At 36.8% G+C, this 135,033-nt stretch overlaps 8 protein-coding genes and 1 pseudogene across 9 annotated transcripts in view; 3 read left to right on the top strand and 6 right to left on the bottom strand.

Annotated features, from left to right (window-relative positions):
• Positions 1 to 7,495, bottom strand: part of LOC132113925 (glycerophosphocholine cholinephosphodiesterase ENPP6-like) — a 9,680-nt gene extending 2,185 nt beyond the window's left edge. Inside the window, exons 1-4 of the mRNA XM_059521983.1 lie at positions 7,026 to 7,495; positions 2,368 to 2,547; positions 1,260 to 1,371; positions 855 to 996 (exon numbers count right to left, since the gene is read on the bottom strand). Of these exons, the coding sequence (XP_059377966.1) occupies positions 855 to 996; positions 1,260 to 1,371; positions 2,368 to 2,547; positions 7,026 to 7,260 (669 nt within the window). The 5' untranslated portion in view covers positions 7,261 to 7,495. The remainder of the gene's footprint in view (positions 1 to 854; positions 997 to 1,259; positions 1,372 to 2,367; positions 2,548 to 7,025) is intronic.
• A 3,175-nt stretch (positions 7,496 to 10,670) lies between these two features.
• LOC132113929 (interferon regulatory factor 2-like) lies at positions 10,671 to 28,716 on the bottom strand. 2 transcript variants are annotated; one of them, XM_059521987.1, is made up of 9 exons: positions 28,532 to 28,716; positions 26,855 to 26,947; positions 26,569 to 26,668; positions 23,317 to 23,490; positions 22,236 to 22,273; positions 21,993 to 22,098; positions 19,663 to 19,818; positions 15,783 to 15,826; positions 10,671 to 11,749 (listed from the first exon to the last, which is right to left on the bottom strand). In XM_059521987.1, exons 2-9 carry the CDS (start codon positions 26,939 to 26,941, stop codon positions 11,450 to 11,452), a joined length of 1,005 nt encoding a protein of 334 aa, XP_059377970.1. In that variant the 5' UTR covers positions 26,942 to 26,947; positions 28,532 to 28,716; the 3' UTR covers positions 10,671 to 11,449. The 2 variants fall into 2 exon arrangements, with proteins under 2 accessions (XP_059377970.1, XP_059377969.1); XM_059521986.1 differs by lacking the exon at positions 28,532 to 28,716 and adding an exon at positions 28,266 to 28,433.
• A 3,937-nt stretch (positions 28,717 to 32,653) lies between these two features.
• LOC132113930 (caspase-3-like) lies at positions 32,654 to 36,728 on the bottom strand. Its single transcript, XM_059521989.1, has 6 exons — positions 36,612 to 36,728; positions 35,184 to 35,341; positions 34,979 to 35,107; positions 34,453 to 34,628; positions 33,127 to 33,241; positions 32,654 to 33,041 (listed from the first exon to the last, which is right to left on the bottom strand). Exons 1-6 carry the CDS (start codon positions 36,650 to 36,652, stop codon positions 32,812 to 32,814), a joined length of 849 nt encoding a protein of 282 aa, XP_059377972.1. The 5' UTR covers positions 36,653 to 36,728; the 3' UTR covers positions 32,654 to 32,811.
• Positions 36,729 to 54,161: 17,433 nt separating this feature from the next.
• LOC132113924 (dehydrogenase/reductase SDR family member 13-like) lies at positions 54,162 to 56,620 on the top strand. The gene is made up of 5 exons (XM_059521982.1): positions 54,162 to 54,320; positions 54,818 to 54,936; positions 55,091 to 55,214; positions 55,563 to 55,889; positions 56,325 to 56,620. Exons 1-5 carry the CDS (start codon positions 54,197 to 54,199, stop codon positions 56,585 to 56,587), a joined length of 957 nt encoding a protein of 318 aa, XP_059377965.1. The 5' UTR covers positions 54,162 to 54,196; the 3' UTR covers positions 56,588 to 56,620.
• A 1,778-nt stretch (positions 56,621 to 58,398) lies between these two features.
• LOC132114302 (centromere protein U-like) lies at positions 58,399 to 63,758 on the bottom strand. Its single transcript, XM_059522413.1, has 12 exons — positions 63,598 to 63,758; positions 62,255 to 62,351; positions 61,821 to 62,073; positions 61,646 to 61,739; positions 60,317 to 60,433; positions 60,148 to 60,244; positions 59,723 to 59,819; positions 59,561 to 59,639; positions 59,432 to 59,479; positions 59,039 to 59,100; positions 58,730 to 58,886; positions 58,399 to 58,571 (listed from the first exon to the last, which is right to left on the bottom strand). The coding sequence occupies exons 1-12, from the start codon at positions 63,655 to 63,657 to the stop codon at positions 58,449 to 58,451; spliced, it is 1,284 nt and encodes a 427-aa protein (XP_059378396.1). The 5' UTR covers positions 63,658 to 63,758; the 3' UTR covers positions 58,399 to 58,448.
• A 4,862-nt stretch (positions 63,759 to 68,620) lies between these two features.
• On the top strand, positions 68,621 to 70,495 carry LOC132113923 (mitochondrial nicotinamide adenine dinucleotide transporter SLC25A51-like). Its single transcript, XM_059521981.1, has one exon. The coding sequence runs from the start codon at positions 68,723 to 68,725 to the stop codon at positions 69,638 to 69,640; it is 918 nt and encodes a 305-aa protein (XP_059377964.1). The 5' UTR covers positions 68,621 to 68,722; the 3' UTR covers positions 69,641 to 70,495.
• A 3,207-nt stretch (positions 70,496 to 73,702) lies between these two features.
• Positions 73,703 to 119,587, bottom strand: LOC132113922 (FERM and PDZ domain-containing protein 4-like). Its single transcript, XM_059521980.1, has 17 exons — positions 119,351 to 119,587; positions 111,504 to 111,642; positions 101,516 to 101,623; positions 99,738 to 99,898; positions 93,740 to 93,842; positions 93,544 to 93,589; positions 86,482 to 86,586; positions 86,169 to 86,264; positions 85,846 to 85,971; positions 84,769 to 84,888; positions 84,201 to 84,337; positions 83,985 to 84,111; positions 83,326 to 83,418; positions 82,732 to 82,914; positions 82,435 to 82,579; positions 78,254 to 79,255; positions 73,703 to 77,146 (listed from the first exon to the last, which is right to left on the bottom strand). The coding sequence occupies exons 3-17, from the start codon at positions 101,617 to 101,619 to the stop codon at positions 74,685 to 74,687; spliced, it is 5,010 nt and encodes a 1,669-aa protein (XP_059377963.1). The 5' UTR covers positions 101,620 to 101,623; positions 111,504 to 111,642; positions 119,351 to 119,587; the 3' UTR covers positions 73,703 to 74,684.
• A 1,300-nt stretch (positions 119,588 to 120,887) lies between these two features.
• On the top strand, positions 120,888 to 126,080 carry LOC132113921 (glucosamine-6-phosphate isomerase 2-like). Its single transcript, XM_059521979.1, is given in 8 exon segments — positions 120,888 to 121,021; positions 121,319 to 121,482; positions 121,624 to 121,725; positions 122,147 to 122,329; positions 123,157 to 123,168; positions 123,171 to 123,340; positions 124,122 to 124,296; positions 125,435 to 126,080. Coding segments are annotated over 7 exon segments (831 nt in total). The 5' UTR covers positions 120,888 to 121,021; positions 121,319 to 121,358; the 3' UTR covers positions 125,500 to 126,080.
• A 1,114-nt stretch (positions 126,081 to 127,194) lies between these two features.
• LOC132114141 (translation factor GUF1, mitochondrial-like) lies at positions 127,195 to 134,424 on the bottom strand (annotated as a pseudogene).
• Between the last annotated feature and the right edge of the window lie 609 nt (positions 134,425 to 135,033).

Raw genomic sequence — 135,033 nt, 5'->3', positions numbered from 1 at the left:
CAAATCAATAAATCAGTAAATTAGGGTTGTCAAATCGATTAATTGCAATTAATTGCATTCATGAAGCACGATATACTGGTAAAGGTATCATGTGAGATTTCACATAGAGCAGCTGTTACTACATAGAGCCGTTGTTAACTGAGAAGCTGTGCAAATCCACTTCATTTTCAGCGTTTATTTGCGCATCTTCTCAGTTAACAACGGCTCTGTGTAGTAACAGCTGCTCTATGTGAAATCACACACCTGATGGAATTTACCGCTGATTAGATAACCGGCTTTACTGACGAGATGTGCATTATTTATCGGACGATATTTATCACGCACCCCTAGGTATCATGGCACCCTGCTTTTAAAAATGACACGATTCCTCATTTTACTAGTACCAGTACTTTAAGAAAGGCAGCATTTAAATATTGTATTTCCTGAGTTGCGTCGACATAAGACAGATCTTGACTGAATAACTTTAGAAGCTTTAATAAGGATAAACACGTGAATGAATTAATTCATACAGTGAAGACTATGCAGTACTTTTCTTTTAAATTTTGATAATTTTATTCAATTTCTGTATTTTTAACTTGTATGCTACTGTTAAATAGTCCACTGTTTATTTCATTTGTGTCTTTGTTTAATTGCATTTCTCCTTTTGTTTGTTACTTGCATCCATGTTCTTATTATTAACGACAAAAATAAAGTGTGTTTACACGATACAAACACAAACTTTTATTTTGGATGTGATTAATGGTGATTAATCGATTTTACAGTACTACAATAAATACAAAATGTGTCTTAGATAGCAAGGTAGAACAGAGAGTGAGTATTGTTTTTCTCTCTTTCTTTCATCCATGTAAAAATACCTTGATTTTCTGGTTGAGCATCTGGAAAGCCTGATCCAGTGAGCGAATAGCGCTCTGTATTTCTGAAGAGCGCGGCCCAAAGTGATGTCCTTCCACATCAATCTTTTCGTAATAAATACCAGCCATGTCTGCTTTATTGCTCCTGTTTGAAACATATTATTCAAACACAATCATCAAATAATAACAAAGGAACAGTTTACCCAAAAATAAATGTAGATGATGTAGATAAGTTTGTTTCTCATCACAAAAGATTAGGAGAAATTAAGCAGTACATCACTTTGTTGTTGTGTTGTTTTAATCTTTCGTTGTTTCTATCTTTTTGTAAATTAGCACATCTGACTCCATCTAGGCAGAAAAGCTAGAATGATCTGTGTTAATGATTTCTGAGCAGGCTTGAAGTCTTACTTTAACATATTAAGAGCGCTCTCCATGGAGTCGGTCAGGTTCTTCTCTGAAGGACTGCTCACATATTTCTCACAGAATGTAGGTCGGACTCCAAGAATCGTCACTTCACAACCTGAAAGCACAGAAACATGACCTGCATTTAAATGCATTTGTGAGAGAACAAAAAGGCTTTTGAAAGATTGAACACTCCACTTGAAAACCTTGTAAGCTTTTTTTTTAATGTCAAGTAGCAGTAGGAGTCTGGGATGGGAGGAAGCTCTGTGTGACCACCGGGCAAATTTAAATAACCTTTAATTTATACTGTACACTATGGTGTTAGAGACATTTTAAAAGAAATCACAGGAATACATTACATTTCAAAACATTTTCAAATACAAAACAGTTATTTTAAATTGCAATAATAATTCACTGTACTACAGAGTTTACTAAATTTTACCTCTATTAAAATCTTTAGATCCCTTTCTACAACGCTGAAGCAAGTAAATAATCTCCATTTATCTTCCATCATCTCTTATTTTTCAATTTCTACAGGTGAAAATATATCAAATAAATAGAACTTGAAACAGCTCGTGTATTTATTTGAAGATGACAAACAGCATTTTCAAAGTTTAAGCACTTCACACTGTAAGAATTTATAGTCTGCCTCGACCCAGCTGCCACTCCACAATATGTTTGAGCATGCTCCTTTCCCAAAATGGCTTAATTATTATAGAGAAGAAGAAAGTCAACAGTTATGTTGTTTGTAGACCATTTGGGATGATCACATCCTGAGCAAATGGTGACCAATTGTAGAATGGGAATGGTGTGGGACACTGAGAACCACCTCAGACAAAGGAGTGTCAGAACTTAATTAACATAGAGACTACAGCTGTTACAGGGACAACTTCATTTACATGTAATAAACTGAAAATGTATAAAAGGTTTGAACTAAGATTGTTCTGGGTTCATTTTGACTCTGTTGAAGGTACTACATGTACTTTGTCACTGCTATGCTGCAATAAACATCTTCACCGAGATCTTCAGTGTCCTCATTTTTTTTTACAACATTTACTGACCCATTTATCATTTTCCAGTCCTGCATACACCATTTATAACAAACCAAACTAACCTGGCCAGTAGTACATGTAGACTCTCTTTCCTAGTTTCTGCATGGTGACCCACAGCGGCTCTGATCCGTCCCACCACATGGGCAGACGGCTGTCTGAATTAGTCCCAATCAGGAACTCCTTCATGGTGTCTGTATCCCACATGTAATTCCCAGTCATCTGGTGAACCTCACAATAGCGTCCTGAAACATGAGGAGTGCAGAATAAATATTTTCAACAATGGTGGATTTAAATCAGCATGAGGTGCATTTGATTAAAGAGTCTCATTCATTTATTAAATTCTTTTTGCTTTAGCTCAGGAAACTCCACAGAGCTTACAGATGTTTCAGTGTCTTTGAATAGCCTGTAAAAACAATGGATCATTTGTCCACTCATGTACTTCAAGCTCTGTGGAGATGAAGGCACACAATGAAGATTATTAAAATAAAAAAAAATCAGAAAAAATGATTTCTAAGTAAGTTCAATATACAGGTTCATCTCAATAAATTAGAATCTTGTGGAAAAGTTCATTTATTTCAGTAATTTAACTCAAATTGTGAAACTTTTGTATTAAGTAGATTCAGTGCACATAATCTTAACAAATTTGAATATGGTGACATGCCAATCAGCTAATCAACTCCTGCAAAGGTTTTCTGAGCCTTCAAAATGGTCTCTCGGTTTGGTTCACTAGGCTACACAATCATGGGGAAGACTGCTGATCTGACAGTTGTCCAGAAGACAATCATTGACACGCTTCACAAGGAGGGTAAGACACAAACATTCATTGCCAAATAAGCTGGCTGTATACAGAGTGCTGTATCCAAGCATGTTAACAGAAAGGAAAAAAAAGATGCACAACCAACCGAGAGAACGGCAGCCTTATGAGGATTGTCAAGCAACCCCTCTCTCCGTTTCAGTGTAGCATAGGTTACCAGCCACCTGTTTTTCCTAGTTTGGAGTCTGAAGTCGCGGTCCCCTCCGCTCACGCGTTTGTCCAGCGGTGCCACCGCACTTGGACCAGAGCCCGTGAGACTCTGCTCCAGATGAGGGAGCGCACTAAGGCCAAGGCCGATCGCCACCAGTCGAGGCCTCCTGTATACGTCATGGGTCAAAAAGTGTGGCTTTCTACTAACAACATTCCGCTCCGTTTCTAATAGATTAGCTCCCAAATTTATTGGCCCGTTTCCTGTCACCAAGATCATTAGTCCGGTGACAGTTCGCCTCAATTTACCTCCGGTGTACAGGAGGATTCATCCCGCCTTCCATGTGTCCAAAATTAAGCCAGTGTTTTATTCATGCATTAATCCGCCTACCCCGGTTCCCCCACCGCCGCGGCTCGTAGATGGGGAACCGACTTATTCGGTTAATCGGATTCTGGACTCGAGACGGAGGGGACGAGGATTCCAGTACTTGGTGGACTGGGAAGGTTACGGTCCGGAGGAGAGGAGTTGGGTACCTGCTAGGGACATACTGGATCACTCCCTTATTGATGATTACAATCAGCAGATAGGCCCGTCTGAGAACTCCAGGAGGTGTTCCTAGAGGGGAGGGTACTGTCATGGTTGGTAAACCGTGATCTCGGGGTTTTCACTATGTGGGTGAAGTTTGTGTCTTTCGCGTCAGCACAGATTGTTTCATGTGGGCGTCTCCGCTAATTGTCATCAGCTGCAGCTGTCACTCATTACCTCTCCCTATATATTGCCCTGTCTAGCATCTTGTGTTTGTCAGAGCGTTGTTTCAGTTTTCTGTGTCTCATGTTCTGTCCTCCTTGTGCTTGTTTTTCTTCGTTGGATTGTCTTGTCTCCCCGGAACCCCGTCCACTCATCTCATCTCATCTCATCGCTGGATACACCACTTACCTTCACGGCTCGCTTCCCCGCAGTTCCTGTGTCACCCTCTCCTGCTGCCAGCTCACCATCACACTCTGGATCCTCTGAACACCTGCATCTTCCCGGACTGTGTATCTCCCGCCAAGAATCACCTGTTTCCCTGTCTTCATGTGTATTGTCTGTTTACCTCATTAAAAATCACTAACTCGCACTTGCTTCCTGCCAGTACTTTGACCAGTCGTTACAGAACTTCACAAGGAATGGACTGAGGCTGGGGTCAAAACATCGAGAGACACCACACACAGATGTGTCAAGGAATTTGCTGAACCACAGACAACGTCAGAGGCGTCTTACCTGGACTAAGGAGAAGACGAACCAGACTGTTGCCCAGTGGTCCAAAGTCCTCTTTTCAGATGAGAGCAAGTTTTAAGAACTGCATCACTGCAGTGTTAAGTTTCCACAAGTCTTTGATGATTTGGGGTGCAATGTCATCTGCTGGTGTTGGTCCATTGTGTTTTTTGAAAACCAAAGTCACTGCACCCGTTTACCAAAGTTTTTTGGAGCACTTCTGCTGACCAGCTTTTTGATAATGCTGATTTAATTTTCCAGCAGGATTTGGCACCTGCCCACACTGCCAAAAGCACCAAAAGTTGGTTAAATGACCATGGTGTTGGTGTGCTTGACTGGCCAGCAAACTCACCAGACCTGAACCCCAGAGAGAATCTTTGGGATATTGTCAAGAGGAAAATGAGAAACAAGAGACCAAAAGATGTAGATGAGCTGAAGGCAACTGTCAAAGAAACCTGGGCTTCCATACCACCTCAGCAGTGCCACAAACTGATCACCTCCATGCCACGCCGAATTGAGGCAGTAATGCTATAAAACAATTATCATATCAAGAACCTTTGGCCGTTCCTGCAAGTTACAGCCCTAAGAACTACTAATAATACTTTACATAATAACCTTCTTTATCAAATCTCAAATATTATAAGATGCTCAACAGATTCAACAGTTCAAGTAGTTCATGCACACTTGAATATGAATTATGTATTTCAAAATGCTGCATTTATGATGCCTTATATACAGTAATAATATATTGAGATACTATTACAATTCAAAAGAGCTATTTAATATATTTTCAAAATGATGGAAAGCTGAAATTTCAGCGTCATTACTCCAGTCTTCATTGCCACACTATCCTTCAGAAATAATTATTTTAGGATAACTTGCTGCTCAGGCAACATTTCATATTGTTAGACACGTTGAAAATTTTTCTTTTAAATATTTTTGTGGAAACAGAATTCATTTGAAACCTGAGTAACATCATAAATGTTTTTCCTGTCATTTTTGATAAATTTATTGCATCCTTGTTAACTTTTTTTTTTTAAGTAAAGTAAAACTAATTGCATTTAAATAGTGTATAAAGGTAGTTATCTTTGTTTAATGGTATTAATAACAGTTATTCTAAGACAGTTTGCACTATGGCCAGATAAGAGGTCAGGCTGACATCCCAGCTTTGCTCTCATTGTTTGATTTCATTTTTTGTCAAAGCTCGAGACCATTTGTCATGGTAGACTATCTTCTGAATGTGCCCAAACAAAACAACTGCCATCAAAAGAGCAGGAAAGCCTTGGCTGTGAATAAGGCTTTCCTGCTCTTTTGATGGCAGTTGTTTTGTTTGGGCACAATTCCCTTTTCAACAAAGCTTCAGAAGATAGTCTACCATGACAAATGGACTCGAGCTTCGACAAAAAATTAAATCAAACAATGAGAGCAAAGCTGGGATGTCAGCCTGACCTCTTATCTGGCCATAGTGCAAACTGTCTTAGAATAACTGTTATTAATAATATTTATTGCACTCAGACAGGTATGTTTTTTGCAATGGTTTTGAAAATTCTAGTTTCAACATTGTTTGTTCTTCAGACCTTACTCTTTAAAAGAAAAATAAGCATCATATTTATGCAAAGTGGCCCATATTTGGTTTTTGACCACTAAAATGTATTTTGTAAAATTTAACAATTTACTCCTGGAGCCATATTGAAATTTCAGTATGTCTTTAAAATGAAGTTGCCAAAAGGAAAGTTTGTTAAGAACCAAAATCTAAAAGGGTATTAAGATATCTTTAATAATTCTTGAGTTATGCAAACTTGAAAAGTGTTTTTCCCATTTTTTAATGGCCACTGGCATTTAATGCAACAAAGATAGTCAACAGATTGTACTAATAGTCGACCGATCTCTGTGTAAAAATAATATAATGATACCAACATCATAAATTTTTACCCTCCTGTAATTTGACTTTAAATCTCAGGTGAAATTTTTCATTTCGACCCCTCTCTACAAAATAGTGGATTACTCATTAAATACATCTGTGACATTTAATATTTTTGGTTTTCATCACTATACATGTTTACCATTCCTCAGGAAAAAAATAAATACTGAAAAAAAAAAAAAAAAAAAATTGAGCCAGGGATCTCTGATTGGGTTTTTGCTCTACAAGATCACTTTTAATGACCTTTACTCTCTTTTTGAACTGTTTTTGTATATTAGTGTACAACAAAATGGCATTGGTAAAGCACTACAGTAACAAAACAATGATTAAGGCTAAGCTTCACAAACATATGGAACTCATTTGGAGATTCTGGAGATCATAACATCTTACATCCCACTAACGTTAGATTAGCTGCTCATAATAAAGATAATAAAGGTTCAAAAGACCTAAACCAATAACTTATATCTGCAACACAAGAAGTGACACTGTAACATGATGTGTTTTATCAAATGTGTTTATTTTTTAGCAGAAGTAAACTAGCCAAGATTGCATATGAAAAACATGACAAAAAATAAACACTCACCTGTCATTAGAGAGTAATAGTTCGGATAGGACAGACTGGGGAAATCTGGAGTCGTGTAATCCACTTTCACTCCGTTTTCCACGATTTCTCTAAATCCGGCCAGGTTCTGTAAATCGTCCATGTAATCATAACGGAAGCCATCGATCAGAAACACCAGGAGTTTGCGGTTTGCGTCGCAGCATCGGGACAGAAGGAGAATAAAAACGGTGAGGATGTTCAGCGCGGCTCGAGTCATGATGCTCCGGTACTGAGGGATGAACTCAACTGATCTGACTGATGGAGAGATGAACACTAAACGCGCGAATTCATGAAAAACTCTCCGTCTCAATGGGCGTGTGCGGGGAGAGTCCAAGACCAGCTTTTTATTTATTTATTTATTTTTTGTATCTCCACAATCATATCATTTCATGCATTTATGTTCTTGGGAATATTTATAATCCGTCACGTCATTTCCACTATTTAGCAGACCATCATACCAAAAATACTGGCTGTTAGTTTAACTCCTGGACCACTACTGGGACTTGAAAAGTTTTGGCCTGCGGTCTTTTTGTTCTACACATTATGTGATCTGCACTGTCCTCTGGTGTCAGGAAACTGATAAAACAGCCCTCACATAAACAAACAGAAGTGTCTTTCCTCTGCCACTAGTCTGTGCAATAACCTCAACATTATGCCCTCACCTAAACCTCAGACAGAAGCAGTGAATCTGAGAAACCTACCCAAAATATGGTCCAACAAACCTCTTCTGTAGTTCATTCAGATAGGCGAAAAGTAGTCACATTGAACTTTGAGGAGGTGGATTCAGTAGATAATGGTGGAACTCTACCCCAATGCAATAAAATTGTGCAACAATGTTCAGAAATGTGTTTGGTACCACACAGTTGAGTGATCACATATCTCAGTTTTTTTTTTGTTGTCAGTGACCCAGGTGCAATTAAGACCAGCAAATGAAGCCAGAAGACAGACACACACACACACACACACACACACACACACACACACACAGAGAGAGAGAGAGACCAGATCACTTTACACACAACATGAGCTGTGTTAAAACCATACACTGTATAAAGGTTAAAACCTGCTAAATAACATTGCACAACATTCACTTATCAGCTATGTGCTATTCTGGAGGGGACACTTTGTGTTAAAAACAATTATTGATCATGAATGGTTTGGCTTGATTCCTCAAATCATATCTTAATGTATTCCTCTGTGATCAAACTCATGAATTTTGCCTGGTGTAAATCAAATTTAGTTCAACAAGTTTCTGCAAAGTTAAAAACTTGAAAAGTGAAAATTAGTGAGGTGTCTGGGAATCAGTTATGTGAACATGCACCTTTGTAACAAACCCAGTGCTTTACTGTGTTTTGGCAGTTGTTAATGGCAAATTGTGAGTAATTTATGAATTTAAATAAAGTACTAGTGTATCTGGTGCACTCTGAGAGTTCAAGAGCACCAACCCAGGTTCAGTGTAGAAAACTGAGCAAAGAAAAGAGTTGGTGAATTCAATTTGTACCTCAAATGTAAAGGGGACTTTTTTTTAGCGATATAGTGTCTTAAGGCCCGTTCACACCAAGAACAGTAAAACGTGGAATAAAAAGAAAAATGGTTACAAAACTACAAACATGTCAGATATGTGCGATCGCGATTAAGTAGAAATGTTTAGATAAATGGTTTGAATTATTTATAATAAATAATCAACATTTAACCTGGTAAAATATTTAATGTAATTTGTATTTCATCTGCAACAACAATGTGAACTTATCAACGCTATCTCAAGACAATTCGTATGTATTTTACGAGGTGGCTTAACTTTTTTTTGCTTAACTCACGGTTTATTAAAAGAAAGGTAAACATTGCACATTTACAGAATATAATTAGTCATATAATTAGAATATCTTCAAAAAGTTGATTTATTTCACCAATTCCATTCAAAAAGTGAAACTTGTATATTATATTCATTCATTACACACAGACGGATATATTTTCAAACTTTTAATTTTGATGATTATAACAGTATCTCAGAAAATTAGAATATTGTGAAAAGGTTCATTATTGAATACACCTGGTGCCACACTCTAATCATCTAATTAACTCAAAACACCTGCAAAGCCTTTAAATGGTCTCTCAGTCTAGTTCTGTAGGCTACACAATCATGGGGAAGACTGCTGACTTGACAGTTGTCCAAAAGACGACCACTGACACCTTGCACAAGAAGGGTTTTCTGAGTTTTCACTGTTTTTTCAGGTCCAAGGTCAATGCAACCGTATACCAGGAAGTTTTAGAGCACTTCATGCTTCCTGCTGCTGACCAACTTTATGGAAATGCAGATTTCATTTTCCAACAGGACTTGGCACCTGCACACAGTGCCAAAGCTACCAGTACCTGGTTTAAGGACCATGGTATCCCTGTTCTTAATTGGCCAGCAAACTCGCCTGACCTTAACCCCATAGAAAATCTGTGGGGTATTGTGAAAAGGAAGATGCGATATGCCAGACCCAAGAATGCAGGAGCAACCTAGGCTCTCATAACACCTGAACAGTGCCACAGACTGATCGAGTCCATGCCACGCCGCATTGCTGCAGTAATTCAGGCAAAAAGAGCCCCAACTAAGTATTGAGTGCTGTACATGTTCATACGTTTCATGTTCATACTTTTCAGTTGGCCAAGATTTCTAAAAATCCTTTCTTTGTATTGGTCTTAATTAATATTCTAATTTTCTGAGATTCTGAAATTGGGATTTTCCTTAGTTGTCAGTTATAATCATCAAAATTAAAATAAATAAACATTTAAAATGTATATGTCTGTGTAATGAATGAATATAATATACAAGTTTCACTTTTTGAATGGAATTGGTGAAATAAATCAACTTTTTGATGATATTTTAATTATATGACCAGCACCTGTAAATTTTAAGGGGCATTTAATAGCATTATGAACAATATTTATTTTTTCTAACCATACAAATGCATGGCATGACATCCGTTTAGGTCAAATAATTTATAAGATGAATATAATGAAAAATATAGAAGGTCAGACTACACATTAAAAATTAGGGCATTTACTTTAATATCCTTTACAGAGATATCACCAGCGAGCTGCCTGACCTCTCGGTCCTCCAAGTGTCCGAGCTGTATAAGGACTTTGTCAGCACTACATCACCTTTGGTCACCACAATCAGGATGTTCAGTGAGGATCCACGGATGGATTCCGCCTTTGGAAAAGTTTAGGCCTGGGAGTGCTGTCATCATACCACCAGAAACAACCTGCAACATTATTCACTGTCAAGATGCCACATCTGACACTTCTTGGTTACAACCTTGAACTATCTGTCTGCTTGTTTGTCCAAAGCAAACATAGAGTCTTTTGAATATGCACAGGAGTGTTGTACAGGAAATGTTTAAAAGTTTATCAAAGTTACTTGAATACAAATGGCCACGCTTTTATAGGAAGAAAGATGTATCACTAATATATTAAATCACTAGATAGGCATATGAGAGATAGAAATGAAATGAGTGCTAGGTTAAAAAAAGGTTTTCATCATCTAAACAAAAGCAGATTTTGACAACAGCCACTATAAAGTGCTCAAATATAAAAATACAGTGTGTTCAATTTTGACAGTACAGACAACACAACACCAACTCACTTCTGACCCAAACAGTGTCTATCATTTATTCTTATGATCACATGATTTTTATACACCAGAATCTTGTGGAAATCATTAAAGAAGCCCTTATGAGTGTATAAAGATCTGATAGGCACACATTATCTGGGACTTGAATACACAGCTGTAGACACAAGACAAGCAGGACATATACTTTACATCTTTACGTTCACATATACAGTAGAAAGAGACACATTAAAAGGTTAAAAAAAATCATAAAACAAGTGCTTTGTCTTGTCACAAAAACCACAAACTAACACAAATTCACACAGGATGTCTTACATCATAGGGCCCATAATGTAAAATGGCATGTACTATCCATTGCATAAAGATCCCTAAGGTATAAAAATGTATTCGCTCACAACGAAGCTCTTAAGATAAGTTAATATTATGGCATTTATGTGCATGCGTTTTTTTTTTCAGAAACCGGCTCGTAAAACGTCTATCGTTGATTGCGAGCTGCAAAAGTCACTGATTATGGCAGTCAGTGCTCATCCATAAGGTGCTCGGGCGACTAAAGGCAATTAAGAAATGATCCTTATATTTACACATTCATAATAGTTTGCGGATCACTACGGCAGCTTACGGATAAACGTCACTGCGCTCAAAAACTCCCTGAATTTCAGCTCACGTGTCAATTCCTGTCTGGGAGCACTGAATTATCCTCCCGTAGGAAGGTCCATCGCTGTCCTTTGAGCTCGTAGGTCCTTTATCGAAGGCGATGATAGTGTTCTCGACGAGTCGCGTTCAGGTTTCATCAGCAAGTCTTGACGGAGGATTTGGACACGTCTGAGGTTTTCATGATGACGCTGGCACGTTTCTCGTGGACCGGCGGCTGGCCGGAGGGGCCGGGGCTGTGGGAGGACGAGGGGAAAGGGGTGTTTAGGAGGCTCCAGTTCGACTCACCAGTGAAGGGGGCGTGCAAGTCCGAAGGTGCAGGGTCTCGGACAGTGGTTATCTTGAAGTTGGGCTTTTCGGGAGAAATGAAAGTAGACATGCCAGGAAGGGGCATTCTCATCTTCTTGTCTTCATGTCCAAACAGCAAGGCCTGAATACGCTGCAGGACGAAACAAAGCCACATCAGTGATTAGGACACTAGTAGAAATGACAAATGCTAATATAACATACTAATTTGTCATGGTTTTCAATCTTTTAGAGGCAATGGACCCCTAAATATAATCATCCTTACACAAAGGACTTATATATATATAAAATAACTTATTTATAATATTAAATATTTATAATTATATTTTAATTGTTTAACTAATTATTTATTTTAATCAAACAATTTTAATTATTTTATTTTCATTTAATGTTTTGATTTATTTACATATTTCTTTAGCCAATTTTTATCATTTCTTTAAATTTTTTTTAAATGATTTAAAAATTCCCTTTCAGACCCCAGTTTGAAAAAACCTCAGATGTTACAGATTTTATCTTAAAGAGAGTGATTTAGTATACACGTAGTACAAGTTCAGTCCCTCTCCGTTTTACATCAAAAAAATGAAAAAATAAATATATATTTTTTTTTTTCAATAAAAACATCAGAGAATCATGAAAATGACAAAAGGTCTGGTAATCTATGCTGAGGTTAAGTGTCTTCATCAAGAGCACAAAGGTGATGGCTAGCACTTAAATCTGTCAATTTTCTAACCTGGAACTAACAGTATATTTTCATGAATTACAACCTGAGGCCATGTCGTAAAAACACACACTTCCTTGTGTTTAAATGATGATAATCCCGAATTGCATGAGAGCGTTGTGGCCCACATCGCCAGGGGCCCCACCACTCACAGCACAGAGCTCACCACCATCACTTGCATTTCCTCTCTGACACTCAACATCATGCCTTTGATTGTTCTCTCTAGAAACTGTAAGACGTTTGCTCCACACATCTGAACCGTGTTTAGACTGATAACTGGCACATAAAACAGTCTGTCTAACAACACTTCAAATTAATGATTATTTATAGCTTCTATTGTTTTAACATGACAGAATTATGGCGACAGGCTGGCTATCATCAGACTGCAGGATCTGCTGGCTTCCTGACAACATTTGAGAGCAAATTTATCACAAAAACTAAAAAGATTAAAAGTGAGGGCGAACTCTTCAAGAAGTGCTTAAAGAGTCTAACATTAAAGTCAAACTTTAAGTTCTTAGATGTAAAGTACGTACGGAGAAAAAAAAAAAAATTTAATATGCTCAATCAATAAAATGATATAAAATAAAATATGCAGTCATTTTGACTTTAAATATTCATTAAATATTAATTTAGAAACAATATAAAAACACTCATTGCTCTTGGTTGGACAACTTCAGTAAAGTTATAAATGACAATATACAGTAAATATTAAGTTGTTTTATTTCTCTTTCATCAATTTCTTATTTTATTTAATTTCTTATTTATTTGATGCTGCAGTTAAATACCTATTAAATACCTAAAGAAGTATGCCTTAAATTTACTGTAAAGCCTTTAGCCTGCAGATTTGAAAGATCATGAGAAACTTTTCATATCCTGTCATGAAATGTTTTTTGCAGGTAAAGCAAAATTCCCCTCCCTCAAAGCCTAAGTGACATTTTAATCAGCCGTCAAAGCTGACAGCGGTCTTCTGGGTGACAGCAACTCTATGGGTGAATCAGAGATTTACTCTTTCTATTTCAATAGTTTTCTAACAAGCCGCAGCACATTTACCAGAATCAGAGAGACGCCTCATATCACTGCTTGTTCTTTCTCTTTTTTTCCTCGTCTTGTTTTGCATCAGAGTTCTGAGGTACAGGAACCGAAAACAGGGGTTTGAGAGTGTCTGCCATGTAAGATTTACCCAGATGCATGCTGGAACTTACATGTGTGGAGAGATACTGGGTGCTTGTAAACGGGAAGTAGGAAAAGCCACACACTTTCAGGCAAAAAACATTAAATCACAAGACCTGGCATTTTAAAATCAAAATAAGTTTTGTAGCTTCAAGTCCAAAACTCTAGCTTTTAGCAGATAAAGCCATTTAAAATGCATAGTCTTCCTTTTCAAGAAAAAAAAACTAATATCATCATGCATACACAAACTTTTGTCTATTAAATGTGCTCTAGTATGATAATTACACCATTATTTGACTAGCAAGTAGCAAAGCATGTTCAAATGAATATAAAGTATAATACACTGTACATAATTAATAATCACTTGATACAAAACACTTAAAAGTTTGTAAATTGATTAATAAAGTATGTTATGCATATTATTATAGGTCAGGCTTAAAATGCACCTTTACAATCTTTTTTTTTTTTTCCAAAGTCTTTGTATCCCATCCTTTACCTAAATAATGTATCGAAGACCTCTGTTTTAAAGTAAAATGATTGTTCATCTTCTGTTTCTTTGTTGATTAAAAGGTCAAGCTAAAGTTGATTTATATAAATTTGAGACACTTGTACAAGACTAAAAGCAACACTTTTTGCCCCTAAGACTAGTTTACTCAAAAACAGCTGTGACATCCCTAAAGACAATCACAGACCAGACTGATCATGCAAAAAGCCAAAGTGAGTGAGTACTTCGATATGCTAGACTATCTGGCAAATTTGAGTCTGTAATCTTACTACTGCGATTGCCTGTGAAAACATTTGCACATGTCTGTGAAAACAAGCTCTGCAAAACTCAAAAGGCTCAAAAAACCCTTAATTTTTGGCACTGCAAGCATGTGGTGTATGTTATTAACATGCATATTTGTGCCATGTCAGTAACAGACCCAAGAACAAGAGAGCTTCCTTTAAATGTCTGAGCCACTAAACTCAATGTTGATATTCAGGCAGCTGATAAAAAAATGTAAACACTACCTCGGTCAGTAAGATTCTCCTCTAAGTGTTGCATTTGCTGTAGTTCAACAGTAAGTCAGCACAGGTGCAAGCAGTTTCTGTGATAGTGCCTCTTGTGGCTGAGAATGCAACACACACTAATGTAAAGGAATAGCTTGAAAAATGAAAAAATTGCTGAAAATGTACTCACTAAGCCATCTCATTAAGCCATCCATGATCTAGATTCTGCATCGGAACAGATTTGGAGAAATGTAGCATTACATCACTTATTCACCAATGGATCCTCTGCAGTGAATGGGTGCCGTCAGAATGAGAGTCCAAACAGCTGATAAAAACATCACAATAATCCACAAGTAATCCACACGACTCCAGTCCATCAGTTAACATCTTGAGAAGTGAAAAGATTTGCTTGTAAGAAACAAATCCATTATTAAGGTTTTTAACTTTAACCCATCGTTTCTGAAAATATGAGTCCAGAATCCATAATAATAATGCATCCTGCAGTGAAAAAGTCCATCCCCTGGTGTCCTCTCACATTAAAATCCACTGACGTTTTTGTTTAGAACTGTTTTTTTTTCTTGATCTGTGCATAATTCTCTCCTGATTCAGAAGAGACAACCTTTTCAGAAAGTAACATTTTTGATAGAGGATTCATATTTTAGACAAAAGCAACAGCTTGCAGTTAAAAACGTCTTAATAATGGATTTGTTTCTCACAAACACGCAACTTCCAATTTAACAATTTGTTAATTGATAGACTGGAGTCATGTGAATTACTGTGATGTTTTTATCAGCTGTTTGGACTCTCATTCTGACGGCACCCATTCACTGCAGAGGATCCATTTGTGAGCAAGTGATGTAATGCTACATTTCTCCAAATCTGTTCGGATGAAGAAACAAACTCATCTTGAATGGCCTGAGGGTGAGTACATTTTAACTATTCTGACATTGTGAAATCAAATAAAAATTGTCTTTGAATAATTATCATGGAGCATATTTTGGCCTTTAGTGTCTGTATGAGAAGCACAATTCAGTTCCTCACGCCCCTAAAGCGTAAGATAAACATATGTACACAGAAGGATTCTGGGTATTGCTTGGACACACCCATTAAAAACACTCTTCTTTGTGGATAGTTCTTTTGGCCACTATCACTCAGCATCTGCAGTCTATAATTTCAATGTAAAATTTCAAATTCAATATCAACTCCATAATTTCACATGTAAACATTATAACAATCTATTCTGTGTTTAAGCCTGTCCAGTTTCGCAATGGGAAAGTTGTGCACATACCTCTTTGTTGTCTTCCTCACTGGCGCTGTCTGTATCGCTCTCTGCTGGAAAATGGAGAGAAAGCAAAGTGTTTAGACTGATTCATCAGGGATTTCCTGACAGACAGGTTATCATGTATGTTCAACCGATGGCCTGCCTGTACGCCTTCTATATTTAACCCTTACAGGTTTAGATGTTTTAACCGATTACACCTATTAATAACTTCGAGATATCCTCAGGGCCAGTCATTTCTAATGTTTTACAGCTTAAATTGCACTGAGAGATGCTTAGATAAGAGAATATAAATTGTAAATACAAGGAAAAGAAAGAAAGAGAGTTTGCTTTGGCAGTGAGGCATTGTGTTCGTGTTTACTATGAATAACTCCGCACTTGGGCAAGACATCTCATGCTGTAAAACCACACGCTTTCAGCCCCAGGGACTGCTGAGAAAAAAAAAGGATTGTTGATTGGAAAACAAGGAAAAACAGGACATGAGTCAATATTCCCATCCGTGTACAAACGCACTGTCAAGTGGTTCTGTACGGTAAATTTCATGCCACTAAAACAAGTTTTCAGAAGCCAAGCTCCACAATTTCAACAATGGCACGCACACGCAGTCAATGAGCAGACAGAAGAGTAGCTACATTAAAATGCATCATCTGCATTCCTTACTTGAAACTAGCTCCCAGAGGGGACTGAATAAAAGAGAAACACTTATAGAAGGAGATGCGGGAATGCTCTAGCTGTAATCTTGGATCTAATAGTGTTTTGCAGCGAGCTGGATGGCTTCTTATTGGAAGCAACCTCTGCCATATTTTGCAACAATTAATTAGTGGTGTTTGCTAAGATATACTGTAACTAGTCTATTACTCACTTGGCCAGATATGGATTTGAATAAACTTCTAACCCACAGTATTAGACTTTAGCATTCGCTGCCAACCACCAATGAATGATTCATGCAATTAGACTGAAGATTTTTGCTTAGAAGCCAAAACTATTTACTCAGTTACAGTAACAGTAAATTCTCATAGAGTATATTATAGAAACCTGCCAGAATACCCTTTGTTTATGCTGGTTCGTGCCTGTAATATGTTAGTTTTTGCGACTGTCGTTTTTAACAATACAGTTGACGTAACAAGGTAAAATGGCAAAATGGCAAACCAAATCACATTAAATAATCACATCCACTTAATTGTTAGTATCATTTGTTCAATTAAACCTAATTAAATCGGAAAAATGACTTATTTCATTATGATTTTACAAACCAAAATCCAATCTTGCTATCAAAGTCAAAGATCTCTGCTTGTCCATTATAAGTGGATTACTGTGTCAGGCCTTTATAACATATTGAAGGCACACTTTAACTTTATGAAGACGAGCACATGCAGGTGAGAGTGAATTGTGTTTGCACCTCATCGTTATATATTAACTCCATCTAGCCAGAGCCGAGTTACAGTACAGAGGTACGGCTGTCCTTGAGGCTCAGCTCTAACGGACATTGTACAACACAACCAACACAAACAGCTTACACCGATCTCAATGCGTCAAAGCATGTTTCAGGCCAAAGATTAAATGCTTTAGGAGTGATACCTTTCTTTTCAAATAAGGACAACAGATACACTGCAAAAAATATATATATATATATATTTTCTTACATAGTATTTTTGTTGTTTTCCTAATCTAAATATTCTTCAAATCATGATACTTTAAGAAATTAAATTACTTAAAATATAAATTCTTGTTTTCCAAAACATAAAAAGTAAGGTCAAGAAACAGGGTAAGAAAAATTTAAAGTTATTTCAAAGGAAAAACGAGATTATTTTTCTGTCCAAACTGGCAGTAATTCTGTTTACACTCACATGATTGTTGAGAAAACTAAATTTATATCTTATGCAACTTTGCTTCTCAAGTAAATGGATCTAGATTTACACATTTTTATATATTTGATTTGGAAAACAAAAATACTAAAATCATTTATTATAGTGAACTAACTTTGAGCAGTAAAAAAGACCTTATCCACAATGCAATTAACAATTTGTCTTGTTTCCAGGGGCCCATTTCAAGAAGGAGGATCAACCAACTCTGAGTTGAAACATAAAGTCTGAGTTAACTTACCCTGAGATGGGAAACTGAGTTTTTGGGTTCAGTACAGCTGAAATCGAGTTTAGTGCGTGCACCACGACTATGAGAAGTCATGATCAATGGAGCTCTGAAAATATGATTCACCATGGCAACAGCACCGACAAAAAAACATCAGCATACCTCCGAGTCAATAAATAACTTTAATTCTTAATCACCGTTATAATGTCAAAGGTAAAAACTTGGAGAACGGTGAGTTTTGAACTAATAATAATTTTCATGGTATCCTACAGGCAAAAGAAAAAAAACAAAAAACATTAAGTATAAAAACCCATGAAAGATTTTCCTGTAAAAGGTTCATGAGTGTAGGCTACATGACTTTACAAGCATTTATCATATTAAATAAATATCATGTTTATTTCAGTGCGCAGCAGCTTTTTCCACATAGTCTAATGCTCTTTTCACATAATTAAATATTCTCTAATCCAACCTGTTACATTTCTTAATTAGAGCAATGAAATTAACATTGACTTCTACTCAGCCAACAGCAAGAAAGCTCACAAAATAATGAAGAACAGAAATTGTCCCGCTCAAATAAATATACACGTGGATATGGCAAAAAAAATCTTAATAATCCTCTATCGATGTAAATGTAACTTCCTATTAATGCGGCCTTAAAGAGGACATGTCGTTTTTGTCATTTTTGACAAGTGTCTGTATGATGTAAATATATGCAATGAATGAATGTTCCTGCACTGCAAAAAGAAAATGCTTTTCTTACTTACTATTTTTGCCTTGATATTTCCAGTCAAAATATCTAAAGATCCTTAAATCAAGATGTTTTTTTTCTATATATAAGAAAAATGACATAAGGTATTTAGTCTTTTAAGTGTATTTTTCTTATTTAGCAAATTATCTGCCAGTGGAGTAAGAAAAGTAATCTTGTTTACATTTGCATTAAGATTATTTTTATCATTTTATGTACACTGCACTCAATTTAGATTCCAAAATACTCAATAAGAAAAACATTTTTTGCAGAGTGAATGAATAAATGAATGAAGTATTTAAAACGAAAAAAAAAACTGGGTTTAACAAACCAGGTTAGGTTCACAGAGTAAGTTACCACTTTAACTGACTCGATGAGTTTAAGTTTCCTCTCTTTCAGAAACAGACTTGACTTATCCTGCTTTCTCGGGTTTGACAAACCTCCCATTCTGAAACCAAAAACCCAGAGTTCCCCTGATTTCAGGGTAAACATACTCAGCAGGTTTTCACTAAACCTCCTTTCTGAAACAGGCCTCAGAACAGATATATAAAAATCTAACTGCATTTACTTGAAAAGCACAATACTTAAAGATATAAGATAAGAAGAGAAAAACACAAAGAAAGAATTTTTTTTTTTTTTTTTGCAATGTAGCTTATCCTTTATAATATTATATAATATCCTATATTCGTTTGTTTGCACACACACAATATCAAATCTCAAGCCTATATCTGTTTCCACTGGCCGTTAAAAGCTAACAACAGGGTGGTTTGGAGGTCTGGACATTTATATTAAATAAAAAGTCAAAATCCTTTACCAAATGGAGCTGGATTGGGGCAAATTCAAACCCACACCTCCTACACAAGCTCAATAATGTCTGGAGCATACGAGGAAACCACAAAGCACAGATAACTTTTGATTATTTTGCAACTGGATAAATGCAATAGGTATCACAGTCCAAAACCATCAAAGTTCAAAAACCAATAAGGATCTAAAAGCAATGCTTCACTGTGAATATAGTCATGGCTAAAGGATTGAGAGTATATTTGTTGAGCCAACCTCCATACGAGGAGACGGGGGAGATCTGTAAGGGGTACAGGTCACTGGAGGTCACAGCCTGCTCCTCGTTTTCCGTCACCACCTCGATGGTCTGACAAACATCCGGCAGATCGTTAATGATCAGGTGGTCGTCCGCCGGGCTCCCCCCACCAGCCTCTGAGGAAGGAGAACAGGGAAGAGAGAGTGAATATGGAGAACAGTGAAGTGGGAAGTGGACGAGTTTCTTAAAGGGGGGTGAGCCAGATCTGTGTCATTTTTCACTCCCTCAATCCTTGCAATCCCTCCGGTCCACTCAGCTGAACTCCATTTCCCATGACTCCGTATTGAAATGATGCAGTGGAAACAAGGTTAAAAACAACTGGACCAGCTGAAAGGCTGCTTGCAGATCAATTATGCTGCAGTTGATTTTGCTTTGCCAATTCGATGTGTATCACAAACGCCACATGACTAACAAAATAAACACACGCTAAGCTCAACTTTAACCCCGATCCAGTGCGTTAGTGAAATTGAAGGGGGAAACAGAGAACAGCGGACGTGATTAAACAAAAACAGTAACAAGGAGATCAGGTAAAACTGGTCCAGGACAAAATGATAGGTGTAATAGTGTGATCATATCCCATAAAAAAAGAAAAAGACCAATCTTACTTAAATCTGTCAAGAATGTTTGAGTTGTATTGTCACCTTAAAAAAATAAAATAAAAATTATATATATATATATATATATATATATATATATATATATATATATATATATATATATATATATATATTTTTAACTTTTACAAATGTCTTGAAAGCACATAAATTTCCATTAATAAAAATACAACTATTTCTTTATATAGTATGGGAATTTTGTGGGGAAAACCGACTTTTTCTTTAAAAAAAAAAAAATAATAATTCTTTGCTGACTCAAACTGCCAACATTGTGAAACACTGGGTTTACATGTGTAGGAGCTGTGAACAGCTGCTGGCATGAGGAATAAACCTTACTCTATAGGTCAACTTCAGTGCCATAATGTCTATAACGTTTTTGATTTTGTAGTTTTGTGAAGGCAGGGAGATGTGAGAGAATGTCAAACAGCTGTGAAATGACGCATGTGTTAAACTAGGACAGGAGAGGCACAGCAAAAAAAAATAAAAAACTGTTGTTAGAGAAGCCTAAAGCATTCTGTGTATTTGCAAAAAGTGGCTGAGGAACACAGAACAAAACGCTGATGTGTTTCAAGGATCCTTTCATATTCTCTGAAACCACAAGTCATGCTTTTTTTAAATAAACTTGAGAGAGAACATCTTTTAACAACTTAATGTGTAATAATAATACATTTGAAAAAAATATGGAAGAATTACTATTTGATACAAATCTACAAAGTGTATTATATTCTTAAATAAAATAGTAAATACATATTAAGCATTCAAAAGAGTTTTGTTTTTAAGGGTTAAGTTTTTCCTTAATAGAGTGACGTGCTCTGGCTGGACAGAATTTTAATGGGTAATATATTTCTAACAAATATTTAAAATAATAATAATAAAAATATTTGAATATAATATTTATTGATCATATTTGCTACATATACAAATTATTATTATAATTAATTAATTGATTAATTAATTAAAATAAATACACAAGAAGCCATTCAAAAGTTTTATGGTTTAGGGTCGTTTTAAGTTTCTCTTTTAAAAAAGCAAGACTTGTACTCTGGTTGGACAGAACTGAAATGGGTAATATATTTATAACAAATACTATATTAATAAAATTCATACTTTTTTAAAGAGAAGCTTAAAATAACCATAAAACCTAACACTTATAATAGCTAAAAATACCTCACATAAAAATAGCTTGATGTATATTTATTATAATTATTTTAAATCATCATTATTAGTATTTTTCTGACAAATATATATATAAAAAAAAATGTTTTTATTATTATTGAAATAAAATAAAAATTCTATTAATAAAAACACCATTCAAGTCATTCAAAAGTGTTCGGTTTTAGGATTATTTTTAGCTTCGGTTTAAAAAAGGCTTAAATTGTAATACTCCCTCAAACAGCAAACAGATCTGTCAAACAGATTTTCTTTAGTCTGAGGCTTTAGCTAAATTACACCTGTACTGTGTTGCTAAAAGATGACTCACAATTATCTGTTTTGGAGAGCAGAGAAACAAAATGTGCAGCAGAGAGAGTGTACAGATAAAAACTAACCCACAGAGCAGATAGTATTTCAGATCCTAACTCTTTCTTGCTAGACTGTAGAGAACAGGTTCCACCTGAATATACTCACTAAACACAGGTGTGCACTGTGCAGGGCGGAGCAGGAAGTTCACTACATACCTGTACCACAGTAATCTGCCTCCTGCTTGATAGTGACTGGGGTTTTACAAGCTGAAGAGCCATTACTGTTATCCCAACTAGAAGGCATAGGGCATGGCCTCACTGCCTGCAGTTAACACACACACACACACACACACACACACATTATATTTACACCCATGTCAATTATATCTCTTAACCTTTTTTTGTTTATTAGAGCATTTCTGACAGCTACAAAATATACACAAGAGTGAAAGTCCATACCTTTATCTTTTCTTCTTTTTCAATTCCTCTCTTTTTCCCTTTGAGAAACAGACACAAAAATCTAGATCAGTGCATGCAAATAAATAGCACTTCAGAAAGTATCAAAACGGCAGATGTCACAAAACCTGTCAAGAAGGTTCCTAGAGCCTATTTCAGCCCAAAATCATAACACAACAGGATCTTTAATTTGATCTTGAAGATAAATAAAATGTTTAGGGCCATTAAGATGTTTCACAATATAATATTAGATAGTTTTACTATGTTGTAAAAAAAATGTATCGTCATAGTAATGATTCTGTATGTTTACATTTTATAGAATTTGTTTGTTTGTAATTATTGTCAGTGGTAATTTTTGTTTAACACATTTATTCTTACAAATAAACATACAAGTTGTTCATACATATGAAAAGTTTAAGAATATTTTGAGGTGAAATAATTTTCTTGTCCGCTTTTATGAGCGGATTTTTTTTTTTTTAAGTCAGATTTTCGCAATATACTATTACATAGTAGTTTTAATATAATGCAAGTATTTTTTATTATCTTAAGAATTCTGGATGTCTTTTGAATTTTTTTTCTTTGTAATTATTGTTCTCAATTGTAATTAGATCCTCATTAATAATGTTTTTACTTAAAATCATCATAAAGCGGTACAACAACTACCACCATGACATTATTTTCATGAATATTTATTTACACACACACGTTAAATTAAAATTTAATTGGTTTAATTTTCATGAAAATAATGTAGGGGAAAAAATGATTAAATTCAAAGTTATCCGTGCATAAAATAAATTCTTTTTCCTTTCTAATATGTTTTGCAGGTGAAATATGGCAAACATATTTTCAGCTGTTGTGGTATTCCACCAAAATCTTCACATTTTTTAGACACAGATCAGTTACAGTTGAAAGTCATAGTTATAACAGACAGACGAAGTGGGAACATACCATTCTTAGGTGTGATTAAACAAACATGACAGAAACGTCTTTAAACTGCACTTCATTATGAGCAGCGTGTCAGAAGGAAATGAAGGCTGGTCTGTGTGATGCAGTCAGTGTCAGCACTGATGTGTGATCGACTGACCTCTCTTTGACTGCCTCTCAGACGCTGACAGCATCTTGTACACCCTGAAGGCATTTGTTCCCTTTTTCATGCTTTTGTCTTTCACCTCCTCTATATCAGGCAGGGAGTTCATTGCACAGCGGAAGTTCGCCTTCCATGTTTTGGGGTCCGGTTTGTCACCTGGCTGATATTTCCCTAAAAAAAATGGCAGTCAAAAACTGGATAAAGGTAATGTGGAATGACAGTTTACTATCACTTCAGCTCTTTATATCTAAATTGAGTGTAAGCTGTTAGCTGTAAACTTTCAATGAAATTCAAAATATAGATAAGAATAGGAATATCATGGAGACATAATGTTGGACTCTTTTGACCTAGACCAGAAATAATCACCCTAAGAACCAACAAATAAAACCCCAGCGACCACCCTGAACACCCTGGCAACCAACAGGTTGCCACACTTGCAACCACCCAACCCAGAATGCCCTAGAAACCAACAAGCTAAACCATAGCAACCACCTAGAAAATCCCAGTAGCCAACTAGTAGGAACCTAAGACCACCTAGTGGTCGTCTGATATATTGCCAAGGCCGATATATCGGCCGATAAGTTTTTCTGCTTGGCCGATGTATTCGAGGCGGGACTTTTATTTTGACAGCGATGAGAGCAGACAGAAGTCTGTCTAATAATCAGATAGAACGGTTAAACAAAGGAATTAATGTATTCAGACTGCTATAAGATTGCTTTTATATTAGGCCTATTAGTAATAGAAAGGCAAACATTATAATACTTTGTCATTTACCGTCAACAAGATGTAAAATGCATTTATATAATTTAAACAAATCTTTGAATGACTAATGAACATTTAATTTCACAAACTTTGCAAACTTAGTCGAATCCAGCTGAGAGATCTTGTGAAGTGTGCATGTGTATCCAGCATGATCGCGTGTTCTCTGTGTGACGGTCGGTCAATATGAAGTGAATGCTTTAAATTTTAAACTCGTGATTTCAAATTATACTGTATTTTATGCATTTGCCCACTGTCATATTCATGTCATTTTCACTGTGTGCTGTATGTAAAATGAGGGTGTGACGAGTAGGGCAGGTCTAGGGCGGGGCCGAGGGCTGGGGGAACGAGTCGAGGCCGGTGGAGTGATTGGAAATGAGTGACACCTGCACCACTCACCGGTCTCGAGTCCAACGGAGGAGCTCCGGAAGGATAAAAAGAGGAGTTACGATACTGAAGGACGAGAGAGGACCAGGCCTGGGCTTTATTTGGTGTTTTGGTTTTGTTTGTGCCCGGCAGTCATCCGCAAGGGGCTGTATTTCTTAAATATTAATATTCATGATTTAAACAAATCATATCAGCTTTATATTGGCTATCGGCCTCACTGCTTTCCAAGATTTCAGCATCGGCTAGGGCTGCACGATGCGTCGTTTAAGCATCGATATCGCGATGTATGAATCCGCGATTGTCACATCGCAGGATGTGCGATGTAGGCTGTCGTAGTTGATCCGTTATTCATAAACTGTAAGGGCCAGCTGCTCCCCGGCTCTTGACGAATGTGATTGGCGGATTAATTGCACAGCATAACCATCATAGCGTGAAAGTTTATCATTTGCATGCGTTTTTAAATCCTGTCAGTTTAAGTCAAGTCAAGTCACCTTTATTTATATAGCACTTTAAACAAATTACATTGCGTCAAAGCAACTGAACTACATTCATTAGGATAACAGTGTGTCAATAATGCAAAATGATAGTTAAAGGCAGTTCATCATTGAATTCAGTTATGTCATCTCTGTTCAGTTAAATAGTGTCTGTGCATTTATTTGCAATCAAGTCAACGATATCGCTGTAGATGAAGTGACCCCAACTAAGCAAGCCAGAGGCGACAGTGGCAAGGAACCGAAACTCCATCGGTGACAGAATGGAGAAAAAAACCTTGGGAGAAACCAGGCTCAGTTGGGGGGCCAGTTCTCCTCTGACCAGACGAAACCAGAAGTTCAATTCCAGGCTGCAGCAAATTCAGATTGTGCAGACAGGGCGCATATAAGAACGAGCAGAGAGAGAGAGAGCGCGCGTGTTGTCAAATCTTGTGCGATATCCTAAACTGCAGAGATAATTACACAACGCGTGCCATACCCGTCTGATTCGCAAACTAATGATTCCTTTGAACCGATTCAATTTAATGAATGGTTTAAACAACTGACCTGTCCAACACTGAACTCACGAGACGTCTGAATTGGTGTATAAAAAAAATCTGTAACACTTTACAATAATGTTCTATTTATTAAATTATTTAACTACATTATTTAACATTTACTATTACTAAACTGCACTTCTACAACATTGTTAATTTCAACATTTAGGTTATAGCCTTCATTGTTGAAATCAAAAGTTGCACAGTATTTGTTAACATAGTTAATGCACTGTGAAGTAACATTACTAAACAATGAACAGCTGTGTTTTTATATAGAAGATAAACAAAGATTAATAAATATAGTAACAAAAGTATTGCTTGTGGTAAGTTCATGTTAGTTAATATGTTAACAATTCAAACCATATCCTAAAGTTACAAACAAATAATTTACTCTAATTTAAATACTCTGATGTTTAAATCATTTAAAATGAGAATGTAAGTGTGCTCACCCCATTTTTGTTTGTAAGGAAAAATTAGATTAGATTTCATATCGCAATATATATTGCAGAAAAATAAAATATCGCAATATAATTTTTTCCCAATATCGTGCAGCCCTAGCATCGGCTGTCAAAAAACACGTATCGGTCGACCACTACACCCAACCAAGAATACCCTAGAAACAATAGCAGCCATCTAGATCACCCCAGTAACTAACTAGTACAAAAAATAGCAACCATCCGATCCAGAATACCCTAGGAACCAACAAGTAAAACCCTAGCGACCACCCTGAACACCTCAGTAACCAAAAAGTAACCACCCTGGCAACCACCCAACCTAGAATCACCATCAAACCAAAACCGTAGCAAAATCCAAACAAGCAAAACCCAAGCAACAACCAAGAACACCCTAAAATCCATCTAGAAAGCCTATTAACCATTTATAACTCCCTAGCAACTGCAATTCAGCATGCCAACAACTACTTATAAATAGGTCAGTGCCATTCAAACTGTTCTAACAAAAATTTGATCTAGTTTGAATATTCACAATTGCATCTTTACATTTCAAGAATGTTATGTTTGTACAGTAAGTAAATGTGCATTTCTGTGCACATATGACAGTCTGCGTGCTGACTGCACCTGTATGGATGGCCCAGTTTCGGAAGAGCGGCGCATCTTTCTCCACATCCCAGCCGTGTCGTGCAGCATGCATCCATGGAATCTGGAATATTCTCTTCTCCTGCAGGCAAAGAACATGCAAAACATGTCACAAGCCAAGACACACCCTAAATGCACTGTGTTTGTGCGCACAGTCTCATTTACATGACAAAATGCTTCACAGATAATAGCATCTAGCTCATGGCATGTGTAGTTGTAAAAAAACAATGATGTAAAAAAATGGGAAGTTTAAACACAGTCACAGTACCTTGTTCACCCAAAGAAGCCCCGGTATTTTACTAGAGTTTATCTGCTCTTCCAACCATGGTCTCATACGCATTCTCTCCACCGGCATGCTGGCCTAGAGAAAGAGAGAGAGTCGAAGAGAGATCTGGAATGTGTCAAAGGTTGACAGCAACCTTTCCTCTTTCAACAGGTTGTACATTCTAGATCTAAGAAACACGATGATAAACTTTAACCCTATTTCTAAAAAACAAACCTCCAACAGAGACCATCTGAATCACAATTAACTGGAAGTTACTCCAAACAAAATGATTATGAAATATCATTTGTATTCGGGATTTCATGAAAGCAAGAGTCAAGACCGTGAGTTAGGAGGACATGAATGACAACACAAATAGAGGATGTTGGAGCATGTGAGAGAGAGAGAGAGAGAGAGAGAGAGAGAGAGAGGGAGTTTATCTAAGAGTACATGGAGTACCTGTGGGCAAACCTGTAATATCAATCATGCAAGATGTCAGACATGAGAAGTACGTGTTTCTTTATCTGTTTTAATTTAACAAAGCGCAAATTACAAAAGTTACAGATTAACCAATTCAAGCTCATAAAAAGGTTTATAGTTAATCACAATGAAAACTCATGCTTTAAAATCATCCGTTTGGTGCTAACTAAGACCTTTGAGCTTTTATGGTCCATTAGGAAACAAGAGCGAGCAAAGGCAATCGCAACATAGACTAACAACATACAGGAATTACACTGCATACTACATATAACATAAGCATAGATAGGCACAATAAGAACCCATTTTGAAATATTTGCATAAAAAATATGCATAAAACCATGTAAAAAAGTAGGGATGCATGATATATTGGTCACATATAGCTGCTGTTAGTGATTTTAGTTTATTTATATTGGTTAATATTGAAATTTGTTTCTGCTCATTCTACATGTTAAACTAATTCTGCCATCATACAGTGCCAACATGAATAGCATTTAGATTATAGCAAAGAATGAGCACTATTTCTTTAAGAAATGTCTCATCTAAACTATTTATATAAACTATTCAGCTTTCTCGTTAACTATTGGTCTGCATGTTAGTCTTCCATACTATACATTTTAACACTGAAATGCCCAAAATCAATCATCATAACATGATCTGAAATAGACAAATAACTAGTTTTTACTGCATTTTATAACTAAGCCTTCATGTTATAAGAATATTAAACTATATGTATCATATTTTCAAACAACATTTGGATTCAGATATTGGTGCACCAGTTTACGACAGACTCTTTCCATGACAGTGCCCCTGTTACTCCCAGTACACATCCAGGTAAGTCAACAACAGTAACAATAATCTCCACACGTCCGTGCAAACTTCTCAACAACATAATTTGGCATTAAAAATTCGTTATTTATCAGTTCTGCTCAGAACTTACGGTGACGTTACATTGTAGTGTCCCAATCATTCTTGCAGCACACTACATCAGATGACTTCAACCTCCCCAAATAAGCGTGATAGAGTTGTCAACTCAACTCAAAAGTGAAAATAAGCATTCCTTGATTCCCTCTGAATCCAAACACCCCATGACTTTCGATTTATCACTCACTCCCAGCAACTCAACGTGGCCTACAGCAATAAACATCCACTTACATATATATACACATGAGCCCCATAAACACATGCGGAAATGCAATTAATTACCTGCGACGCGTAGAAACCACTCTAGTAATAAAAGCAAAGAGGGTATGAAGAATATTGACAATTTGTAGTTTTCGATAACAAAACGAAAAGTCAAATGAGTTTGAGTTCGCTCTTCAGATCGAAAGCAAAACAAGTGAAGGAAACAAGCGCTTGGGTGGAAATCCCCAGTGTGCGCGTGAGTGAGTGTGTGTTGTGCGCTTACTTCGTGTTTACAAATCCTACTACGGCCTGGGTTTGGGTTATTAATATTAACAACGTAGCCGAGACGTTCGCAAGCTGATTGGCTGCCATACAGACAACATTGTAAAGAGGCGTGTGGATATAATAAAAGTGGGAGGTTGTCAAGGAAAGAACTCCGTCAAGGGGGAAGGCTTAGCTCATGAATATTAATTACGTAGCGAGACGCTCGCGCACCGATTGGCTGAGCGGCAGAAATGTTGGCGGCAGTCAACGAACGACTCTTTCTATTATTTGAGTAGCCTAGTATTAAAAAAAATTGTTTGATTTTCCAAATGTAACATGCTTGGCTAATACGAATCACACAAATCCATATTACCACACAACAAAAATACATGTACGATTTTTCTCGTAAATATTAAGAAAAAATACAATTCAATGTTTTGTTTCTATGTTATTGTATATTGTAATAATTATTATTACAATTATACTATCACTTGTAATTTATTTTATTATTTTTCGCTCTAACAGCTTTGATAACGTGTATTGTTTATTTCGCAATACTACACATAAATCAAATAAAATACTTTGAAATCCACATTTACCGGACGCTCCAGAGAATCAACCCGAGCAACGTCTCTTGACCTAACTAAATATTCATAAGCTAAGCTTTTGCCATAGTAGTTTTTGCGCTGGTCTGCTCATTGGCTGCAGTATGAAATGGGAAAGTCGATTTCATTTTCACTTCCTTGTTGTTTCGCTATTGCTTCTTAAAGGCGAAGCAAGCAGAAAGAAACTTATGTTGCATCATGCAATTATGATATCGCACTTTAGTGCTGGTTATGGGTGAATAGAAAATTGTTGTCCAATAGTTTCATGTTTCTGAGACTTCATTTGCGCTTTATCACATATATGTATATGCAGATATTGTGCAACATTGCATTTATCTTTTGCATGTTTTTTTAGTGCTCTACGTTTGTGCATATAATACCTTTGTCCATGACTGTAGCTTATATGATATTTCCAGAAAGATCTTGAGCTGTAGAGATGAGAGAAGCAATGGAAGTTGTTAAAAGCATTATAGCTGTGCAATTCTATCCTCGCTGTCCCACGCGTGGAAACACACACACACACACACACACACACACAGGGAGAGAGAGAGTCTCGTATCTTATCTATGCTGCCCAAGCCCTGAAACTCCCAGCATATGATGCAACACACGTTTTATACAGTCTATGCAATACACCAACTCTTAACAACACAAACCCATTTTAAATAATACATTGGACTCAGTTATTATTTGTAAGAGTCAGTTATTCTTTTTTATTCTTTGTTCCCCCGTATACATTTTTAATGAAAACAAACACGAAAAGGAAACAGCTTGACGGATGATTGAGAAACAAGACAGAAACAGAAATAAGGTGAAGTTTCAGGGAGTTGTTCTGCTTTCTGTTGCATTTCTCAGGAACACACCTTGTTTTTAAGCACTCGACCGGGATCTGAGGACAGAGCGCCACCTTGTGGTTAAGACTGCTGTTATCTCTAATGCAGACAACTTCAGTTATATTAAAAACATGAAAATGAAATACATAATAATAAATTCAAATTATTAATTAAATGTATAATATCTGATTTATTCTGCTTTCAAGCAGAATAATGGATTCAAGATAGTTTTAGACACTTGAAAAAAGCTGTATTTTTTCTTTGTAAAAATAGTAATTTTAATCGTTTTTATCACTTCACTTCTTTTAAATAAGTCAGTATTTGGTGTGAGTAACCTTGTACTGATTTGGTGTACAAGAAACATTTCTTATCATCAATGTTAATATTGTCCTTCCTTAATATTTTGTTCGAAACCATGATATTTGTTTTAGGAATACCTGATAAATAGAAAAAAAAAACATTTATTTAGAAAAGATAAAAAAGATCTATCTATCTATCTATTGTAAGGGAAACAGGTCAATTTAGCTCAAAGGGAATCATTTAAGATTTTAAAGGGAATTTGAACAGAATCACTGTTTCACGGCTGATCACTGAGACGCCCTGCGATTCAGGGAACGAGCCGTTTAACATCAAATCTGCGCTGGATATTAATATCCAAACTATAGTGAAAACACTATCAATTAGCACAGTAACTAGATCGGCAGTTTAAGACATTAACTTGAGCACAAAACATAAGATACTTCTCTTTTCAATATGAATAAGGCTTTATTAGATAAATCTAAGACATATAAACGAATCTAACACATAAGCACACGCACTCACACATTCACACAATTTGCAGGAAGATAGAAAGTTAGGGAAGAATGAGTTTAAGAGAATGAAAATGTGGAATCCCATGTTTACAGCAATACGTGAAATTGCATAGACATGAACAACCATCAATCAATTAATTAACCCTCGCATTGAGTTCCTCAATGAGGTTAAAATTATATTAGATACACCAGCACAAATGTGAGTCTGGAGGAGTTACTTGTGTCTGCCATAAGGGGTTCCCTTTGTTGTCCTTGAAAGGGGGTTTATCGATGTCGCTGATTGGCTGGAAGTTCAGTAGTCGTTGAAGTGACGTCTTGGGAAGCCCGTGGTTGTGCGTTGGCTGAAGATGCAGAGTTGTGTGGGCTGGTTGAAGTTGAACGGGCACTTGAGGTCAGACACGGCGTTACAAAACTTAACTCAGAACACGAAACTCTCAAACGGAAAAGAAAATAAACTAAAGTAAAAGAATAGAAGTAAAGTTTGACGAGATTAGGTGGTGTTTCTTCTCATCGTGGCTAAGTAGCAGCAGGCGTGCAGGCTGAAGCACGCTGGAACCGAGAACCGCTCTAAGGAAGCTAACAGTGATGACTAAAAGCAAAGCTACAAGCTAAAAGCCGGCATGACTGATAGCAAAAGCTAAACGCAAGCTAAAAGCAGGCATGACTAATAGCAAAAGCTAAAAGCAGGATTTGATGGTGTCCTTAGTATTTAAACTGGCCTAATTTTGGACATGATTCCTATAACAAGAATATGATACATTTGACAAATAACTGATGGTCAGGACTGTTTCAAGCTAACAGATTCAAAAACATAAATACTAAACATGAATATGTATCCTTAAGCTATCCAATAGTTATTAAAAGACATACACAATAAGTGATTATAAACATGATAGTCAAATGTGTGGGTTACATATAAGTGAATATGGAGTTAAGCGATGGACTGATATTCATTTAGAAGTCCTTTTGAGTTCATTTTGTTCCATTTATATCTAGAAAAGACAGTTCTTGTGCCATTCTCTGACAAAAGATGTTCTGTGGGGACCAGAGGTTAAGAGTCCCCCTTAGGAATTCTGGTTCTGCTAGGTGGGGGGACGTCAATCCAAGGATCTTGTTTATTACTCTCATGGGTTTACAGGTACTGGCCGGCGTTGCATATTGATTACTTGCCCCAAATTTGACAATCTCTTCTCCGAATTGAAATTGTCAATAATTGTTCTAGTGGTGTTAATGTTGAAAGCTGATCTGTGAAAGAGTTGGTTGGTTGGTTATCTTGCTTCTGACTCTTTTACTAGGAATGATTTACAACCTCCTGTTGCCTTTCTGAGGAATTCGGCTCGTGTTTCAACCACATTCCTGATCGACTCTTTAATTTGTCTGGTTGGGGTCTGATACGCTACACTATGTATCTATCTATGTACATATGCATTAATGCACAAACTAAATACCCAAGTAAAATGTTTATTTATCATAATACAAATCAGAACTTCCTCTTGTCAGATAATCTTTATTGCATGCTGATGATAAACCTGAGAATTGTGAACTTTCAGACTCCCAAACATCTACACTTATACAAGACAAAGCAAGCAAGGCACAAATGATGAGTGACAGTCTAAATGTGCATAAAGATCTGAAAAGAGCTGCCTGTGTCAAACCCAGCACTATAAACATGCCATACACCAGGATGAAAAAAGATACAGATCAATTAAAATATTTGTGATTAAATAAATTCCATTTATCCCTTCTTCCCCCTTTGTTTGCAGTGCTTTAAATGGCTGCATAATATTATTCAAAATGATTTAAAAGTGTTCATACCCACTGCAATGTAATCAGTACAATACACATGAATTATTTAGAGAAATAGAGTTCTTTGGTCAGCATAGACACAATGCATGGGATCTGTTTCATGCCATCAAACCCTGGCAGATTGGAGGAGGATTTAAAGTCCAGCGCCACCTTGTGGTTAACACGTGTCATGATCTGCATGATCTCCAGTTCCTTGCCATATTTTGACAGCATCTCACACAGCGAGAAGATAAACCAGGAACCATTACCAACATTCCTCCAGGAGTAATAACCTGAGGACAGACAGAAAACAAGACAGTTAGGGCATTTGCATCTGTGCATTTTCTTATTTGGATCTCAAGAAATCAGATTAGTAACCTGGTGGAGTGGAGTAGGCATAAAAAAAATCTGCCTCAACAGGAATCTTCTGTGTATCCTCTTCACCAACACTGTCGGCCTCAATGCCACCATCTAGTTCTGAGCCTCTGCAAGCCTGGAGGCACACAGGACAAACACACTCAAACATCTGTGAAAGAGCAACTCAAACTATAAATTTAAACACCTTGTCAAATCAAAATGGGCTGTTAAAACTTTTATTATTGATGTCTGTTCATCATTAGAGTGAAAGTTCTGTCCAGTACAGTTTGCATTTCATATAAGAGCTGTTCATCTCAAAACAATGGAAGCCGTTTATGCTGTATAATTTGCATTTCTTCATGTTAGTGAACAAAACTCTATTGGCTACTTCAATAAAAGGAAAGAGCACTTCAATACATCCATTTTTGAACAGGAAATGCAAGAAGTAATTGTTAGTTTTTAAAGGAATAGTGCACACAAAAATTTATATTTCCTTGAAAATTACTTTCCATCAAGCCATCAGAGATGTAGACAAGTTGCTCAGCAATGGATCCTCTGCAGTGAATGGGTGCCGTCAGAATGAGAGTCCGAACAGCTGATAAAAACATCACAATAATCCACAAGTAATAAACACATCTCCAGTTCATCAAGTCAACATCTTGTGGATTATTATGATGTTTTTATCAGCTATTAGGACTCTCATTCTGACGGCACCCATTCACTGCAGAGGAATCATTGCTAAGCAAGTGGTGTAATTGCTAAGCAAAATCTGTTCGGATGAAGAAACAAACTCATAATGGGTGGCCTGAGGTTGAGTACATTTTCAGCAAATTTAAATTTTTGGGGTGAACTGTTCCTTTATTTTAAATAATTTTATTAATATGTACAATTTTAAAATATCTTTTATTGATAAGAAACAATATATTTAGTTTTTATTGTAATTGTAAAATTATATAGAGTTATTTTTTTTTACTAAAACTAAAACCAAAAAATCACTCAAGATATCTGAAACTTAAAAATAAACGTCAAGTTAATAAAATAAAATATTAAACAACTAAACTTATTTTTATTTCAGCTAGCTGCCAAGACAACATTTCTCATTTTCAATGAATATAATTTACTATAAGTACTAAATTAACTAAAATCAAATTAAAATATTATAAATAATAATAATAATAATGTCAAAAGCACACCTCAGAAGCATTACAACTTTAACTAACATTAAAATAAAAGCATAAATTATATTAAAAAAATATTTCAAAATATTAATGACTTAAATAGTAATGGTACTACAATAAATAAACAAAATAAATAAACTGTACTCTTCTATATTATCATTCAGCTCACCTGAATGAAGAAAAGCTTGGGTTTCCCCACCAGTGATCTGCAGCGGTCTCCTCTGAAGAGTGTAAACAGTTGCTTTAGCTCAATGCAGCCGTCTGTACCATATATCTTTCCATCATCTCCATGACTCAGCAACACACACACAAACATGGCCGACTGACTATGATCTTCCTGAGACACTGAGGATGGAACAATTCATGGGTTTATGACTGATTGATTCAATTATTGTAACCAATCACTTTTTAGATTCAGGCAGCAATTTGCAAAAAAACAAAAACCTGGTAACACTTTTTTTTAGGGTCTCCTAACTAGTTCCTTATTAGCATGAATATTACTAGAATATTAGCCATTTATTAATACTAACTAAGCCCATATGAATGCCTTATTCTACATCTCTAATCCAACCCAATACCTAAACTTAACAACTACCTTACTAACTATTAATAAGCAGCAAGTTAGGAATTTATTGAGGGAAAAGTGGTAGGTAATAGTGAATAATTGTTCCCTATTCTAAAGTGTTACCAAATACCTTTAGCTAACAGATCTCTCATCTGTGAGACTGTCTGGTCATTGGTAATTTTAATTTTGAAGCCTAGATTTGTGAAGGTCTCCATCGCATTCTTTGCATCCTGGTCTGTTCCATTACGAACCCCCATTCCTGTTCAAAAAATAAAGACATTTGAGAACATTAGTACTAACTTGTTTAACCTGTCTGTGTTAGTTCCGGTTCTTACCTGTTTTTTTATGGAAATTCTTGTTGTTGAGGATGACACATTGTCCCATACTGGGGTAGTTCATGTTGTATTGAAAATCATCTGAACGTGGTTTGGCATCCGTCTGATCGCCTCCGGCATCCGTCTGATCACCTCTGGCATCGGTGAGATACGGATCCCTGTGCAAACAAAGAGACTTCTATGATGCATTCATAATGAAAAAAAAAAAAAAAAGTGACAAAAGTGACGTGACATTCAGCCAAGTATGGTGACCCATACTCAGAATTTGTGCTCTGCATTTAACCCATCCAAAGTGCACACACACACACACACACTGTGAACACACACCCGGAGCAGTGGGCAGCCATTTATGCTGCGGCGCCCGAGGAGCAGTTGGGGGTTCGATGCCTTGCTCAAGGGCACCTAAGTCGTGGTATTGAGGGTGGAGAGAGCACTGTACATGCACTCCCCCCACCCACAATTCCTGCCGGCCCGAGACTCGAACTCACAACCCTTCGATTGCGAGTCAGACTCTCTAACCATTAGGCCACGACTTCCCCAATTAGGCCACGACTTCCCCAACGGAAGTCGTGGCCCATAATTAATCTGGAAATGATTTCCAGTCACTTCGGGAAGTGGTAATTAAAAAGAAATTAGTTAGCACTTACTTTCATTAACCTCACAATGTTAAAACACCCAAAATGTACATTCTATCATCCTGTATGTGTCCAGTACGTGTGACACAAAATCTGTATTTGAGGATCTTTATGTGACCCAAATTTAAGTCATGATTTAAAGCAAAACTTGAATGTATCCTAACTTAATAGCCAGATTCATAGGGTTCACAAAAGTTACTTTCATTAACTTCACAATGTGATGATTTTGATCAGTGATTCCTTTAACAACAATGGGTTGCTCTAATTTTGTCTTAAAAGGAACAGCTCACCCACAAATTAATATTTGCTGAAAATATACTGACCCCCAGGCCATCTAAGATGTAGATGAGTTTGTTTCTTCATTAGATTTGGAGAAATGTAGCATTACATAGCTTGTTCACCAATGGATTCCTCTGCAGTGAATGGGTGCCGTCAAGCAACCGTTTCATGGAATATTTTTTTACAAACACAGCTGTTTGCTTCAGAATTCTTTTATTGATATACTGAAACCGTGTGGATTATTTGTGGATTACTGTGATGTTTTTATCAGCTGTCTGGACTCTCATTCTGACGGCACCCACTCACTGCAGAGCATTCATTGTTGAGCAACTAATGTAATGCTACATTCCTCCAAATCTCTTCCGATGAAGAAGCAAACTTATCCATGTTTCAGAAAAGTTTCAGTGTTGGGTGACCTATTCCTTTAAAACCAAGCCTACATTTTGTATTGTATGTCTGGTCCTTGTAATTTAAAGTTCTGTAGTTAATTAACTTTCATTAGCATCACACATACTCTTTGGCATTCACTTGTCTGGCGTCCACAGAGTCCGACATGGTCACTAAAGGGAGACAAAAGAAACAGATCTACTGATAAATAATGCTTCAACATTTCCATATGTTATAGAAAGTATGTTAGAGTGACACATTCTCTTGTAATTCCAAGAAATATAACATGGGGAAATTGTCGTTTTTATTTGAACTACTGTTGAGTTACTGTAAGTGTTTTTTCTCATGTTGCATCATAGTATGACATTATGCTTTATTTCCATGATTTTCACAATCACAATCTCATACACACACACACTCACACTTACACACAAACACACTGTTACTACAACTATTCTTAAAAATGACTCATACGGTAGGGGGAATTCGGGTAATCTGGAACACATTAACGCCAGTGTGTTTATTTCCTGTTCTAACAAAATTTAGTCAACAGGACTTTTACTATAATTTTATCATAGATGTCATGTTACTGAAATCACATGACTTCATTGGGGTGATTCCACAGAAAGGGGCGGGGCACTTGTCAATCAAGAAGCTCCCCTGGAAATTGCATGACAAGGTCAGTGACAGGATTCTGACTAGATTCATGTTAAGGACATAAATCTGTCATAAATTATACAATGGTCCTAAGTGATGTCAAATTATGTTTGTGATCTATTCAAGCAACAAAATATGTATTAATGTGGGACAGCATGCTTTGGGTAACCTGGGACAGTCTTCAAATGGAGGAAATATGTATTTAGGGACTGTATAAGTTTAATGATAATATATGCTATAATTAGAAATGGGTCTTCTACTGGAGATTATAACATTAGCATAAGTTCACAGTAGCTGGGAGATAGCTAAACCAGCTAGCAAGAAAGATGCTACAGAGATGGAACAGGCAAAGGTATCAGGATGAAGTACACAGTTAATTTAATTGCCCAAATACCCAGTTAGTTTAGTATATACAATGGTTCAAATCACTGATCAGGAGGGGGATCTGCGCCCAGGCCAGTTGACAAAGTTACATACACAGACTCATGCACACCCACCCAAACACACACACACACACACACACATGCACGCACACCCATAAAGTTATTAGTCAGCTAAAATATGATCAAACATAATGATAAAAAAACATGTATAGCCTGAATGCACTGCAAGTCCTTTTGGATAAAAGTGTCTGCTAAATGCATAAATGTAAATTTACACTCTTGATCTTGTTTTATCATATGGCCTGACAGTATGTGATTTGGAAATAGAGGAACATGTAATTTCTGACCATAAACTTATTGTATTTACAGTTCCCACTAGTTTTAATGTTACTTTGCCTTCCTGAGGCTGTTCGCTGGTAGCATTGATTTTTCTGCTGTTTTTAAGGAAGTTTTTCGTATATCCAACCAGTTTTGCTACAACGGGAATGGTTCAAAGTATCTCAATCAGTTACTACCTGCACTAATATTTTAATATCTATAGCTCCTTTGAAAGCCAAAAAATGTCAATTTAAGTCAGAGCCTTGGCTCAAAGATACTACTCTTGCTTTACGTCAGATCTGCTGGTGGGTGGAAAGAAAGTTGAAAAAAGATAAGCTTCAAGTCTCGTATGAGACACTAAGGGATACTTTGTTACAGTATCAGAAAGCAGTGAGAACAGCAAAGTATTTTTCATATCTTATTGAAATGAACTGTCATAGTCCTGGAGTACTCATGAAAGAATGAAGCACTTTATTCAGCAGAGATCATAAACATGAGTAAGTCTCTTTTTATTTATTTATATACTTGTACTAGTTTTCACATAACGTGTAAACATTTTACTAGTTAGACTTTTTCCAAACTATAATTCCTGACTAAATGTATAATCAAGTGAAACATTATAAAGTTTCAATAACAATATACAACACTATACCCTTCAAAAGCTTGATGTAAATAATATAAATGTAACAAATAGATAACTGTAACAAATGTAAAAACAATGCTTTTCTTTCAATTTATTCCCCCTAAAAACCCAGAAAAATATTCTCAGCTCTTTTCAACATTAATAATAATGATGATGATAATAACAACAAATGTTTTTTTTTTTTTTTTTTTGTAGAAAATAAGATTGTTAAAAGGATTTCTGAAGGATTGTGTGACTGGAGTAAGCATGCCAAACAATTTGTTTGAAAGTCAGCTTTGAATGTTTCTAATAAACTGTTTAACTGCTCCCCCAAGTGGATATTAAATTATGTTGTGGGATAATTAAATATATTCTTAATAAACTACAAACATAAAATTATATACATTTATTTTGTTCTCACATTCTTTCTTGTAACTCCTCCCTCACAGTGGCACAGATGACTGAAAGGCTCATTATGCAGCTCATTATGCAGGCCTTTGTCTTCTCAGGTGTAAATCACAATGATATTCATGATAGTTGACGCCTACTCGCATATGACTTTTACCAACAAAAAGTGTCTTAGAAAATTTAAATCAATATATTGTTTTCTGTGAGTGAGTAAACAAGATGATTTTCACATCATTTAGAAAGAAAAATTCTAGGCTACAAGCTCCAGTTTTCAAAAATCCCGGGAACCATTGTTCTTTGTGTGTGTTATGGCCTTATTCAAGCGTTTTAACATTTTTAGTTTTTCACTAACCACGCATAATATTTTTTTTCTCAAAAACACAATCATGTACATACATGCATTTCACATATTATTACAGCCCAGTTTGTGCTGATTAGAGTGAGATTAGTCTTTACCCATTTAGATATTTATAAGAAACTGAAAAAAGCACAAATGTCAGGGCATGACAAAACTTCTCCAGGCCCCAAAAATACCCTTAGACTCCAGAGGGTTAATACTATAAATTCTGTCGTTAACCCCTTTGTTGGTTTGTATCCTACATCCTCACTGGCTATGTGTGATACATTTTTGACTTTCTTTGTGGACAAGATTAGGGATATAAGGTTGAATATTGTGCCTTCTCTTTATGATCCTTCTGTCCCTCCTACTGCCACTAGTATTCTGAGTCAGTTTGAACCTGTAACTTTATCGTAGGTCAGATTAAACCATCAGGATCGGCCCTTGATGTTCTTCCCCCTAAGTTTTTTTAAGAAATTTTTGAGGTGATTGGATCTTATGTTCAAATGATTATGAACAATTGCCTTGTGAATGGGTTTGTACCAGAGGAGACGAAGCATGCCATTTTTCATCCACTTCTCAAAAAGCCCAATTTAGATCCAACAGTTTTGTCAAATTATAGGCCAGTTTTTACACTTTCTTTTATGTTGAAGATTTTTAGAAGAAGAAGGTTTTAGAAAATACCACTCTACAGAAACAGCACTGGTAAAAGTTTTTTTTAACTGCTGACTCTGGCAAGTCTGCGGTGCTAGTGTTGTTGGATCTGAATGCAGCATTTGACACAGTTGACCATGCAGTTCTCATTTCATGACTGGAGTATTGTGTAGGCATTCTGGGAAATGCTCTTAAATGGTTTCAGTCTTATCTTTATTATATACGTTTTTTCTGTTAATATTGGAGAACTCACGACAAGTGCTACTCCTCTTACTTGTGGCGTCCCGCAAGGCTCTATCCTTGCTCCAATTTAATTTTCACTGTACAGTCGTGGCCAAAAGTTTTGAGAATTACATAAATATTAGTTTTCAAAAGGTTTGCTGCTAAACTGCTTTTAGATCATTTTTTAAGTTGTTTTATGTACTGAAATAAAATTACAAGCACTTCATATGTTTCAAAGGCTTTTATCGACAATTACATGACATTTATGCCAAGAGTCAGTATTTGCAGTGTTGGCCCTTCTTTTTCAGGACCTCTGCAATTCGACTGGGCATGCTCTCAATCAACTTCTGGACCAAATCCTGACTGATAGCAACCCATTCTTTCATAATCACTTCTTGGAGTTTGTCAGAATTAGTGGGTTTTTGTTTGTCCACCCGCCTCTTGAGGATTGACCACAAGTTCTCAATGGGATTAAGATCTAGGGAGTTTCCAGGCCATGGACCCAAAATTTCAACATTCTGGTCCCCGAGCCACTTAGTTATCACTTTTGCCTTATGGCACGGTGCTCCATCGTTCTGGAAAATGCATTGCTCTTCACCAAACTGTTGTTGGATTGTTGGAAGAAGTTGCTGTTGGAGGGTGTTTTGGTACCATTCTTTATTCATGGCTGTGTTTTTGGGCAGAATTGTGAGTGAGCCCACTCCCTTGGATGAGAAGCAACCCCACACATGAATGGTGTCAGGATGCTTTACTGTTGGCATGACACAGGACTGATGGTAGCGCTCACCTTTTCTTCTCCGGACAAGCCTTTTTCCAGATGCCCCAAACAATCGGAAAGGGGCTTCATCGGAGAATATGAGTTTGCCCCAGTCCTCAGCAGTCCATTCGCTATACTTTCTGCAGAAGATCAATCTGTCCCTGATGTTTTTTTTGGAGAGAAGTGGCTTCTTTGCTGCCCTTCTTGACACCAGGCCATCTTCCAAAAGTCTTGGCTTTGCAGATGCGCTCACACCTGCCTGCTGTCATTCCTGAGCAAGCTCTGCACTGGTGGCACTCCGATCCCGCAGCTGAATCCTCTTTAGGAGACGATCCTAGCGCTTGCTGGACTTTCTTGGACGCCCTGAAGCCTTCTTTACAAGAATTGAACCTCTTTCCTTGAAGTTCTTGATGATCCTATAAATTGTTGATTTAGGTGCAATCTTAGTAGCCACAATATCCTTGCCTGTGAAGCCATTTTTATGCAACGCAATGATGGCTGCACGCGTTTCTTTGCAGGTCACCATGGTTAACAATGGAAGAACAATGATTTCAAGCATCACCCTCCTTTTAACATGTCAAGTCTGCCATTCTAACCCAATCAGCCTGACATAATGATCTCCAGCCTTGTGCTCGTCAACATTCTCACCTGAGTTAACAAGACGATTACTGAAATGATCTCAGCAGGTCCTTTAATGACAGCAATGAAATGCAGTGGAAAGGTTTTTTTTGGGATTAAGTTAATTTTCATGGCAAAGAAGGACTATGCAATTCATCTGATCACTCTTCATAACATTCTGGGGTATACATGGATTTCTCTGCGACGTCATCACTGCTTGCGCACGCAACCAAGAGGCAAAAGACCCGCGCTCTTCGTACCGGAGTAAATGGTTTAGGTGGTGGTGTTGTCGCTAGTCAAAATGCCAAGGAGTTGTTGCGTTGTCAATTGTACCAACCGAGCCAGTGCTGGGTGTCAGATGTTCAACGTGCCTAGGGGGAAGCATGGTTTTGCCAAAAACCGGTGGAGGTTATGGCTTCAAGCCATAAGAAGGGCAGATTGGGGTCCGGATGGTCCGAAAGGAGGTGAGAGTGTCTGCAGCGCACACTTCATAACTGGTAAGTATTTTGTTTTATAGCAATCTTAATTCTACAACAGTTGGACGTTTTACATAATGTTATATCAATAATACATTAGAATGAAACACAAACAAACAGATCCAACTCTGAAATTGCAATTTATTATTGAGTCAACAAGAAATTACAAACAATGCGAAATCTATGTTAATTACAATGTTCTTTTACTGAACTCGACATAACAGATAGCGGTTTTCTGCCTCCTGGATGCGCATCCGGTATTGTTTGTATACAAGAAACCCGTGTATATGCAAATTGCTATTATAAAAACTTAAGCAGCAACTTTTCCAATTTCCAATATTTATGTAATTCTCAAAACTTTTGGCCACAATTGTATAAACTTCTTCTGGGGTAAATTTTTTAAGAAACACAATATTTAATTTAATTGATATGAAGATTTATCTGCCCCTGGAATCTGATAAGAGGGATATGGATACTATGTTGGCTTGTCTTGCTGACATGAAGGCTTGGATGTCCATAAATTTTCTTAATCTCAATGAAAACAAAACTGAGTTTACAGTTTTTGAATCCTCAGGAGACTTTATCTCCTCTTGTTTAGATTTTGGTCCGCTGTCTCCATTTGTCAAACCATAAGTGAAGAATTTGGGAGTGTATTTTAATTGCTCTCTCAAATTTTACAAACAGATTAGTTCTGTGGTTAAAACCAGTTTTTTTTTCATCTCAGAATTTCATCCCATTTTTTAAGGACTTTGAAAAAGTGATTCATGTCTTCGTCTCAACAAGATTAGACTACTGTAATTCCCTTTATATGGGCATTAATCAGTCCTCTCTGGCCCGTCTTCAGATGGTACAGAATGCAGCTGCCAGGCTTCTTACAGGTGTTCAAAAATGAGAATGTATTAATCCAGTTTTAATTTCCTTGCACTGGCTCCCAGTCCATTTTAGAATTGATTTTAAAGTGCTGTTACTGATCTTTAAGTGTTTGAATGGTCTAAATCCTGGGTATTTGGCTGATTTACTCTCCATTTACAACCCAGCTAGGTCTCTGAGGTCATCCATTTAGAGACAACTAAATGTTCCGAGGGCTCCGTTGAAACTAAGAGCTGATCGTGCCTTTTCTATTGCTGCACCGAAACTCTGGAACAGTTTACCTGTGTACATTAGAACTGCTACTACGGTACATGATTTCAAGGGAAAGCTCAAAACAATTTTATTTGAGCATTTAGTAAATTTGTGTATTTAGTGATTTTAAATGTGTAGAATCTGTACGTTGTTATTGTTTTTATTGAAGGCTTTGATATTTTGTTTAGCACCTTGGTAAACAGTTGTTGTTTTTAATGGTGCTATATGAATAATGTTGACATTGACATAAATGTAAAATATGAAAATATCCATGGCCTTTAATTAACTCAGTGAAATGTATTAAAGAATACAATGGCACCACAGCCTCAGGAAAAGAGATGGCAACAGAAAGAGTGAGGAAGAGAGAGAGAGGGAAATGAGAGAAATAAGAAGAAGCTAAACCAATGGAATGAGAGAAGAATGAAGGGCGCTATTGCTGAGTACAAAGAGCTAGTGGAGGCAGTTCCCAGAGTTGCCCAAATCTGAATAGAATGGAGAACTTGATTACACTAGTGCATTTTTAAATTGAAAACTATCCTCGTCTACACTGGCGTTTCCGCTGTGTTTCAGAAATGATCTTAGTTTACACTACACAACCTAAAACGCATGTCACGTGACCATTCATGAAGGTACAGCCATAGATATGAATGAATGTAGATTCCACTGATCTATATATGATTATATATGTTCTATATTATAGATCAGTGGTAGATTTCCTATTATTTAGGCAGAGTGAATGTGGGCAGCCACGCCATCGTTTACAAAAGTCTCTGTTTTGGCCCGTTTACACTGAAACACAACCCCGGAGTTTTCAAACTAAAACGTGATCTGCACCATTTTCAAAAGTATCCTTTTTCGAGGGTCGAAAACGCTAGAGTAGTGTAAACGATAGGCATAAATGTACAAAAAGTAACACGTTTTAAAATGAAAACGCACTAGTGTGAATGTGGAATAATCCATTAATCAAATTGTTGCTTGCTTTTGCTTAAATTTTAGTTGGTTCTTTAAAAGGTTAATACATTGTTGAACAAATGTTAAACTATTTCAATAGTTTTAAATGAATTAGAATGAATCAACACAGTATATTGTTCATCCTGTATACAGAAATAAATTATTTGACCCTGACAATGAAAAATACATTTCCTTATTGAGATTTCTGTATACTTGTCATTTTTTTTCATAATGCTTTTTAAAAATTGTTGATATTGTGATTGACATGCATGCAAGTATGGTGAATATAGGTTTTTTTTAGGCCTAATACATATGTCCCAGATTACTAAATTACCTGTCCCACATTATCAAATGCAGGCAGATTTTTTTTTGGCACAAAATAAAAACTAATAGGTGTGGCATGTCTCCTCTGTGTATAATATATATATATATATATATATATATATATATATATATATATATATATATATATATATATATATATATACACAAATCTTCTGGTGTGTTTAGAAAACATCTTAGGGATTTCAGAAAAGTCTAATGATGATCTTATGTGTTTGATATAAAAATAAATCCAAAAATTGCCAAAAAATGTCCCAGATTACCCAGAATTTACCCTTTACCTAAAGATAACTACTGTATTCTGTTAGGAATTACCCCAAAAATACAGCATGTGTTTTCAAAGACACTTCCCTTAAAGCATGGCCTTTAAAACAACAGGTGTAACAGGTTCATATAAAGCACCAAAAGAGAACGTGTTTGCTTCTTTCTTAATCTAGATGTTTAATAGCCATAATGAACAAATATCTGGATTTAAAAACATCTAACAGCTTGATAACTGAAGGCCGGGCCTCTCAGGAGTCAGTTGCTTGAAGATTGCAGTAGTAAGTAGGTCAATCTTTCTTCAATGGGACAAGACCATGACAGCACATTTTGAAAGAAGACTTTTCAAGTTACTCTTCTCTAGCTTTATATTATGAATTTTAGTATTAGACCATCACAGTCACCCCAAAAAAATATTTTATGAAGAGTTATTTCCCAGAAATGTCCAAACAAAAACACACTCTTATTGATCCTCTTTAGTTTCATTTACAGTCACATCTGACATCTTGTAAATCCATCTGTCATTAAATACTAAATGCTCAAGCGCCTTAAGAACTAAAGAACTAAAACTTTCTGATCACTAAGAAGGCAAAATAAACTGATGCAATTAAGTGCACAGTAATGTGAATGATGTAAATAACTTACAGTTGTGTTGTCAGATGTTTCCTTCTGAAAGCGATATAACAAACTCGTAGATTTGCTGATCAGGAAGGGTGTTTAACTAACGTTTCTCGTAGTACGAACCCAAAGGAAGCTCTTTAGAAGGGAGTCAGGAAACCTACTATGACCAATTTAAGTCCGTAATGTTTTAATGTCCTCCAAAAGCGAAAGTCTACTTATAAATATTAAGCAGGCTCATACGTTTCGTTCACTTCTTCCTGTCACGACGGCTTATGAATATTAAGAAGCAAGTATTCAAAGTTCCTTGAGACTGTTGCTCCACCCACAAGACAAGAAAAACACGAATAAAGACGCTCATATTCATGGTGAAAATGGTTATCGTGTGCGTTCTGTTGAAGTCATTTATTAACTTGTTAACAACCGGTTAGCAAGGAAGCCTGTGATACCAAAAGTATCTAAAGTTAGACGTTCTCTGACAAGGTAGCTATAAAAAAGAAGTAATGCATATTGTTTAAACTTGAGGATTTATTTAACAATTTAAAGAATTTAAAAGTAGCTACTAGCCTACAATTTTGCAATCCTTTTAGACATTTGCTTTGCTTCTACCTTAGTAACAAATCAAAGACAAAACCTGATATAAAGGGTCAAGGTTCATTATAAAACATGTGATCTGCGCTCACAGCTGCAAAAATGGTTTTCAGTGTCACACAGGGGCGAAAATCTCATCTAAATGTTGGGAGGGACAATAAACATAACATTTCTCATGAGCAAGTTTTGAAGGGGACACCAATAAAACAGGCAAAATTGTACTTAAGGATATGTGTACAGAGAGGAAAGCCTTACTATTGCATGGAGACCGTTCCATTATCCTTCTTCTCAAAGTTTCTTTCTGGTTCAATGAAAAAGCTGACTAAATTGATGAAAACATTCTTCAAAACAATTTATTTTGTTGCAATGTTTTTGAAGTTGGTTACACAATCAAGCCACCAAAATACAATGGAATTTGAACTTAACTTCAACTTTTATTTATTTACATAGCACATTTAATAGCAATGTTGTTGCTTCACAGTTATAATTAAAACATGCATATATAAAAACATTTGCCATGCCTAGCAAAATGAAGGCATACACTCTTAGACGTGAAAGACAGGGGGGGAAAAAAACAAAAAATAATAATTTATTACGTCAATGACTGATTTGTTCAAAAAGTGGATTCATTCAGTTAGGAAACACCTCAGTGTGTTTCTCAAAGACGCAATTAGCGCTGTTACTGCTGTAGCTTAGTTTTCAACTTTTTTCGTTGGTGAAATAGAGCTAAAACAGGCAATATGGTGCCTAAAATGCACTTAATATTAACTTTTTGTTTATTCAATTTTTATAAAAATCTAAATCACATTTGTTATGCTAATATCTGGAGAACAACTGCACTCTTAGTATGATGTTATATATTAGATTAACTATATAAAATGAAATAAACCGACCAGTGGGGGCTCGTGAATTTTAAAATAGAGGAGGCAAACTAATTGTATTGGTCTGGGGATCCCTGCCAATTGTTATTATTATTATTATTTGCTTAACCACTTTAAAATGGCTTTTTGGCAGCTTTTAGTCAGAAACCGTAAAGAAAATATATTCAATATCGCTACTCATTATAAATACTTGGTAAATTATCAGCCCAGCCGCTCCGGGAGAAACCATAGACTGTATAAAAACAGGTTCAAACTAATAGCATCTAATTTATGTCTCTATGATGGTAGGTTGATATTCCAGAAGGGAATCATAGAGCGTCCTCTATGATGTTACTTTTCTCATCACTCCTCAGCGCTGAAAGTGAACACTCGATGCTGATTGGTTCCCCTGGCCTCCCCCTCCCCTTCTGTTTCACTTAGCGGTTGTAATTACATCAGCAGATTCGGCACATTCGCAATAGAAAAGCGGAGCTTTCATGTAATTATTACAAGGTATTACAACTGTGAAATTACAAACAAAAATATATAGATTCTGAGACATGAACTGAAATGAATAGTGAATTTTATTAACATTAAATCTTCCTCATTTTCACCTCAAAATTTGGGGGAAACTGTGCCCCCCTGCCTCACCCGACGAGCCGCCACTGAAACCGACTAAATAGTGAACGCGGGAAAATCTAAATGCGTATCCGTCTAATCTAACGTACAAGACTTGTATATGCGTACACTATGGCTGTGTAAGACGTTATTAAACAAGCTAGGTAAACGCCTGTATAAAACGCCTGTTATAATCGCTAACAGCGCAGACTACAACGGTGACAAAAGTACACAATAATATTTTTTGGACACGACTTATTAATGACTCAACATCATCTATATTAAAGAGAAAATAATCACGTCATCCGATGTTTAATGTGAATAAAGTAAGCTAGATTTATGGTATTCCACAACTACTGAAACACGTTGTTTTCTCGCACCGGACTGTCTGTGTGACGGTCACAGTGGTGGTGAGGTAAAAGGGGAGCACGCTGTGGACCAAAGCACTGTGAAGCAAAGCAGGGGGAGCTCGAGATGTTTAAAACTTTTTTGTTGTTGCTCAGTTTGCATTTGTATTGTTTTACTACTTACACAATTAGTTTAACTATATATCATTATATTATTTACAATACACATATTTCAATTATATTTTAGGGGGGGACAACCCTCAGATAGGGGGGGGTCCGGACCCCCCCGCGATTTCCGCCTATGGTGTCACATGATCCTTCCGAAATCTTATTTGGTGTTCAAGAATGAATGCTAGCTGTTAAACATTGCTGTTTTCAATAGCCCTGGGTGCTTTTCTTGTTTTCTACGTCTCTCATTTATCGCCGTCAATCTTTGCTCAGCAACTTAACTTACAAATTAAAATGTTTGTTTATGTCTATTATAATACAAATTTGTGCTTCCTCTTGTCATAGAATCTCTAATGCATGCATGATAAAAAAAAAATACTAAGAATTTAAAATAATCGTGAAATTCCCTGTTTATCCCTTCTTCCCCCTTTGGTTGTAGTCTGCAGTGCTTTAAAATGTAAATTATATAATAAAAAATATTTTAAAGTCTTCGTATACAACTGCAATTTAATCAGTAAAATTAATTATTTAGGGAAGAAATTATTTGGCTATGCATAGACACAATGCATGGCATCTGTTTCATGCCTCATGCCCCCCCCCCCCCCCCCCCCCCCCCCCTGGCAGATTGGAGTAGGATTTAAAGTCCAGCGCCACCTTGTGGTTAACACGTGTCATGCAGGAACATACTATTGAGTCGTTGCCATATTTTGATAGCATCTCACACAGCGAGTAGATGAACCAGGAACCATTAGCAACGTTCCTCCAGGAGTAATAACCTGAGGACAGACAGAAAACAAGATGATTAACGTTTTATACGTTTATAAGTTTATCAGCATGTTGTCTAATTTGTTTCTCAAAGAAAGCTTATGTTAATTACCTGGTGTCTCAACAGGAATCTTTTGAGCCTCTGCAAGCCTGGAGGCACACAAGACAAACACACTCAAACATCTGTGTAAGAGCAACTCAAACTACGAATTTAAACACCTTGTCAAATCAAAACTGGCTTTTAAAACATTAATTCTGGTTTTGGAGCAGTCCATTCATCAGAATGGGTGTTCACTCCAGCCGTTTGAAGTTCATGTGAAGTTTATCCCAAAATTGTGGAAACTAGGCTAACCTATGATGTATAATTTGCATTATATTAACAAACAAAAAAACTTCAAAATAAACCACTAAAACTAAACAGTGGACAATAAATACTATGTATATGTGAATGTTTTTTTCTGTAGCTCTGGATCTTTCTTTTTTTCTAGATTTTCTGAAATTACTCAAACTATGTTATATAAATATATACATACAGGTGCTGGTCATAGCCTACAGAACTAGACTGAGAGACCATTTAAAGGCCTTTGCAGGTGTTTTGAGTTAATTAGCTGATTAGAGTGTGGCACCAGGTGTCTTCAATATCAAACCTTTTCACAATATTCTAATTTTCTGAGATACTGAATTTGGTAATTTTCCTTTGTTGTCAGTTATAAACATCAAAATTAAAAGAAATATACATTTGAAATATATCAGTCTGTGTGTAATGAATAAATATAATATACACGTTTCACTTTTTGAATGGTATTAGTGAAATAAATCAATCATGGGGAAGACTGCTGACTTGACAGTTGTCGAAAAGACGACCACTGACACCTTGCACAAGGAGGGCAAGACACAAAAAGTAATTGCAAAAGAGGCTGGATGTTCACAGAGCTCTGTGTCCAAGCACATTAATAGAGAGGCGAAGGGAAGAAAAGATGTGATAGAAAAAAGTGTACAGGTAATAGGGATAACCGCACCCTGGAGAGGATTGTGAAACAAAACCCATTCAAAAATATGGGGGAGATTCACAAAGAATGGACTGCAGCTGGAGTCAGTGCTTCAAGAACCACTACACACAGACGTATGCAAGACATGGGTTTCAGCTGTCGCATTCTTGTGTCAAGCCACTCTTGAACAACAGACAGCGTCAGAAGCGTCTTGCTTCAAAATGGACTGGGCTGCTGCTGAGTGGTCCAAAGTTATGTGCTCTGATGAAAGTAAATTTTGCATTTCCTTTGCATATCAGGGTCCCAGAGTCTGGAGGAAGAGAGGAAAGGCACACAATCCACATTGCTTGAGGTCCAGTGTAAAGTTTCCACAGTCAGTGATGGTTTGGGGTGCCATGTCATCTGCTGGTGTTGGTCCACTGTGTTTTCTGAGGTCCAAGGTCAACACAGCTGTATGCCAGGAAGTTTTTCTGCTGCTGACCAACTTTATGGACAGGACTTGGCACCTGCACACAGTGCCAAAGCTACCAGTAACTGGTTTAAGGACCATGGTATCCCTGTTCTTAATTGGCCAGCAAACTTGACCCTTGCCTGACTTTAACCCCATAGAAAATCTAGGTGTATTGTGAAGAGGAAGATGCGATATGCCAGACCCAACAATGCAGGAGAGCTGAAGGCCATTATCAGAGCAACCTAGGCTCTTATAACACCTGAGCAGTGCCACAGACTGATCGAGTCCATGCCACGCCGCATTGCTGCAGTAATTCAGGCAAAAAGAGCCCCAACTAAGTATTGAGTGCTGTACATGCTCATACTTTTCATGTTCATACTTTTCAGTAAGCCAAGATTTCTAAAAATCCTTTCTTTATATTGGTCTTAAGTTATATTCTAATTTTCTGAGATACTGAATTTGGGATTTTCCTTAGTTGTCAGTTATAATCATCAAAATGAAAAGAAATACATATTTGAAATATATCAGTCTGTGTGTAATGAATAAATATAATATACAAGTTTCACTTTTTGAATGGAATTAATGAAATCAACTTTTTGATGATATTCTAATTATATGACCAGCACCTGTATGTATGTATGTATATATATATATATATATATATATATATACACACACACACACACACACACACACACACACACACACACACATAAAAGTAATATTTTTTTTAGTATTTATTATTTCTAGATTTTCTTTTATACTCATAATTAATTTGGAAATTATTTACAGTCACTTCAGGAAGTAGTCATTAAAAAGTGGTTAGTTAGCAGTTACTTTCATTAACTTCACAATGTGAAATTAAAGGATTAATTCGCCCAAAAATTTACATTTTATCATACGTGTCCAATGTGACACAAAATCCTTTGGAATTTAAGTCATTATTTAAAACAGAGCTTGAATGTATCCCACTTTCATAGGCAGATGCATAGGGTTCACACAAATTAAGAGGAAGTGTTCAGAGAAATCAAACTTACATGTAATTGTCTCTTAACTTAAACAGCATAGCAACAATACTGATCATTTATGTGAATTTTGTCAACAAAGGATCCTCTGCTGTGAATGGGTGCCATCAGAATGAGAGTCCAAACAGCTGTTATAAACATCACCATAATTTACAAATAATCCACACGACTATATATATAAACGCAACTCTGACTTCCTTTAAAAAAAAAAATAATTAAAAAAGTTAATTAATTTTATCTTCCTCACGCAATTGTTTCATTTTCAAAAGATGTCTACAAAATAATCAGTTCACAGAAACCATGGTCTCCTCAGTATTCACCAGGTTTATAGAGCAGCAAAGGAAACCATTCCACAATGTGCATGTTTTGAAAACATTTTCTATGCTACTAGTTTCAAGTATATATGAAGAGTTCAGATGCAAAAGCCTCTAAGTGCCATCTGAAATTTTCTTATGAGCTTTTTTTTTTTCAAGCTTGTATTTAAGTTCAGTAATTTAACTTAAATGAAAATTAATAGGTAATTTTCATTGCCAGTAATGTGAAATAAGTGAACATAAACATACAAGCTTGATAAAAATGATCATTATTGAAGGAAATTTCAGATGGCACTTAGAGGATTTTTCATCTGAACTCTTCATATTTAGAGTAACCTAAATAACCGCATCAAACAGAGGAGCGTGTTTTACTAATAATTTGTTTATTTTTGCACAAGGCAATTATTAATTTTAATAATTGTTTTAATTATTTTGGTGTTATCAGAATACATAACACTTTAAAATTAAACTTACCAAAATAATTGAGTAAAAATTCAATAAAAGCCAATGTCATGTATGTATTTGTGGTGGTATGGAATACTATTTTATAAAGGTTTCGAGGAAATAAAAAAAGTTAAATTACTTAAATAGTTAATTTATAAATATTGTTATTTTTAATGTTTAATGTTAACTTATTTCTACTCAGTTTTATTTATTAATGTACCAGATGCAGTTACTCAGATTTACTACATTTTTTAGAGTGTATCCTCCATCTGTTTGCATCTGTAGATTTCTTCTAAATTCACCAATTTAGATTTCTAAATTTCAGGGGGAAAGACTCTTGATGTAAGTCAATAACTGGGGACGTTCTGTATGCAAATTAGGCGTCAACTAGTTAAATGCGCACATTTGCATCTAATTGACAGGGAAATGCAGGTAAATAGGATAAACAAAATAACTAAAGCATATCACCTGGTGGTGATATATGCTTATTTTAACTTATTTTATTACATGGCTTGGTTGAATTCCAATGTAGAATGCGGTCTGTTATAACCAACAGACCGCTGTGCGGAGTATAACAGACCGTTGCCATGAAAAACAGAGCGTTGCTATGGACTCACAGGATTCTAACCGTAGAGACGGAGCGGACTATTTTCTTTAGCGGAAGTAATACAATCGGGTTTAACAATCGGGGGAGAGGGAGAGGGAGCGCTTCAGAACTCCTGACCTGATATTTAGATACTATATTTCAATAAATATATTTGTTTGACAGGGAAGCTGTGTGCAAACAGAAATATATATTATTTTTCAAAAATAAAAAAAAGCATCCCAGAAAAAAGGGCACTTTCTCTCCAGGAATAAAAAGGGCAGGTGCTCAAGCCCCCTTTCATGTCAATGTGTGCACGTGCCTGCATTTAGCAGATTTTACAGTGAGGTTTGACTCTCCCATTGTCAATCCAAGATCTCAGCAAAAAAAAATGTGTGAAACTCTTGTGAAAATAAATGTTGTGATGTTGCGTAACGTTGTCGAGACAACGCCTCGGTGGTGTCTTTCACAAAATTATTGTCTTTATCTTAATTTTTTCAGACTTTGAACTAAAGAAAGAGTAAAAATACGCACATCCAAAAAAAGTCTTTACCAGGTGCAAAATCAAAGGCAAATCAAATAATAGAAATGGCCGAGTGGTTAGAGAGTTTGACTTCTAACCCTAAAGTTGTGGGTTTTAGTCTCGGGCTAGCAATACCATGACTGAGGTGCCCTCAGGCACTGCAGCATAAAAATGGCTGCCCGCTGCTCCGTGTGTGTGTTTGTGTGTGTGTTCACTTGTTTTGATGGGTTAAATGCAGAGCATGAATTCTGAGTATGGGTCACCATACTTGGCTTTATGTCACGTCAATTTTATGCTCCCTTTATTCAAAAAGTTATAAAATAGCAACGTTTTGGTCAAAGACCTTCATCAGGCCAACACACATACAAGCAAAAGCAATAGCTCAATAAGTATTGACAAATTCAAACAGAGTGCCAATTGATGATAACTGTTAGCAATCAAACTTTTAACTGCCATTGGTTGCACGTACATGTGAATACATCTAGTTGATGAAACGCCTTAATTTGGCCACAGTGCAGCAGTATGTACCCTCTCCAATAATAGCACTGTATACTGAATAATAGGGTGGCCAAACAACAAAGTGAACTGATTAGTGACTCTTTGATTTATTGAGGTCATCTGGAGCATTTGCACACAATTGGAGGCTAACCTCTGACACAGAGAAGTGCAAAGTCATTATTAGAATGGAAAAGGAACTGTTAGAAGCAAAAATAAACACAGGTTTTCTGCTTCTGCTCATAGAGTTCACTGACAAAGTGTCAGATTTCGAAATTGTTCATTTGACCAAATTTGAGCCTTTATCAATCACTTTAAAGTATATTAAGTTAAAGTAGAAGCACTGTTACAATAGAGTATTGCAATCCTATGAAAATCCTGACTTGTAGGTGCTTGCCTTAGCAAACTGCACTTACAATACAAGAAAAACAAGTCCAGATTACAATCAAAAATCTTCGATGGCAGTCAGTCCCACAATGTTGCTGCATTAAATGCATTGTCTGCCGTGTGAGAAAAGGACTGGAGGAAAGGTGAAGAACAGCCTCCTGAGGCACAGGATCATTTACAAACACATTTCACTTTATCATGCATCTGACTTCAACTCTCTAACTTCACAAAAGGCCTCAGTGAGTACTTTATCATCCGGATGTCGTTATGTAACACCCACATTCCAGACTATCTGGGCGTGGCTTCAGATCCTACTGTTTGTTCAGCTTCTGTATCTGGATATAAAGGGTTGAGGCTCAACACAGACCAGGCGAAACATCAGACTGCTGCGCTCACAACTGCAAAGATGATTCTCTTTTTATTTATTGTCTGTTTATTGGTTGCATATTTTATTGGTCATAGAATTTTTGTTCATAGGAAGACCTTCACTGGAACTGCCAAACTATATGGGAAAACTGTCATTGTAACAGGTACGTTAGGTGACTTTTCCTTACAAGAAATGAAAATAGGATATGACAAGAAAAAAGAGACACTGCTGAAATCGCTATAATATAAATAAATAATATAAATATTAAATGAAAACATAATAATAATGGGAAAAAATTAAAATATAATAAAAAATATATAATACATGCATTGCATATAACACAAACAATATGAGACAATACAAAACAAAACAGTTTTCTATAGAGTAGAAACTTTTCATTTTGAAATGAATGTGTGACTCATAGATGCAGGGAATGTGTCTTGTATATTACTAAAATCTTAAAATGCCATGTGCATTATTAAATTGAATATACATTTCTCTGGTTTCGCTTTGAATATTGATTTGGACAATGGGGGTTTGGAGTCAAAATCACTAATCTAAAAAAAGGCTGAGCAAGTGCAAATACTTGACATGAAGCTATGACTCTGTCTGTCTGCTGGAACAAAGATGAATATGTTTTCCATCTGTTGTGTCTGACAGGTGGCAACACCGGCATCGGGAAGGCAACTTCGGCAGAGCTGGCCATAAGAGGAGCCCGAGTGATTCTGGCCTGCCGCAGCAAACAGAGAGGAGAAGCAGCAGCACAAGAAATCAAGAAGGTGACTATGCTTCTGATCTTGGAAGAAAAAACTATTAAAGATTAAGGACGTGAAAAATATATTTGTCCCAGTTCATTAGTTATTGAGCTATAACTTCATACTTTATCTGCTGTACAAACATTGTAACTGACAGAACATTCTGATATTTTCTTAGGAAACTGGGAACGATGCTGTGATCTTCATGCAACTGGATCTTGCAAGTCAGAAATCCATCCGATCTTTTGCCCAAACCTTCCTGAAGGCCGAGCCCAGACTGGACCTGCTCATCAATAATGCTGGTAAAACTAAAAAGCAAACATAACCAGCCCCTAAGCATATTAGGGTTAAAGCTTCAACATACTGTACGTACACTACCTAATATATTTGATTGAATATATTGTAATGTATGAAAATACAGTAAAGCAGTAATATTGTGAAAATTCAGCATTGCATCACAGGAATTAATTACAGTTTGCAATATATTACAACAGAAAAACATTTATTTTAATTTGTAATAATATTACTGTATTTTTGGGAATAAGAGACTTCTTTCAAAATCACTGAAAAGTCTTATTTCAAATTTTGACTGGTAGTGTAAGCTGTCTGTGTCAGCATCATGAATTATAGCTGTTTGTTGTGTTGTTAAGGACTGGCTGCTCCAGGACGCACTGAAGATGGCATCGGGATGATCCTCGGTGTCAATCATATCGGTCCATTCCTGTTGACCAATCTTCTGTTGGAGCGTCTCAAGGAGTGTGCGCCCAGCCGAGTGGTCAACGTGTCATCCTGTGGTCATGATCTGGGCACTATTGATTTCGACTGCATCAACACACACAAGAAGCTCGCTCTGGGATCATCTGACGCTGATTTATTCAGGGCCTACACCCACAGCAAGCTCTGTAATGTGCTCTTCACTCATGAACTGGCCAAGAGACTGGAGGGAACCGGCGTCACATGCTACAGTCTCCATCCAGGTTAGTGATCAGTGAGAGTCTGCAATATGTAAATTTAAAATCCAACAGATGTGGAAAAATAAACTTAAATCCCTTCTTTTTTGTCAATTTCTCAAGAAAAAAAGACTGCGTAACTTCATTTTGCATCTCAAGTAAATGGATGTTTTTAAGGATGTTTAGACCCTTTTATGGGAAAATAGGAAAAAAAAATGTATAAGCTTTGCAGTGAATGCAACATTTAATGTCATGACTTCCTACTCCAATTTAATACCTTTTAAGTCCTTTGCTTGTGGAAGGTCAAATTAAGACTTTTTCAAGGATGCATAGAAACCCTGAAAACTGCAGGGATCTAAAATAAGTAAATAAATAAATAAATAAATCAACAGGGAAAAGTCCGAAGCATCTAGCCTGTTGCATCCATTTCTCACCCTGTTTTCCATGTTTGATCTGTTTCAGGGTCGGTAAGATCAGAGCTCGCCCGTGACATCAATGAATGGCATACAAACATTATCAAGGCCATTGTTAGCAAGTTCTGGGCGACCGACCCAGTGTCCGGGTCTCAGACGACGCTGTACTGCGCTCTACAGGAGAACATCGAGCACCTGAGCGGACGATACTTTTCTGACTGTCAGCTGATGCAAGTAAAGCCTGAGGCCAGAGACGATGGAATCGCCAAAAAACTGTGGGACGTCAGTGAGAAGTTATGTGGCATGGCTTGAATACACAGTGCTGGGAGAAAATACTGATTTTGGTATTTTCTTATTTTGGTATATTAAGAGTCCTTCAGGCAGAGTCAGAAATATCATAATTATTTTCTGAGCACACAAGTGAATGGAAATCAGGTCTGTAAGCAGTAGTGTTATTCATTTAACTTTATATTTAGCTTCACATTTAGTTGTGATTGAAATTATAAATGTATTTTTCATAAATAAAAAATGGACAAATATAAAATAATTCAATTAAAGTTGTTGATTCTATCTATATATAAATAGGTTTTAAATTTATTGCAAAATATGCATACATATATGTATATGTGTGTATATATATACTGTATATATATATGAATGCCCATTTTGAGAAAGCAGTGAAACCAAATGGATTGCGTCATTTGATTTGGACTCAATTACATAACTCATGATGTTGTATGGGATTGGGTGGATCCTTTGGCATAATCTGGTTGCTGTGACTCTCAGATTAAATTTTGTGTACAGAATCATGGGTAATGTAGTTTTTTCATTACACATTTGTTTTAAAAATAAGGCTTTAACTAAATGCAAAATACCATTTAAAAAGCCAGTTACAGAATTTTTACTTTCCAAAACCTGACTGCTGAACTCTATAATAAACACCAGACTCAGAGGAATGGGTTTCATAGGCACATTGCACTATGTAAACTGATGTTCTTCGTTCTGTATTTGGTTAAAAAAAAAAAAAAGATAGTCATTTGGAAATGTATTAAACTTGCAATTTGTTGAGACAGTAGTGCCTTTCAGTAGTGACCCTGGACCACAAAACCAGTAAAATAAAAGAATAAAATCGATAATAAAGAATAAAAGAAAAAATTATAATTTTGACCCATACAATATTTTTTTTTGGCTATTGCTAAAAATATACCCCAACAACTTCAGACTGGTTTTGTGGTCAAGGGTCACAAATGGTTGAGGTGACTAGATTGTCCCATTGTACAAGCCCTAAAACAAGTACAGGTTTTTTTTCAGCACAGTTAGAAATATTATACTAGCTTTGCACAATCAAACTGATCTGCACACCCATTCACAGCCTTCAGATCAAGTGTCAGCAATGACATGGCAGCTGTTCTGCATTCTCAAGGAACTTGGATTGACGTGAAACATGCACACCCCACATACATCAGTTAACAAGGTGTGCAAACATTACAGCCCTTTATGCTTGATGCAGACCTGTTTATATACATTTTTAAGTATATAAAACATATATAATTTTAACATTACCTTTTAATACAGAGTCAGAGGTGAAAGGCATGAAAGAAAATCCTAATTTCTACTCTCTCATATTTACACATTAAAATTGATTTAAAATATATCTTGATTCCTTAATTGTAAAGTTACTGCTAAATGAATAAATGCGACTGCTAAAGCATCTATCCAGATTTTTGCATGTTCATTCACTCAAAATGTGCACTTTCACACAAAACCTGCCCCTGAAACACCACTGAGAACATTTCTAGCCTAAAGCACAGTGTCTATATGATCCTCTTATCACACAAGCTCAGACAGGACAATGTAGGACAAAGGGTATCAATGACTAAGCACCAGTTTAAACTTTACCTTAAATACTAATACATGACATATAATAATAAAAGGAAGTATTCTTGAAGCATGTAATAGAGGCTCTTTTGTGAAAAGACTTTTTTTGGAGTGTGATGTCAAAAATATTTTCAGAAGATTTTAAATAGCAGTATAAGAGATAATAAAATAGCTCAAGTTTAAAGTATATAACAATAGTTCAATTAGCATAAATTCTTAAAACTAATAAACATAGTGACAAAGTGTACCATGACATTAAAATGGTTTATTTGTTGAGCTGCACAGTGTGTGTTAGTTATTCATTTTCTGTTTCATCCAAGACCTGCTGTAGATGGTCATTGACAGTCTTTAGCTGGTGCTCTGTTCCCATGATGCACCTGGCTTCCATCAACATGGCAGGCATACAGGATGGGCCATACTGTCAGACAAAAGACGGAAATTAAATGAGAAATGAACCAAAGAACAATAAACCCCATACAATATGACAAGATGGTTTGCTTGTAAAGCATGTTTATGCACAGAACTCAATAATAATGAAAGCTCAACACCAAACCAACTAGCTGCAGACTTCCTCACCGTTTCCACCTCATCTGGATGAGCTTTATGGTGCTTCAGGTACTTCCTGTTGAGCTCCTGCAGGTTGGTGAGCAAAGAGGATCCTTCTCTCAGAGCTTTGAGTCTCTGTTCAATCTCATCGTGATCTTTCTGAAGGTTCCTTAGCTTTGTCTTTCCCCTGAAACCAGAAATTATTTTCAGTTTTACAGTTTAAATCCATTACTATGAATTTTATACAATATTATGAAAGAGCAAGGAAAATCCAGTTTTCCATGATAGAACAGCAGACCTCAAATGTAACATCAATTATATTTACTTGTCAGTGCTTACTTAATGAGCTCGTTATTGGCTTCCACAAGTCTGGTCCTCTTCTTATTAATAGTGCTATTGATCTGAAAGAGAGAACCATACAGTTAACGTCTGCAAAGCAACACTGCTATGCAAATAATTCCCAATCAAAAAACTATTGTGAAAATTCTTAAAATGTAAAATAAATGTTCTATTTGAATGCATTTTTATTTATTCCTGTGATGCAAAGCTGAATTGACAGCATCATTACTCCAACATGATCCTTCAGAAACTATTCTAATATGCATTTACATTTTAATATTTCAGGATATTATCTATTTTTACTGCAGTTCATCTCAACATTTAAAATTCCTCTAAACTTTTGATGTGTAGTCAGTGTATATTCCCCAGATGAGTCATGCAACGGAGAATCACCTTGTTATTTTCTCTTTTCACATTCTTGAGTTCCTTTGTTGCTGTGATCTATGAATAAATTACACATTTTTAGAATTATGACATCAGCAACATTTATTTTATGTGAAAAGATCTGAAAAACATTCTCACTATCTCTGAGAGCTGCTCCTCAAATGAGCGACTGACGGCATCAATGGAGCGTTTGACTGCGTCAGAGTTTATGGTCTGCCTGCAGAAACCAGACAAATATTTAAGCACTTGACTTCTGTTAATTATTAAGACACTGGATTAAATAGCGCAATTCACACTTACTTGTACTGAGTGACAAACTCCTGAAAACTACCGAGCACCACGTCAAGATCAGTTGGACTTCTCAAATCCCTGGCTTTTTTAGAGGGGCCAGCTCTTTCTGGAGAAAGACAATTTACATTTATGCATTTGGACATTTTTTTAATTCAACAGAATTTACATTAAATTCAAAGTAAACATTTTATCAGATCATGCATTCCTAAATGATTTTTAAATCAAAAGTTTTGCAATTCTAGGATTCACCTTTGTGCTGTTCGGTTGATTTATGCAACCTATTTTTTTATATGCATTTAAAGAAAATTAATGGGAAAAAAAGCTGCCAGATCCAAGACAAGCTTCACTGCACACAATTAAAGCATGTGATGCATATAAATTAATAACAGCACACATTTAAGACAACAAACAACTACAGCTGTCTTGTTTAGTACCAGTGGAAGATGAAGATTTCCTTTTCTGTTTGTGGCCACTCTGCCGTTGACTGGATGATCTCCTCTTTCCACGTATAGACTTTTCTTTGCTTGGGTGCTGAAAAGGAAAAACTGAATTAAAGGGCCATATTTCAAGTATCATACTGATACATGAAGATATGAGACATACAAAACTTTCATCCTCGTCTGTCAGCTCCTCTGAGGATGGAGGTGACCTCTGCTGTCTCTGAGCCACTCCTGGGCTCGAAGATGTTTCTTTAGTTGACCCCTGACCTTCGACTGCTTCCTGGAAAAATGAGAAATAATAATAATACTAATATAATAATATTTTATATATATATATATATATATATATATATATATATATATATATATATATATACATACATATATATATATATATACACATATATATACAGACACACATACATACACACACAAATATTACAAATACATTACATTTCTGCCATGAATTCACAACAGTTCAAAAAGTATAGACAGCTAAAAAGATTTTAGCAGATGTCAGGAAAACATGCAGACGATGTTGAAAATCAAGACATTAAAAGGAATAGTTCACCCAAAAAATTATAATTTGCTGAAAATGTATCCTTCTTCAGGTTATCCAAGGTCATGAGTTTGTTTCTTCATCTGAACAGATCTGGAGAAATTTAGCACATGTAATCCATACAACTCCGGTCCATTAATTAACATGTGTAATCATGTGTTTGTAAGAAATAAATCCATCAAGACGTATTAACTTCAAAAAGTTGCTTCTGGCTAAAATATGAGTCTTCTATCCATAATATTGCTTTCTCCAGTGAAAAAGTGGTCTTGTCTGAATAAGGATAGAAATATGTAGATAAATATTCAAAGTTTATAAGTGAAAACAGTCCAAAACAGTTAAAAATATGTGTATTTTGATGTGAGAGGAAAACAGGGGTTGGAGGAAGTTTCTTACAAACACACATCTTTTCACAAGACAATAACTGATGGACTGGAACTCTGTGGATTGCTTGTGGATTATTGTAATGTTTTTATCTGCTGTTTGGACTCTCATTCTGATGGCACCCATTCACTGCAGAGCATCCATTGCTGAGCAACTGATAAAAGTGACCTGACATACAGCCAAGTATGGTGACCCATACTCAGAATTGGTGCTCTGCATTTAACCCATCCAAAGTGCACACACACAGAGCAGTGAACACACACCCGGAGCAGTGGGCAGCCATTTATGCTGCGGCGCCCGGGGAGCAGTTGGGGGTTTGTTGCCTTGTTCAAGGGCACCTCAGTCGTGGTATTGCCAGCCCGAGACTCGAACCAACAACCCTAGGGTTAGGAGTCAAACTCTCTAATCACTAGGCCACGACTTCCAAAATGCTAAATATTTCCAAATCTGTTCTTATGAAGATACAAACTCATCTACATCTTGGATAGCCTGAGGGTGAGTACATTTAAAGCAAACTTTTTTTTGGGGTGAACTGTTCCTTTGAACTCTCACCTTGGCTGTGTAGCTTGTGGGGATTGATCTTCTTTTCTTTCCTGGATTATCTCTGCCTTCTGATATTGCTGGCAAAGGTCTGCCTTTAACTTTTCTGTAAATACACAGAAAGCTTTTACATTAAGCTTTACGAAACGTCTTTAAACTCCTTTGATCTCACAGGACCACACTCTACCTTACTACTGATTTTGCTCTTTTATTTGTTGGTGGTTCCTGGTTCTCTTTGGATGAAGCTTTCTTATTCAGTGCCTCAGAAACAGCTTTGCCTATTTTCTTAGCCTGAGTAACTGCTGTCTTATCAGTGTCTGTTACACTAAGAACAGGCTTCCCAGCTCGCGGTCGACCCGACTTCTCTGGAGCAGACTTCTGGTTCTGTTCTGGTCCAGGACTGAGATCTTCTTCCAAAGCTGTGCTGTGAAGGGGGTTCCCTGCAAAAGACAGCAAGAACTGCATTAAGTCACTTTTGATATTACTTTATATTACTTTCCGACTTTGTTTTAAGAGAGTGATGACCACTTGCTTTTTGATATGCCATCAATATAACAACATTATAAACTAATTATAAACCCACCAAACTAAAGTATGCTTATTATTACAGGGTTGTCATACCATGAGGAGAATACTGATCTCCATGAAAGACACTGGTTTTCTCAATGGATGAAATGTCCAGTGTCTGTGGAGACTCCACCGCTGGAGGTTTTGCACTCTAAGAAAAGACGGAAATTAATTAGCAACAAATTCTTCCAATTGTGTCCAAACTCTAAGTGCATATTTTTGCATGTATCAGAGTTCATACAGATACTTTCAAGGACTTTTCAAGAACTACTTTTTTGGTTTTCAAAGACTACAGAGAAATCCTTCACCATCTAGAATCTTTCAAATTCTAAAAAAGGTAAATAGATAAATACACATTAAAATGCTGTCACAATTATTAAAAATTACTTGTCTAAAAATAATTATGCTGCTTATTTTCAGGTTTAGGGCTTTGATTATTGATTGTCTTTTTTTAGGGCTTTGTCAAACATTTTTTTTTGTGCTTCATTTATTTAACAATCACAACAAATTGGCCATAAATGTATCATTCATTATACAAGTCATGGGGCAAAGTAGGGTGTTTTTATATTTTCAAATCAAATAAATAACACTATATGGAAGTATGTGTCTAAATATAAAGATAAATCGCTCTCATGCTATTATTAAAGAGTTTTTTTGGTTTTTTCTAAATTTTGCTGTCACACCGTAGGACACATTTCTGGTATGGTTAAGTAAAAATGTAATAATAATAATAATAATAATAATAAAAAAAGGAATTCACAAAGATAGTGATCCCTTATATTTTCTCAAACTTCAGACTTCACACTACATAAATATATGTATTTCTTCTTCAAAAGTGGTATTTTACAAAAAAACAAAAAAAATTTTTTTACTGCCTGTTCATTACCTACCCACATGTATACAAGTATTATTTATATGTCCTATTAATAAGGTATTTTATGTATATATATATATATATATATATATATATATATATATATATATATATATATATATATATATATATCCATATGTCATATTAATAAGTTACATTAAATATTCTATTATATACTAAACAACAACAATAAAAAGAGAAAGTTTGTTATTACATAACATTAACATTGGCGGTATTAATATTATAATAATACAAAATAAGACACAATAAGTAAAAAATAAATAAATACAGATAATAGGTATAATATGATAACTTACATGTATAAAACTTCTTATGTCATATGAGTATTTGCAATATCAGACACTATATTTTGTCTCATAAAAAATTATTATTATATATATATATATATATATATATGTATGTATTTTGTATCTCATATAAAACTGTTGAAGTTAATATTAATATTATGCTCAGGAATTACTTTTCAAAAACAGCGTAAGTAAATGAGGATTAAAACATTCACCTGCATATCCCGCTGAACAGCTTTCAGTGTTTTCGCCATCCTACTCATCTTCGCATTCATTTATTAAATACAATGATAGATACAATACTCACTAACAATATGTATAAACAAAAACAATGACAGAAACAAAATCTCTGACGGTCTGACAGCGAATACTGGTATATTATATGTATATATTTTTTTTTTTACCGCGAATGTTTGAACGCTTATATTGTGACGGTACCATTTCAGAAACGGGGGACAAAGAACAATCTCATGGTGTACAGTTTGTTTAGTAGAAACAAGTAGAAAGAAAATTTTACAATTAATTTGTATATACAACACATTAAAACGGAAATTAAGAAAAGTTATTAATATTTCACACATTATGTTTTAAATAAAGTAAAATATACTATTTAAATTACCCCTTCAATCGTATAAGAAAGATTCCTTCCCTGTTTCGTGAAAAGCACACAGGGCGGACCAACACGTCATTTCCTTCCCGACTGCCCTCTGCTGTTCTGGAGCAGGTAACATATGATTATATTTATTTAAATTCATTATCAATCCATTTTTAAATGTACTTGTTTTATTACAACTAATTGGCATTGTAAACAAAGATGTTCTGTTTGTTTTATGCACAATTTTGCTAAATTATGTATAAGCAAAATTAATTAATTTAATTTAAATAAACCCTTTCTCATGTTGTGTATTATGGTATCTGTTGCCCTCTAGTGGCAATTTACTACAATGACCCTTCTAGTTATTTTCTCTCTAGTTCCACCTACAACCGCCGTGCGAATGGATGGCTCTGTGAAACACTAGAAGATATTTTCGTAACCACTTCCGGTCTCTCACTGTTTGAGTCTGGAGTGGAAACACTGGAAACCGAAGAAGCTCGGAGTCGGCGCCGGTGTAGCAGTCGATTCGGTTCCCCTCTGGAATTCCAGTTTCCCCTCGGGTTGCCAGGTCCGTGTAATAAACCCAACCAAATAGTTAATCAAACATTTCCCAAAAGTAGCCTAAATTCCGCATGCAAATACACCAAACACACCTGGATGTAAGGAAAGAAAAAAGGGACAAATCTCTTGCTATACTGCAACATAGTAAAATGATTCTCACACTCCCGTTTATGTTCTATTGTTTTTTATTCATCTTGCAATTGTTCCTTTATTTTTGTCTTATGTCCGAATTTTTGCAGTTTAATTTTTCCATTGCAAATTAGTGTAATCTGTCCGTGCTGACGTCCAAACTCAGGGTATTTCTGTTTCCATATAGAGCAACAATACATTTGAACTAATATTCTATTTGATTAATCTGTTTACCTTCTTAATGATACAGTGCTGGAATATAGTTCCTCATATAGGCCAAAACTATATGAGGAAAATTTTAAATTATAAAACTCAAGGTGTTTATCCATTTGTCTTAAAAAAAGAGCAGAAATATTTCATTTGCAGATGTTCCTCCAGTTTCCAAGTTGATGGTAACCAAAGTACTTTAAGTGATAACGTTTTCTCATAGCAAAGTGAGGTATAGTGATACACCAAAACAAAAAGTCAGTTCTTGTCAAGACACTATACTTAACTGACTTAAAGCAACTAGCACATTGACAATGACCTGTTTTCTAATTTCAGTTTCAATTGGGCCTTTAGAACTTCATTGCAGGTTATTTGTTTAGATTTTAACAATAAAGCTATTTCAATAGATGGCAAACTTGATCAGATCTTCTCAAAAAAAGTTTAGAAGAAAAGTGGTTGCTGGACAAAAAGAGGCCAGCCAACTTTTATTTTAGAATTAGAAAAAAGCAAGCTTGCCATTTCAGCTATTCTACTGGCCTGGAATGGTTGATAAATGGTTAAAAAGACTAGTAAGTAGGGCTGCACGATATTGGGAAAAAATGACATTGCGATATTTTATTTTTCTGCGATATATATTGCGATATTTTTTCTTACAAACAAAAATGGGGTGAGCACACTTACATTCTCATTTTAAATGATTTAAACATCGACACCATCGTGTCAATTGATTAATATGCGGGAGGGAGAGAGAGCAAGACAGCGCTCATGTTGTTTGAAGACGGCTCGCTCTCTCTCTGTCTCTCTCACGCACGCTCGCTCTCTGTCTCTCTCTCTCTCGCGCGCGCGCGCTCTCTCTCTTTCTGTCTCTCTCGCGCGCTCTCTCTCTGTCTCTCTCTGTCTCTCTCGCGCGCGCTCTCTGTCTCTCTCTGTCTCTCTCGCGCACGCTCTCTGTCTCTCTCTCGCGCACTCTCTGTCTCTCTCGCGCACGCTCTCTGTCTCTCTCTGTCTCTCTCGCGCACGCTCTCTCTGTCTCTCTCGCGCGCTCTCTCTCTCTGCCCTGTTAAACTTGCATGTGTTTTTCAGTCCTGTCAATGAAAAAACTTTCACTCTATGATGGTTAAGCTGTGCAATTAATCTGCGAATCACATTCGTCAAGGGCCGGGGAGCAGCTGGCCCGTACAATTAATGAATAACAGATCAACTACGACAGCCTACATCGCACATCCTGCGATGTGACTATCGTGGATTCGTACATCGCGATATCGATGCTTAAACGACACATCGTGCAGCCCTACTACTAAGCATTTTCCTTTTCAACATTGCTGTGAGACATAAACTGATTATGTTAACAGCTTGAATTTAGTGGGGAAAGACACAAGGACCAACAATGTAAATGAGTGAATTTATTGACCATTACACAAAATAGCCCATGCTATTATGGCTAAATATGAAGCAGTTTGTGTACTGCATTACTTTATTTCACAGGTTTGGGGCAACAAAGATCATTCTTTCTGACCAAGGCACAGAGTCTGTTAACCAGGTTTATAGTTTATTGAATAAAGGGGATTTTTTTTTCATGGGTTCTGATTTATACACAACATTTATGGTTCATCGTATACTTATTCTAATGTATGTTTTGCACACACCACACACAAATATTTTTTAAGCTTTAAGTGCATACATAAATACAACAACAGCAAGGCATATAATAAAAAAGTAAAAATAAATGAGCATAAATTAATAGGTATACGACAGTATAAAACAGAATAGCAAAAGCATCAAGCATCACATTGTAATCAGTAATAAATCTGATTGAAAAAAAAGGAAATTAATTTCAAGTTGAAAAACCTCTCGTCTTAAAACTATTTTCAAGTTTAGGATTTAGGACGGTATTTTGAACCATTTGACTTGCCGTACATCCAGTCGTGGTTCTTGCGCACGCTAGTTCTGATCGTACGTATAGTAACTCGGCAACTACGCAAGAATTGTAATATGTTTGCGTAAAGGGGAACAGACATTCCGAGGGGAACAGAATCGACTGCTACACCCCCTCACTGACCCTGCCGTCACTTTCCCCCGGACCACAACCAGAAGGTAGTCAACTACACAGATTTAGCGCTACGGACTTCTCAGATTTCTATAATCACAAACATAAATTCTTTTAGTAAATGAATTTGCGGTGCAAACATCTGAACTTGTGCTGTCACATGACCGTTATTAGCATTAGCTTCGAGTAGGTGCGTGTTCTTGGTGCGCTAATAAGTGACACGAAACCACTGATCTATACATGTTCTCTATTATAGATCAGTGCATGAAACGCATTTAAATCATAACACACAGGTAAGTTAATTAACGATTATCTAAGTGATATCTGAAAGTTATTGACACTTGTTACACTCAGAGGACATGCTGTAAGTCGAAAAGAGCAACGTAACGTAGTTTATACAGAGTAAATATTACGTATATTTTATATATTTCCTTTTATATTGGTGCCACAGGAGTTTGTCCTTCTATATTGGTGATACTGGTGTATGTTTTTGGCTGTTCACTGTTTTTGGCACTGTAGTGCTAACAGTAGCCTGCTAGGTTAGCTGTGTCCTGCACATGTATCGATAAATAAGGGAATTTTAATGTAAAAGAAACTGTCATCTGCACATCTGACACCAGATTTGAAACAATCTGTATGTAGCATAGATGCAAATGCCATTTGTAAGTATTCAGGTGGATCTGGCTTCCACATACTCTGGAAAGAGATGATTTACATGAAGTCAGATCATATCAAGGACATTTCACTGCTGATCCCAGCATTTCAGCCACATACTGTATGCTTGAAGTCCTTTATAAGTGGTGCGTCGTTCTTAAAAGTTACATCTGCAAGTGTTTAAGGAGTTGTGAAGTTGGGGCGCCTGTCCAGCTGGCAATCACTGTTGGGTCATGACCATGCAGTGTTTCAGTCTGATATGTGATATTGAAGAGTTTGAGTCTCATGAATCTGGCTTGTTACGATGGCAGCAGATTATTTCATGACCTTCATATTTCTATATGACCTTCAGAAGTCCCTATAGTGTCTTCCCCGACCACCACACGTGGCGTTTTATTTTTGGAGAGGTCTTGGACATTGGTTGTAGGTACATTCACTCTGCTACTGGATTACTATGCATTAATTCTCATGGCTCTTAAACTGTGTTCAGGAGTCTTTGCTGTTATTATTCACCCTCGTGTTGTTTCAGATCCATGTGACTTTCTTTCTTCCTGGAAAACAGCAGGAGATGTTTAGTAAAATCCCAAATCTGACTTTTTTTGCTGGATTTTTAAACGTGAGCAATTATGATGCATTTGGTATCATTAACATGAACGTTTGCACAACATATTTTGTGGCCATGTTAAATAAAATGCTCGTATTGAATAGACAAGATCAGTGTGAACAGTATTCGAAACATCTTTCTTTGTGTTCTACATTAAGTCACATAGATCTGGATAGACATGAGGGTAAGTTAATAACTTTGGTTAATATATATATATATATATATATATATATATAGGTTAGGTTTTAGGTTGGTATGGTTCAGTAGCCTGATGTCCTCCTGCCCTCTCTTTGGGTCATTTGATGTGTGGTTAGGCAACGTTTCTTATCTCGGCAGATAATGACGCAAAATGGTTTCAAAAGATTAGACTCTTGTCTGAAACCATTGGCCAATAAAACACGTTTGGATTTGATCAACTCATAAAACTTATCAAGAAAGGTTTGTCTGTTCTTATGCTTTATTTTCTCTTTCTTACAGTTTGAAATGCTGTTGATGGGTGTTTACCTGGGTGCTTCTGCTGATCAGTCCAGTGCTTAGTTCCCTATGGGGGTGGTTACTACTATGGACCCAGATTCGGCCCAGCAACCGCAGGGCAAGTTGGGTAAAGATGGCCACACGCTAATAGGGGCCAATCTGGGTGCTCGGGGAAAGCACTATGTGTGCGGCTCGCTTGCGGCATTCACCAACATCATCGTGACCTTTCCTGTTCAGAAAGTGTTGTTCCGGCAGCAGCTTCATGGGGTCCGAGTGACCGAAGCCGTCCGTCAGTTGCAGAAGGAAGGGTTGAGACATCTCTACCGAGGGCTCCTGCCTCCACTTCTGCAGAAAACCACCACTGTGGCCATCATGTTCGGCCTGTATGAGGATTTTTCCCGGTTGCTTTTGCATCATGCTCATGGAAGTGGTGCACCTGAGCTTGTTACGCGGAGTGTCGCTGCCGCGCTGGCCGGGACGGCTGAGGCTGCCCTTACGCCGTTCGAAAGGGTGCAAACACTGCTTCAGGATCACAGGCACAACGGGCGTTTCTATAACACCGGCCACACCTTCCAGACTCTCCTGCGGGACCACGGTGTGAGGGAGTGCTACCGTGGACTGGTACCAGTCTTGTTGCGAAATGGACCTAGTAACATTCTGTTCTTCGGCTTGCGTGGGCCAATTAAGCAGCAGCTCCCTGATGCCCGATCCCATATGGGTCACATGGCCAATGACTTTGTGTGCGGCGGGCTGCTGGGGGCAGCGCTGAGTATCATGTTCTACCCTGTAAACGTGGTCAAATGTCGAGCTCAGGCTCAAGTCGGGGGTAAATTCGTTCCTTGCCATCGCGTGCTGATGACAGTGTGGCGGGAACGCGGCGGCAGCATCGTGCTGCTTTTCCGCGGAGCGACGCTCAACTACCACCGATCTCTTCTGTCGTGGGGGATCATCAATGCAACCTATGAGCTTCTCCTGAAAGTTTTCTGAAGACTGGGGTGGATGGCGGAGTGCACTTTTTTCTGAAGCAAGCCAAATTTAGCTCTTTAAAAGAGCTCTGGACACTGCCAGCTCCCCTGGTGCACTTAACATGTGCACTTAAAGGGATAGTTCACTTAAAAATGAAGTTCTGTCATCGTTCATTCACCCTCATGTCATTCTAAAGCTTTCTTTTTTCTGTGGAACATAAAAAAATATATATTTTATTGTTTCTGGTCCCATTGACTACCTAGTAAGTCATACAGGTTTGAGGGTGAGTAAATGATGACTTTTTTTATGTGGACTATTCCTTTAACATCTGCACTTAATGATCTGTATAATTATGGCTGGACACCATCCATGTGCTGATCCCTACATATAAAGTCCACAAATATTTATTGGCTACTATAAGTGTTGTGAAATGTATCACCAAATGTCCCGGTCCACATATCAGGTTTTTAGTGGCTCTTTTACTCACTTTTTTGGGGGTCTGTGGGACACGGATGGAGAATGCACAGAGTTGCACTACTGACCATACATTTCTACTTATTTGCTGTTGTTTTGTTTAAAAATCCTGATGCACAAACTCTGGACTGGAGCATTACAAGCCATGTGTCATAGTTAGTGTTACGCGCAGGTTGACTGATGGTTCGTGAATAAATGGGTGTGACTTGTGGACCACACAAAAGCGAGAGACGTCTGTACAAGCCCATGATGCTAGTGTTTTTGCCAATCAGTAAAAGGCCTGATGAATTCAAAGATGTCTGATCATTTTCTTGAAATGCTTTTTTTATGTAACCACTGTTTTGTGACATGAATGACATTTCACATTGTTGTGGATAGAAAGTAAACAAGCAATTCCACTTATTGCATTCTGGGTGTCATTATTGAACCTTTTTATGATGCTTCAGAGTCAGCATGGGATCAAAACATACTAATTACTTTTATTTTGTGTAATCTTTTTTTTACATAATAATATTAGTTTTTTTGTATACCTAAATATAAGGTATAAATATTATGCTTATTAGATTATCTGTCCTTAGCTTAGCAACATGCTAACACCATTCACTTGACATGAGGATAGTTATTTGTCTATGGAGCTTATAATATGACAAAAGATTAAAATTGTATTGTGTAAATTTGAATTATTGACAAGTGTCATTTAATCAAAATCATTATTTTGTTCAAGTGAAAAAGTGAAAGTGACATGACATTCAGCCAAGTATGGTGACCCATACTCAGAATTCATGCTCTGCTTTTAACCCATCCGAAGTGCACACACACACACTGTGAACACACACCCGGAGCAGTGGGCAGCCATTTATGCTGCCGCGCCCGGGGAGCAGTTTGGGGTTCAGTGCCTTGCTCAAGGGCACCTAAGTCGTGGTATTGAAGGTGGAGAGAGAACTGTACATGCACGCCCCCCACCCACAATTCCTGCCGGCCCAAGGCTCGAACTCACAACCTTTCAACTGGGAGTCCGACTCTCTAACCATTAGGCCACGACTGGTGGTTCAAGCCACCTGTTATTGAATAATTCTTTATTTGTGTGGTTTGGGAAGTTGCAAAATATCCTAATGATTATAGGTTAATAGAGGCAGGAGATGGGACTTTTATTTGAATAAAAAACATTTGCGATGCAATTGATTTTTATGTTATCTTTAGTAAATTTGAGTAGTGCAAAATTGGCCACCATATTGAATGTTTTGATTTCATCCACTAATATTCACACAAAAAGACCCTTTCAAGTATAAAGCTATATGGTGAACAGTTAGCACACTCTGTGCTATGAGCATCTGCCAAAAAAGTGGTCTTGTATTATTAAACACAACACTTCAGATATTTGCCTTCTGGCTGCTCTGACAGTGTGATAACACTACTGTGTGAACTGATATTAAAAATAAATAAACCATAGTAAAACTACTCAAAACGCCCCAGCAACCATATAACAGCATACAAGAGCCACTTGGGACACTTTAGCATATAGCATGTATGACTTGCTTGCTTATGGAGAGCACAAAGGAAGATATTATGAAGAATGTTGATAACCTGACCGTTGATGGTCCCCATTGACTTTATATGGACAAAAAATACAATGGAAGTCAATGGCAACCACCAACTGTTTGATTACCAGCAATCTTCAAATATCTTCTTCTATGTTCAACATAAGAAAGCAACTCATACAGGTTTGAAACGATGTTAGGGTGAGTAAATGATGACAGAATTTTCATTTTTGGGTGAACTATCCCTCTAACTGAGTGTTAAATTACATAAAGCAAAATGTTTTTTATTACATTTAAAATAAAATAGAAAAGGCAACAAAAATATCTTTCAGAGTTACTACAGATTAAATTTTAGTCACTCCCTCTGTTGAAAAGGCACATATTACAGGGAGCGTGTCTGCCAGTAAACAGCTTCAGCACAATCCCATCATTCCCTCTGTTTGAACTGTAAAAATTTCGGTTGAGTTTAATCCCAGGCCTAATCTGTAATCTCCTTGTGCAAACTCAAATACAGTCTGACAAACAATTTAGTGTTTTAGTAGGTGTGTTAAACTAGAAGCCAGACTATTAGAAAAGATGATACATTGTAAAATAACAAATCACAGCTTTTAAGATTAAAGCCCAAAAATATATAAAATCACTCACCAAAATCTCACAAAACATGTCAAGAGCACATCCAGGTTATATTTCAACCCAAAATCAAAAGAAAGATGTAAGAACTTATAATTTGTCTGAAAGAAAATGAAAAAGCCACACAACACAAAAATGCATTACATCCACATCTTTTTTCATTCAAAATCAAACCTTTATTATCATGAACACAGTAGAGGGAATGCAAACCAGATTCTCGATTGTCCCCTTTCATTTCATTTCATTCACATATTTGCCTTCATATTCACATACAGCCACATTTAAGATTTTATTTTCTGCACTTTGAAACACAATCATCTGCATACGTCTCAATACAAATCGCCCTTATTGTTTTTTTGCTTCATATTTGGTACAAATGCACAGGCAGTTCCTTTTAGTCTTCATCGTTCTTAGAACCTTCATATGACAGGAAGATTTAATTTAGAAATAAGTTTGCTCTCTGATAGTTCGATATCAAAATGGTTCCTTTGAAAAGACAAATAACAACAACATATTTGTCTCTTTCCTTTTCATGACATTTCTCTTCAAGCAAACTAGCTTTCTGACCTGATAACCACAATCTGGCAGTGTGTGTGTTTATTGGGAGGGATGTGATCTGGGCAACTTAATTGTTTATGTATTGTAGGTGCATATTGCCTTTTGAAACCTAATCTAGAAACAGCCAGTGAGAATTTTTACCCTTTACCTTTCTACGACAAAATACTGGTCTGAGATCAGGAACAAAGGGCAACTGAATCACAAGGGCTAAAAGACCAGGGCTTAAGTATTCAAAATTCCAAGCGTAGGTCTTTGATAGTCTCCCCAATCATATTATTTGTGAATATGACAGCCAAATCTAAAATCGGCATTCTTAGACCAGAAACATTCCATGCAAGTGCAGAAATGCAGATCTGAAGGCTTGAACAATGCATTGCAATTGTGCAGTTCTAAAAAAAACTCAGCACTCAAGGAGGCTTTAGATGTCTTCAGATGTCAGACGTGTTTTTATTCAGGTAGCCATCTTTAAATATGGTCGGCAAGATTTTCCTCTGCCATGATAGTATTCCACGATAGTAGGCAGTTTATGCCAACACTCGCTACATCACCCACTGCAATATTGCAAAGAAGGCAATGCAATTTGTACTGCATTATGTGTTACGCAATGAAACTGAGCTGGTTTCGCCAGAAGAGTTTGCATACACATACTTGCATGGTAATGGGTAAAGTATTTAATGTATGCTAAATACGGTGCTGTTCACCACTTACAAAAGTGGAAGTTTTTTCAACTGAACCTTTTGTTTACACTGTATTTGCATAATGATGCAATCAAACAAGCTTTCACAACGATCTTCCAAGATAAAATATAAGGCCTAGGTTTGTCAGGGAGGTCCTCTAAAGTGAAATATTAGTGATTCATAACAAATGGAAAATTATGCATGTATTAAGATGTATAAAATGTAAGAAAGTATAATGTGTGGAAAAATGTGGATACAAATCGTGATGCTTGCATAGTCAAAAACGAGTGAAAAATTGTGTGGTTTGGCTGTCATTGGGATTGGTTTTACAGGGTGCTACAGTAATATAATGACACTGTTGTTGTGTAAATGCCCAAATTGTGCTATTATGTCTTTGGACTGATCTCTGTGGTTAACAGTCAGCTTACAGGCCAATATAAAAACCCTAACATCAAAAGCCAAACTTGACACACCGGCATACAGGTAGAAAAATACCAAACCGCTGCACTGCTATTGCCATCATCTCTCATTCTACAGCCAAAAAGGTATTATAGGCAAAATAAAATGAAAGTCCTTTGGATAGCCCAGTGAAACATTACTGCATAAGTATTTGGGCTTCTTAGTGTTTCTCCAAGAATCTATTGTTAGGGGTAGTGGAGTGTCCATTCACTTTCTTCCTTCAGTCTGTAAAGAGCAGCATGACTAAACTAAACATGAAAACAAGTGAAGCTTCATAACACTGTTTATCTCAGTTATTAGAGAAAGAGGTAGGGATTCACGTATACCCCCCCCCCCTCCAAAAAACCCCCCTAAAACCTAACCTACAACAAATAAACAAAATGCAGGTATAGTAGGTTAGAAACCACGGTGCGCATATACTGTAAGTAAAAATAAATACATACTACATACTGTACATACATCAGGAATTAAAGAACCGTTAGAAAATAGCTATGTCTGAATGCAGAATTTCACTACATTTATAGGGAGACTTTGCAATACAAACAGGTTAACACATAACAGTTCTGACATGTTAGTTTGCTTACTGTGTGTGTACGTTCATGGCACTTACTATTATTCTTGTGTGCCAGCACACAAACAGTTTTTAGGTGCCAGAAAGGCATCTCTACTTTAAGTACAATTCTATGCTCACACTCTACAGTCCTTTAAGAGGGTGCCGGAAGGTAAAATTTAAAAGTTCAGAGGTACATTTCCATTGTCTATGTCTGGTGTCCGTGTCCGAAACAGTTGTGTTAGTGAGAAGACAGTTGAAATAAGAACCGTACACTGCTTGGCTAAGAGCCTAACACCTTCGCCCTCACTAGTCGTCTCTACAGCTCCTACAAACTCCTTATACAGGTCCACAATCTCCTCAAGCTTCCTCAAGGCCTCATCTGCATCAATATCCCCATGACACCCTCCACAGTCCGAACAGGAAACTCGCATGCAGGTTGAGGTTAGTTGCACTAGAGCTCCAAAACTGTTACCAAGGGATAGAAGAGCATCGTCAGGTGCCCATCCTACCCGTGTGGCTCTCTGACATCCTGACGCCAATCTCCGTGCCTCGGCCTGAACCAGGTATCGTTCTGTCTCTGAAAGCGAATTCCCATTCACATTGCCATTTTCGCATTCCCCCTTGTGGGTTGGAGGGTGTACTACAGAAGGTCCTTTCTTCAAAACCAAAAGAAGTTCATCAATATCTCGCTGCAAACAGGCATAGCCATCTTTAAGCCCTGTGCCTTTCTGACCGGAAGCATAATGGTGGCCTTGCAGAAAGTGGAGCGGATGATTTATTGGTCCACGATCTAGAGGCAGAGATTCCAGAGGTCTGGGTGGGACCAAGAGTGGGCTGAGTTCTGAGGACGAGAATAGGGGGCGAGGAGAATCTTTGAGTAGGGACAGAACATTTGGAGAGGGACCAGATAGGGTTGCAGGGGAAGGAACCGGGGTGGGTTGAGGTGGTTTACTCATCTGGTTTCGACGGGAGAACTCATAAACAGTCAGATTATCATCGAAGCTGCAGTTTTCCTCTGTATCTCCGCTGAAACAGTTGGTATAAACGGTATGGCAGCCACATGCATCATGATGGGAAGGACTTCCGGAGGATAGAGAAGAATCATTGTCAAGTCGAATCTCTGAATGGTTACCTTTGTGTGATTGAGGTTGTTCGGACCTGCAGGTCTCAAAATGCCTGTGCAACTCAGTAGCTTCTGTGGACAATTTCTGCCTCAGGTCAGGATGGCTTGATGATGTTTGAGGTTTCCTGTTGGTGTCTTTCACGGGAGTTGGGGTCACTTCCTCAGGTCCATCTTTGAGCTTCACAATGACTACTTCAGCATCTTTCTCTTTCCAGTCAATCAAAGATGGCACTGAAGTGGCCTTGGGAGATACCTTCTTGGATTCATGGTTAACATCTGTTGGAATGGTTGCTTTATTGCCTGTTGATGAAATAGTGTTGCTGAGTGCTACAGTCCCCAAGATCTCTTGGGAACGGGTGAGGTACCAGGGCATATCCTGAATTTTTCCCCGCAAGGTTGTGGCAGACAGACGTCCAGACGAGCCTGTTCTGCTGGGAAAATTAGTCCCAATTTGAGCTCGATCTTCAAGAACAATATTTACAGACTGAACTGAAGGAGAAGGTAAGGGAGATGGAGATGGGGTAGGAGTGGTTGAAGCACTTGTTGGTTTGACTGTAGAGCTTTCAGCCTTTAGTTCAGTTCTTAGGTTCTCATGACTTAGAGAAACACCCTTACTCAGTGTAGAGTGTGGGGAGGTACTGGTACCATTTCTCTGAGACCAGGGGTGTAGAGAAAGTCCATTGGGGGGAACTTTTGTCTTTTCATCAGGTTTTTGTGACTGGGCATTAACTGCCTTTGTGGATGGCTGTAAACCAATGAATGATGGCTTGGGAGGTATTGGGGGCTTTGTGTTCATCAGGGGCACTTTATTTTCAGATTTTCTGGTTTCAAGAGAGTCTGATGACTGTTGTTGTAGAGGACTCTTGCTGTCTACTGTTATTTTCTCAAATTCAGTTGTTCCTTTGGCGTTTATTGTCTCTTTCTGATTTGGCTTAGTATCTTGACTGTCAAGTCCTTCAAGATCCACATGATTTGGAGTAATCTCCTTTTCTAGACTGGCCGGGAACTGGTCAGATATTCCATTTTGTAGCCTGGGTCCATTTTGAACGTTCTCTGGGTCTACCAAGGTTTGTTGGGGAAAGGCAGATTGGCGTACAGCCGTGATTAATGAGGAAGACATTGGTGGTCCAGGCCCTGTGACTGGTTTAAACTCCATGGTCTCTGGCTCCATCTCTAGAAGCTGAGTTGATAAGTGTGGATTTCGGCCAGGTATGTCTTCATTGCAGTGCGGGGCTTTCTGCCCCGTGGAGTGGTTAGCAGATAAAGATTTAGGTTCTACAGGTGTAGGTTTAGGGAGAACAATCAGTGAGGGTTGATGGACCTCCAGTTCAGGATGTTTAGACTCAGGGATTGCAGGGGTGAAATGATTGGCAAAAGAAGGTTTTTCTTCGAGTTTCTCTGGTGTGGCACTGTCCTTCTCTTTGCTGTCTCTGGATTCCGAAGCTTTTGTCTTGTTCACACTAACCTTAAGGTCATTAAAAGAAGGATGTTTGTTCTCAGAATCTGAGCTTTTCTCTGCAAAATAATAAGAAAGAGGTAAGAGAGACATGTACATAAGTAAACAAAATAAAAAATAGATATTGAACATTAAATGAATATTTTGGTTCAATAAATGTTAAGATTTATCAACAACATTTGTAACAATGTGGATCACCATCAAAAACCTATTTTGACTAATTCCTCTGTTTTTTTTTGTTTTGTTTTTTTTTGGCTGCATTTACATTTCAAGTCTTAATGCACAGATCTAATATTTTGACCATATCCAATTTTTTGGCCCACTTGTTTACATTCACTTTAGACATGACTGGTAGGCTGTCCAATATCTGTATGTTTAATTCCTGCCCAAAAGGATTGTCTGCAGTTATCACTTTACTATGCACGTTGTAGTCCCTCTGGTTTTGAATTGCCATGCTATTTATTTATATAATTCATGTCAAGTGGCCATTATTATTTGCCAGCATAGACGCCTGTCATGGATATTTTGCAGCACAAAATCTGACTGAACAGATAAATAACACAAAATAACAGTAAATTTTCATTCGTTAGGCTAATTTATCTACAGCTCGTTAGAGGTAGAATTCTCTATTGAAATAAAGTGGCTCCAAGATTATATTTATTGAAATGAATTCAAATAAATTTACGAGAGAGAAAGAAAATGTGAGCGAAAAATAAGATTTTTTTGAGCCAGTGTAAATGTAGCCTTTGAGCAAAAATCAAGGCACTTACAATTCAAGTAAACTTTTTGCTTTACCTACTTTGAGTAAATTTATATACAATATTTTCAACTTATGTCATGACCATCTAAAGGAAGTAAACCCTGCTACTTTGACATGCACAATGATACAAATATGACTGTGTAAAAATACAAAATTTACAGATGATATAATACAAATTTTAAAGGAAGAGCTTCTACAAAAATACTAAGCTTTACATTTCTGTTTTTAAACCCTCAAAGTGCAAAGCTATGGGTGGGTGGGTGGTGGTTGACAGAGAAACTTGTTTCGATGGGTAATGGATTTTATGCTATAAATGTTGTTGATATAACTTAACTTGTATTGAACATGGAACATTGTTCTTCGGAATGTACAGATGTTTTGTGGTAAAAATAGACGGTTCACTGACCTGTGAGGCATTTCTCTGTGATGGGAGGGGTAAATCGATCTTGGGCATCAAAAAATTCATCCTCAGATTCTGAACAACTGTATCTGGAGTCCTTTGATTTTTCAGGGACATTTGTGCACACAGCTCTCATCAGCACATATTGTGCTGTTAATTTTGAAGATGGTCCCTGTTGTTTAGCTTCATTTGTCTTTTTCTTTGGGAAGCTGTTTCCCTCTTGTCTACATGCTGGATGTTTGTGAATCCTGGTGAGGAGTGCCTGAAAGTTAATTCCTGCTAGTTTAGCATTTATGCTGTTAGGGGTAGAAGCTGACATGGCGGAAATGCGACCGTCTTTTCCACTGTCTCCTCCATCATCATCATCCTCCTCACTCAATGCATCATCGCTGGCCGCAGGTGGGCTTGGCAAACTATCAGACATTTGTGAGAGCTCAGAGAAGCGCAAAATTGAGTAATCCTTGTAGGTCAGGTCTGAAGGTCGTCTGAGTTTGTTTGAACTGCCCCTCTCATCCAAATGCTCTGGCACCTCCAGGAGGAAAGGGTGGTGGACATCCAGACTCGATGCACCAGAGCCAAGACCAGAACTGGGTTTCTCTTCCAGAGACACATCCATATGACCAAGTCCACCAATGGTTGCCTTTATAGTCTCCTCCAGTGCATTTAGCGAGTTACTAGACAAACTGGAGAAGCTGCTGTTGACTCGAGGGTCTGAGTACCAACCTGTCTCCAAAAGGGAATCAATTCTCATGGCATAATCCTCATCTTCAACAGACTCTCTCTTGCTCGCCTCATCTCCTTCGACCTCTAAAAAGGGATGTGTTACAATCACTCTGACCTTTTCTGCCTCTGCTTCACTTTTCCCCTCAGCTTCCTCTCCTTCCTCCGTGCCATCATTTGTATGAGTGGATATAGTGTCCTCTGACAGCTGAGTGTCCAGCAGTCCCTCCATAGCGTAGTCATCCTCGGAACTGTCTTCTGAATCGCTTCCACACCGAGAAACATACCCTAGGCATAGCAAACACATTAAACATAACATAGCATTTCGTATAATATATTGTAATATGTATAATATAATGTAACCAATAAATATCATAGTAGAACAGTGGTTCATGATTTTCAGTATATTTCAAAGTACCATAGTCTAATACTAGGGGTGGCACGGTTCGCTGAAAAAAAACGAACCGTTCGGTTCACCACACGGTTTGGCATGGTTCAATTTAAATCTGACAAAGCATCTGTAATATGGTTTGCTATAAATAACACGTAAAACAAACAGGGTTTAGCTAATATATGTTTCTGTTGATGGATGCGCATTCTGGCTTCCCAGTCATTACAATAACAGCGATAAAAAATAAAAACCCCTGGACAAACCATGTACTCTTGTTCAATGTAAATGCCTTATGCTGGAATAATAGCAGTCATTTATTCCGGCACCACCCGGGTGCTGATAGCACGCATGCACATATGAGACCTGAACAGCACACGTTGATATCTGTGTTTAAACTAAACTCATTTAAGCTTTGACAGTTGAAACATTAGAGGACGCGAGCTCGCGCGTGCAGTGTGCGTGCGCTCATCCGAAGTGTGCAAACCCGTGCTTCAGAATGCGCGCAAATATAAGCTCTCTCTGAACCTGAAGTATTGTGTTTAAATGTACAAATTCACACAAAAATTATGTCAAAATGCCCGTTTTGGTAAGTATCCTACAGCAGAAACCAGCTGAACGTAGGACTACTGTATAAGTGCATTCTCTTAAAGTTACAGTCTTTATATTAATCGAACAGCAACAACAAAGAAATCACTCACTGCTCTTGATTAAAAAGCTTTTGTAACTTTAATAAAGAATAATCTTTCATTTATACAGTCCAATGCAATGCAATGCTGTTTTAAATTTGATTACTTTATTCAATTTCTGTACCTAAAAACTAATGCTAGACCTACTTACAAAAAAAAACAAAACATGAAAATCACTGTTGTTTGTATCTTTACTCTATTGTATTTATTTGTGCTGTTGCTTGTAGTTGGATAGAATATTCTTCTTCTTCTTTTTTTTATTAGAAAGTATAGTTTCTCCATAAACATAGCACATACCGAACTGTACCGAAAACCGTGACTCTAAAAATGTGAAACAAACGGCACCGTGAAAAAGTTGAACCGTGCCACCCCTATCTAATACCTTCACTGATTAAATGGTACCACCACAGTACTTTTTTGACTGATTGAATCTGATGAAATATTTTGTCCTCATAAGTTGCAACCACTTTGTCTATTGCTTGTTTTTGTTTTTTTTTTGTTGTTTTTTTTGCATTGTGCTGGGTAGCAAATTGTGGGCTGCCAAGCCATCCGATCATTGTTATTTAAGTATTATTGATGTACTAGTATTTATTATTTTGAATCAGCTGCTAATTTTATATTTTAACTTATACAATTCAGTTAGTTGGCAAGGCTAAGGCAAGCCATTTTGACTTTTATTCATTCTCGGGGTATGAATTCTTGATATCAACAATTAACCATTAGTTAAAATGCTAATGCTTGATATCTGGAATTGGGTTTTTACTAGTAACAATGGCTATTTTTTGTAAAAACTATAATTCGTGAAACCTTTAATTGTTTTTTCACTAGTTAACTGTCACCATAGAACGCCATTCAAAATTGTTGATATCAAGAATTGATTTCTTACTAGTTGAAATTCAAATTTCACATATCAGAAAGACAACTCTTACTAGTAAAACCCTTATTATATTTTATATCAGTAATTGCATGGTTACTAGTGCAAATGTCTATTCTTGATATCAGCAACTGAATTGAATTTTTTTTTATTTTTGACATCAATAATTTGATTGTCACTAGTAACAATGTTAATTTCTGATATCATGAAATTATTTTTATTACTAAGAGACATTTAAGATAGATGAAATTATATTGATAGCAGATGTCTGAAATTGCCCTTGCAACCAGTTTAAATAGTATTACTGATATCTTAAATAATATTTTAACTGGTAAAAATAGTTTAAATATAATTTTTCTATTAGGAGTAGGGCTGGGACAACGCGTCGAGGTCATCGATGACGTCGACGCAAAATATGCGCATCGATTCGTCGACCTGTTTTTATTTCTCTAAAAAACGTTTGCAAAACGTTTACCTTATGTGCGCTGAATATACGCGATGGCCGGATCAACATTCTGTCCAACGTTATATAACCAATCCAGGGGTTTTTCTGCATTGATCTTTTTTTTGGCGGGTGTCAAAGCCTTATTTGATCGGTGAGTGACAGTGACAGGGCGCGTACGAGAGAGAGCCCCGGCTGCGCGCGCACTCACGGTCTTCAAACAACACAAGCGCTTCTTGCTCTCTCTCTCCCTTGTGCAAAATCAAAATCATTAAACACGATAGAAAAAGGGCGAAACACCAAAGTTTCACGCGCAGTTTCACTCACAGTCTTCAAACTACACGCGCGCTCTCTCTCTCTCTTCCCCCACCCCTAGTGAATATTAACCAAAATCATTAGACACGATAGAAAAAGGGCGGAACGCCAAAGTTTCACGTGGAGCAATCGGAGATTTTTTTTTCTCCATGACAGGCTGCTGGCTCCCACTGTTAAATTTTTTATTTTTATTTTGGAAAAGCACTCTCTGTATTAGCTTAAAGCCCTAAAGTTTACATTGGTTACTGTATTCTTTCAATTGCTCTAAACAAGTATTTTGGGTGAACTTTTTTATTGAATGCTAGACATCAAGTTGTTGTTATTTTCATCTGAAAGAAGAACTTTTTTTCAGTAAGCTAGGCCCTATGTGTTCAGTAAGCTTGTTTCAGTAAGCTATGTGTTTTCAAGGCTTCAAGGTTTTATTGAATGCTATGCTCTATACAATTGCAAAGTAATGCATTCTTAGTCAGTCTTTTATTTTGTAATTTTAAGAGCAATAAACATATATTGCAATGTTAAGGAATTCATGTTTTTTTCATTCAGATATGTAAATCAACATGTAGAAATTGTTAGTAGTCAATTAATGGGGAGATAATCGAAATCGAATCGGCCCGGAAAAATTAATCGTTAGATTAATCGATGCATCGAAAAAATAATCGCTAGATTAATCGTTTAAAAAATAATAGTTTATCCCAGCCCTAATTAGGAGAAAAAAGTTGTGCCACATGTTTAATGAAACAAGCTTCCTTAATTTAAAACCTTCTTCTGCCGGAATGCGTCGCATTTTTGGTCTAGGTCCCCAGCGGAACACATTGATATTGGGGTCCACCAGCAGTTTGCAGTATCCAGCCAGGAGGCAGGCCAGATCTTTAGCTGCTACAGATTCCATCAGCAAGGCTATAGGCTGGAAGTTGCAGGATAAAAAGATGGTTAGATAAAAAGAGAGAGAAGAAGAGAGAGAGGAAAAACATATTTCTGTGCCTGGGTGTTTATCCACGAAGGTAGTTTCAGTATTTTAACTAGTTTATTTTAATCTGTTGGTAGACGTGTACACACCTGGATGTCCTGCAGGTAAATCTTGAGCATGCTGATTCTGTCGGACTCTGAGAGCACCTCTATTCGGGTGACGTAGTGGAAGTCTATGATGGTGGAGATCATGTTGAGCTGGTGGTTTAGTATTTGGCTGATCCCATATCTCGCTCCCACCAGCAAAGTCACCAACGACTCCCTGTCCTGCAACTGTAACACACACATTTACTCCAGTCTGACTCAGTCTTACTAAGGAAATACAATAATATATAAATAATATCAAGTGAGGATCATTATAATGGTCCAGTGTGAATCTTATGAGTCAGTCCTTATTAATGAATCAGGTTTATTTTTATGTCATTGCAAGAGATGCTGCTAATGTATCCAAATCTCTTGCGCCCTAGAACAGCCATCTTCCATAACATGCTTAAATTCACATCCTTAAAAATAGGAGAATGCTTGACAAGATTTAATCCAGCATAACATTATCTACAAAAGCAGAAACAAAAAAAATAATGGTTGCCGGCAGACAAGAGAGGGAAATAAACGGAACATATCTGTGCCCTGCAGATTTCATTTGTTATTTGTGATGAATGTGCCAGATGGACACAACTCTCTCACCAGCATGGTGGCGTTGTAGCTTCTCCCGCTGTATGAAATCAGCTCCGCCATCTGGGTCACATAAGCCAAACGGGCCTGAGACACAGAAATCACCTGAAAGAGAGAGAGGTAAATGGAAAAGACCAACTAATAGATTTTCATTATGACTGAAGAAAGACAGGAAAAAGAAAAGTTGTCTTTTGACTGCTGCAGTACATAGTATGTATAATGTGCACAGTATGCAAATTTATGGTTGGCATAGAAAGCCCAGTTGTCCACTACATTTGTTAAAATGTGCAGGATATTAACCAGAGCACACTGCATAGAATACTGCATCCCACAATGCAGTACACTTGACTTGCCATGCACTCACACACAGTGTGACTTAAAATGAACCAGGAGTAATAGAGTGCAACAGTTGGTTCAACACTGCTGAAAATTGATTAGGCACTAATGCATTCTATATCAGCCATTATTTGTAACATGGCTGAATCAATAATGCAATGTAGCCAGGTAATGTGACAACAATGTAGCATACTATGCATACAATTTCACATACATTTTTAAAACCTTAGTAGGCAGTGTACAGTTTAAACTGTGCAGTTTCTGTTTATAAGAACATAGAGTTAACCGTTTTCTGAAAGATACTTATTGTCTGAAAATGTAAAAGACCTACACACCTTCTGTCGTGGTTCTAGCAGCGACTGGATCTTCTTCATGTGGTGGTTGAGAGCTTTCCGCAGGTCTTTGTCTCTCATGTTTCTCAGCAGAGTGGGAGAGATGAAGCTCTCCAAACCAAACTCCTTGCTAACACACACACACACACACACACACACACTAAATGTATCATTTCTCATGTAGCATGAGTATTTTTGAGTGTTTGTGTGCACTCTTACACAATGCTCTTAACAGATGCTTTCGTCGTCTGTCCACAGCTTGCCAGTTTCTCGTGCATGTGCAAAACAGCTAGTCTCAGAGCTGTATTACATTTCATCTCTACAGCGTAGCGTTCCTGTAACACATCTCCCACACTCTACACACACATACACAACAGGGTTACGATAGTCAACTAAAACCATATAAAACATTTTCCTTACTTGAAATTAAATAAACATTAACTGAAATTCAAATCTTAAAACAATAACATTTAACCTTTTTTTTTTCAGCTAGTTGCCAAAGGCAACATTTTTTGACACTACTTAATGTACTAAAGTAACAAAATTTGAATTGATTTATAAATTGTGAAAAATAGGGGAAAAAAATGACAAAAACACCCAACAAAATTACAACTAAACATGGGATAAAATGGGATATATTAAAATAAACACTAATTCATAATATTGATAAACTGTAATAATACCTTATTTAATGACAGTTTATAACACTGATACACCCAGCAGCCTGGAAGCTTTGCTTTACCTCTACACCACTTTGTTTTTAGCGCTACATAATAACATGTGTTACCTGCTGAAAGAGGTACTCAAAGGCTACAGGATCATCCTGCAGGAGGTCCACTGGGTCTCTGGGAATGAAACAGACTCTGAACAGACACCTGTAGTCATGGGAATCCTTCTTCTGTACCACCTGAAAGAGCAGCAACATGATAGAGCCCTTTATTACAAACTCCAGTCGAGGCTGTAGTCCAAGTAGATATGTTTTAGAATTTATAGTTATACATAGTTATATACAGTAGGTGTAAGAAAGAAGAATTGCATCTTTCTTTATGTGTTACCACTTGCCTAGCAAGTTGCAAGCTACTCACAACTGAACTACTATATTTTCAGGAAAATAAGTCACACCTGACTGTCAAAATTGCATCGTTGAGAGAAAGAAAAACACAGATAAGATGCATCATCTGAATCACATTTTGTTATTACCGTATTTTCCGGACTATAAGTCACACTTTTTTTCATAGTTTGGCTGGTCCTGCGACTTATAGTCAGGTGCGACTTATTTATCAAAATTAATTTGACATGAACGAAGAGAAATGAATCAAGTTAAAACATTACCGTCTAGGTACCGCGAGAGGGCGCTCTATGCTGCTCAGTGCTCCTGTTGTCTACACTGAAAACATAGAGCGCCCTCTCGCGGCCGGAGACGGTAATGTCTTCTCTTGGTTCTTGGTTCTAAATAAATGCTACTTATAGTCCAGTGCGACTTATATATGTTTTTTTCCCTTGTCATGACGTATTTTTGGACTGATGCGACTTATAGTCAGAAAAATACGGTACATTCAGAAATATCGTAAAATACTGGTCTTTTAAATGTTTCCAAACATTCTACACTCTATAAATGTATTTTATTTCTCCTCACACTTGGTTGCAGCAGGTTTCAGATGATTAAAAAAACTTGACTTATATTCCAGAAGAATACAGTAGTAAAGACCCTTTAAGTAACTGACATGCTATGCTCTGTTTAATGTTGGAAACGTTTGCTTTTTAACATGTAGCTTTATTTTAAATGTAGCTGAACTACAGTTTGTACTCAAATAAATATATTCAAGTTAATAGCATTACTACTTTTAGTTAGCTAGCATGTTACCTTTTGTATGAGCTCCTCCTCGTGCAGCAGCAGAAGCTTGGTGATGTTATGTTGCTGTTCTAGCACCAGTGCAAAATGCTCAATACATCGAATGGACAGCTTCTCTTTCAGAGTCAACACGATATCCTGCACACGGAGACAACTTTAATACCACACCGTCTAAACACTAATACCTCACACCACACTCTCACAAAAATAAGATTAACATCAAACAAAAACTGATGGATTTCCTGCAGTATCGCTGGACACCATAGTACTAAAGTTGAAGCTAAAGCTGATGTAGAGTGCAGAAGAATAAAAAAAAGAAAACCGCAATCTAAAACCTTGACAGTGGTGGTCTTGTGAAATTTGAAGGCTTTGGTCTGGCCGTTCTCCAGGTACACCTTCAAAACGTTGGGAAGGAAGAAAAGAGAGTTTCCCTGGAAACAGTCAATGAAACAAGGCTTGTGTAAGCAGCATATCATCATGTTTTGATGAAAACAAATATATCATCAGCAAATGTATTGTCATGCACCACTGCTCATGGTCATGGCTGGTTAGTACAAAACTATTAACCAGGCTGCGTCATACCCTTTTTGGTCCAAGTGTAATCCTGACCAGGGTTAGTGTGAGAGTTGACTGTGTGTGTGGCTTTACCTGAGTGTGTCCGTTGACGACCACCTCCTCTGCAAAGCGCACTTTAATGGGGTTTCTTCTCAGACGGGCTCTCTTCTCTGCTGTTATGAATGAAGACTTAGGATTCTGAAAACGAGAAAAAATCATTTCTATAAATTCTGAGCTGGACAATGACGCTATGGTCTTCTGTAGAGTTGCTTTAAGGATGAAATTTAAGTCATTTCATAATTGAAATTTTTTTGTTCATCACTGTAAAGCTGATTTGAAACAATCTGTATTGTATAAACTGCTATATAAATAATTGTGACTAGAATTTATGGAATGCCAAAGCTGACAATTTTAAAAATAAATAAATACTTAAATAAATATAAAAATAAATGAAAATAAGAATAAATAAATACATAAATATATAAATAAATATACATAGAAAAGCAAAAAAACGAAAATAAATAATTATTTATACATTTATTTCCATATTTATGTATATATTTATTTTTTTCCATATTTATTTATTTATTCTTTTATTTATTTATACATTTATTCATGTCAACATTTATTTATTTATACATTTATTTATTTTTACATGTATTTATTTATACATTTATTTATTTCTTCATTTATTTCTTCCTACATTTCTTCCTGCGTAGGGTAATGAGGAGGGCGTGGTTTACCTCAGACATAGCAATCGAGCTCAGAGTAAGCGAAGGCGAAGGGTTGACGCCACAGTGACGCCTATTGTGTGGCGAAATACAATTAGTATAGCTCACTGACGTTGATACGGTCTGTGACTGCGAGGTATATGGTCAAAATCCTAAATCTTACTGTGTGACATGGATAGGCTACTCTTTATTCCGGACATGGCCGTAGAACATCGTTTGGTCTGGATTTGTAAAATGTCCTGGGCTAACAAACATGAAACAGGGACTCTGCATTGCTTAATTTGTAAATTGCAAGGTCCCGGAACAAAGCGGGGTAACGGATGCCGGATGCATGTGATTACAGGAGGGAGAGGTGACGGAGCACTTGCGCAATCACATTGGTCAGCAGTTTAAGTGATTGACTGCATGCATCAGTTGCTTTTAGGGTCTGTATGTTCATGAATAACATGTAAATGCCATGCAATTTTAAAACAACAATTTCCAGGCCTAAAAACGTTTTGAAAAAGTTGTGGAATTTTATTTTACAAATCTCTGTATAGAGTCCTAAATTTCGGTGGGGGACTGTGTAGTTATGTCGCATGGTTTTAATAATTCTCGCAGCTTTCAAGTTTAAAATGAGAAAAATTCCTGCATTTATTCAACATAGCTTGTAGGTTTGAATAATAAAATGAATCCACGCAAAATGTAAGATTAAATAATTCATTCGAAACCAGTCTTCGAATCCATGAACTCTCTCGCGTGCTTCTCATCAGCGCATCTTGTCTGCACAGTGACCTGCAGCACGCACCGACACAAGATTTCACTCGCATCTCGGGACAACTGACAGAACAGTCACTTGACTAATCGGGTCATTGTTGCATTGTCACAAAAATGTATAATTTGCACACATTTTTAAGTATTTTAAGCCATATGATACTCGCGCGCTCCGAAGGCTGTATTATGTGCCCCTCACAGTCACAACCAAAGTTCACGTGTATAAAGCCGCCTCGCGAGTAGCCTATTATATGAGTTATTTTTCGTAGTTTGTAGTTGAGCTTAAGCAATCAAATACACACAATATGATGTCTGTTGTGGGTGTTGACAAACAAAACAATTTCATGGCACACTCTACTTAAACACATGGGGAAAAAAATAAAGAAAAGGGGAAAAAAAATCAATAATTAAACGACACTGTGTCGTCAGTGTTGTTATTGTATCGGACACTTGCACTTAACATGAGGCTATATGAAAAACAAGCTCAAATGGAGTAAACAGGTTTTTGCTGGCGAATGAGGAGATCGCATCTGAGGCAAGTGCATCGCATTAAACGCTTTCATCAACTCTTACAGGTTCTATAACGTTTATTGTTGCTATATGGGCGATTTGTTTTTCTTGTTGTTTAATTCACTTGGCCAAAATCTCATGATATAAACGATTAAGCGCTTATGCACAGGACATTTAAAACGTACAAAAGTAGGCTATATTGGCTTGCGAAAAACCAGTCTTCAAACACACAAAAACATTAGCCTTTACAGACATAGTGTTTGAGTAAAGAAAATAAATAATAATAACGAATTATAATAGAGATATGAATTTTAGATAGTTTTTTACGGCACATCTGGTTATTCTCTGTCTGCCATATGGAAACGCCGTCCCTGGAGGAGGGGGATCCGCCAAAATGAGGTGCCGGATCGGATTTCGGAGGTTCCGGATCCGGCGTGTTGCGGCACAAATTAAGCCCTGGGACTCTGAGACTGAAGCGCTTGATATTTTCCATTTTTCGGTCAGAACTCACGGAAAGGAAGCAGGGCAGATTTAGGCTACAGTGAAGACGACGCAAGCATACTGACCAGGGCCCGGTTCCCCGATAACGTTCACTCTTAGCGCGCTAAGAAGACATCGAAAGATATATCTTACCAAAGTTGTTGATGTTTCTAAGTGTGTTCCCCGAAGTGTCCCTTAGGAAGCTTCTTAGCACGCTGCCTCTTACGTCCGACGTTACAAGAGCGCTGTCCAAAGTCAGGGTGCTGAATTAGTTGGCATCGATTGCTCATGAATCGATTTTCCACTTCACGCGAAGGTGCAATACAGCGTTAAGAAAGACAACACGTTCTATGCAAATGAAACATTCCTCAAATTATTACAGTAACATTTATTTTAACGTAGTTTAAGTTATCAGTAAAATATAGACTATAAATTAAATTATCAAATGGTCGGTAATATGTTCACACGATATGTTGTGACGGTTAGACGAACCGGGTATCCCTCGCTAATCATCCACCCTCCTTATCCCATTGTGCCACTTGTGCCGCTTCTTGACATGGGTTTAACGACTTTAAAAAAAATTATATAATACACTTTTATATTAATGCTAAGGTACTTTACAATCAGAATTGATTGGCAAGCCGCTGCAGTTACTTCTGTTTAATGCGGTATTGATTGCCATTGGTTTATGTTTTTAATAAAAAGCAACCTATCTACAATGAACAGAGAGAGAGAGAGAGAGAGTTAGATACAGAATATGCTGGGGAAGCAACGTAAAAAAAGGGCACAAAGCCTCTCGTCAGAGGAACTTGAAGTTTTGCTGACCACCAGATCAGAGATCACACCCCTATGGTCCACTATAACCTGCACGTTTATGGCCGCGTCTCCCTTTCGCGATGAGTAGCACGCCTGATCAATCACTGATGGATTGGCGATAGGGATGAGTGTGCCATCCACCAGGATGCAATCCCCGGCACGGCGCAGAAGGGTGTTGGAGACGAGGTCTTGATTAGGCCGTAGCCCTCTCCCATGACCTCGATGAATTTCCCTGTAGCAAAAAAGAAAAAGAAAAAAAGTAGCGCTGGGCTTCAGGGCTTAAAGCAAAATTCCGCTGCTTTAGCCTGGCAAGCGCAGGTCTGAGAAGGTCTAGCAGCTCCATAATGAGCTGTCTTGGGAGGCGAATTTTTTTTAATATAGCCACGTCAGGCAAAATGTCAAAAGGGCTTAAGTTTTGCAAAAAAAAAAAAATTGACATGGACTAAACGGCTCCAAGTCCGGCTCCGCGTCCGGCTCCGTCTTTGATTCAATACAAGGACACGTTGGTTTGCTGCTATAGTTGGTCGCTTACTGGACACCACCATGATTACCCATTTATAGATCTTAGCCATTTAGAGCCATATTGTTTGCCAGATTTTAATTATCAAAAATTGATTGTCAATTCACTTTAATTACATTACGAAAAAGCCTAGGCTAATTACCACCTTATTAGTTCTGTAACCACATAAAGTCAACTTCATAAATAGGCCTGTATCCATTGCGAACATAATTTATTAGGAGTCTTAAAAAATAACAGAAAATCATTGTTGAGCCACAAAACTGTCAACGTACCATAGTTTGACTTGTACTTCGCTGCGCTGGTTTCTAAAGACTGCTGTACAGTAGCGTCATGAGCTCAAACAATGCTAAGAGAGAGCTACGAATGGTCCGGACCAACCTTACGAAAGTGTGACTTACAGAAGATATACTTAGCGTACGAACGTGTCGGGGACCGTGCCATAAGGTTAAGAGAGAGGTTAAGGAATAGGTTAAGAACTACTTAGCGATAAGAACGTTTTGGGGAACCGGGCCCAATGCTTTTGAACATTTTTTTAAATTCTATTAAGCAGTGGTAATCTTTAGCCTACCTCCATAAACTCATGTCCAGGGGCAACCTTATTAAATGTATGAACGTCACGTTAATCCACATCGATAAATTCAGTTAGAGGATAAGACTGTAGGGCAGTTAGCCAACCACTAAAATCCAACCAGAGCTTTATCAGAGCCATCAATACAGAAGAGATCTTAATGCATTTACACAGCAATTAGCCTACAAGTGCATAGAAATATTATGAAGTGTTTTACATTTTGAAGACATAAATATGACATGATGGAATCAATGAAGTGATAGACCTACGTTTAATATGAAACTAAAACAGACACCAGGTAGCAGAAAGACACTGTCTTAATGCGTGCGTTCAATCCACTCGTTTGATTCCTTAAAATACACCGAATCAAAAACAACTCGACGTGTTGAAGCGGATCAGCTTTGGATTTGTTTCTGATCATTTCTATTTAGGCCTATGCGTTATTTAAATAATAATAATAATAATAAATAAATGACCAAATGTTCAAAAAGTTGGCAGAGAGGGGTCATGTTCAGGGAAACAACATAATTGTTGATAGACTATTTTTCGGGGACACGAGTTTAATGCGCAAACCTGCGTGACCATATAGCAACTATTCAGAAATGGAAATTACGAATGCATTAATATTTTGTTTTGAATTTAAGAAAAGTCGATTGAATATTTACAGGTTTGTATCTCCAGGTTTGTTATTATTTTCAGAATAGTAAAGTCTTTGTAACCAACCATAGTGATCAAATATCGAAGCTATTTATTGTAAAATTTTGTAAAAATTTCTGTAGGCCAAAAACGTAACTAAAAAATAGCTAGTAGCCTACATAACTTTTTAATTTGTATTATTATTCTTTCTTTTTATTATTATTATTATTATTATTATTATTATTAGACTATTGTTATCATCATCATCATCAGCTGGCAAACCATTATGGAGTCTATTTAAAGGGAATGATTGTGGCGGGGAGTTTGGTCAAACTATGGCAGCAACAATAAACATTATAGAACCTGTAAGAGTTGATGAAAGCGTTTAATGCGATGCACTTGCCTCAGATGCGATCTCCTCATTCGCCAGCAAAAACCTGTTTACTCCATTTGAGCTTGTTTTTCATATAGCCTCATGTTAAGTGCAAGTGTCCGATACAATACCAACACTGACGACACAGTGTTGTTTAATTATTGATTTTCCCCATGTGTTTAAGTAGAGTGTGCCATGAAATTGTTTTGTTTGTCAACACCCACAACAGACATCATATTGTGTGTATTTGATTGCTTAAGCTCAACAAACTACGAAAAATAACTCATATAATAGGCTACTCGCGAGGCGGCTTTATACACGTGAACTTTGGTTGTGACTGTGAGGGGCACATAATACAGCCTTCGGAGCGCGCGAGTATCATATGGCTTAAAATACTTAAAAATGTGTACAAATTATACATTTTTGTGACAATGCAACAATGACCCGATTAGTCAAGTGACTGTTCTGTCAGTTGTCCCGAGATGCGAGTGAAATCTTGTGTCGGCGCGTGCTGCAGGTCACTGTGCAGACAAGATGCGCTGATGAGAAGCACGCGAGAGAGTTCATGGATTCGAAGACTGGTTTCGAATGAATTATTTAATCTTACATTTTGCGTGGATTCATTTTATTATTCAAACCTACAAGCTATGTTGAATAAATGCAGGAATTTTTCTCATTTTAAACTTGAAAGCTGCGAGAATTATTAAAACCATGCGACATAACTACACAGTCCCCCATCGAAATTTAGGACTCTATACAGAGATTTGTAAAATAAAATTCCACAACTTTTTCAAAACGTTTTTAGGCCTGGAAATTGTTGTTTTAAAAATGCATGGAATTTCCATGTTATTCATGAACATACAGACCCTAAAAGCAACTGATGCATGCAGTCAATCACACAAACTGCTGACCAATGTGATTGCGCAAGTGCTCCGTCACCTCTCCCTCCTGTAATCACATGCATCCGGCATCCGTTACCCCGCTTTGTTCCGGGACCTTGCAATTTACAAATTAAGCAATGCAGAGTCCCTGTTTCATGTTTGTTAGCCCAGGACATTTTACAAATCCAGACCAAACGATGTTCTACGGCCATGTCCGGAATAAAGAGTAGCCTATCCATGTCACACAGTAAGATTTAGGATTTTGACCATATACCTCGCAGTCACAGACCGTATCAACGTCAGTGAGCTATACTAATTGTATTTCGCCACACAATAGGCGTCACTGTGGCCTCAACCCTTCGCCTTCGCTTACTCTGAGCTCGATTGCTATGTCTGAGGTAAACCACGCCCTCCTCATTACCCTACGCAGGAAGAAATGTAGGAAGAAATAAATGAAGAAATAAATAAATGTATAAATAAATAAATGTATAAATAAATACATGTAAAAATAATTAAATGTATAAATAAATAAATGTAGAAATGAATAAATGTATAAATAAATAAAAGAATAAATAAATAAATATGGAAAAAATAAATATATACATAAATATGGAAATAAATGTATAAATAATTATTTATTTTCGTTTTTTGCTTTTCTATGTATATTTATTTATATATTTATGTATTTATTTATTCTTATTTTCGTTTATTTTTATATTTATTTATGTATTTATTTATTTTTAAAATTGTCAGCTTTGGCATTCCATAAGAATTGACTTGAACTGGTGAAAGAATGGGGAAAGTCTAAAACCATTAACAGAACAACACCCCCTCCCCCAACCCTACCACTATTTGACTCAACAATGAACTGGAAGAAAAGTACACACCGCCATATTTCTGAGGATGGTCATGGTTACAGAGTCCTGGCAATCCCTGAGGTCAGAACATAATATATGAAAAAAATGACACTACCAAATCATGAGGTCATGCCATCATCATATTTATAAGTGGGGCAAGAAACAAGCAAGCAATATCAACTCAGCAAAGTTATTTTAGCTGTGTTCCTCTAATCTGATCAATTACCTAATCATCTGCTCCGCGTTTTCAGGCGAAAGATCTTCTATGGCTTTATTGTTCACTTTTAGGATTTGATCTCCAGGAAAAAGCTGACCGTCTGCTGGGCCTCCTACAAATAAACACATACAAACACACACATGTGCGTGTAAGCAATAAAATAAAACTCTAGTTTCATGCACGCTGAACAGTACCTTTAATGTAAGTCAACGTCTGTTTTATATTCTTAAAGGCAAAGTCTGATCAATGAGAAATAACACACCTCTCACAGACCTGCCAACCTTGGAACAATCTTTAAAATACCATTAATGTGACAGCACATCAGAGTATTTAATTGCAATTTAAAATGCTATTTAGAAAAAAATAGTAAACCGTACACTTCTTCTGTACACTGTAGAAAAACATGGAGCATCATATCTCTACAAAATTGTTTTGAGAGAAGTATTATTTTTATGGATTGGCCATTATTTAGCACAATAAACACATCTGTCTGTTTTATTCATTTTGGTAGAAGCTCCTGATGTTCCAGGAAATCCCTAATATGGACAAAGACATCCAACTGTCGCTGTAACTGAATAAAAAGAAGATATAAACGTTTTGAATGATAAAACAAAGACAGTAAGACACACTTGACTGTTACAATGTATTATTTATCTATGTTCTTCAAGCCATCTCGGGTATACACACTCTGATTGGCCAAACTCTTCTTCTTTTGCTGTTGTTTGATTTGAGTGCTGCATATGGACAACGGCGTAATCAGGTTTTTGCATAGTTTAGAGCGACACATATCGTACCAGTGTACTTTCAGGTCAAAATGCATACCTGCTACACAAATACATACTGGTTGACAGGTCTGCTCTATAACTTCTAAGAAAAAGTTGTAGTGATAAAACTGAAATGAAAATTCTGGATCAGATTTTTTTTAAATATGTTTTTGAAAGACAAAGTCTCTTATGTTCACCAAGGCTGCACTGATTTGATCAAAAAAGCTGTAATATTGTGAAATATTTCAATTTAAAATAACTGTTTTCTTTTTTAACATATTTTAAAGCTGAATTTTCAACATCACTACTCCAGTCTTCAGAGTCCCATGATCCTTCAGAAATCAGAAATTCTAATACGCTGATTTGCTGCTCAAGAAACATGTCAGTTATTTTCATTGAATGTGTAATGGGTTTGTTTAAATCACTAACTACAAGTAAAAGTCATAGTTCACAACACAACAATGTGATTGGGGAAGTTACATTGTTAATTCATTATTCATATCACATCTGGTGCTTTCTGTTGGTGGAGAGTCTGTTTGTCTCTGCACTGCTCTGTTCTGCCATTTACACTCATTTGTCTTCAAGCCAAACCACACACACACACACACACACACACACACACACACACACACACACACACACACACACACACACAAACACACACAAACACACACAATCTGCCCTTCTGCCCTGACAACATCCCCTTAGTCCCTGATGGCTCTCTGCCCTGCCAGAACCAACCACCAGATCTCTCTCTCTCCTTCTCCTTTCACATAATTATGTGCTGCAGGACTGTGAGGTTCTCCCACTGGGCTTTTATCAGCTGTTTCTGCTGCAAAAAGAGAGAAGTCAGCACTGCAGAATGACTGTGTGTGTGTGTGTGTGTGTGTGTGGAAGAATGCACACACAGTATCTTTGTTGCAGGATCCAGTGTGCTGCCATGCTGTCTAGTCTTTATACACAGCTGCCTGACTAAAATGTGACTAAAACGGAACCTTACAAGTGACTGATTTAGATTTGGAATTATACACAAAGGCGGGAAACATCCATTCAGTGATTTATCACTTGTGATTCATGGGCAGACTTGCTAAAAGACATTAAAAAAGATATCAGCTGAGTCTGTGTAACTAGGGCAATGATGTTGACATGCAATCTCACACTATCTTGCCTGCCATTCTCTGCCTATTTTCTTGTGAAATCGGTTTTATTCATTATTATGTTACTCTCCTAATGTGAAGACATAATAAGCAATAAAAAATTTTTTTAAAAAAAAACTTGATTGTCATTGATTCAATAAAAAAGACAGAATCAACTTATAATTTATCCAGATAGAGTTCGATGTTAACGTGTTCCTAAGCTAAAAATGCTATATGTAATATAATAGTGTCCAGGGTGGTGTAAATATGATAATTGTTTGCTACTAAAAACAGTTCAGGTCTTTGTCTTGAACTTGGTTCAAGTTATAAACTTTTGAGATATGAAAGTTGCTATTTTTCTTCTGCTGTCTAAAGTTTAGATGACTGTGAATTTAAACTTACATGCATTTTATCTCTAGGTTATTGATAACAAATTAACATGAACAACCTAATATAGGTGTGGCTACAGTAGCTAGCAACCCCCGAGCCACATGGCCCAGTGTAAGCAGCTTGTTTGTCTGTGTTGAGAAAATATACATATTTAAATGTAAAAAATGCAAAAAATCTTTAGTGTTACACATAAAACAACGTGTTGCTTTTTAATCTTTTTTTTATTTTTATACAATGAATAGTATCTCCTCATGATCGCATTAGTTATTCTGTTAACATGTCTATCTTGTACCATTTCACAAAAGTTTGATTAAAGACTGTTCTTGACTCATCAGCTGATTAATGTATTTGAGTAAAATATATATAAATGATTGAAATCTAGTTACCACTGATCTTAGGAGACCACTGAAGGATCATGTGACACTGAAGACTGGAGTAATGATGCTAAAAATTCAGCTTTGCATCACATGAATAAATTACATTTGAAAATATATTCACATAGAAAACAATTATTTTAATCGGTACTAATAAATATTACAATATCAGTGTTTTTACTGTATTTTTGATCAAATAAATGTAGCTTTAATGAACATGAGAGGATGAGGAACAGAATCTCAGAGTTGCAGTAATTTTAACATTAACTCAGCATAACAAATATCAAAATACATAGCAGACGCTAATATTGCATGAATACTCCACCTTTAATTAGATGGAACTATTTCTATTTTTCAGAATTTGAGAAACATGTCTTTGGCTGTACGCCATCTTTTATCACAGCACTGACTGCAGTGCATTCTGGGATTGACTTCTGTCAAGGATACATGCAATATATATTGCCATAGAATATAGCCAAAAATGAACCTTTGAAACAACAGTAGTGCGATTATATTGTCTTGAATGCTATCTAGTTAGGTTTTTTTTAAATAGTTTTATGTGTTTTATGTATAGTTGGTACTATGTGTGTGAGATAATGTCAGTAACTTTCAGTTCAAAATGAGAATAAATATTATCAGCTTGTGTCAGTGTGAGTTTGTGTATGAGAAACGGTGGTAACACTTTACTTGAAGGGGTGTGCATAAGACTGACATGACACCATCATAATCATGACATGACAGATGTCATAAATGTGAAGGAGGTCTTATGCATGTTTATGACAACTGTCATTAAGTGTCATTCGCGCAATTATGACATTTTTAATGCAAATATGACATTGTTAGAGATGTCTTTGTTATGACAACTTGACATAAACCAATACATCATAACCTGTCAGTGTCTTTGTCATTACAACTTGACATTACCAAGACAACATAAATTGTCATAAATATGTCATAAACATGACATAGCAGATTAACTATCAAATTTAAAGGGATAGTTCGCCAAAAAATGAAAATTCTGTCATCATTTACTCACCCTCAAGTTGTTTCAAACCTGTATGATTTTTTTTTTTTTCTGCTGAACACAAAAGAAGATATTTTGAAAAATGTCGGTAACCAAACAGTTGATGGACCCCATTGACTTCCATAGTAGGAAAAAAAAATACTATGGAAGTCAATGGGGTCCATCAACTGTTTGGTTACCGAAATTTTTCAAAATATCTTCTTTTGTGTTCAGCAGAAAAAAGAAACTCATACAGGTTTGAAACAACTTGAGGGTGAGTAAATGAGAACAGAATTTTCATTTTTGGGCGAACTATCCCTTTAAGAAACCACTAGCTTTATGGGTTAACATTACATTAAACTGTCATGTGATTGGTTTTGACATTGGCTGTCATGAGGCCATTATAACTGTGTCATGAATGTTTTTCTTGACCTCAACTACAGTGGTACAAATTTAATTTGTCATTAAAATGTTATAATGGCTTCATGACAGCCAATGTCAAAACCAACCACATGACAGTTTAATGAAATGTTAACCCATAAAGCTAAGTGTTTGATAATTAATCTGCTATGTCATGTTTATGACATATTTATGACAGGTTGTGTTGTCTTAGTAAAGTCAAGTTGTCATAACAAAGACATCTCAAACAATGTAATGTTTGCATTAAAAATGTCATAATTGAGCGAATGACACTTAATGACATTTGTCATAAACATGCATAAAACCTCCTTCATATTCATGACATGTGTTATGTCATGATTATGATGGTGTCATGTCAGTCTTATGCACACCCCTTCAAGTAAAGTGTTACCGAAACGGTTAGGTTCAGCAAGAAATATTTTGTTTGATAAAATGTATTACATATACTCTTTTGGACCATGTGAGTACATGATAACAGAATTGTCATTTTTGGTTGGGTGAACTTTAACTTTAATAATTTATTTTCTTAATTTTGTTATTATTACTATGCAAATATGAAATTATTTCTTTAATGAAATGATACTCTAAATAATAAACTACCAGTAGGTGGTGGTAAATGTCTTAATGATTAAGTCATCGAGTCATTTATTAGTTTCATTAGTTCAAATGGCTGATTCATGGTTCATGAATCATTGACTCATAGAGCAGACGACTCCTTGTGCTTCTGAATCGCTCTCGCGGTACTTTAATGTCATACACCGATCGGTCTGTGCAGTGCTGCTTCAATGCCAACACTACTATAGCCAATGGTTCAACGCGCCAAATGGTTCACCCAATTCGTTCAAAACGTGGATTAAGAAATGAAATGCCGCTGTGGGTTGCTCGGGGATCAACAGTTCTGATTCGTCTTCATATTTTGGTTGGTAAAATTGAGCAAAACAGACAACATTGTGTTTAAAGTAACACAATATTAACTTCTTAATGAACTGTTGTATCAAGATGAGTATCACGTTTGCACTGCTGTGTTATTTCTTAACTATGTGATGTAAATATGAGACAAAATTTCAAACAGGGGCATTTTGCCCCATATCTTGAATTTTAGGGACATTTTCTAGGCTCCATCAAGCAGTAAGTTGTTGCTCTGCCTCATATTAGTCATCAGACTGTATGAAATACATAGGTCTGGGGCAGGGTGTTAAATGCATAATGATTTTAATGCATTATTTTTCTCCACAATTAATTAATCTAATTAACGCGTTAAATTACCAGCCCTTATATATATATATATATATATATATATATATATATATATATATATATATATATTTAAATAAAGAAAGCACATAAGCATCTCAAGGCACAATAAAATATCAAATTGTTACAGAATTAAGAAAGTGAAGAAGGAAGAAAAAAAAGGAAGCAAACATAATAAATGAGAGAGATATTTTTTGTGAAGGAGCTTTTGCACCTGCATCATAATGAATTAAATGTCAGAGGAGCAGGTGGCCACCTCACACACACCAGCTCAAGTGTCACATCCTTTCTCACAGTTTCACCATCTCTGTCAAAGCAGCACAGAGGGTGAAAATTCAGTCTGATGCAGCAGTGAGACTTCATAAACATTCAGTGGAAGAGCTTATAAATGAGGGTCTTTTTCTCAGGATAAACAACTGAGAAGCAGGACAGAGCTTTTTAGAAGTCTCCATTTAATCTTATTGGTGTCTCAGAGAAACATAAGTGATCTTAACAGGATCATGTGTGTTGTTTCTTTCCTTCGGGGTACATTTTCTCACGCACAGTCAGGACAGTATCCAAACCTGGCTTCGCTTAGATCATAATCTGTGTTTAAAAACAACCTGCTGTAGCGCTTCCCATAAGCCGAACTCCACGTGAAGTGTGTGTGTGTGTGTGTGTGTGTACCTGGAGTGACGTCCCTGACCAGCAGGGGGTGCTGTGATGAGAGACTGAATCCATGGGAGTCCAGGACAGCGTCTCTGATCAGCTCCACTGTTACCTTCACAGGGAAGTTCTGCTGGCCCGAATCCCCAGAGCGCGACCTCCTGCCTCCTAGAATACGCTCCCTTTGAGAGACAGGTAAAAACACTCAGGCTGTGTTCAAAATCAAATAGGAGTGTACTGATTGATCTATTAGTGTACGATACTATAAACTGCCTACAATTTAGAAATTTTAATAACATGCATGTTTGTATTATTTTTAAAACCAAATTTATAAAACATATATAAACATTGCTGTTCAAAAGTTTGGGGTCATTGAGATTGTTTTAATGTATTTTTTTTTCTAACCAAGGTTATACATTTATTTAATAAAAAATACAGTAAAATCAGTAATATTGTTGAATATTACTGCAATTTAAAATAGCTATTTTTTATTTGAATATATTGTAAAATGAAATGTATTCCTGTGATGAAAAGCTGAATATTCAACATCATTTTTCCAGTATTCAGCATCACATAATTGACATGACATTATTCTTTTATGCTAATTTGATGATGAAGAAACATTTCTTATTATCAATGTTGAAAACAGTTGTGCCGCTAAATATTTTTGTTGTAATAATGATATATTTTTTCTTTCTTGAACAAAAAATGTAAAAGAACATAATTTATTTGAAAATATTATTTTGTGACATTATTTGTCACTTTTGATCTATTTAATGCATGCTTGCTGAATAGAAGTATTAAAAACTTACTGAGCACAAACTGTTGAACAGCAGTGTACATTTTAAAATATTTTTATTTTTAATCAGTCAAAAATCCTTTACCTAATTTAGTGTTCCTGCTTTGACCATGTTTGAGCAAAGTAAATAAGTTTAATCCAACGTGATAGCATTAACTAGCATTTTCTGGAATTCCTAAAATTAATAACTACAGTATTAAACTACTGAGACTTTTCTTCCAAAATATCATAATCCAATCAGTGAAAGACCACATGAAATGACGTCACTATATGCCGACAGACTCTAAAACACATGGCGATTATAACCTGATGAACGTGTGGTTGCAGGGCAGGAGATACCAGCGGATGAAAGATGAATGAACAACAAGCCCACAGCAGATGAAAGTATGAGAAGATCTACTATCTTCTATTAAAATATGAATTAAGTGAAGTATATGTTAACATTATCTGAAGAAAAAGAGCCCACAGCGAAATCTCTTTAACTACCTCTCTCAACAAACACTGAATCCCGTCAGCTTCACAAAGCTGGAATTTATGGTAGAGCCGTCTGGAAACCAAGGCCAATATCTCATACAGGAACCATAAAACCTGTGACCCTAATTAATGGAAAAAAGTTCTATGATCTGATTAGTGTTCTTTCCCTATATCTGGATGCCAAAAGATGGCTTCACCCCACACAGTCTGTTACACACATGGCAGATCTGACTGGTTTGGTGGTTGCTCTGTGTGCAGTCCACAGTCCATGCGACATCGCATCATCAAAGTGTGCACTACATCAAAAGATGACTACAAAGGCTAAGTGCACCAGTTGGGACAGAGCCCAAGTCAACCGTCTTCCATGGCTACATCTAAACATCATTAGAACAGCCTGTGATGTTCTGGAGCTCCAAATATGAAGGCCGTTTCACATTTATAGGCTTTTCTCTCCTACAAATGCCTTCAAGAAACACTTTTCTGCTCCGATTATAATATTATATGTCAGTGTGTGAGGTTACTCCACCTGCTGAGAGAGTCTCGAGAGCGGCGCAGCCATTTCCCCACCACCTGCTCCACCCGGCCGACCCTGCCTGGAGATCGACTTCTGCTTCTTTCTCGCTCCTCCATCTAACTGAGAGATAGAAAGACAAAGTGATGAGTGAACATAAAATAAGGATCATACAGTGTAAAACAGTTTTTTTACTTTAACATCAATATCAATATCAGAATTGACCATATATTCACTTTGAGACCCATGAAGTCAAAACCAAAGTTTTGTGGCATGTTGTCCATTTTAGTTAGCTTTTAGGTCATTATTTTAAAGTACACCTAAAAGTTGGTACTGTACACACTACCCTTCAAAAGTTTGGGGTTGATAAGTTTAAAAAAAAAAAAAGTTTTTTTATGCTCAACAAGGCTGCTTTTATTTGATTAAAATATGGTAACATCAGTAATACTGTAAAATATTATTACTATTTTAAATAGGTTTCTATTGTAATATATTTTAAAATTAAATTTATTCCTATGATCAAAGCTGAATTTTCAGCATCATTACTCCAGTCTTCAGCGTCCTTCAGAAATCATTCTAATATGCTGATTTGCTGCTGAGGAAACATTTATTATTATTAGGGTTAAAAACAGTTATGCTGCACTAAATTCTTCTGGAAACTGATACATTTTATCAGGTTTTTTTTTGATGCATAAAAAGTTCAAAAGAAGCATTTATTTTATTGTATTGTTCTTTTGGAACAATACCATTTTCTTTACTGTCACTTTTGTCCTTGCTTAATTGTTTTTTTATCTTACTGAGCCTTGTTTAAAATTGCAGTCCTGTTGCAACTTCCCATTTCAAAAGAAAATCAACACAGGAAAAAAAAACCCTCAATGATTTCACAGAGCAAACCAAAAATGACATTCACAATCCATTTTACATAATTAATGAGTCAAATCCATTTACTTTAATTACAGATGTATTTCAGATGCAGCTTATTTCATATTCTCATCTCAACACTCTCTCTCTCTCTGTCCTGTCTGTGTGCTGGGTTTATGTATGCTAATAGCAGCGTCACAGTCATGAGGTGACACCAGGCCTGCCATTTAGAGGACAATCTACGTCACAACAGACAAGATATCACATGCATAATAACATCAGCCATCTACAGATGATAGAACTATACACTGCGCCTATGCAACACACACACATTCAGTCCATCTAATTACCTGAACGACTTCTCTTGCTCCTCTGAACATCTGCTGCTATAAACACACATGCATCTCTCTCTCTCAGCCTCACACTGTTGTAAGTGTGTGTTATCTCTGCAGTCAGACACAAGGGAGCTCTTACACACTCACTCAATATCTCACAAACCACAACTGCTCTATACTGCACTGTGTGTGTGTGTGTGTGTGTGTATGCGTGCTTACAAACACATTCTGAATGACTGATCAATAGGCACAGTTTTCTTCTGTGTTTCGTCAGGCTCAGAATAATCTGCTTGATTATGCACTGATTTACTGGTTGCATTGCATGCTGGAGAGGGTCATTTGACCTTTTACCTTTGCTCTATGAGTCAACCATTGCATATGGACTCAGTCTAAACCTGATGTCTATGAAGTTTTGGGACTATATATAGAGGTGCATCTCAATAAATTAGAATGTTGTGGAAAAGTTCATTTATTTCAGTAATTCAACAAATTGTGAAACTTGTGTATTAAATAAATTCAGTGCACACAGACTGAAGTAGTTTAAGTCTTTAGTTCTTTTAATTGTGAAGATTTTTGTTCACATTTAACAAAAAAACCCACCAATTCACTCTCTCAACAAATAAGAATACTTCACAAGACCAGTAGGGGTGCACCGATCAAGATCGGCCGATCAAATGCGCATCTCGTCAGTAAAGCCGGTTCTCTAATCAGCTGTAAATTCCATCAGGTGCGTGATTTCACATAAAGCAGCTGTTACTACACAGAGCCGTTGTTAATTGACTAGCTGCGCAAATCCACGTTCATTTTCAGCGTTTATTTGCGCAGCTAGTCAGTTAACAATGGCTCTGTGTAGTAACAGCTGCTCTATGTGAAATCACGCACCTGATAGAATTTACCGCTGATTAGAGAACCTGCTTTACTGACGAGATGCGCATTAATGATCAGCCAATCTTGATCGTGCACCCTAGAGACCAGTAAAAAAAAAAATTTTGTGAGTTGTTGGCCTTCTGGAAAGTATGTTAATGTACTGTACATGTTCTCAATACTTGGTAGGGGCTTCTTTTGCTTTACTTACTGCCTCAATTCGGCGTGGCATGGAGGTGATCAGTTTGTGGCACTGCTGAGGTGGTATAGAAGCCCAGGTTTCTTTGACAGTGGCCTTCAGCTCATCTGCATTGATTGGTCTCTTGTTTCTCATTTTCCTCTTGACAATATCCCAAAGATTCTCTATGGGGTTCAGGTCTGGTGAGTTTGCTGGCCAGTCAAGCACACCAACACCATGGTCATTTAACCAACTTGTGGTGCTTTTGGCAGTGTGGGCAGGTGCCAAATCCTGCTGGAAAATGAAATCAGCATCTTCAAAAAGCTGGTCAGCAGAAGGAAGCATAAAGTGCTCCAAAATTTTTTGGTAAACGGGTGCACTGACTTTAGTTTTCAAAAAACACAATGGACCAACACTGGCAGATGACATTGCACCTCAAATCATCACAGACTTTGGAAACTTAACACTGGACTTCAAGCAACTTGGGCTATGAGCTTCTCTACCCTTCCTACAGATTTTAGGACCTTGGTTTCCAAATTACCTTTTTTCATAGTTTGGCTGATCATGCGACTTATAGTCAGGTGCGACTTATTTATCAAAATTAATTTGACATGAACCGAGAGAAATGAACTAAGAGAAATGAACCAAGAGAAAACATTACAGCCGCGAGAGGGCGCTCTATGTTTTCAGTGTAGGCTACAGGAGCAGTGAGCAGCATAGAGCGCCCACTCGCGGCTGTAGATGGTAATGTTTTCTCTTGATTCTTGGTTCTAAATAAATGCGACTTATAGTCCAGTGCGACTTATAGTCCAAAAAAATATGGTAAATACAAAACTTGCTCTCATCTGAAAAGATGACTTTGGACCACTGAGCAACAGTCTGGTTCTTCTTCTCCTTAGTTCAGGTAAGACGCCTCTGATGTTGTCTGTGGTTCAGCAAATTCCTTGACACATTTGTGTGTGGTGGCTCTTGATGCCTTGACCGCAGCTTGAGTCCATTCCTTGTGAAGTTCACTCAAATTTTTGAATCGATTTTGCTTGACAATCCTCATAAGGCTGCGCTTCTCTCGGTTGGTTGTGCATCTTTTCCTTCCACACTTTTTCCTTCCGTTCAACTTTCTGTTAACATGCTTGGATACAGCACTCTGGAAACAGCCAGCTTCTTTGGCCATGTCTGTTGGTGACTTACTCTCCTTGTGAAGCGTGTCAATGATTGTCTTCTGGACAACTGTCAGATCAGCAGTCTTCCCCATGATTGTGTAGCCTAGTGAACCAAACTGAGAGACCATTTTAAAGGCTCAGGAAACCTTTGCAGGTGTTTCGAGTTGATTAGCTGATTGGCATGTCACCATATTCTAATTTGTTGAATTGGTGGGTTTTTGTTAAATGTGAGCTAAAATCATCACAATTAAAAGAACCTAACCAGACTTAAAATACTTCAGTCTGTGTGCATTGAACTTATTTATTAATAAACAATTGTTTCACAATTTGAGTTGAATTATTGAAATAAATTATCTTTTCCACAGCATTTTATTTATTGAAATGCACCTGTATAATAATGAATAAGAATGCTATGAAATACTTGTCATTTGCAAGCAACACTAAGAGTATTCCTCAACAAAACCCGACACACAGTCTATATGAAAAAAAATAAAAAATGAAAAAAATAAAAAAATATCATGGGCTCATGGCCTAGCATCCTTTAAATAGATACGTTTACAATGAACAAACTTAAACTAACTTGCTCAGCAAGAATCACTTCAAACATACAGTTTTATCATTACCAGAGAAAAATTACCATAGAAGAAAACAATTAGCGAAAATAGGTGTGTTGCTTTATGGATTGTGTTCTAACACTTTTCATAATGCAAGAATGTGTAAAATCAATCTTGTGTAACTAGACAGTGTTGATGTTAAGTAAACATTTAAAAATAATTTCCATTAATTTGAATAAGACTGAAATCAAATCAAATGTAATTGTTAAACTTAAAACTAATTGAAATAAAATACTTTTAAGTACTAATATATTAAGTACTAATATATTAGTATGAAGTACTTTAGATATTACATAATAAAAACAACAGTAGCAAATAACAAAATTACTAGAACTACAACTTAACTGTTAAATATTAAATTGAACTATTAAGTAAAAACTATAGCAGTTCATAAAAAAAGCTAGAAGGGTTTATATTCACATTGTTACATCTTCACAAACAGACAGAAACTAAATAGATAGAGACAAGTATGTGTAAGCGTGTCCTACTTCAAAGCTGCTGAAGCAGTGAAAGGAGGAGCTCATTCACATGACTGACAAAAGAGCAGATCAGACCGTTTTATGTTTGGTCTGTGTTACAGAACAATGATCATAAATCAGCGTTTCTGGCCTTTGAATTCAGATGGCTGTGACTGACACATGGCACTGCCATAATGCTAGAATTAAATAGATGAAATCTAAATTTCCAATTCACTGTCTTTGAAAATTTCCCTGGTTTTTGGTATGCAACTATGCATCATTCACATTACTCTAAACAAAAAAAACCTTTTTAGTTTCTAATGTTCTGGGGCATTTTTAGTGGGTTGTTGTGCAGTTGCTAGGTTGCTCTGGTTGATTTGTTGTGCCCCAGGTTAAAACTATGATCACTTAGTAAAGTAGCAACACATCTTTCCTCACACATGACTTGAGGAATACATCTTGAGCAGAAATGCTGCAGTAGGAGTTCCACATAGTTTAATGGTTAGGATTAAAGGACTTATATGAGCAACAAAAATAGTGAAGCTCCACTCATAATATCGCAGCCTAACATCCAAGATCTGTTGGATAAAATTAAATTCTGACCTACATTACTTCATACTAAATATTCGAAACAATATTCATACTGAATATTCAAATGCTGCTGCATGCCGTCTGTGAATTGAAAACGCATGTAAACCCAGTTTAGATGATCTCTTGACCCCCAAGGCTCCTCGAGCGCAGCTAGATTAGTGGCTCTCATGGTACTGTGACAAACATGATTAAACCAGTGTGCAATCAGAGCGCTGAACATGTGCGTGTGTGAGGTATTACTGGATTAGTACGCGCACCTAGTAAGGGTGTCATTTAGTCACTTGTACTGATCCAGACTGATCTGGATCTGCAGATCTGAGTCGGGCAGCTGCACTGTGCTTATGCATTAAGTAGGAGATGCTATTGATATTTCATAGCTGCACAGTAAAAAGTCACCCAAGTTAACTGGATGAAAGTAAAGTGACTGCAGATAATAAAAGAGTAGGGTTTTGTTTTGAGAATTTATGCACTGTATATGGGACACCTGTGTGTGTGTCTGTGTGTGTGTGTGTGTGCTGACTCAGGTAAGAGCCACTGCCCTTGTGCAGTCATGAAGACGTCTGCAGTGACAGTTTCAATTTGTGTTCATCCATAATATCATGATGCCTCTTCTATTTCCACCTGCATTTCTGCATCTTCTGCAAGACTCAAATCAAACAGCCATTTAACACAGCTCTCGATTTCGAAGTCAATAGTAACCTCTATACTTGTGTATTGATTTTTTAAAAAGTCCTTCTGCAACAGGTTTTTCTTAAAGCACATACACACTGAAGAAAGCTCTCAAAGCAAAAAGCTTACCAAGTTGGCTAGGCTCATGGAATTGAATTCATTAAATAATATAATTAAGTTTTGTTTTAGGCACTTAGTTCAAGTGTGTTGACTGTCTTCTGTACTAGATGTAGTAAAAACAAGTTCAGTTTACATGAAGAAATGTTGGAAATCAATTGCACAAGTCTCCATTGCTTAAAATGAAGATTAAATCCATTTGGATATCAATAGTACTAAGGATGTTTGCAGTACAAACTATAACATGTTAACAATGTACTGTAATCTTATTAATATTAAGTAACATTCTTAATTAGCTAAAACTGACATTTTTAACTCGTACTTGATTCGTTTATTCAGAAAGAGTCTGCCTTAATTTATATAATTACTTATTTTACTAAGCAAACCTGAAGGGAAACTAAGTTAAAGTAAGGCAATAGTAAACTGAATTTATTCACCTTTTTTCCACAGTAATAAACCGGAAAATAATTTAGAAAAACACATCAGTTATGGAACAACTTACATTAGAGATATAAAGCAGCTCTACATAAGACAATAGTGTCATTATTTGGCTCAGTTTAGTTAAGTGTTGTTTAAAATAGTTTAATGTTGAGCATAACTGGAAAATGCAGGTTCACTATTGAAATGTACACAAGATTTTTTAGATTTTATTGATTTCAGTGACACATCCAGGCCTGGAAAACATATTCATATTGATACATGGCTGTACAGAAACACAGAATGTGTGTACATGTGTTTAAAACGTCTTTCCAAAGTTAATAATCACACATTATTTCACACACATAGCTTGTTGAGATCTAGTTTACATGCCACAAAAAGCAATGCAGATTTAGAAACTGTTTGAAACTGGTAGTTTCAACATGTTCTTGCCACTTTTGTGATAATATATGCATCAGCAAACAGTATTTGAGTAGTTCATCTCAAGCTGACACTAGACAGTTCTTGGCCAAAATAAGATGCAGTGTGGACCAGACTTTATGCTGACAGAAGTCAGGCTCTGTGAGATTACATCCAGCCTCAGTATTTCATTCAGTTCCTTTGAGAGCGTCTGTAATGACACTGCAGCCTCCAGCGGTACAGTATAAGTGCTCAGATTTAGACACTCACACTCAGCTAAGTGATTTCTGTCGTTTTCTGACAATCTCACTCCACTAATACTGCACAATTAAGTCAAAATCATTGGCTGCAATCATTCTGTCTCACTCAAAGTCAACTAATAATTCCTTAAAGGGTTAGTTCATCCAAAAATGAAAATTATGTCATTAATGACTTACCCTCATGTCGTTCCATGTGACATCAGAGGGTCAGTTAGAATTTGTTGAAGCATCGAAAACACATTTGGTCCAAAAATAACAAAAATTACGACTTTATTCAGCATTGTCATTTCTTCCGAGTCTGTTGTGAGCGTGTTCACGATGCTGCATTGATGCTGATGACGTACGACGCTGCTGACGTGTTATCTTTGTTATAGGGCGCACCAGAAAACACGTCAGCAGCGTTGTACGTCATCAGCGTCAATGCAGCATCGTGAACACGCTTTTCAATGGAGGGTCAGAAAGCTCTCGGACTAAATCTAAAATATCTTAAACTGTGTTCCGAAGATGAACGGATGTCTTACTGGTTTGGAACGACATGAGGGTGAGTCATTAATGACATAATTTTCATTTTTGGATGAACTAACCCTTTAATGCAGTCTTTAGGACTCTCTAATAACTTCCCACTACTGCATACTACTAGTGTGTACTGCTCTTTGTATATAATGGTTTTACATTCATGTACGTGTTGTTTACTGACATATAGGGCCAGTTGTCTTGCTATTTTGTTACACGCTGGACCAAGGTTCAGGAAGGTCAATATTTAATTCTCTTACACTTGGCCTGTAATGAAGAGAATGACAATAAACCTAACTTGACTTTTATACAGTCTGGCCCCATGACTACAGTTTCAGCAGCATCAGTTTCCAGGTTTCTGTATGGTCTCTTTGCTTAAATATATCACCAGGGCCGAAGATGTCTCTTTTCAGACAAAAGAGATGATGTTTCATTTTTGTAAGCGATGACCGTTGAACACAAAAGAAAGCTGCTGAAAGAAGCCTACATTCATCTTTTGATCCATTAAAGTAATATTCCAGGTACAATATAATTTAAGATCTATTGCTAGCATTTATGACAGAAAATCATCCATCAAAAAACCCATTTACAGTAATACATTTAGAGATTTTAGGGTTCTGGTTCCTTAATGATTTGTTAAAGATTATTTGAGGAAGAATAAACAGCATCCTCATGAGCCTAATTCCAAATCATTTCAACCAAACAATACCAACAAAATAAATTTAAACTGCATAAAAAATATATATATATATATATTTTTGTTTTTTAAAAATGGAAACCAATCTATAGAACCACCAACTACCAGTAGTAAATGGGAGAAACAAAGCTTTTTAAAACTCTGAATCAACTGCTTCGCAAAAAATTATTCACTTTTTCAGAGGCAAACTAGCTATTTTAGAAGCAATTAAATATTCTTTATACACAAGTATTAAAATTCATAACATTAATAAAAAATGAACCTACATTGTAAAAATTACCTTTAATTAATGGTTATTGTTATGGTTTTTGTTCTTGGTGTGCATAAACCTTTAGCCTTGTTATTCCTCCCTATTATGTAGCTTCTTTAGCTGGACCGAAGAGATAGGCATGAACGATGCTAAATCAAAGTCTTAGAAATTACTGTAGTGCTGTCAATCAAAGCACTTGGCACATTGTGATGCTCACAATAAGCAATCTTACTGTTACCCATCTATAATCAGAGCTATAAGTCATTCTAACAGCTTGCTACTAGGCATACAGCCACAGATTCTCCACCGCCTCTGACCATGTGGTCCAGATCGCACCGGGAAGCTGTTCTCAGCTCTAAAACCACCTCAAAGCATCTATTAATGCAGCCTACAGTAACTCTGCACCCACCCTCCCTCCCATGTCTGTCCCAACCCCCATCTCCTCCTGAACTAAAGCAGACGCTTATAATAAGCACCATGCACGCTGTTGAGGAAGACTGCTTGATGTGTTGCTCATACTTTCTCTCCATTCTGTTCAGGATCCATTACTGAAAGAATAATTTTTAATATGTAACCATAACATGTGCGCTCAGTCACTAGATCAAATGTTCAAGGCTCTTCACCAATGAAGGAATGACTCTAAAGATGTTAATCTCTTAGAAGACACTCAGTTATACTCGGTTAGTATTTATTATGCTTGCTTGAGTGCTTCACATTGCTGGTTGAATGCACTGGTCGTCAACAGTCATGCAATGTGACTGTGACCCACTGCACTAAGAAGCTGACTTAAATTCAAGTTGAACCAACTTAGCTTTTTTTCAATATTAAAATAATTTCTATCACATCCAATGTTATTTTAGTGTTATTTATATACTATTACATTATTTATTCATATCAAATTTGATTATTTATATTTTTAGCTTTTATCTTAATTTTGTTTTGTGCCTGTCCTTTATATAATATTTCTATTTAGATCATTTATTTATTTTATTTTAGGAATTTAACAAACTCATTTATTTTAGTCAGATTAATTTCATTTCAACTTTATTTCAATTACTGAAAATGTATTTAATTATTTATTTATTTTACCCCAGTTTTAACACTGATTCCATCTCACTGTCAGATTGGCAACTATAAGATTATCGGCTAATTTAAATTTCAGCCAGTTCCTCTCACAAAGCTTTTAGCAAACAAGTCATATGAACTACTTTTATGGTGCATTTATGTCCTTTTAGGATGAAAAGTGACCGCTTGCTTGCTTTCAATGAGTGGAAAAGAAAATATAAACGTCATGAGCAAATTATACCAAAATTTTCCATTTTTGGATGAACTAGCCTATTCCTATAACATTAACCACCTGTTTTCACACTGCAGGGAAAAATTTAACATGTACGGGTTTCATTCATTCAAATTCAAAATCAAAGCCACAAACCCCATGAATCCCTGAGGGAAATAAACGCTCAGCATCTTCAGAAAGATAAATCCCTGAGTGTTTCTAATTCAAATTATGCTTTCTGTCACAAGTGGATGCAGCCATTTGTTACACCTTCATCAAATATACATCTTTTCAGCAGTGTAGCTTAATGAAACGTAGCTCACCTGGGTGTGGCTTGTGTCCTAACAGCTCCAGAATGCAGAAATCTCAGCATGTGATTGGCTGTCACATCTCTCTTGTGCGGACTGGTTGAGAGGTGGCGGAGACGGGCCCTCATAACCATCAGGACCAATGAGGACTGATCTGCTAGAAATAAAAGCATAATATAAAAAGACTCTGAAATATGTTCATAATACATGTTCATAAACCCATTCACACTCACAATGAGTCTGTCATTGAAAATGCATCACGCCAATGATTTTAATGCACTTTTTGAATGGCCAAATGTGTTTCCTAAGAATTGTTTTCAGATTAGTTTGGCTAATTGTTGATACTTTTTTAAACCATTTCAGATTAAACACTTAAGCAATTTTTGTTACAAGCATCTCTGATTAAAAAGTGGTGTAAGACATTTCTAAGAATCAGTTCAAACCTTTCAATTCAATGAATCAACCCTGAATGAATAATCAATTTGCAGCATCGTTCAAAAATGTCAATAAATGTTTCCATGTGTCATTTTTCATATGTTAAAATGTTTTAGTTAAAATATATGCAATGATGTTTATTACTGTAATATTGGTACATTTCAATAAAAATGGTTGAGTGGTATTCTTCATGTTGTCGTTTTAGTGAACATCAGTGTAGGAAACATAATCATGGTGACTGTTTGGATTTGATATAAAACACACACACACCTTTTTTCCAGTATAATTTCAGTGCAAATACATAAATATTGTGACAAAAAAGGCTGAAAAACATAAAGATATTAAAGTCTTAATTGACAGAGCCATATCTCCTCCATCATATGAAATACAAAAGACAGACTTTTGGCTCTGTGTGTAACTGTACACCTGGTCTGCATCAGAATCAACAAAGAAATCTGAATTTCTACACTAATCCTGATAGTTTAATCTATTTCCTGTGCTCAGCCTCGAGTGCAATGCTTGTCCATCGAGTGCGCTTTATTAACATTTCAGAGTGTGTAGTTCTGAGACTTTCACTCCAGTGCACATGAAATCATGCGATGAGAGCCATCCTCAGGCTGTGTCTCACTGCGTTTGTGTCACATACATCTAAGGCTCTTTAGGCCTCAAAGCATCTGCAGGGCTTGTGATGTCAGCAAACAAACATCTTGACCCCCTGGATGTGATTTCAATTTCCCAGTGTCCCTTTTCCCAGTGCAACCCTTGTGGAACTGAGGTCCAGCTGTTCAATGCTTGCCCTCTTTAGCACGCCCTACTGCCGAATATCTAGCTCATGCCGACTGCAAGACTGATGAATAATGAATTCCAATAATGCAGCTACTGCACTTGAGCAAGACTGCTGCGGTTCATGTGCTTCACAGCCAATACGAGAGGAAGGTGTGATAAAGACAAATGACTACATTTAATAATATGAAGACATTTTCTTTTTTGGATTAATAAATCATTAACATAAAGACCAGAACCAATCTTGATTTCATATTGACCTTTAAGAGAAACGGATGCTTCTATGAAACATAAATGAGACCATCTACTTCTGCGGTTTTCTTCTGGGTGGACGTAAGCATAGGCAAAGGAGGAGGAAACAGACATAAAAAGCAAGAGATAAAAGAATGAAAAAGGTTTGAAACACAACAGAGCGTGCAGATGGGGACGAGGACGATTTGGAAAAAGGTGCGAAAACTAGAGAACATAAACAGAAGGACTACGAAAAACAGCTGAGCGGGGCGGCGCAGCACCTTGCCGCAATACAGCAGAATTCCTGCTCAGCAACAAATTTGTCATGAAGCAGTCAATGAGGAACGGGCAAATAAACAGGCCAGGCATGATTCTGACCTGTGCTGCTCCACCCGTGTTGCAACAGTCTGGCATTCCAAAAATACGCTATTTTAAGCCTATTGAACAGCGTGACACTGTCATTTCCAACCCCTCTACAGAAACAGCATCTCTTTGCCCTCCGAAAATAAACTGGTGGAAATGTGGAAACCGTATCCGTGTCTTCGTGATCGTTGGACTGCACAGACACAATCAGTCCCCGGGGAATCAATAGAGATCGTGTCTGCGAAACGAAGAGTTTGTCTCCTATCCTATCTGACTGGGACAGAAATGGATGTTTGCTTGTGACTCTGACATTTACAGCTCTCATTAAACTGCTAAAGAAGTAGAAGGAAAAGGTCTACAAACGTCAAGACCCAGAAACGAACATGAACAAAATGAGGTGCAGCCTTTTCACACACAAAACCAAACAGCATTACAATTTGGCATGCGTTTTGTCCTGCACAGATTGTTTTTTGGATATGAATGATACTTAAAGTTGTGTGGCTATTTGACTATGCAACAGAGCGCTGCAGTGTTGATGTACTGTATTTTTGTGAGCCAACCCCTGTGTTAGCATCATCCTGGATCCCTTGACAAAAACCCAATTGCATTTTTCCATTGGCTTCTGGGAAATGCATAAATACAAACTTTTTTCGAGTGGTCTATAAAAATGCATTATCCTTCCAGCTCTCTATTGGATTTTTGAAACTTTAATTGTATTTTGACAGATTATGGGAAAAACACACAGAATTCATGAAAGAGTACTGCATTAGAAACTACCTGGCAACCCCTGAGCAACCACAACAAAAACCATTGCAAATCGCAACTGCATAAAACTCCATCAGAATGCCGAACACTGTCCATGTAGGCACTCTTTCATTGCATTTGTCCTCATTTTCACCCTTCTTTGCCTCAGCTGACACAGTCCCGTCTCTCCCCTCCCCCAACTATCTCGCTCTCTTTCAGCAGGATTGAGGGATTGCATGGAATCAGGAAGATGATTCTGTGGGCTCTGCCATTGAATGTTCAAATCCAATTTGAACTGAGAGCAAGGAACGTAAAAGACAAGACAACACTGGGCCAAGCCAGCAATGGGAGGGACTTGGCAAGAGCTAAACTTGCGTCTCCAAATATTATTGCTATTGTCTCTGGGTTTAATATTACAGTATTCAATTAAAATTAAAATTCTTTTTTTATTTACTTAGCCTCATCTTGTTTGCTGGGGAAAAAATAGGACGAGAAATTTTAAAGAGTGTCAAACCGCTCTTTATCATACAAAAGAACGGATGGCATTTCAATATTTAATCACAGGTGAATTCTTAAAACAGCAGTTCAGAGATTCTTAAAAAACAACAACAACTAATATTTCATCATTATTTAGACATATTTAGAAAGAGAAAAAGAATTTGTGAAGGACATACTGATATTACTTGACTGCTTTTCAATAGTAGGTTTGCATGAGCAGTTCTAAACAGTGAGAGACTCAAAGAAAGAAGCTATTAATGCCCTCCAGGTCTAAATGCCACTGAATTTTAGAGATTCCAGAGATTTCTAATATTTTACATTGCACAAATGCAGATTAAATGTAATGCATCTTCTCGGCTGCATCACATTCTTGAAAAACGCAACTATGTGGCATATGCTCTTAAAACGAGGGTTCAACCTTGCTTGGTACTGCACCAATTGAGGACATAAGAAATGCATCAGACGTGTTGCGGTTCACAGCTTCAGTCTGTAAACTAGGTCAGATTTGTTTCATCCTATACCTATTAACTAACAGCCAAATAAATGGTCCTAGAATAATGCTGTTTCCTTTGCTTTGTCTGTGCCAGTCAGCAGTTTGTTGTCTGTTGAAAATGATTCCACATATCCTCTTTAGCACTAATTAAATCGCTCTTCTCTTCCTGATTCTGCCTGTCAGAGCCGTCCATTAGCATATTAAAAGAAAGAACCTTTTGTGTAACCTCTCAATTCAATTCCATCGGCGACAGCGGCCGAGGGCTTTCAGTTCCCAGCATGCTGGTAAATCTAGCCACCATTTGGAGATTAATATTCGGCATTTGCACTTATTAATTACTTGCATCTGGAAATTAGAGAATGTAGAAATTTCCGTAGGTCCATGACAAGTTGGGACTGAAATCCTTGATTATTTAAAAAATATTCTCTGAAAAACAGGCTGATTTGAGTCTAAAAAACATGATTTTTAAACTCACACTGTAAGTACATCTACAAAAAGTGATTCAGATTAGCTGTTCAGTTAAACAAGTGGTTAATTTAGACACAAAACATGTAGACAAGAGAAGACCAGAGGCCATGAAAGACGCTAATCATAGGTATAAAAACCTACGCATGTTTGCATGTGTGTGTGTTATGAAGTCAGGGTGAATTTGGGTTACAGGAGCTTCCTGTATTTCCTGATGTGTAAGTACAGCAGGCCGTTTTCTCTGCACTGGAACTACATCATATGTTCTCCATTCATCACTGAGTAATCAGCTGAGCCCGAAGCCGCACAAAATGCTAAGAATACACATGTACACACACACACACACACACACACACAGAGCAGGAGATTTCCCTGATCCAAAGACACGTGAACACACACATTTCCTACAATGCTAATTCTTGATGTGAGATGTGAGACAATATCTTATAATAAAATACCAAAGTCAGGTTCAGGAAGCAGGTTGAGCTGGTTAATAATAATAATAATAATAATAATAATAATTCCAAAGAATTTTTGATTTCTGATGTGTTTCATATATGCTGACATTTTGAAGCAATATTTAATTTTTGTTCATTTTAAAGAGGCCAAAGAATTGGGAAAATATTTGAAAGGGAAAAAGTAAAAAATGTACAGTAAAACAAAAATGAACATAAAAGCTGTATTATACTGTTGTATTAATAGCCATAAAACAGCACCAGATTGTTCTTAAGATAAATGTATAATATCATTTGATTGACTCTTTATTTTCATATTAAATAGATACAATAAATAGATTTAAATAATGAAAATATAATTCACCACCCCTCAAACCATGTGACCACAACATACTTCATATAGAGTAAAATATACTTATTTTAAATATAATTTAAATTCACATTATTAATCAAATGTACGTTTATTAAAGATTTACAGTTGTGCCCCTACACTTTGTTACACTTTTTATAAAGAAAGCTTGCTGTTCAACCCCAGTAAAATAAAACCGTAATAAAATAAATATAACGTTTAAAAGATTAATCTAAATAATTTTTTTATTATTAAGTTTTGTTGCCCGTTTTGTCTCTAGATCTCAGCATGCACAGAACATCATACACATTTCACTAAATAATCATGTTCCTTATTCTCCACACTTCCTCGTGACTTATTGTTGATAATCTAGTACAGGGGTTTTCAAACTGTGGGTCGCGACCCACTTGTGGGTCACAGAATGGAACAAGGTGGGTCGCACAAAGTCACTTGGCTGCAGCTAAATTTGCGTTTCAATGACACACACACACACAGTTCAGTCTAGGGCTGCACGAAAGTGACGAGTGGGAACGGTGCGAGGCCGGTGGAGTGATTGGAATTGAGCGACACCTGCTCGACTCACCAGTCTCGAGAACCACGGAGGAGATCGGAAGGATACAAAAGAGGAGCGTCCGTCTCCCCGGCAACTCACTCCAGCCCACCGCCTCGAGCATCCTCCTTCGCCCTACTCGATGGCACTGCGGATTCACCTCAGTGCCGAGGGATCTTCGGCAGCGCGTCCCTCCTTCCTCCCAGGCTTCGGCACCAGTCTAACACATTAAAAACTTCTCAATCACGGGAAGGAGGAGGCGGGAACCGGGAACCCACTCGTCACAATGATATAGCCCACCAACATTAATAAGGACTGCAATATCCTTAGTGTGATTTTCGAATTGCAATTAAGTCCGCGTGCTTTGCGTGTTTTGAAGCGCGGGCGCGCACGAGTTGTAATAACAGTGAAGGTCTCAGAGCAATGTCATTAAAAGGTTCAATCGGTCCGCATTATTAAAAGAGAAAAACTTGCTCACTTCAATACACTATATTCCGCATGAGATTGCATACACCAGAAAACAAATGTTACGAAAACGGTTTCAGGTAGGCCATGTTCATTCATTTCTATCGTCCGTTTGAGCTCTGTGCACTTTTTTCGTTCGGGAAACGGTTTGTAAAAAGCATTTCACATGTACAGGGTGAGCAGTGCACAAACGCAGGGTTAATTGTAACACTACAAGATTTAAACATTTCCACATAACAAAATGCACAAAAAAATAATGCAATACTCCTTGACGTATCATCTCTTTTTAGAGAAAAATTTGCCAAAGTTCAGAAATCTTTTGAAGATATTGCTGAACATTAATTTAACCATTGCTAAAATAAATTTCTGCCTGAACTTAATGTCATCCAGTTTTTTTTTTTTTTGTTTATTTAAAACGAGACACATGTTTATTATTATTTTTTACCTATTTCACAATTATTTTAATCTCCAAACAGTTTTAGATAGTTCTGCTTTGCTTCTTATGCTTTTTCTAAAAAAAGTGTTGGATTGTGCTCCGTTCTCACCGACACACACGGAAGGATCGTGAATGCATTTTCTGCAACAAAACACAGCAGCGCAGATTACAGTTCACTGGAGTGAGCCTGTTTAACGTTTTTATGGACACTACATATTCTAAAGTCTGTAAACAAAAATTAAAACTTAAATATTAATAGTGATTTTTTTCAGGTGTAGGCCTACTCTAAAATAAAAAGTTTTTTTTTCTTAAATACTTCATTTCTGTCATCAAACTTTTAAGTAAGATTAGGCTTAAAGTAATATCAACCTTTTTTTTCCTCAAATATTGTGGTGGGTCATGAAATAGATTACACTTGTCTAGGTGGGTCGTGGAATGGAAAAGTTTGGGAACCACTGATCTAGTACATTTGGCTGTGGCGTGCGCGCGCACATGGCCGTGTGTGCACATTACAATCTACTCATGCAAATGCATGCAAAATAAAGCTCAACATATTTAAACGTCAAGCAGGAATAGAGCATAAAGTCTAGTGCAGTGTACACGATGTGCCCGAGCACCCGAAAAACAGAGAAGGCGAGGGAGAGAAAGAGGATTCATATGCCACACCTCACTCATTCATACACGCAGCAGTTCTCCCACTGCAAGACATAAGCACATGGTCTACGAGATTTACAACTCCACAGAGTAAATCTTAGGATGGTTCCACAGCATATGTCTGAACCATATCTAGTCAAAACGCAACGCAAAAGCCGCATCGCGTGCAAGAGCGCGTCTCCAAAATAACCAGCGTTCTCTGCACAATGATAAACACACGCTGGACATGTCCGAGTCATTAAAGCGAATCGATTCCGTTGAACTGTTAATTCATTTAAAACGATTCAGTGATTGGTTTTAAAATAGGGTTACAATAAGCGTGACAGACCTGCTTACGTTTTAACGTTTATCAGAAGTGCTGTTTTAAGATCAAGTCTGATCGTTAAAAATACAAATGTGACAATGCTCTTTGTATAACAGCCACTGCAGTTTTCAACTAAAGTCTCCAATTCAAACAAGGAAATACGCATTTTACAAAGAATCTTGTGCAAACCAGCGTTAAAACAAATTCTGACGAGACTACTATGTCAATCAGACTAAAAAAATATTTTGAACAAATGACAAAATCCTATTCTCGTCCGACGCGAAGTCCAAAATGACCTACATAGGCTACTCCGATCAAACTGTCTGTGTTTCCTCGATCCAGTGTGTTGAACAGATTTTTCCAAATCCGTAAGTGTCATCTCATTCCAGTTTGAAGAAGTCATGTGTGTTAATCTAGTAAACAAAGAAATAATGGTAAATCTTTTGTGGGTTCTCCAGTTTAATCTTAATCCGATTTGAATCTCGCTCTCCGTCCGAACAGCAGTGAGCGCACAAGGGACATGCATCTAAAGCCTAAAAATAACAACCCTTGATCCTCTAAAATGCTCCTTGTTGGTACACAAACACACGTCCAGTGAATGAACATGCAGAAGAACAACAGATAAAGCTGCACCCACCTCGTGGTTTGAAAGGACACCGGTGCGGATCCGGCGATGGAGAGCCAGCACGGGACGAAGGGAGCAGGTGGATCCGGCTGATTCAGACGGGACGGACAGGTGTGGGATGATGTTTGGAATGCGTGTCGGTGCAGGATGCTGGCAGGATAGGGACCAGCTTAATCCTCCATCTGAACGCAGACAGCCTCTCCTCGGCCGCTCCACCCCTCCCTCATCCCTTCCCAGTGAGGTCCGATTCGCAAATTAATCGTTGTTTTGAATAGGCTCTTTGTATTGATTGAACCGATTGAACCGATTCGCAACGCGTTTGTTTGGGAGAAGATCTGACCATTTGTGTGACTTATTCGAAAAGAAAACACAATTAAAATAGCAGTATTTCATTCGAAAACTAGAACAATATATTAATAAACTAGAACATTTGCACTAGGAAAGTAAAGAGATACAATTTCCACACAGCATACTTTCAAGCCTGTTATTATTATTATTATTATTATTTACTTTTAAATTCAAGGACCACCAAACAATGAGAAAAAAATATATAATTTCCACTATGTATTAACTTTGAGACGCAGAAAAACAAACAAAACTATAAACAAACAATATGAAGCTAAGTTAATGGCAGGGCGAGCCAAACGTTAACAAACACTTACTGAGTTCACTTTTACGTTTAAAATTGACTTAAGCCATAAACAATTTGGATGTGCTGTTTGAACGCAGCAGTAGAGCAATATTCAATTCGATACGGCTAGCTTATCAATTCCTGCTCGTTTGCTAAATTGTTTTAAATTAAGCTATGTAGCCGCTACACGGTTGCTAATGTGTATTGATGGTTGTTAGGGTTTTCCGAGAGGTTTATCAAAACTGAGAAATTTGGTGGATGTAGCCATAAAACTCTCGTTTTGGTCCTGCCAATATGTTAGTGATTTACCCTAATAATTCTGTGACGCCAACATAACTAAATATTTACTTAATCCCATAAAAATAAAAGATAAAAAGGTTCAGATTCTGTTTCTGTAAACACTGCCATGTGGCGTCAAACGAATCGACGGATCATTTTTTCGAACCGGTTGACACGAACTTTCCAAACGAACCGATTCGCTCAAATGAATCAGACGTCTGCACACTATCATCCCTCAATCCGACGTCTTCTGTTCCTCCTCTCAGCCGTCTGCCTCCCTGGGGCCCTCATGCAAGGTCAGGCATAGAAGAAAAAGACGGACATTAAACGACTTGAGTGAAAATTGGACAAAATTATAATTACGCTGCGCAAAACATATAAAACATAGATAAACAGATATTTGCACTGTTATTTATTACCAACAAATGTACAGTTTCTCATGCCAATAAAACGCATTTTGATTAATCAATAAAGTCTCTATCAAACAACTGTGTCAGTACGATATGAAATACTAATATTTCTTAATTCACATATTTCCAATTTAAACGATATCCTACTAACGTTACATACTTAATGTCATTTCATTCATACTGCATTCACATTGCTTATTTCATATTAGAGAAAAGCCTTCTCTATTCATGGACAGTTGCTCCAACCCGGAAGTGCATCGTCAGCGCACATGACCGGGACTCCATCACATGATCAGTGTTTTCAAAGAAAACTTGTATCCATTCACCCGGCCGGGGCTGAGATCCTGCGCTTTATTACCGCAGGTAAAAGACTTTATTACCCATAACCGTTATTCGACAACTTTCGACACTTGGTTGTAAATAAAGCCGGAGGATTTGAAGGCATTAATATAAGTTCAAAAGCAAATATGTGTTATGATTTGCTTCATATGTGTTATGATTATATATCGTTATGATTATATTCTGTACGAGTTATTCGATCATATTTATTATATCAAATGTGCATCTTGGTTGTTTTGCTCCTCACTGGACTGGGCTTTGCTTGATCCTCTGAATTGGTCAATGCTGGTCAATAAAGCATTGATCTGTATTCATTTTTAGAGTCTTAAGGGTTGCAGCGACCTGTTATCAGTGAGAAGTCATGAGACTTGTGATTCTGGACGACTATGATCTGTCCAGCGAATGGGCTGCAAAGTACATCCGCAACCGGATCATCCAGTTCAAACCCAGCGCTGACCGCTACTTCACTTTAGGACTCCCAACAGGTAAACTAAAATTCCCAATCAGTTCCCAATTCATTAAATCCACCCCTGTTTCTCTCAGAAAAATCTGGAAATTCAATACATCAAGAAGGTTCTGATTATTATATAAGTATATAGATCATTATATAATCTGATTATTTGCAGGGAGCACACCCCTCGGCTGTTATAAGAAGCTGATCGAATATCACAAGAATGGAGACCTGTCCTTCAAATTCGTGAAGACCTTTAACATGGATGAGTATGTGGGTAAGTGTGAACTGCACAGATCACGTCTTATGATAAGTGCTGGGTATGCAAGACCTCCACAAACTCTCTCAAAACAGAACGAGAGCTGCCGACGCACCAAGTCAGCAAAAAATAACGCATAAAACAATGTTAAAAAGCATTTACTCACTGGCCCTCTGTCCTCAATCCCTTTCTAGTGTAGTTCAGTAAACGGTTATTAAACATTATAGTTGCATTGTGACACGACTTTAGTTTCACGACTAAAACAAAGCATGTTGTGGATCAGATTCTCAATATAATGAATCTAGTTGGTTTACTTGTTTTCATAATTCCCATTATTCATTCTCTTTAATTGAACGCAGTATTTATGACTGTGTTAGAGTAGAAAGTAATAGTTAAAGGTACAATCATAATTAATGTTTACATTTCTCTTCATCTTCAGGTCTGCCCAGGGATCATCCCGAGAGCTATCACTCCTACATGTGGAACAACTTCTTTAAGCACATTGACATCGAGCCCCAGAACACTCATATACTGGATGGCAATGCGAGCGACCTGCAAGCCGAGTGTGAAGCCTTTGAGCAGCATATCACTGCTGCTGGTGGAATTGAGCTGTTTGTGGGAGGTACATACAATAAATCAGATCCCAATAAATCGTTTTTTTTCAGACACAGATTAATCGAGAGACACCAGTAACAGTGCTTTGTGATGCATATCTTAATCTGTACACACAAAACTGGCAATAACAAATGCTTTTGTCAGCGATACTTGTATAGTGATTGCATGTTCAACTTCAAAATCAAAGGTCTGTTTGTTGGCCACAGAACTGATTCTTAAGCTTGCTATAGCAATAATTGATTGAATATTTATCAGTGTTATTGTAATATTATTTATATAGTGTTGTAGTATTTAATACTATTTTGAACTATTTTGAACATATTTTATTTGACTAATTTTGTGATTTTTATACTTAAAAATAAGTATATTTAGTTTTAATTTATTGCAGTTGTAGTTTAACTTTTAAAAGTATATGCATGTTTAATTATTTATATTTTATGTGATGCATTAATTTATATATATATATATATATATATATATATATATATATATATATATATATATATATATATATATATATATATGATATAGGCTTTAGGCTGTTAGATATATGACAACAATGTACAGAGCAGAATGCTAATAACTTTTATGAATTTATTGGGGTAAATCTCCAAAAAAAAAAAAAGTAATGAATTCAGTTAAAAGAAAATTACAATTTTATATATTGTTTTTATAATTAATAAGCACATTTTGGCTCATTACTGTAGTGCCTGTTTTTAGTGATTTGCTTTACTTTCATACCCAACTACTTTTATATTCAGAATCATTGCATATTCTCATCCATTAATCAATTATTAATCATTCTCATTTATGTAATGCTTGTTTTTTTTTCAGGCATTGGTCCAGACGGCACATTGCCTTTAATGAGCCCGGCTCCAGTCTTGTGTCCAGGACCAGAGTGAAGACCCTGGCCAAGGACACGATAGTAGCCAATGCTCGTTTCTTTGGGAACGATCTTTCCAAAGTGCCCACAATGACCCTTACCGTTGGAGTAGGAACAGTGATGGATGCCAGAGAGGTAAATTAATTCAATTAATTCTGTAGTATCATCTGTCATAAGCCATAAAAGACACAGATGTTTTAATGAGGCACACAATGGAAAAGTTTAAACTGCAAAGTTTAAAGTACCTTAAAGCGAAAGTATATTTTGAGTAATGTCACTCGTCATCTGAGTGTACCTGAAGGCATCTTTTGTCCTTATCTTCAATAGAATCCTTTGTGATATCAGTGTCTTCCTTTTGTCCCAGTCAGACACACTTTTGTTTGGAGCATCTGTCATCTGTAATTGATAGATATAATTATCTTTTATATAATAACAAATGTTCTCATTGTTATAGAACTAAACTGAACACGTGTCTGTTTCTCAATGTGTGACTGATTGTGCTGGAATTAGAAACAAGTACATAAACATACCTGAATACTTTAACGGACAGGATGCTGGGTAAAATGTTCTTCAAGTCACATGATTTTGTTGATGTGGATGCCAGACATCACTTGACTGTCATGATATCATTAGACACTGTGAACCTCTTGAAACATTTCCAAGTTGTATTGTACCAAATTGTAAAGCATAATAAGAATTTATTAAAAAAAAATTTTTTTTTACTAAAATGATTATTATTACAGTGATGAGAATAAATATTTTCTTTTGGTTTATAACCTGAGAATTTCTTTATTAGACATAAGAAATGTCGGTGACTGACTCTAAAGTCTAACTAGTTTTTGACATATGCTGAAAGCCAGCGTCCTGGATTTGATCGTTGTAAGACAATGCTGAACTTTTTGTCTTTGATTTTTAGGTCATGATTCTGATCACAGGGGCTCATAAGGCCTTTGCCCTGTATAAAGCCATCGAGGAGGGTGTGAACCACATGTGGACCGTATCTGCCTTCCAGCAGCATCCACGAACCATTTTTGTTTGTGATGAAGACGCGACGCTGGAACTCAGGGTCAAAACTGTGAAGTATTTTAAAGGTACGTGACTCTGCTGCCTGAGGGGCAAATCTTTGACTTGCGTAGATTGAAAGTTGCTCTTTTGTGGAAGCTGATTGCTTGAAGATCAAAGGACTGGTAAATTGACTAAAACGTTACTTATTTAAAAGGTAAACCTTCAACTCAGTTCAATTCAAGTAAACAAGTAACATGTTCATTCAGATTTACCAGTTATCTCTTAGAATATAAAATTCTGTCAATCTGATAAAGACGTGTACTGTTGTGACTTCATGAAATTCTTTATATCCTCATGGCCTCAGGATTCATATATAACCATTCAAGACTTTAGATTTGAGGAAAACATTTATTTCATAATGATATCCCCCCACCACTGATATCCCAATTCTTATTCTCCAATGAAAGGTTATATTTTTGTGATTTTTTCCAATAAAAGATCAAAAGGACTAACAATGCAGATTTATTTTCACAGCCTTCTTTGATCATATTTACCAAGGGTACCAACAATTCTGACCACGTGTGTGTGTGTATATGTATATGTATATATATATATATATATATATATATATATATATATATATATATATATATATATATATATATATATACTTGTAAATATTTTTCAAATATATACGTTTGTGTGTGTATTTATTTATATATACATATACACAGTACACACACATATATTATGTAAACAATGTTATTTTGGATGGAATCAATTGATTTGACAGCACTGAATATTAATACACAATATTAATGTTTTATTGTATTTTTTATTAAAAAATACAATAAAATTTTATTGGTTTTATTGGCCTGGGTGAACATAAGAGATGTCTTTTAAAATCATTAAAAACATCTTACAAACCCCACAATTTTCACCATCCCTTTTTCCCCTTTGAGCAAACCCAATAGAGCAGCTGTTTGTTTGTTTTTCATCTTTTTTACTGATCTCATCTCAGTTTTAGTGGTTGGCTCGTCTCAAAGTCAATATCTGTCTAAAGACGGCAGGTTCAAGATCTAAACCCATCTGGAATGTCCATCACAAGCGCTTTTCTCAGAAACACAATCTGTCCCGTCTTAAGGGCTTTGGTCTCTCCTGGGGGTTTAATATCTTTGGCTGGACTGGATTTCCTAAACTGCTGATGGATCTTCTCTCCTACAGGGCTGATGCACGTCCACAATCAGCTAGTTGAGCCGATGCTCAGCGTGAAGGACTACATGGACTGAACGCACCAGACGGGACGTCTGGAAAAACAACAGAAAAATCAGAATGGCATGAGTGTGAATGAGTGAAAACTGGCCTCAGGGACCACAGCAGTTTTGAATGGTCATAAAGTGTTGAGATGTCAACATCAGCATAAAAAGTTGTACAAAATGCCTCTGCTTTCCATGGTGCCATGTTTACATACTCCAACTGGATCTCTGTCTTAGCCTTTATAATTCACTTTTAAACTACTTTAAGGCCAGTATTAACAGGAAAAGACCATGGTTTAGGGAAATTGTACTAAGAAGCACTCTTTAACACTTTCAGCTAATGTTTACTGTTTTCGATAACACTATTAGTTACTGTTCTTTGTGATATACAGGCTGTTTCCTTTCTTAAAAATATAAGGCACGAGTCTGACATTTAACTTGTATTGTAAAACGAGCTTTCATTTCATTGATTCATTTCATTTAATCAGTTTGTGCTGAGTTTTTGTTTTTGGTGTTACTAAACCCTCCTGTACTGTAGTCTGGTGAATGTTTTTGGAACGAGAGTATACATTTTTATGGGTTTACACATTTCTTTCCATTAAATTGTTAAAAGATTATGTGAACTAACTCCAAAAAACCAAAACATCCACTCGTGTCTTTTTGTACTCAAGGATGAATAAATAATAATAATAACAAAAAGTTTCATTTATTGTCCCTCAATTTGTACAGACAGAATGAATCTTACAGAAAGATGTCCACGAAATATATTTTGAGTACCACATGTCGCACTTAGTTCAAGTCATTTCCACATTCAAAATTGATTATGAGGAAAACAATATAACCATATATTCCTAAGGAAAAACTGTTGTACATACATTCACCTCTTCAGTTCACTAGCAAGCAATTGAAACATAGCTCTCCCAGTAGATTGATTCACAAATCTTGAGCAACATCATAACTATCCTCCCAAAACTGGCATAAAAAATCCTAACCCCTATGAGGTACAATTTTATGTTCTCCATATCAGTAATGATTGAATGTAAAAAATAAAACACTGCATAGACTTCATTGTATGAATTAAATATAAACTAATTCCTCTGCATATAAAATTTATTCAGTGTTTCTTTATTGAACCAACATGCAAATAAGTCTTGCGCTGCACGGATATATTTACATACAGTATTATGATATAAACTAGTTAGCAAACCATGATATGTATTGTAACACCACCAAGCCCTATTAAGAATGATTTATTGAAGCGTAATGCATTTAAATGGTTTTCAAACAATATTTTTATTTTAGTAGTCCATATGACAGTCCTAACCACAAGCTAGAAACACACACAAAAACCATTCTAATACGAATACCATTTTTTTAATTGAAAAGGGTGAAATTTGACAGTAGTTTATACAACCCTGGATATTTCTCTTGATTTTATGGTGAAACAGCTGTCAGATAACTGATTTGACTGGCCATCTCTATTATTTTGACACTGACGAATGCTGGCAAATGTCACGGACCCCTGATGCATGACGGTAATCTTGGCGTTGTACAATATTTTTGCAGATTCTTTCTTCTTTTTTTACTTTTTGGCAGGCCACTAATTAGAAAGGTGGCATGCTCAATTGCAACTGTCATATATTTTGTCAAAGTATTAAGAAAATGAATGGCCTTAAATATTGTTAAAATTCTATATGCACTATAAAAATCCTTATATGTTTCTTTTTATTATTATTTTGGAGTTAAATATAACATGGACATGTTCTAGTCTTGTCAGACTCACCTTGCAAAAGCTCCAACACTCAGAAATGTCCTCGACTGGACTATTTTCAGCCTTACATCCACAACCACTGCAACTCCCTCTGCAGCTTGATGGGAATGAAATGTGTTCAAAAGAAAACAGCGCTGCCAAATACTTCTGCATCCACGCAGGCTAAACGTTTTCCACTGAAAACCCTCAGCTTGCAGACTCTGAATCCGCTCCTGAGAGAACTGCAGTGTTGTTTCAACATGATGAAGATGAATTCATCAAACCTTCTTTACTTTCCCAGATCAACATCACTTAGTTATATGAACTTTAATAGCATTTCCAAATCAATCATCATACTTAACATTGGCATGTTCATATTCACAAATCAACCCCAGGCTTTGATGTCTGTTATGATTATGTTACTAAGGGAACTACTTCCGTTTAAGAACATAGATGAAAGCATCTTTTGGGACGTCAATGTTTCCGATTTGGTGCGATTTCTTCTCTCCCTCGGCCTGCTTCTTTAGCAGCTTCATTTTTCATGTAATGTCACCACCGTACAAGAAAGACAGATGTGACCAAGAATCAGCAGCTAATCAAAAAAGTAAAAGAACATTTTTTCTCTATGAGAAGAGGTACGCGATATGCTTTTATCCTAAAGTGGAAAACAAAGATAAGAAATATTAAAGTAGTTCACCTAAAAATAAAATTTTGCTTCTAATTCATCCATGATGTACTGTAGATGAGATTGTTTCTTCATCATAAAAGATCTGGAGAAATTTAGTGTTACATCTCTTGCACTGCAGTGAATGGGTGCCGTCAGAATGAGTGTCTAAACAGCTGATAAATGGTGCTTGATCTGGGCGTATGTCTCTCCTGATTCAAACAAGACAACTTTTTCACTTGAGAAAGCAATATTACAGATTATGGACTCATATTTTAGATTGAAGCAAAGAACAGCTTAATAATGGATACATTTTTTACAAACACGCCATTACATAAAATGTTAATGCACTAGAGTTGTGTCAATTATTTCTTGATGATTGTGATGTTTTTATCAGCTGTTTGGACTCTCTTTCTGACGGCACCCATTCACTGCAGTGGAAACATTTGTGAGCAGGTGATGTAATGCTAAATTTCTTCGAATCTTTTCTGATGAAGAAACAAACTCTTCCACATCTTGGATGACCTTAGGGTGACATAGTTTAAAGCAAATTTATCTTGGTAACACTCACAATCACAGCAATCACATCAAAAAACATGGAAGATGAGATCGAGATGCCGCCAATGTCCAGCTCAAATCACACACAAAATGGTAGCTGCAGTGGTTTTTCAGAAAAAAAAAATGAACACAGCTGTTGATCTTTATAGCCATATTCACATTTTTAAGGGGTTTGGGTAATTAATTACCTCTAAATGGTCATATAACTTAGAAATACCTCTTGAAATATAAATAAAACTGAAATTTTATCATGAAAGGTCACTTTCTTATGAACACTTGCTTATGAACGATAGTGACAAGTTCCTCCACTGGCCGCCCGTTGAGGAGGAAGTCCATCTTAATCAGGTCAGCCGCCTCATAACCAGCTTAATCGTAATCAAAATGATGGAAAACAGAAAAATTTATTTACAGAAGTGACATCCAGCTCTTCCAGAAACTCAAAGTGACATATCTATCCAGATATCAAAACACAAAGGAAAATTCACTTATTTACAATCGTTTTCGAATGTTTCCTAACTCTGTCGTATCTCTCACGTTAATTTGTCTGTTTTGTGTTGCCTCGGTAATGTTCCCTGATAGTACAAATACATCACAGAGACGTCTATTTGACATTTGCATTTGCAAGACATTTTTTTTTTGAGTGTTTGCTCATCTGCAATACGTCTATAGGACATTTCCTATCAGATGTAAAATAGATGTTTTGAAAATGTCTTTAAGAGGTTTATGAATTAGAATGTATGTAAAACTGAAATCTTAAAGGCATCTGTCAGATGTTTGTACACATCAGATGCTTCACTGTGTGTGCTAGCTTGGTTTGTTCTGCTTGGATTATATATTTGTTTCATGTATTATGTATCTGTAAAGCGAGTTTCTGAAATGTGCTATATAAAATTATTCCTTCTTTCACAAAGAGCTCACCTGGCGTATCCTGACGACATGGATTTGAGCTGGTCGTAAAAGTCCACCTCGATTTCATTTAGAGCGAAGATACACTTCATCATCAACCGATGGTCATCGATGTAGACCATGTTCTTCTGTACGGCCCTGTGGCTCTTTAACAAGGCAGAGAATCGCATTGTGGGTCACTACAAATGCAAGACTCAGAATATGCTTTCACAGAAACTGGGAGGCAAATTAAGTAGATTTGGTCGCTTTGGACTTCATCCTTGAATTAGGAGAGTCCAAGATTGTTACTTTGTGAGTTACTTAGAGTGAGTAAACCATGCTAAACTGCAGTCAACCTGAAAGGTGACTGATCTAATCTCATCTGACACAGGGTCATGATCTTCCCAGTGAAGTAATTCGGAGCGATGACGATTTTCATCACCATGGGATCCAGATACTTCACTACCTCTGTCTTATCAGGGAACTGAGCAGGGCTGATGAAGGTGATCACTTCTTCACTGTGTTCCTACATAACAAAGACGCAACTCAGGAATCTGTTCCTCAACCCTAAACATTCATCTTTCTTTGTGTACTATATCACTGAGAGGAGTGCTATCCAAGAGGTTTTCTGGGTGGTTTTTAGCATATTGTGACAATGAGTCTCACCTTTATGAGTTTGGCAGATGCTAGCACAGCCTTATATGGTACAGTCGGAGCCGTTACTATGACAGATGCATTATATTCCTGCTCTAAACGCTGATATGCAGCAAACCAAGAAATCCCAGCCTGAGGGAGAAATTCACCACTTTAAATATTTAAAAAGTGAAACAATACCTGCTCGACTTACAACCCGAATTCCAGAAAAGTTGGGAAGTTTTTTAAATTTTAATAAAATGAAAACTAAAGGAATTTCAAATCACATGAGCCAATATTTTATTCACAATAGAACATAGATAACGTAGCAAATGTTTAAACTGAGAAATTTCAGGTTTCAAAAAAGTTGGCGCGGGGGCAACAAATGGCTAAAAAAGCAAGCAGTTTTGAAAAGATTCAGCTGGGAGAACATCTAGTGATTAATTAAGTTAATTGATATCAGGTCTGTAACATGATTAGCTATAAAAGCTTTGTCTTAGAGAAGCAGAGTCTCTCAGAAGTAAAGATGGGCAGAGGCTCTCCAATCTGTGAAAGACTGCATAAAAAAATTGTGGAAAACTTTAAAAACAATGTTCCTCAACGTCAAATTGCAAAGGCTTTGCAAATCTCATCATCTACAGTGCATAACATCATCAAAAGATTCAGAGAAACTGGAGAAATCTCTGTGCGTAAGGGACAAGGCCGGAGACCTTTATTTGATGCCCGTGGTCTTCGGGCTCTCAGACGACACTGCATCACTCATCGGCATGATTGTGTCAATGACATTACTAAATGGGCCCAGGAATACTTCCAGAAACCACTGTCGGTAAACACAATCCGCCGTGCCATCAGCAGATGCCAACTAAAGCTCTATCATGCAAAAAGGAAGCCATATGTGAACATGGTCCAGAAGCGCCGTCGTGTCCTGTGGGCCAAGGCTCATTTAAAATGGACTATTTCAAAGTGGAATAGTGTTTTATGGTCAGACGAGTCCAAATTTGACATTCTTGTTGGAAATCACGGACGCCGTGTCCTCCGGGCTAAAGAGGAGGGAGACCTTCCAGCATGTTATCAGCGTTCAGTTCAAAAGCCAGCATCTCTGATGGTATGGGGGTGCATAAGTGCATACGGTATGGGCAGCTTGCATGTTTTGGAAGGCTCTGTGAATGCTGAAAGGTATATAAAGGTTTTAGAGCAACATATGCTTCCCTCCAAACAACGTCTATTTCAGGGAACGCCTTGTTTATTTCAGCAGGACAATGCAAAACCACATACTGCAGCTATAACAACAGCATGGCTTCGTCGTAGAAGAGTCCGGTGCTAACCTGGCCTGCCTGCAGTCCAGATCTTTCACCTATAGAGAACATTTGGCGCATCATTAAACGAAAAATACGTCAAAGACGACCACGAACTCTTCAGCAGCTGGAAATCTATATAAGGCAAGAATGGGACCAAATTCCAACAGCAAAACTCCAGCAACTCATAGCCTCAATGCCCAGACGTCTTCAAACTGTTTTAAAAAGAAAAGGAGATGCTACACCATGGTAAACATGCCCCGTCCCAACTATTTTGAGACCTGTAGCAGAAATCAAAATTGAAATGAGCTCATTTTCTGCATAAAATTGTAAACTTTCTCAGTTTAAACATTTGCTATGTTATCTATGTTCTATTGTGAATAAAATATTGGTTCATGTGATTTGAAAGTCTTTTAGTTTTCATTTTATTAAAATTTAAAAAACGTCCCAACTTTTCCGGAATTCGGGTTGTAAAACAACGGTTTAAACTCTCACTGATTTGTCTGTGTGTGTGTGTGTGTGTGTATATACCTCCATCCAGCCCCCGGAGCTAAACTGCTGTCCCTCTGAACCGTCACGCTGGAGTCGTTCAGCATCAGTTCCTTCCACAGCGCTGTGCAGGGCTCTGTATTCTGACTGATCCATAGGTTACACGCCTGAAAGTGTCACACATTCCAGATTTACAACACTGTAATCCTAACCTTTGGCATACACAATTTTGGCATACACAGGATGTTTCTGGAGGTAAAGTGTGTCTCCAATTTGAGCCTCCTTCCCTTCCTTCATCCCTGCGATCACGTAACCCACCCCTCAAAACTATTTCCTAAAATTGAAAAATAATAATTATTCAGGGATTTATGAATCTTTAATATATATATATAGACATCATTTAGTCGCCCAGAGTGAAGATTTAGTCGCAAATGTGAGTGATCTTGCAATGTAAAGGGTTGCAATATTACCGAGCACAAACACTTTTTATTTTTTTCAAAGCCTTTGAATGTATATTGTTGATGTGCTCAACTGTTTTGCACATAATTTTACAAAGCAATTATATTTGAGCTCTCTAATATATCAAAATCAGGCACCATTTCTTCAAATATATAAATTAACAAACATAAAACAAAAAAATATTTTTGTCTTTTGAAGTGAATTCTTGACAGGTTTTGTGAGCCCGGTGTCTGTAACTCTGGTAACATCTGTATCATGAAACTTCTGTTCTTCCTGACATCACACATCTGGATTCAAAATATTCTCTCTATTGTGTGAACTCTAACGTATGATTCATTACTGACGGCCTCTCCCTCTTCAGAATCCTGTTTAGAAAAATGTAATCTAGGCTCTGGGGGTCATTCTGTTTCTTTAGTCTGATACAATCTTATGAATTCAAAGATGGCCGAATACAATCAATAAATCACTCCTACATAGTTTGTGCTGTTCTTACAGTCTCACAGTGTTCTCTTGTGGAGAAAAGTGAATCAGTTTATGACACTCACTGTTTTTCCACTCGTTCTGGATTAGCATTTTTCAAATCAATCTGACAATAAAAAAACACATTAAATTGTGTCCTGCCTCTGTAATTAACTGACATAAAATGACAAAGAAATTTCTATCATTTATCCAAAGGACTGGGATGAAACATCATGTTTTTAACTTGCTTACTGTATATAAAATGTTGACTACATTTAAAGGAAAGATCAGAAAGGATTTCTGTAATATCTACCTTGTTTATTAAAGGGATTATTGTCAGTTGAGCCTCGAATGCCAGGTAGAAATTGGCAACTGTTTGCGCTTGAATTTCCTTTGAATGAAAGAAACAATGCATAGATTAATTTATTTTTAAGGTAATTAAGAAAGGTTGCATTATAATAGTGTAATTATGCTAATAACAATGTACAATGTGCTATGTTATAATCATAAATTATTTTCTTTATTGAAATAAAAGCAAATGTAAATATTAGACGAAACCTAACCTATAAACTTTAGCTATAAACGTAAAAATGAGAAGTTATCATGGCAACTGAAACTGAAAGAAAAAAAACTCAACAAATTACTAAAATATGAAAACTGAATATATATATACAGTGTAATGCGAAAGTTTGGGAACCCCTTGCAGAATCTGTGAAAATGTGAATAATTTTAACAAAATAAGAGAGATCATACTAAATGCATGATATATTTTATGTTTGTATGATTTTGAGATACATCTTTTCACACTGAGGACAATTGAGGCACTAAAATACAATTATTAAAAAAGGTTCTTTTGAATGGGGTTATTTTAATAATTTCAGCTTTTTTTGTCTTGTGGACTATATGATCTCTCTTCTTTTGTTAAAATATTTCACATTTTCTGCAAGGGGTATACACACACACACACACACACACATCATAATGTTTAAATATTATTTAATAGTATATAAATAATACTAAAATAACACCGCTAAGCGCATATTTTCATTGAAAATGATGCAGTCTGTGCTTTAACAGTGATTCCTCTTTCTATCTCCACCTGCAGTTTATCCAGCACCTGCTCGTTACTCGCTGTCTTTGCAATGACACCTGCTCTTGCAACAAATACAAAGAAACAAAGACTTTATAAACCGTAATGCTTTCAAAACTCACATAATTTACATTAAAGAAAATCCTGTGATAGTTGTTTACTGAAAATCACCTGTGATCTCCAGAAGTCTGTCAGCTAAAGTGCTCTTGCCATGATCAATATAAGCAATAATGCTGAAGTTTCGAATTCTCTCCACATGTCAAGATTCTCCTGAAAATACAAACCCAGCTAAATTCATTATTCAGTTGCAATGAAGCCCATCAGTTTAGAAATCCGCTTTCTATAACTGTGAAGGAATACATCTCTAAAAAGTGTCCACCAAAATACCAAAGTTCCACTGTAAAAACATATTAGATTAATATATGTTATATATGTATTTACTTCCAGCAAAAACAAGTCAAAGCAACACAATTTACTTTCTCAGATACATTAGAGTTGAATTCTCTGACAGGATTGATGCTCCAGCAGGAGCTTTTCTTCCATCTGTGTCTTATCAATCCACTCTACATGTGGTGATGCAGCCCTGAGATCTGCGTTTAACACGGTATAATGTAATATCAGGAAAGCATTTAATAAAGGGCAGAAAGAGCCCATGGGATCTAAACAGAGACGTCATCTCTATAAGATCACTAACATGTTATTCCTGAATCCATATCAGGAATTCCATATCTTCTTATCAAAAAAAGATTAAAAGCATATATTCGGGTTTTAAAAACAGTCAGGTCTCCACTTGACTGTACTTTAGTGTGACAACAACTGTAAGCAGCCATGCTGGTAAAAGCGTCATCACTTGGAATTATGGGAAATGTAGTTTATATCTTTGCTCAAATGTTACCGTAACTTAGGTCTATTTATTTTTGCTTCAAGCTCGGTTTCAGTTCAGTGTTATTAACTGATGTGGCAGTGATTTTTTGTGGATGGATGAAGTGAGATCCCTTCAGGTTGACATGGATGCCCAATCTGTCCTTTTTTTTCCAAATAAACTGACTTACCCGAGGAACTAATTTCGGTTATAAAAACGTTGTGGCAACGTTTCTTGTCGTAACATTATTTAAAGGTTACAAACACTTCTTACAACGTTCTATTGGCTATATCACCCAGTATAAAACTTTCATTGAATATTTATTTTAAATGTTCTAAGAAAGTTCAAATTTTCGTCGTTTTCTTGACACGATTAGAACATTATTTAAAGTTGTTAAAATATTTTCTTTCAACGTTCATCTAA

This window comes from Carassius carassius, chromosome 33, assembly GCF_963082965.1.
Source record: "Carassius carassius chromosome 33, fCarCar2.1, whole genome shotgun sequence".
NCBI classification, from domain to species: Eukaryota; Metazoa; Chordata; class Actinopteri; order Cypriniformes; family Cyprinidae; genus Carassius; species Carassius carassius.
Note: the sequence above shows the minus strand (reverse complement) of the source record. Positions and strands in the feature narration are given on the sequence as shown.

Excerpts from the sequence above, each read along its gene's own strand:
- LOC132113929 (XM_059521986.1), bottom strand. The coding sequence starts at position 28,295 with ATGATTGGGACACTACAATGTAACGTCACC. Across the intron at positions 22,274-23,316 it reads TGAGAGGCAGTCAAAGAGAG|GGAAAAAGAGAGGAATTGAA; the intron begins GTCAGTCGATCA and ends TGTTTCTCAAAG. Across the intron at positions 19,819-21,992 it reads GGCAGATTACTGTGGTACAG|AGGCTGGTGGGGGGAGCCCG; the intron begins GTATGTAGTGAA and ends CTCCTTCCTCAG.
- LOC132113930 (XM_059521989.1), bottom strand. The coding sequence starts at position 36,652 with ATGTCGGACTCTGTGGACGCCAGACAAGTGAATGCCAAAGA. Across the intron at positions 35,342-36,611 it reads AGACAAGTGAATGCCAAAGA|GGATCCGTATCTCACCGATG; the intron begins GTATGTGTGATG and ends TTGTTTGCACAG. Across the intron at positions 33,042-33,126 it reads TGCCTACTCCACTCCACCAG|GTTATTACTCCTGGAGGAAT; the intron begins GTTACTAATCTG and ends GTCTGTCCTCAG.
- LOC132113924 (XM_059521982.1), top strand. The coding sequence starts at position 54,197 with ATGATTCTCTTTTTATTTATTGTCTGTTTATTGGTTGCATATTTTATT. Across the intron at positions 54,321-54,817 it reads GAAAACTGTCATTGTAACAG|GTGGCAACACCGGCATCGGG; the intron begins GTACGTTAGGTG and ends TGTGTCTGACAG. Across the intron at positions 55,215-55,562 it reads CCTGCTCATCAATAATGCTG|GACTGGCTGCTCCAGGACGC; the intron begins GTAAAACTAAAA and ends TGTGTTGTTAAG.
- LOC132114302 (XM_059522413.1), bottom strand. The coding sequence starts at position 63,657 with ATGAATGCGAAGATGAGTAGGATGGCGAAAACACTGAAAGCTGTTCAG. Across the intron at positions 61,740-61,820 it reads AGAGCAAAATCAGTAGTAAG|AAAAGTTAAAGGCAGACCTT; the intron begins GTAGAGTGTGGT and ends GTGTATTTACAG. Across the intron at positions 60,245-60,316 it reads CAGACGAGGATGAAAGTTTT|CACCCAAGCAAAGAAAAGTC; the intron begins GTATGTCTCATA and ends TTTCCTTTTCAG.
- LOC132113923 (XM_059521981.1), top strand. The coding sequence starts at position 68,723 with ATGGGGGTGGTTACTACTATGGACCCAGATTCGGCCCAGCAACCGCAG.
- LOC132113922 (XM_059521980.1), bottom strand. The coding sequence starts at position 101,619 with ATGGAGGAGCGAGAAAGAAGCAGAAGTCGATCTCCAGGCAGGGTCGGC. Across the intron at positions 93,590-93,739 it reads AACGCGGAGCAGATGATTAG|GGATTGCCAGGACTCTGTAA; the intron begins GTAATTGATCAG and ends TTCTGACCTCAG. Across the intron at positions 84,889-85,845 it reads AGGAGGAGCTCATACAAAAG|GTGGTACAGAAGAAGGATTC; the intron begins GTAACATGCTAG and ends CTGCTCTTTCAG.